Consider the following 144,179-nt stretch of genomic DNA (forward strand, 5'->3'; position numbering starts at 1 on the left):
AAAATAAATAGATAATATTATTGCTAATACATATATAGGTTAATAATGTAAAATATTAGTGCTTTAATGTTAGTGTTAGGTTTTAGGTGTAAGTTATGTAGGGGTATATGGTGGGTGGAAATTATAACTCATTTTATTAATTAAATGTATTAATAAATGGTTTTTGAGAAAATGTTGTTTATATGTAAAATAGTATTGTTTTTAATTTTTAATATTAATTGCAATATTTACATATGTTTTTATTTTTTCTGAAATATTGAAGTTTGCATTGTTTGTTATAATTTGATATGTAATAAAATATTTATTTTTATATTGTTATTTTGTTTTTAAAATTAGCTTATGTATTCGTAGAAAATGTGTTTATTTGTAATGTATTACTGACTGTTGTGGGAATAATATATTTTTTTCTATTTTAAAATCCAACACTTTTTCTACTGTTTCAGTTACTGGAGTGGGAATAGTACATTTTAACCCTCCGCAATCCAACACTTTCCCTACTGTTGAAATGACTAGAGTGATAGTAAATTTTACCCAGCCACATTCCAACACTTTTCCTACTTTTGCACTGACTGGAGTGGGAATAGTAAATTTTAACCCTCCACAACCCTAAACTTTCCCTACTGTTTCATTGACTGGAGTGGGAAAAATAAATTTTACCCCTCCGCAATCCAACACTTTCCCTACTGTTGCACTAACTGGAGTGGGAATAGTCAATGTTACCCCTCTCAATCCATCACTTTCCCTACTGTTGGACTGGCTGGAGCGGGAATAGTATATTTTACCCCTCCGTAATAAAACACTATCCCTACTCTTTCATTGACTGGAGTGGGAATAGTATATTTCCCCACTCTGCAGTCTCACTCTTTCCCTACTGTTTCACTAACTGGTGTGGGAATATTAAATGTTAGCCCTACGCAATCCAACACTTTCCCTACTGTTGCACAGACTGGAGTGGGAATATAATTTTTTTTAATTATAATTTTATTGTTTTATTATTTGTAGTGGGAATAGTAAATTGTAGTTTTCTGTAATGTTATGTTTTCTGTAATGTTATATTTATTGTAGTAAGAGCAGTAAATCTTATTTTGTGTTATGTAACAAATGTTATTATTGTTGTGTTGTTTTAGGTGGGAGTAGTTATGTGTATGTTTATTTAGTTATTAGATAGTTTTTTATCCTATATTTTTTACTCAATCATTTTTACACCGATATGTTGTTGGTCGATATTCTGTCAGTGAACCACGTTATACAATTTCTAATATACAACAAGCATGTTTACCAGTGCAGATTAGTTCGTTTTAAATTTCAAGGGCAAGCTGCTGCAAGGCCTACAAGTCTAAGTCAAATCTAGGTGTATGTCTAAGATATATTAGTATCAGTTATGAAAAGTAACATTTAAGTCTTATAAAATTGACTTAAATAATTCTGCCCAATTAGAAAGCAATACATATACAATTATGCTGGTATGCACAATAAATGAATATCCACAAATCTATCTTCCTCGTTCACATTACAATGGCATGCAAATTATATTTTTCTAGCTCTTTTTTACGTCTGAAAGTAATGCAGTACCTTCACGTACCAATGATGAAATTATGTCAATACGAGAGTGTGTGAATTTCTTGGTTGCATTCTCTAAACATGTAATTTACCACCTAAAATGTATGGTTTGTGGGTTATTCATCTACATTTTGCAGCTGCTTTCCCACGCTGTAAATACACACACATTTTCTAATGTCAAAGATAGAAGTAAGTGTCTTTGCAACAGGGTGTCAAGAAAGATGTTTCGCCATAGGCGAAATGTATCCTAATGGGGAAGGAGAAACAGAAGTTGCACGTACTGATGGCCATTTGTGCTTTACTTTTGCATGCATGTGATGGAAATTCTGCTTGCCTAAATTTTAAGCACTAGAGTACTCAAAGTAATTTACAGTTGTAGATTTCCTTGAGCATGCATTTGTAGCTTTCTAAATCCATAAAACATTTGAATTTTTTGACTCAAACAAAAGACTAACCAGAATGGAGCAGATGTTTCACTTTTTATTTGTTGCCATTGTGAATCTGACCCACCGAGATTATGCGTCAGAGCATGATTTTGGTTCTTATCCTATTCCTACTTGGCCAGACTCAGTGAGCAGTGGGACTTGGTAGACTATTCTATTGTTTTGTCAAATATAGTGTAGTCATATAAACATATTGGGGGAGGTTGAGATTTCTTGAAATACTTTCCGGCATCCATAAAATAGTGCCATGTATGATGATCTAATAGTACATAACAATGGATCATATTCACTTTATATAAATTTGTCAACAAGCAACCCCTTCTAATGGCTCTTCTAACGCAAAGATGAATTTACTCAAATCCAAAACTTTTAGTTTGGGTTGCCTACAAATGTTAATAGAAGCCAGATGTCCGGACATAGGCCAACATATTAGCAGGGCCTGATCAAATCCAATGAGCACTCCTTACTGGTGTTAGTTCTTAAAAGTAGGTCACTTCGGTGCTAAAGACACCCATAAGGTTCCCCCTTCACAGACAGTATAGACAAATCTGCTCTACAATGTTCAGCGGGTTGTACTACTGAATATCAAACCTCAGCATATTGTGATACGCTGATATCGAGGACAGAATATTGAGGGTCAAAATATCAAAAGGCAAGTGCATATAGGGAAATATAGAACTACTATTCCAACCTTCACATCTAGGTACTTTAAAAATACATATAATGTATGGATATATATATCTGGAGTTTGGTGCAGAGAATCTAGACTGGCTTGAAAATATCACATTTTCGATATTCTGTCCTCGATATTGTGTCTCATCGATATTCTGGTATCAATCAGGGTCGGTTTTAGCGCTGGTGGCGCCTGGTGTGACAATCTTAGTTGGCTCCCCACTTTACCCCTTGACCTCCTCCTTGGATTCTCTCACTACCACTGGGCAAAAGTGACCCTCATCTCTCCAGAGCTCCTATCTCACATACATTTCATTTGTGTTAAAGCGCTGCTGAAGGCTGGCTTTATTAGCCCACTCAGCTATCAACATAAAATAAGGATCTGTTCTTTGCAGCAGGCACATTAACCAATCCAATCCAATCCAACGCCGAATCAGAACTACCACTAGACAATACTCCTATCTCTCTTTCTAGCAGGAACAATAATCACAAGAGTTATCTTGACATTTGTATTGCTCCCTGAAAGTTAGACCCAAACATAACTCTGCAGCAGGTGCCTTTAAATCGTGTAATTGCTAAACACAACCCCCATGCACATTGTTCATCGACTTATAAAGAAGCTTAACAAGTGATGATGGGGAAGTTTTTCTGAACCTCGTGGTTAGTCTATGGTTTTAGGCACAGTCTACATGTTAGTTAATTGATGTTGTTCTCCATTTTTAGGAGTGGGCAAATTAACCGTGGAGTCTCTCTTTGAAAAGAAATGTTAAGATAACTGAATATTTGAAGAGATTTGCTATTAATCAAAAATAGATGTTATATGCAGCTAGGCATGCAAATCTGGCCCAGGCCCATTAAGCCATTGCACCATCTGCTGTGTTGAGGAAAGAGATTCGAAAAAGCTGCATTAGCAGTCAGACATCAGACATGATGGTATGATTTACTCACCTAAAAGTGCATACTATTTAAAAGTAGATGTTGTTAACAATTTGCAACAAGAATAACGGTGCTATAGTTTACGACTCCAATGACACAACTGTGGTATTTGTTGATCAAATCAAGTTCAATTGTCTTTATTGGGTACCAAAACCTATATGCATCCAGGCACATTACCCAGAGGAAAACAGACATGTACACTGTGTCACTTGTATGCATGCGAGAGCCTGAAAGTGGAGAGTCCATATGATTCTTTCCTTAGACTGTCCTAAATCGCAGAGTTTCGTTTTCAATATACCCTGACACCAATGACTTAGTAAATGTACCAATCCAAAACAGAAAGCCAGCTGGACTGCAACCACCGCACAACCCACTGAGCAATAAGTGAGTGAGTTGTGTTTCAGATAATAAGCAATCCCATGAGACATTACAGAAACAGTGGAAATCCAAACCCTCTTTCATTAAGGAATAAGACACTTAAGATCACTAGAAAATGTGGAATACATTTTATTTATTTTTAAAAATCAAAACAAGGTTCGAGTGCACTCAATGTGAACTGTAACCACTATAAAGGGAGATGAAACGGCTATAACAGTATTTACTAAAAATGTCAATGAAAGGAAAATCTCCATCATAATTGCTGTATGCTTTTATAGCAATTGTACCCTCATTGTACTACTTCCAAGCACTAAAAGAATGCTTGCACAGCAGACAATAAAAACATATTTCGAGTTTCAAAGATGGTTCTCAGTTGCATACCTGTTTGAACAATAGGGCTTTTATTCAATGCAATTGTAAGGCTTGCTATTCTTGTCCTATGAGGCCATCTGCACTGATAAATTCAGCCAGTGAAGTGAGCCTTGCCTTCCTGGTAGCCTTCAGTTAGAATCAGTGATATGTTTCTACACACCATGTCCCATTGTCACCTGTTATGAAGATTCCCCTGTAGCCCCTCTCTCTTTGTGCTCAACTTTTATAACAGTATTCTGCTGCTGCTGAAACTATAAGAATAAGCAATTCACAGAGACTGGCCTGATGTTCTTTCACTTATTTTCATTCTGGAAGACTGTGTTCTTTTGAACACTAACAATATACTAGACACATAATTATCAATCCTCTAGAAACTCTTTAGAAATCAATAGCAGATAAGGTAAAACACAACAGTCAGCATTTAGATCAAATACTGCAAATGTATTCAAGAAAACTTGATTATCACGTTTCAGAAGAGAATAATATACATATGTATCCTATTAAACACACTTTTTCAATTTTTTTATTGATCAGCACATGTAACTCAAAAATTGGAATACCTAGGAAAGAAGACACTTACTAGTCATAACACTTAGCCTACTCTTGAACTGCTCCATGCCGGCAGTTTTTCTCAGGTCCAGAGAGGAGTCATCCCATCATTTAGCCCCCTAGATTTTGAGGTAGTATTCCCCCCAAAGGTGGTTTGTTTTATCCTGGCCAACTCCATCCATCGAAACCCCACCCTGAGATTTCCCTGTGAGATAGAGCTTTAGCCTACTTCTCCACTGGGCAAGACCTCCTGGAAAGTAGACTTAAAAAAAATCAGTTCAAGCACGAAAGTTTATTTGTTTGGCCTTTGGGTGCCATTGCAGTATCCACACAACTGGACATAGATGCAATGTAATGAGCTAATTCAGCCACTGATCGCTCCCACACAGATTGGAATCCTATGTAGGAGACCCAAGAATGTATTGGAGACGTCTACAGTGATGGTCCAGCTATTTGTTCCCTGTCAATCGACTTTCTTCTTTTTTGCAACAGCAAAGACTGTGACTGAGACGACAAGTGAATGTGATGCTACACGATTTTGATGACTACCAGTATTTGAGAGAACGGTTCAAAGACCATCTCGAGGTTTCTAACTTCAATGAAGAAGCTGATAACTGAGGGCCTCATTATGATGGCGGTCAGACTTTCGTCCACCTGCCATCCTTTTGGAAATGGGACCGCCCGACTGGCTGTCGGAGGTCCTGCCATAGGAATTAAGATGGGACTGCCTTTGAGGTGGTCGCAATCTATATCTTTTGTATTGCAGAGTGTGCATGCAGCTGCAGCACACGCCACAATACAACACGCTGCAGGGACCCTGTACATATTCCTGCACTATGTGACATGCATAGTGCAGGGATATGTAGGGGGCACCGTAGGTGCCCCTCAGGGCCTATGTTGGCGGGCCAAGGAGTAAGGGGAGCCTGCTACAGGCCACCAATGTCCCTTTCCGCCTGCCTTTTCATGTCAGGGTAACTGCAATGAAACGGCAGGCGAAAAGGGTCATTGTAATCCTTACGGGGGTGCCTGAGCAGGCACCGCCACAGTTGTAGGGATACAAGTCCCTCCGACCATCGGATCCATGGTAGTCGCTCTCTCCGACCGCCTACCATCCGCCTGCCATTATAATGTGGCGGGCGGTCAATTTGGGTCCGATAACGGTGGGACCGCCACCGACGGGGTGATGGTGGCGGTCCCACCGCCATCATAATGAGGCCCTCAGTCACCTAAAATCCAGCACCTGTGTGATTTATTCAGGTTTTCGACTACGGTTTAAGGAATCTTAACTTATCCTTATACCATCAGCACAATAGGAGATGTACAACAACGGGGCCTATGGGCACAGATATATTTACACGGGAACACTACAAACTGTGTTTGTAATAGTTAGTAACTGCCTGACAATGTGCCCCGGTGCATCATTTTCAGAGTTTACATAAGTATCTACTAACCACTTTTATTTCGTGCCTAATGTAATTATTCCTATTAAACAATGATGTCTTTTTAGTAGCATAGGGTTGGGTATCATTTGCGCAAGAACATTTTCTGATGGGGTGCTGAAATAATAATATAAGCCTTTAATTGCAGGCCTCAGACACAGGGACAATGGGGTGCTGCAGTACACCCGTACTCTTAACTCCAGTAAATTCCTGTGTTTTCACTCAGCAGGTAGTACACACGCGGTTCATTCGATAATGAAAACTGCACAGATTTTGGCTTGTGAAGAATTTGCGATTTTATTGGACAAATTGTATCTACTTCAGTCTTTCGGCCACAGAGGAAATTCTGGGTGAAAGGTATGTGTGTTTAGGAACACGGGGAATGTGGGTAAAAGGGATGTGCTCTACTACCATAGCGCCCTATCCCCCAGCTACAACCCAAGTTGTAAAGTTCTTGATCAACAAATTACCAAAATGATGGATTGACACACGGGTGTTTATAAAGAGAGTCATATTGCGAAAAAGCAATTAATTTACCACACATGACCTCAAAAAACACATATTGATTCAAGGCAAATATTTTATCTTTAAATGTATTATGTCGATCAACTTTTTTAATTGAACACAACCGGGTGCATGTAAGCAACATTTGCTGCTTGTGTGGAGACACTCAGATAAAAAAAATTTCTGGTTTCTGAAAAACGCTGGTGTCATTTAAACTGCTCGGCTTGTTTATTCTCTTTATATTTTACAAACCACGATAATCGTGCGGAGGAAGTGATTGGCTCGCGGTTTTACTGAAAATTGTCACAATTAATTAAAAGGACCACCGAAATTAGTGATCTCTGTAAATTGCGCGTGAGCAATAAGAGCATTTAATGCTTAACAGACATCGACCTATGGTCTGTGCTGTGTTTGTGCTGAGCCTGGTATTATTCTGTTTATGAAAGAAATAGTAAGCTGTCAGTCTTATTTGGGTTTTGGGTACGTTTGCGTCAATTTGTAAAGACCCCGTTATAATTCGGTGCTTGCATTAAACAGATGCCTCAACCTAACCTTTGACCCTAATGTCACTGACTAGGTCAATGCCTGACCTTGAAGGGGGCTCAGTCTGGACTCTGAGGCGGTCTGCCCTCACATGCTTTAAACTGGGACACTACCGCTTTCCTTTTCCTTTCCTAACTAGTCTTTCAAAATTCAGTTGAGAAATGTATTCAGAGTCTCACAATGTGAAAAGCACTGGAACCGCTGCACAAAGACATTTGAAAGCTCAACAGTGCCATCTACAGGAAGGAAGCAGGGCGTGCAGGAGGCATTTTGGAAGGGTGACTTATTGAGATTAACTCGAAATATTGCTTTCTATTGTCGCTTTATTTAAATTGGTTGCAACTATATGAATCACAATTAAACGAATTAAATCAATTTATTGGATGATTATATGCATAATTAGCCGGCAGGTGGCGTGATGTTGTAGAGACGCGTAATCCAGGCACATTGGTGCTGGGAGGAATAGGATGCATGAATCCCTCTTTAAAAGGTCCCTCATAATGGCAATGTCCCTCTTGAAAAATTCTCTGTTGCTTTGGATGTTGTGAGAATTCACGTCTAAAGCACGACCAGCAAAACACAGTTTATAACTGAATTAATCACAAAGCGAGTTAAGAGAGGAGGAAATGTCACAGGCCGTGACGCACGCCACAATAAGCGAGACATGTGTGGCGGGATATGTGGCAGTGGTCTGCATTACCACCGCATTTCAGTGAGCAGTCGTGTGCCAAAATCGTAATCTGGCCAGCACATTTTGGCCGTGTTTCCACGTTACAAACATAGAAGAGAAGCTGCTACGACGATCCTCTTTCCGAGCTACATATCCCATCCGCAATGCAATTCATAATATCTGAGAAAACGTGCAGGAGGTCTTGAATGTTCTTTAACCCCGTCCATCGATCTATATAGAAAACGTCACGTCTCAGAAAGGTGATGCTTCAGAATTGAGGGCATTACAACTTTGTGTCATCACCGTGTTTCCTCATGTTGTAGACATAGAGTCCGACCCCTGAGCTGTAACTCAAATTCTTATCCCATGAATGGTCGAAAACAACTTTTGCGTTGAAGTTTCTACTAAGGGGGCCACAGTGTTGGATTGGGATAAAAAATTGGCCCGGGCACATAAAAAAAAGTGACCCACATTTACGTATTGCCTTTCCGCAAAACACTGCTTCAGCAAAGGTTTATGAAAAGAAAGGGGGTGGGAAGCATGTTTTATAAACTTCACTTAGATTTTTTTTTAAAAGCACAGATTAGTTTACACTGCTGAGCAACACATGAATGCAAGTGAGACCACTTCTGCTCAGGCCCCCTGCCCCCACTCAATCAGCATACATTATTGGGCCGGCCCAGCGAGAGAAAGGGAGTGATACCTCCACCCATCTGCCTCTAGAACGGCCCCTCAGGCACCCCCTGGGCCGCTGGCGACATCCAAACAGCACAAACAGCCCCCAGGCTGCCCAAAAAAGCAGCCCAAGAGCTAGAACTAGGATATCGGCCCTTCGACCATTTCCCTAGTGCCCACATTACCAATCCGATCCTGGGTGGCCATATGTATGAACAAATTTTTCCATAGACACAGAATGGATACAACTCTTTGATACATCTGGCCCTTAATTACGAGTCTGAGTCTGGCGTTCCAGGACCGCCAGCCTCGGGAAGGTGCAATGGTGGCGGTCTCCCGACCGCCCTATTACAATAAGGACGGTCGGACCGCCATTGCCCCACACTGCCGCCAAGGAACAGTCATTCCCTGGTGGAGTTGCATTGGTCAGGAGGCAGTAAAATGCTTGACAGTACCGCTGCTGGCACGGTCCAGCCAAGTATATTACAAGTTTCCTCTCCACTATGGTTTTAATGGCAGTTCCACTGCCATGAAAACCGTGGTGGATGTTTTGGTTTTTTCTTTTGAGTTTGGATGGGGGCTGATAGACTGATATTGGGTCCTGTTCTGGTGGGGTGGAAGGGGGGGAAAGTTGGGGATGTTGTTGAGAGGATGGGTACGTTTGGTGTGGGTAGATTCTTGAAAACATTCAGGGGGAGGTGGTTCATCAGCGATGGGAACGTTACCTGAACTGATTTGCATGTCCTGGAACGTGCGAGGCTTACATACAATGACAAGACGTCACAAAGTCCATGCGTATTTAGTAAGGAGGGGAGTCCAGATAGCCTTCCTACAGGAGACTCATCTCACCAAAGCAGAGGGACAAGCACTGCAGCGTAGGTGGAGGGTTCAGATCTTCTGTACGTCGTACTCGGCGTTTGCTAGGGGGGCACTGATCTGGGTGCGGGCTGGGGTTCCTTTTCAAGCTATACAACATGCTGCGGATACTGGGGGCAGCTACGTGGCGGTAGAGGGATGATTGAATGGGAGGAACATCACTCTTTGCAGTATATACGGACCAAACACAGATCAGGCACACTTTTTCGAGCACTTATCGGGTGCCCTGGTACATTATTTGACCAATACAATACTAGCAGGGGGAGATTTTAACTCACTTACAGATATCGAGCTGGATAGATCGCACCCTCCACTGGCGGACTCGCCGGTGCGCCGGCTAACACAGAGTAGATTGAACTGGCAGGAACGGTGGGGCTTAATAGATATTTGGCGTAAGCAGCACCCGAAGGATAGGGACTATTCCTTTTTTTCAGCCCTGCATGAGCTCCATGTTCGAATAGATGCGATTTTGTGCTCCCGATCGATGGCCTCCATGGTGGGACGGTCAGAATATTTGCCAAGCACTATATCTGATCACAATCCACTGTTGTTATCTATTCATTGGGAGTTTACTAGATCGTCAATACCTACATGGCGATTGCGCCCGGAAACGCTGGAAGACTAGGTCTACAAGACTGCGATAAGGGAAGGCATAGAACAATATTTCGAAGAAAATGAGGGAACAGCTTCTTCTAGGGCAGTGGAGTGGGACGCCTTTAAGGTGGTGATACATGGGCTTTGTATTAGCAAATATACAGGAATGAGGAAAGTGTTACTAACTGACGTAGATAAAGCTGAGGAGAACCTGAGGGTGCTAGAGCAACAGCGACCAGAGCAGCCAGCTTTACAAACACAATTGATAGAAGTGAAGGAACAAGCAGCGACAGAAGTAGAGAGATTGCGCAGTTTCGATCACAAAAATTATACAACAAGAGTGCATGTGGAGGGGGATAAGGCTGGATCGTTGCTGGCATGGCTGGCCGATCCGACGCCAAGAGGTTGCCCAGTTCTGGCTATGGAAACAGGAACAGGCACTATAGTGTACACCCAACACGAGATTATGACACGGTTCCTGGGCTACTATGAGTTATTGTACAGGTGTAGTTTGAGGGTGGAGGAAGGGGAAATAGATGAATATCTGGCGGAAATCCAGCTTCCACACTTAGAAGCGGAACAGGCTAAAATATTAGGACGAGATATCACCTTAGATGAGATCCGAAGTGCAATCAAGCACATGGCCCGGAACAAAACTCCGGGAGTGGACGGCTTACGGGTTGAATTCCATACACAATATATTGATCTGCTAGCTCCTCGTCTCCTCGAGGTATACAAAGAGGCTAGAGAGATGGGTCGGTTGCCGTCTTCCATGCGTGAGGCGTTGATTATTCCTCTTTTGAAACCAGGTTGGAACGGGGAAGATGTGACATCCTATAGACCGTTATCCATGTTGACGACGGATTATAAGATCCTGAGTAGGATACTGGCAACCCGTTTATTGCCTCACATGACCACCCTGGTGCATCCCGACCAGGCTGGATTTATTCCAACTAGAAACACTTCATCGAATATACGACGGCTCATGGGAATCATGAGGACTAACCATCATGATCTCGACATGCCGGCGGTCCTCTCAGTGGACATAGAAAAAGCTTTTGATAGCCTAGAATGGACATACCTCTATAAAGTACTGGAGCAGTTTTGTCTAGGTGCGCTGTTTGGGAACTGGGTTAGAGTTTTATACTCTTCGGCAGTGGCGAGAGTGAGGTTGGGGAAACTGATATCCACCCAATACCCGGTGATGAGGGGAACGAGAAAGGGATGCTCCCTGTCCCCACTGCTATTATCGCTGGCAATGGAACCCCTAGCGGTGCAGACAAGATTAGGATTGAGTTTCGACGGACTGTGGAAGAATGCGACACCACAACGTATATCGTTGTACTCAGATGACTTACTCTTATACCCGGAGAATACGGAAGGGCGCTGCGGGGGGCGATCAACTTGTTGACTTAGGGCTAGATGTAGGTAATTCTAATTTACCGACTCATAAATACCGAATTTTACAGATTCGGTATTTATGAATCAGTAAATTAGAAGGAGGGAGATGTAGGTGAATTTATTTTTTGAAATACCGAATCGGTATTGCCCATTGATTCCTATGGGCCTTGAAGTACCGAATCTTGCAAGGGTGCGGGGGGTGTCACTTTGACACCCTCTAGCACCCCGAATACAGGCACGTGTAACATATGGCACACATACATGCCCTAAGGGCATGTCTGTGTGTCACATTGCACAGGTGTGCATGCACAGATGTGCATGCACACCTGTATTCGGTATTTTACCACCCAATAGGATTGGGTGGTAAAATACCGACTCTTAAGGGCCTGTGGCACTCTTAGAAGTGCCACCTACATCTCATTTACAGAATCGGTAAATTTACCGATTCGGTATTTTACCGATTCTGTATATTTACAGAATCGGTAAATTTACCGATTCTGTAAATGACATGCCATATCCTAAATACCGGTCGGTAACGGCCGAAATCGGCCGTTACCGACCGGTATTTGGGCTCCTACATCTGGCCCTAGATTTGGAGATTTGTCGGGACTCAGAGTGAACTGGAGAAAGACATGCCTGCTTCCAGTACGACCATGCGAAGTGGCTCCAGTCCTTCCCCAGGAGATAAAATGGGAGCCGAGGTGCCTCACTTATCTTGGGGTCCGAATTTATCATGACGCAACGGACGTCCTGGAAGGGAACATAGGGCGCTGCATAAGGGCCTTAAAGGGGAGCTTGGCATTCTGGTCTACGCTCCCGTTATCAGTAATGGGGAGGATAGCCTTACTTAAAATGGTGGCATTGCCAAGGCTGCTTTATTACTTCTGGACGCTCCCTGTTTGGATCCCACCATTGATGAAGGAAAATTAGGACAGGGGTTATCAGCTTTTTGTGGGGAACTGGCAGGAAGCGAGTAGCATTGGACAAACTGATGCGGCAAAGCTGGAGGGGGGATTAGCAGTTCCGGACTTCGAACTTTACTATCTGGCGGCAGAGCTACAGGTACTCACACAGGCGATTGCTGTGGAGTTTCAGGGCCCTGACCATATGAGAGGTACAGGGATTCAAAGGCATGTCCTCTCATACATAGTTTTGCAACAGGCACTTCTCCCCAGGGATTTGTCGCTAGAAGAGGGCACTCTGAGGTCATGTTGGAATCGTAGCCAACGTAGGGCGGGAGTCCTACATCCCTATGCTCCAGAAATCCCGTTAGGGATGCTGACGGCACTTCTGCATGGGAGTGATTGGTCTGCTCTCGAGGAGTGGGAGCAATTGGGAATTCAGATGGTAGGGGACTTATACGAAGAGGGAAAATTGCTGTCTTTTCAGGCATTACAGGAGAGATATGACCTCCCGAACGGTGACTTCTTGATCCATGCTGCGGTAATAGCGGCGATTCGGAATCATTGGAAGGAGTGGCAGGCAGAACCTAAGACTACAATGACATGCCAGTACGTGGTAATGGCAGCAGGGACCTTTAAAGCGGTTATGTGCCTCCACTCCCGGATGCTAGACGAAGGGTTGCAACCATTGGCTGACCTAAAGACGAAATGGGAGGCAGGCATAGGTAGACCGATACCAGACACAGCATGGGGGCATGTCCTCAGGAGTGCATGGAAGGGCACTCGGAATGCAAGACTTCAACTGATTCAGTTATTCATAGTACATCGAGCTTATCTGACGCCGGGGAAGATTCAGAAGTACTTCCAGGCGCAGGATGCAGCATGCCCCAGATGTTTGAAAGAAGGAGCAGAACTGGGACACATGCTCTGGGACTGCCCGAGACTGGGGAACTATTGGATAGATCTGGCTTATGATATGGCCACGTGTGTGCTGCTCTGGTTCCCCCATACACCCAAAACAAAAATAACAAGTAAATTTATGGATCTAGGGCTCATATTAGTGAAGAGGGAAATCACCCTGCACAGGAAGTCAAAGGAGGGTCCATCATATAAACGCTGGAGAGCGGAGCTTTATAAATGGGCAAGGAGCGAGAGCACTATTCGGCTGCGACAGGCCCAACGTTCCAATCAGGAAAAGGCCCTGGAACAAGCAAGGGCGTGGGAAACCTTAGTACAGGCCTTGTTAGACCTACAAAAGGATGATGGGAGCTAGAGCATTAGGAATGCACGAATAACAACTAGAGTTTATAATACGTTGAGAATCCACCACTGACAACTGCACATCATGCGATGCATTCTTTTGGAAGCTACATGCCCACACCATTTGGGGAGGGAGGGGGGAGGGCATTTGGGTATGTTGGGGTATAAATGAAGATATATTTGGCGAATGGGGGTATTGTGTTCATAATGATGCTGTATGATGATAAACCTTCAATAAAATATGTTTTAAAAAAAAAATGAAAACCGTGGTGGAGAGGAAACAAAGGAGGCCCTACCAGGGGCAGCTTCTCCACTAAGGAGGAGGAATGTCACCCCTTGCTTTTAAACAGTGCAAATGAAAAATAAACTAATAATAATGAAACGTTATTAGAATTTTATTTTTAGTATATCAGTTGCACTGCAGCTAGGTTGTTAGGGCATGGCGGGCTTCCCTGACGTCCGTTGAGGGAGGAGGAGTGGTGGGTTGACTTTAAGTGCACATTGCGGTTTGGCCGGCCTTCTTGGGCCGGCCAAACTGTCATGCGCACTGTGCATGCTCTCCACAGCCTGTATTATACAGCCTGGGTGGCCAACATGCACAGCCTCCAAACCCCTGTCCGAGCACTAAACCACGGCGCTCAGACCAATCAAAACGCTTCTGTAATGCAGCATTGTGATTGGTCAGGGGATTCTGGGAGGCTGTGTTCTTCCTGGTTCCTGCATTGAAAGCGAGGGGGCGGAAAGCAACAGTGACCCCAGGTAAGTTTTCTTTTCTTTTTTTTCCTTTCCTAACCTCCCGCCTTCCTGCCCTCCACTGTTCCCTACCAGCCACCAGTAGGCTCTACAGGGCCCCCTTGGGCCTCTGAGCCCTGGGTGCATGAAGGGGAGCACAACATGTGCCTCCCTGTATGCATGCATCCGGTTCCTGCACAGCATGGACTTATCAGTCCATGCCTTGCAGGAACTTTTCTTGGCGTTCCGATTGTGGTGCCCATTTTCAGGGCACCACTGTGGGAATGTCAAAAACAAAGCCTGCCAGACTGGAGGAAACTTCTAATCTGGCGAGCAGCTTGACCACAGCTTTGGTGGTGCCACGCCGGGTCGTACCCGGCGCTGCATCGTCAAAGTTGGAATCTGGCATAAAGAAATAATAGACCCCATAGATCCATCATATGCTTGATTATTCACCGTATTTTTAACCTTTTCTTCTTTCTTTTATTTCATGGCTTATTTTTGTTTCTATGTCTATATAAAGTATACTATTTTTGCAAAATAATAATATCAAAGTTGTTCAGAGCCAAAACTATCCTGGGTCACATAATGGGTGTGAGGTGGCACGGAATATGGGTACCACCAAATCTCATAAAGATTAGGGCAGGAAATACCAATTAGGGCCCCTGGAGGGCTTGGCATTAAAAAGGCTTAGAACTATAAAGAACAAAAAGCAAAGTTTTACTGCAGCAAGAAACATACCAAAAGAAGAATACTTATTATTTAGTAATGAGTGAGAAATGCACTTGGACTCAAAGAGGCCAAGTGCATCTGTTACACAGACAGTAAACATGCTGTCGACACAATAAGCATTGCAGGGGACTATGGGCCTGATTAAGACTTTGGCGGTCCATGGACCACTGCATCGGTGGTAACACCACCGCCCAGTTGGTGGTCTGACCACTCAATTACGATGTGTGCGGTCCCATAGAGGATAGACAGCCACAACTGCACCGGCACGCCAGGAATTCATGTCCGCCATCGGTGGTTTAATAGGCCAATGTGGCTGTTGGTAGGCAGACAGCTGGTTTCCCCACCCACCCAATCACGATGCAGCGTACCTCTAACGTGAATCCAGTGTCGAACCCTCCACACCTGAGGTGACCGAAAGGGAAGGATATGAGGCACAAACTCACCGGTACTCACCTCTACACCCCTCAACACATCCCATAACACCATGGATCTGGCTCTTACCATTCATCCGCTGTTGATCCTGCTTGATGCCCACAGACACTGTCGTCGCCGCAACCAATGGTAAGCCATAAGCTAACCCGTCACTATTGACTCCACAGCAAATAGAAGTCCCGGCATGGACCTGTCAAAATATTTCAGTGCCATTGTCCAAACATTTCTTGTATGCCCCTGCCCCCAATGAATAGGGGTGTATGTGCCAGGCACTGCTCCATCATGCCCCCTATGGCCAGGTTGCGGACACTGCACAGGCACACCTCACTATATTTAACACTTGTACAAAAATCATGGATCACATAGTGTGCATTGATTGGTGTAACAGAATATCAGCACCCCATCAGTACCCCAAGTATTCATTTCTGTCACCCTCCCATTCCACATTTGCAAGGTCCTGATGTCACATTAAAGAGACTGTTGAAGGTATGTGTCATGAAACTGAAATACAGCCCCATGTAAAGTATCTGTAATAGACCCACATATCACCCACAGTAAAAGGTCATGACAGCTACATGAGATATCTATCAATCAGTGTGAGAACCATACAAAGGTCATATTCTAAACACTCCCTGCTGAATAGGCTTGTCTCAACAAAGGCTGGGGGGTCCTGCTGAAAGGGTGGGGCACTGGCCCACATAACACCTTGCACATGTCTCAAAACCTATATATGTCTTGGGCCTGTGGCATGAAGTATATCAGGGACAAATAAATGCCATCACCAAGTGCCATGCATATGTAGCCAATGTGGAAGTGCAAGTTAGAAAGGCAAACACAGCAGGAACAGGATTTGTCTCACATATACATCAAGTATGTGTAAGCTATTCACCCTAAAAATTACACATCTCCAAAACAAGTGTACAAAGACATGACAATTCAACATCCTTCATGCGTGAATGTAACACCTAATCTTGGCCTAATATAAAGGTGCTCAGTGAACAATAACACACAGCAGAAGATGTCACATTGCCTTAAGGACATCCCCATTCCAACTTTGCACAGGCTGACCACCCTATACATACTTAACATTCCCTAATTACTACTTAGAATACTCAGTGAAGCTAGTAAAATACTGTCCTTTCAAACATCTAGAGCACTCCAAGACTCATCTGACCACTCATAGAATGAACCTTCTGTCATTAACATGTGCACCTCACATCACTGGATGACACCAGAGTCATGTCTTTGAAAAATGGATCATCAAACATAAGTGTAAGTTTACGCCTCATGTATCCCATTTACCCAACTATTCGACATTAACATCTCAATTTCAGCTATGGATCAGGACAGGAGTCATACACCCACCAATGTGTACCCAGTCATAACAGTGGTAAAACATCAACTGTGAAAGTTACACAATTAACTCTGAAAATAATCTCAGTGACCTAGACACCAATATGTCTAAGTGAATCGGATATCAGGCTAACAGTCAGTCAGATCATGTTGAACACATAACCTTTGTGGTGACACAACTCCAGGAGCAGGCTCACATCAAAGATGTAGTAACAATTAGCAAGTGAACCAGTGCTTTGAAAATAGTATTGTGATAATACAAGCACAACTTACCAATGGAAAGTGTTGGTGCAGTCACTGCATTCAGTGTGGAAGTCCAACTATGTCAAATGTGATATGCCTACCATCACGTAACACACAGCAGTGAGTGACCATCACTCATCACATAATGTAGGCATTTGGCCTGTCTAGGCCAATGGTCAGCAGCGACATTCCACAACATCAGAATAATTCTTACTTGAGTCAAACATATGACAACCCAAGTCTGGTTCATGGATAGGTCATTTAACACTGCTGTGTCCCAGTTTAAAAGCAGACAATAGGTAGAACACATCATCTTTCACCTACCACCTTACCTACACATTTGAGACCAACACCTCTGGTTTAGACTTTGGGTCATCCTCAGCTCAGATGGTAACATGCATGCCTATTATCCAAATATTTGTCAAGGACACTTGTACAACTCTGGTAATGACTTACCCCCTTGTAACTGCTGTTGGGTACGCAACTGCCTATAAGACCAGGATAGGCCATTTCTAAGATGTGGGCTATTAGTGGAATCAGGGTGAGGCGTGCACCCCACACACGTTGGGAGGACAGCCCCAGCTGGACCTCCATGATCTTATTGGTCCAGTGTCTCAGGTCCTCCCACCTCTTGTGGCAATGGACACTCACGCTATGCCCAATGGACGGTACGCCAACTGTAGACCCCCAGGGAATGCACCTTCTTCTTGATGGCTCTCCACATACCCCTCTTCTGATGGGCATTGACCTGTATAGGAACAAGAGAAGAAGCAAACATTAACCTACTGTAAGGTCATGTATATTTGTGTTGTACTCACCGAATTAGTATCATATCTGCCACAAGCTGACACCAAGAGTGAACACACCACATGTTTGACTTACACATGCTGAGATACACAAACACATCAATACACACTTTCCTAAGGCAATGATGATTATCGCAATCCCTGGTCATGAACAAAAACACCTATATAGAGTCACTTACATGAAGTACCCCAGGGACATGCAACTTGCCCCGAGATGTGAGCCACAATGATACCTTGTTGTGACCGTGTGATCTTGATCAGGCTGCACAACTTTGTACAAAATTGGACATCCACTTGTAAAGGAAGGAACATTGACTTGAGGCCTACAGTCAATAGAGACTGATATGGTATATCCCATAGAGTTTCAGTGATCACACTATGACTGACCTGAAATGTGTGTCAGTGAGAGGATGCTCACCAGCTACATATTAGTACAGCTCATTGGGTATGTGTTGCATGTATTAGCCACATATGGCACCTCTAATCATGTGGGACTGACACAGTGAGGTCATTGACATACCATAGTGAGACCACCATGTTCAGGTAGAAGATATGGTAGTTCGACTGACTCCGGAATCTGGGGATCACGGTTCGATCCCCGGCACCAGCGGCAGATTAGCCCAGCACCATGTGACTCTGGGCAATAGCTTGCTTAATCTTCCCGACGGCCCCCAGCGCCTAGAGACCCTTACGGGTGATTGTGCGCTTTACAAATGTGGATTTAGATTAGATTAGATTAGATTAGTAATTTCCCCTAGCCAACAGCTCCACCTACCTTATCAAAGATGTGGAATGTGTGTATGGGACAGTCCTCATGGCCCTATACTGGGCGAGCATTTCCGTTTGGACATTGTAAACAAATTACTGGTTGAAATGAGCCAGTGGACTTTCAGTTACACACTTTGTATACCATTTGCACTTGACAGGCCTATCAACTTAAGGTGTTAACTCATCAACGTGCAAAAATATGTCCATGTGTGGACTGTCAGGGGTATTGTTGGGGGTCACGTCTCAATTAGTGTACACTTATGCTAAACCAGATCTACAGGGGCATGACCCTTGGCATCAGTTGTACTGTCACAGAGACACAGTCCCAGCCTGGTCCATGGCTGTGACTGGGCACAGCTTATTGTCAGGCCTTGCTCACTACAGGGTAAGCATACAGATGCCACATGTGCTGCACATTACCGTGTCCCAATCACAAAGGATCATCTTGTGGCCATCCAAAGAAGGGTGGGATTATTAAGGGTTCTGTGGACTATAGCTACCCCCTACACAACTGTCTTGAGGTATTGAATTTGGGCAGAGTAGTGAGTGGGCCAAGATATATGGCTGACATCATCCATATCTGCTTTTCATAGTGTACATACAGTCCTAATGCTGCTACGATCATGAACTTGGATTGGCTATTGGCGTCTTCAGGGTTCAAACTATATGACATGTACCATCAAATGTGGGAAGGCATAGCTGGCTACATACGCATAACATAGAATCCAGGCCTTTTTACAATCATCACACTACATTGTTAATGGCACATGCACTATATCCAGGGTCCAACAGCCAGTTAAATGTCTGTGTGATGTTGGTAGCAATATCCAATGATACCACATATTAGAACATCGTGTATCTAAAAAAAAATTTGCCTGTATGGATGGAAATGATTGAGTCACACAAAATAATAATCAGTGTCAATAACTCACCTGCTCCTCTGGTGAGACAAATAGTTGGCCATGCCAGTGGAGGACCTCATCCACCAGGGTCTGAAGTTCTTCAGGAGTGAAAGAAGTGACCCTCTCACCTGTTTGGCCTGGCATGATTGCTCCTAGAGATGGCAAACAGAAGTTGAAGTTGAGCAGGTATTTATGGTAGCATTGTCTGAAGGCAAGTGAGCACATTTTAATAATGCTGCATACATTTACGTGCCGTACACAGTTTTCTGCTGCGACAGACACAGTCATTGGCCCTCCACCATCAACAGCGTTAGCCTATGGCTGTGTCTGTCAAAGACTGAATTACCCATCATGATGTCGGCTTCCGCTTGCAGTGCCCAGTCTTATTGTCACAACAGCAAGGTCAGGCAGCCGACATTGTGGCGGTTGAGATAACTTTTGTTTTTAATCTAAATTGTCATTTACACACCTATGTAGTGGTCAAATACCTACCTGAGATGTGACACATAGTCATGTTAAAAGATGGTATTTTGGCCTCTGTGTGGCATGCTACAGGGCATAATACCGCTATTATCATGGTGTAGACTCTACCGCCGATGATGGTATTGTTTAATTAAAAAAAAAAAAATAAGGGGTGCATATATCACCTTTGCAAGACAATATTTGCATATCAGTGCCCAGTAGATATGCAAAGGGCGCAATGGGGAGTAATGCTACATATGTGGATCTAGTTGTGAACCTGTAATGTTCTATGCCATGATTTATATTGGAAACCTGTAGCACATATGTGGACACTGTAACCATTGTACTGCTCGATTGTCACACCACACATAGGTCCCCTGGAAGAGTGAGAAGGAGGCAGCCTCCCGTGTATCGCCCATTTCCAGACCTGCAAACCATGGAAGAGAGAGATCTGATTAAAAAGTTTCACCTGAATAGGCAAACCATCTGTCACTTAAGTCATCTTTTGGAGCCTGATCTCCTGTCTCACAACACAAATCCTCATTGTGTCACACCAATACTCAAAGTCATGGCAGCACTGCATTTTTTTGGCACCGGTTCCTTCCAGTACACAGTTGTAATTTCTGGTGGCATGTCTCAACCAATGTTTTATAATGTGCTAGGAGACATCCTTCCAGTTTGATGAAACACATAGATAGCTACATCCAGTTCCCCAGATAGCAGGATATTTCTAATGTGAAGGCAGGGTTTTATGGAATAGCTCGCATGCCACATGTGATTGGATCCATTGATGGCACCCATTTTGCCTTTATACCACTGCACAAAAACAAACAGGCCTAGCAAAACCGCAAGCATTACCATTCAATAAACATACAAATTGTCCGCCATGCGGATTTGTAAATCTCAAATGTCAATGACGAGACTGCTCTGTAACGCTCGCCGGTGCTAGCGGGGTCGAGCAAGTCCAAAATATAGAGGGCAGGCACAAAGGGAAGAGTGCTTTACATTCTAGCCTCTGCGTGTGCTCCTCCGTCTTTGCCCGTTGACTCACCTGATTACTTCCAAGTCCCGTCGGCGGATGCTTGTCAGCGTCGGGCTGCTCCTCATTGGAATCCTGGTTCTTGAATCGTCGGACTCCTCTCTAAGTCCTCAGAATATTCAGTATCCTGCATAAAGAAAAAAGAACAGATAAGACGTTTAAAGAAACCATGCCTAGTTTTTAAGGTGGTATTCTTGAAACTAATATTTATATGTATACTATACGTTTCTGAGATCTCCACGCCTGTTGGTATCCCGTTTTCCATGTGCACTGCTCCTAGCTGCATAACATAGGAAGTAAGAGCATTAATTCCAAATATCTCTATGTTAAGGAATAATTATTTATAGTTGAAAAGCCCTGCCTATTTTTGGTAAGCCTTTTTGTGCTCTGTTAAATTTCACATTACTCTATCCTATTGAATAGGATGTATGACATTACAATGCATGCTTTTACATCGCATGCCTTTACAACGCGGTTTTTACAACGCATGCCTTTACAACGCATAGTGCTTTGGGGCGCTGGATAGTGAATTGTTTAATTTACTATTCCAACTCCAGTCCCCGTGGATAGTAGGGAAGGTGTTGGATAGTACATTAAACCTATTCCCTATCCTAGAGCGCCCCCCAGCGCAATGCGTTGTAATGGTTTGCGTTGTAAAAGTTGCGTTGTAAAGCCACTGCGTGGTAAGAGTTGCGTTGTAAAGGATGTTTCCCTATTGAATAACATGTTTTTTGCTTTTATCTATTTGAATGAATAATTGTAAGGGCTATTCTAAGTGCACTGACTTCTGCTAAAGGTTTGTTCATTTTCTATCCTCCATTATTGATCGATGTCTTTTGTCCTATAAACTAACATTATACACTGATCCTTTTATACATAGAAAGAAAAGAACACACTCTGTCTCTACATACCAATTACCTTCACGGAAGTGGAGAATTTTACAGGTAGCTTAAATAGAATTCAATGCAAGTCTTTTAGAAGTATACCTTGAATTATTTACATATATATTAGGATATATATAGTGACACATACCTCTAGTTTTTCATGTAGGCCTTTTCTGTGATGCTGATTGTTCCTATTCCACCTTAAATATTTCGGACATGTGTCTTTTGTTCCCTTGTTTTCCCATCTTCCCCGTCTCACCCCTTATGCTTTGACACTTGTTGGGTTTTGGTGGTGATTGGGGGGCGTTGGGATCTAGCATTTTACCTCCATCTTATCCCTGTGGAAAAAATACCAAAGGTGAGAATTACAGACTGCGAAGCCCACATTTACTTTCCACAAGAGTGAGATGGAGGACAGCCAGATAACCTTGGCTTATGTGGCCCACATGATAGGAAATCTGCAGAAAGAAACTCAAGCCCTTTCCCTTAGATTTGATGCGTTACAGCAGAGTTCTATTCCTAACCTCCGCAGCTGGAATCAATACCGGTGCACCTAGAAACCTGTTGCCGTCGAATCCTTCCCCTTCTGGAACCTGTCCGCCAGTATTTCCATTTAACCACTCCATCTGCTATCCCTTTAGCTCCTCCTGGGATATTTATGGGAGACCCTTCCAAATTCTCTACCTTTATTAACCAATGTCAACTACAATTTATGTGCAAGGCGTCATGTTTCCCTACTGAACAGGCCAAAGTGGCTTTTGTTCTGTCTTATTTGGGAGGAACGGCAGCCACAAGGTCAATACCACTGGTGGTACATAATGATCTATTACTATATAATTACACAGCATTTAAAGAGGAACTACGTAGGCTATTTGTCTACTCCACCATGCAATCTATCAATAAGGGGCTTTTGAATCTGTAGCAAGGATCCAAAGACCTAATGGCTTATATCTCCAGTTTCAATAGATTGGTAGCAGAGGCAGGGTGGCCCGAGGCAAAGCGTAGCGCCCTTTTTTATAAAGGGCTACGTGATTACTTGAAAGACTTACTAGCTCAAGTAGAGGATCCTTCAGAGTCCTGTAACGCCCTTATTGACATAGTCGTCAAACTAGACCACAGATTGCACCAGAGACGACGAGAGAGAGGATGTATTGACCCCAAAATATTAATATACAAAGAAAGAAATACTGAAGTAGAAAAATCAATTGAATAACATGTACTTATGCAAATATGGAGTATAAGAGGGCCACTCAGTGACGAAGAACGTCAATGTCGCAGAGACAAGAAATTATGTCTTTATTGAGGTATATCAGGTCACTTCCTAAGAGACTATCCAGTGAAGCCCAAAACACGTAATGAGTCGGAAAACTGCTGAGCCTGAGGCCTATGGAGACAAGGTCCTTGGGTAGATTGGGTTTGATAGTCTCCTAACTCTTACCTCAAGAGAAAGCAGTGTCCTTTCCTCCTCATTAATTTATAACACCTCATTTAATATGGAAAGAGTGGACATTATATGTTCAGATTATGATTGAGTCTGGTGCCACAGAGAATTTCATGGTTATACGTTGGGCAAAACTGATGAACATTCCTGTGGAACCAAAGAGAATGATCAATGAGCTTAAAACCATTGATGGTAGCAGCATTAAATCTGGTCCACTTACTCATGCTACTTCTGTGTTGCTACTCGTTATACATGGGCAACATCAAGAGGCAGTGCAGTTCAATCTCATACAATGTCCACAGTTCCAAGCCATTCTAGGCATACCATGGTTATGGTATCACAACCCAGACATTGGTTGGTGTAATCAAGACTTGTCCTTTAGTTCCGACACATGTAAGCAACATTGTGTTTCTGCTCTAGTACCAGCAAAAGAAATTGCAGTACTCACAACATCTGAAATACCTGAATTGCTTAGCTATTATTCCAACTTGGTAGATGTGATAGATAAGAAAAGGCTTCTGTTCTCCCACCCCATTGACCCTACAATTGTTGAATCGATTTGATTGCAGGTGCGCAAAAACATGTAGTCATGTTTACGCTTTAACCGAAAAAGGAAACCTATATCTGAAGGAATAGCTGGATGATATGCTCAGTATAGGTTTTATAAGACCTTCTCACTCTTCTGTCTCTTCACCGATGTTTTTCATACCAAAACAGGAGGGTGTTCTTTCTTAGCTGTTGCATCGATTATAAAGCCCTTAATAACATAACCATAAAAAATGGTACCCTTTGCCTCTCATTCAATTCCTGCTTGATCAGGTTAAAGATGCTCGAATATTTACCAAACTAGACTTAAGAGGAGCTAACCATTTGGTGAAGGTACAAGAGGGAGATGAGTGGAAAACAGAATTACACATTAAGGGGCATATGTACAAGCCCCTATTGCCACGGGAACGTCACTTTTTCTGATGTTTCTGTGGCGATAGGGGATTTGCCTTATTTACAAGGCAGTGTTAAGCCACTTGACGTGGCTTAATGCTGCCTTGTAAATAAGGCCCCCTTTTATGCTATGTGTAGCATAAAAGGGGAGGGCATTGAGTGTTGCAGTGGGCGTTCCACCGCAACACCCATTGATGTTGACGCTGCCCCTATTTACAAGGCCAGCAAAAATAGGAGGCAGTGCCAAAATTAAGACCAGGGAAAACCTGGTTTTAAGTTGGCGAAACGAGGAGAAATGCTATATTTCTCCTAGTCTTTGCTTTTTCCATGTGTGCTGCCTTGTGTAGTACTCATGGAAAAAGCAAGAAGCCTTTTATTGTTTATTTACAGGAAGGTCCCCCTTCCTGTACATAAGCAATCTTTAAAATGACATTTTGTGACGTCCATGTGTGCTGCATTAAGCAGCACACATAGAAGTGACAACATTGAATTTCCAGATTGTGGTGCAATGGTGACTGTGTTGGCTCTACACTGCTAAGTGTAGCGCCAGCTCAGGGGGAAAAGCAAGGCTGCTCCATATTGTTGTAAATATGGCGCACCCTTTTGTTTCTGAAGTGGAGAGTGAGGCGTTAAGCCATGATGGCTAACACCTCACTCCACCACTTCTGTTGTACATCTCCCCCTACATTTGGTCTCTGTGAGTATTTGGTGATGCCCTTTGGCCTTTGCAATGCTCCTGCAGCTTTTCAGTTTTTTTATTAATGAAGCGTTACGAGACATGTTGGATGTTTATGCTCTAGCTTACATGGATGACATATTGATATATTCCTCCTCTATTACTGAACACGTACGTCATGTGAGAGCTTTCTTGGAATGGTTAAAAGACAACAAGTTATATGTAAAATTGGATAAATGTGAGTCCTACACTTCAACTGTTAACTTTCTGGGTATTCCTAGGACGGGGTGTGCTTGGATTCTCAAAAAATACATGCTATAACTAGTTGGCAGCGCCCTCAGTCTGTAAAGGCAATACAACATTTTTTGGGCTTTGCCAATTTTTATTGACGATTCATTGCTGACTTTGCGACCTTGGCTACTCCCATAACTAAATTGTTGAAAAAAGGGGTTGCCTTTATATGGTCTTCTGCTGCAGATGAAGCTTTTATGAAGTTAAAACATACCTTCGTTACAGCACCTGTGTTTTGAGGCACCCTGACTCATCCCAATGCTTTATAGTAGAAGCGGTCACAAAGAAACCAGGAGGCGGGCTACTTACATCCCGTGGCCTTCTAATCATTTTAGGTGTGGCTGGGGGCTGCGCTCTAGTCGCGCCGGACTCCCACCCTCCTCACACCCTATATAATGTGTCACACGGCCAGACGGCGCAGCGGGCTGGCGCAGCGGGCGCGCCGGATGCGCACCGAAGCCGCGCCAAAGTCAAGCCCGTCTGTGCCCGTCCACGACCGGACACGGCCCAGGGCCACACCCCCTGTCCCTGATGGCAGAATTACCTGGAGCAGGAGCGACTTAGTAAGTTTCTCCTCGTATACTTGCACCCCGGGCCTTCATAGTATAAGGGTTGGGGAGATCGAAGGATGAAAACATTGCCAATTCCATTTTAGTACCACGCTTGCTGACTCCAGGGCGAGCGCCTCCTTGTTGTCCTGCGGCCTGATCAATGCCAGATCGCTTAGCTGCCATAAACACGATGTATATGACCTTCTCACTGATAAACATCTCGATCTGTTGTTCATCACTGAAACTTGGCTAGAGGCCAACTCTGATCCTGATGTTGTCCAGGCCTTACCAGACGACTATCAAATGGTGCGCCTGGACAGACCCTTAGGCAGAGGAGGAGGAATTGCGATCGCCTTTAAACAGCAATGGGCCTGTAAACTTGAACGAGTCAATTTGGCAGGTTGCGAGGCAGGTGTCTTTAGCATAAACATTGATGGGAGCACGACAATTAAGGGTCTGCTAGTCTATCGCCCTCCAGGACCTATGTCCAGATTCAAAGGCAACCTTTTAGAGTGTGTTACTGAATCAGCGATCAGGAGGGATAAGTTTCTATTGTTAGGAGACTTAAACACACATCTTGACGACTCCTCAGATAAAGGAGCAGTGGAGTTCCGGGATGAACTTCACACCTTACAGCTGGAACTAAAGGGGTTGCTTCCTACACATAATCGTGGGCACTTACTTGACCCAATATTTGCTAACTGGGAGGATGTCTCAGTTGCTCCCCCAGTGCCCCTGCCTTGGACAGACCATTTCTTGGTCCCATTTGCCATCTTCCTGCCTAAATATAAAGCCAGCGCCCCCACCCCACTCAATTATCCTCGGCGTAGGTGGGCAAGTTTTTCCCGGCAAAACTTTAATACGGCCCTCACTGCGGAAGGTCCCCCAGGAGGCAATGATGTGAATACAGCGAATAGGTTGCTTAATGACCGTATTATTGCTGCTCTAGACTGCACAGCCCCGCTGGGACGACCTACCAAAGGGGCTCAGAGACAAAGAACGGCTCCCTGGTTTGGCGAGGCATTGCGTTGCGCCAAAAGGGACTGCAAACGTGCAGAAAGGCAGTGGAGAGTGGCATACGACGACCGGACGAAAGAGGCCTATCTCGTGAAGAGACGTGCCTATCACAATAAGATCCGGATAGAGAAGGCCACATACTATGCTGACAGAATCCACGAGGCAGAGAACTCGTCTAGGGAACTGTTCAGCATATATAAAACTCTGGCTACCCCAAAAACCTCTACTTTAGAGGACGATCACTCAGTAGCGGCATGCAATCGCATTGCGAACTACTTTGGAGATAAAGTCTCTAAGATTTACTCTGCTTTTCCCCACATACCTCCTGTAGCGGAAATGTCAGCAGAGTTATTGAGTGATGAAGCCAATCAAAATCTGCTACTTAATTTTACCACCCCTTCACCGGTGGATTTAGTTAAAATCTGCAGATCTGTTAAATCTGGCTCTCCTCGGGATCCCGCCTCTCCAAAATGGCTGGGAGACAGTCTGGAAATACTAGAACCCTATATCAGACACCTGCTAGATATCTCCTTTCTATCCAGTTCCATACCAGAGGACTGGAAACAGGCTGTGGTGCTCCCCCTACCTAAGAAGCCCAACATTAGCTTTGAGAAGTTAGATAATCTTCGCCCCATCTCCTTGCTGCCTTATTTTTCTAAGGTCGCGGAGAAAGTGGTAAATAAGCAGCTAATGAAATTTGTGGAAGAAAGCAACCTCCTTCACCCTACGCAATTCGGGTTTCGGCCGCGTCACTCTACAGAGTCTGCCCTTCTTAGGGCTACCGAAATCCTCAGGCAAGGTGCTGATGAGGGACAAACCATGGCCTTAATCCTCCTGGACCTCAGTGCGGCGTTTGACACTGTAGCACACTCCATCTTGCTACAGTGTCTGAGCAAAGGCGGGGTGAGAGGGGCAGTACTGAAATGGATTTACTCATTTCTTGCAGGCCGGGGTTTCCAAGTAAGGCAGGGTGACCATTACTCTGAGCGCATCTCTCTGGATCAGGGGGTGCCGTCCCTGAGCCCAACTCTTTTTAATCTTTATGTTGCCCCGATCGCTACCTTGGTAGAGAGTTACGGCCTCCAAATGGTATCATATGCCGACGACACGCAGTTGGTCATCTCCCTATCACGTGCGCCCGGTCCCTCGGCGGACATCTTCAGAGCTTGCATGCAAGACCTCGCGGCCTGGATGTCCGCCAATTGCCTCAAACTCAACGGAGGCAAGACCGAGGTACTGGTGGTGGGGGGAGGCCAATCGGCGTGGACGTCGGCGTGGTGGCCTTCGTGCTTGGGTCCAGCACCCACCCCTTGCCAGAAAGCAAAGAACCTGGGCATTTGGTTTGACTCTGACCTTGCCTTTGGTCCCCAGATCAATCAGGTGGTTGGATCATGCTTTGGGACCCTCAAACGTCTCAGGAAGGTATTAAAATTCTTACCTATCAGAGCCCGCCAAACTCTGGTGCATGCACTAGTCACGTCAAAGATGGATTATGGCAATCTCCTCTACTTAGGAACTCTGGAAAAGAATTTGAGCCGTCTTCAGGTTCTCCAGAATGCCGCTGCCAGACTAGTGCTTAGATTACCCAGAAGAGCAGGCTCTGCAGCGGCCCTCCGGTCTCTGCACTGGCTCCCGATCCGTAGCAGGGTGGAATTTAAAGCCCTGTGCACGTGCCACCGGATTATCAACGGGAGAGCTCCGCTCCCTTTGAAAGGATTGCTGACACCCTATGAGCCGTCTCGCTCTCTGAGATCTTCCGGCTCAGGACTCCTGGCAATTCCTAAGGTGTCCAGAGCCCGGATGGGTGGAAGATCTTTTAGGCACCTCGCAGCATCCAGATGGAACAAGCTACCTATGGCGCTGCGACTAGAACCTTCAGAAACAATCTTTAGAGCCAAGCTGAAGACTGCTTTATTCACACAGTAGCTTTTCTGCATTTGGAAGTTCTGGTAGGTATTAGCTCCTTAGCGCGGGGACACGCCGCTGTGCGTCACCAAGCGCTCTATAAAACCCCCTAAATAGAAATAGAAAATCACATAAACTGACCCCTACCGAACAGAACTACTCTGTAAGAGATAGAGAACTTCTTTATATAAAAAGAACCTTTGAGGAATGGTGTCAATATTTGATGGGTGCTCTCCATACCGTTACAGTCCTCACTGATCATAGGAATTTGCAGGTCTTAAAGGCCGCCCAAGCTCTATCCATGAAACAACTACCTTGGACTCACTATTTTAGTGATTTCAACTTTGTGATCTTATTTCAAGCAGGCAAAAAATGTGGAAAGACAGATGCTTTGCCCTGGCTGGGTTATGAAAAGGTTGAAATGTCAAATGACCACCCATCTATTATAGCCCAAGAACACATATTAGGGACCATTTGCTCTGAAGAGGATTATTTACAGCAAGTACTACAAGCACAAGATTTCACCAACATTGAAGAACTAGAACAGAAACATACAGGCCGGTGAATACAAAACGTGTTATACATTCAAGGGGGTCTGATCTTACCTATGCTCCACTTACAGCAACAAGTCCGAGAGTTGTCACATGCACACCAGTTGTCAGGACACCCAGGGTATTAAAAAGCATAGCTCTCCTTAAGAGAACATTTTGGTGGCCCAGTATGGCCCAAGACACAAAACAATTCATTCAGAAATGTCACATATTCGCACAGAATAAAAGCTCTCATCAGGTCCCTACTGGATTATTATTCCCAATGCTCACTCCTTCTGCACCCTGGCATTCTATCTCGTTGGACTTTATAGTAGAGTTACCTCAGACAACTCAAGGGTACACAGGGATTCTTGTAGTGGTAGACATGTTAAGAGAAATGTCTAATTTTATTCCATTTCAAGCACTTCCTACACTCAAACAATTGGCTGATGTCTTTTCACAACATATAGTGAGGCTACATGGACTTCCCTCTGTGATTGTATCCGACAGGGGCCCCCAATTTGTGTCTGAATTCTGGAAAGGGTTGGGTACATTGTTACATATTGATGTTTGTCTGTCCTCTAACCACCATCGACAAACTGATGGACCAACGGAAAGGATTAACTAATGCCGTGAATAATATTTGCAATGTCATTTGTTACAATCTTCTGATGAGTGGAATGCATTTTTGTGGACACCTGAGTTTGAATATAATAACTGCATACACTCATCCATTGGCCTTTCCCCTTTTTGTTGTAATTATGGATTCCATCCTCGATCTCTTTTTTTTCTACCATCTTATTCTACCCCCACTCCTGCGGCTCAGGAATTAGTAAAGCACATACATGACATACAAAAAACTGCAAAACTCAATTTGAACAAAGCTAAAAGTGTGTACAAGGGAAACGCGGATCTTCATCGTCAACCCTCTCCAAATTATGTGGGAGTCAAGGTCTGGTTGTCCACAGGTAACATTGCTGTAAAAGGAACCCTTAAGTTCAAACCATGATTTATTGGTCCTTAAGAAATTGTGAAGGTAGTTAATTTAGCGGCCATGAAACTGGACATATCCTCCACCCTGAAAATCCCTTCCGTATTCCATGTATACCTTTAAAAGCCAGTGATGTCTGGTACCACTTTATCTGCCCGCCCTCAGTTGATACTGTTTGACTATGAACCTGAATATGAAGTAGAGTCTATAAGAGATTCATATAGAGCGAGGCGAAGGTTAACATTGAAAGGGGTATGGCCCGAGGATCGTACACGGGAAGCTGCTGGTCCTAGACTGCTCCCTGACCGCTAAGAGCGTTCCATTGACGCTAGCCTATGAAACCCAAACCAGTTGGGGGTTTTGTGGGGGGAGCATACTGTCGGGACTGCTCCGTAACATTTTTGTGCTCTGTTAAATGTCAGATTACTCTTTCCTATAGGGAAATATGTTTTTAGGTTTTTTTCCATTTGAATTAATCTTTTTAAGGGTTATTCTAAGTGTGCTGATTTCTGCTAAAGGTTGGTTTGTTTTCTGTACTCATTATTGATCTGTGTCTTTTGTCCTATACCCACACATAGAACACCCATCCTTTTATACATAGAAAGAAAAGTGCACACTCTGTCTCTCAAGACCTTCATGGAAGAGGGGGCATTCACAGGTAGCTCTGTATAGAATTGAATGCAAGTATTTTAGAAGTATACCTGGAATTGTTTTATATATTAGATATATAGTGACACATACCTCTTGATTTCCATGCAGGCCTTTTCTGTGATGCTGACGATTCCTATTCCACCATGAATATTTCAGACGTGTGTCTTTTGTTCCCTTGTTTTCCCCTCTTCCCCATCTCACTCCCTTATGCTTTGACACTTGTTGGGTGATGGTGGTAATCGGGGGATGTTGGGATCTAGCATCTTACCTCCATCTCATCCCTGCGGAAAATATCAAACGTGAGAATTACAGTCGGGCCCAGTTCCCAGGATCAGTCAGGACTCCATTGTGCTGTGGAACAGCACCATACCCCAGCTGATGTCACAACTCCAACCAGAGAGAGCCTGGCTTATTGGTAAGTATGAACTGGTTGATTAATTGTGACACTTATGTCTGACTTCCGTCTAGGTGAGTCAGCATATCCCAGAAGACAATGGATGTTGGCACCACTGAAGAATCTAACAAGGGAAGAGAAAGTCCACTTCAATGAGGTCCATGGAAAAAACTCAGCAGCCAGTCGAGCGGGCTTTCAGGCTCCAGAAGGCCAGATTCCAATGTCTGGACAAGACAAGGGGAGCCTTCCTCTACTCAACCCCTGGGAAAGTGGACAAGAGAAGGGGAGCCATCCACTAGTCACTTCCCGGAAAAGTGTGTCAGATTGCCATGGCCTGCTGCATGCTCCACAACATTGCAGATGATGATGATGATGACCATGCAGAACCACTGGGTGAGGACCATGAAATGCCAAATGGAGAAGATAGTGGTGAAGAAGAAGGAGGGCACTTATGTCAGGATCTGATCAACAACTTCTTCTCCTGAGAATAAGTGTTTCTTGACATGACATATCTGGGACTGGTACAGCATCTCTTGTTGTGAAGATGTGAGATGTATCTTGAGGTGAACTGTGAAGATGAGCATACTTGGATGGGTAGTGGTCCAAGGTGCATTTGGCTCAAGATTATGACACATGGCCTCTTTGTCTCCGTTGTATAGTTGTATAGTTGACCTTGATTTGTAGGGCATGACTGTGTTCTACCAATACGGACTATGTGAATTATTGTATGTGTATGGTTTGTGAACTTATCTATATGCTTTTTCCTGTTCTAGGTACCTTCACCACGTCATCTTCATTTGGACATTTTGGAATTGTGACATCTGCTGGCCTATGTTGCTGTTTGGATGTACAAGGGTGACATGGCTTGTTCCTGGAACTGACAGACACAGAGTTTGGGTGTACATATGCAATAGCAAGACAGCTTGCACAGTTATTGATTGTGAGTTCAGAGTAATACTATGTACTGGTTTCCTGTTGGGTGTTGGTCTTGATACAATATGTGTTGCATCATAGAGTCCAATCAGTTGTGAAAAATTAGCATACCCTTGAAATTCCCCCTTCACATTGGGTCACTCCTGACGTCTTGGGAACTGGATGTAACTGTTGCTCTATAACTTCAAGGAAGCAAAGAGTAATCCTAGCACACTACTGAACATTGTTTGTGACATGACACCAGATATAGGCCCATTGTACTGGAATGAAACAGTAGGAAACAAATGCTGCACTGCCATCTGTTTGACTAGTGGTGTGTGACACCTGCTTGATTTGTGTTGTGAGGCAGAAGTGCAGGTAGCAGGTGCTTACATTAATCATTGATGGATAGCCTAATCACCTGGACATTTTCAACCCTTTCCCTTTCTTCCATGTATGTTACATCTGTGAATAATCATTTTGTTTGCTAGGACATATTTTATGCATAGTTTCTTCATTTGTGTTCAAGTGACATCATGTTAGCCCATTGCGGTTATGATGGGAGGAAGGAGGTATTTGATGACACATTGGAATCGATGTTTTGGTGACACATGGTTGTGTACCTATGGCATACATTGTGTACATGCTAAATGTACTTACCTACCCAAGCAACCGTTGGAAGGTTTCAGATGGGTATATATCAAAGGTTTGCTAGATATGAAATGTAGTACATCAGTCCAAGAGATTTGTAAAAAGTGCCTTTATTGTTAGTGAACAAAGAAAATGATACAATAGGTGAAATAATGATCCATGCAAAGAAACAGTGAATGAGTCGGTCATGGGGGATAAAATCCTTGTTCTAGATGGCAAATTGCTTGGAGTCCAATGTCCGACTTACTCCGGGCATCAGGAAGAGAAATGGGTCTAGGAATAGTCCTCAAAGAGAATGGTAGGCTGTTACAGGGGGACATTAGGAACGGGTTTTCTTGCTGGTGGTGGTATTGTTCTGGTCATCCGAATCGGCTGAATATTTGCATGGGCGCCCCAGCCTTGGCATGCCAGGGGCGGGGGGGTCTGCAGGTGCAGTGACTGGGGTGTTGGTAGGTGTTTGTCTCTCTGGCAGGGCCTCCCTTCCTGTGGCTGCTGCTGATGTAGAAACCCTAATGGTGGGGCCACGTGTGAAGATGTGGATTGGGGTGGAAAAGCCCTGGCCAGAGTGGTGTTAATGTCCAACAGCCCAGGTTGGAATTGAGGGCAGCCAACTCAGTGTGTTGGTCCCTCTGCACCTGCTTCATCTCCCTGATCTCAGTTGGTATATGGTCTATCTTATCTTTGGACTGATTGTAAGCTCCCAATAAGTGGTCAATGTCAGACTGGGCAATGGTGTCCCCAGTGGCTTCACTCTGCTGGCCCAAAGATACACTCCTAGTACCCAGACCTAGACATACATGTGCCTTTGGCACTGGTCGAGGTCCCCAGCTCTACAGTTGCATGGGTGGTGACTGGCACTTCCAGAGCCAGGACTGTGGTGCAAAAGTTGTGGGACTCTGTGCCAGGGGCACAGGGTATGGGTGGAATTGGTGGCTGGGTACTTGCATGGTGGGGTAGTGATGTTAGCCCAGTGAGTATTACATTTGGGTTCTGTACAGTCTGACTTGATGGACCAGCACTGTGTTCCACATCAGGATACTGTCCTCATCTCTGCTGTCATGCCCCTGGGGTGCAGTAGGGGGTCTTCTCAGTTTCAGAGGTGTGTCCACCTGTTATGAGTGACGAACCTGTTGGAAAAAAGAGAACATTGGTATTGTTTAAAGTGTGATAGCTGCCTCCAAATCTTGTCACGCAAAACAATAGGCAGAGGTTTACGCATTGATAGATTTCAATGTTAAAGCGCATGTTTAACAGACAATTTGTTATTCCTTACACATGTACTTCTGATACGAAGCTCAAAGCAGGTGGTGAGTTGTGGTCTGTTTGGTTATGACATATATATCACATCTACAATACATTATATCCAACAAAAGAGATGTGTAGGCGAAATGGAACATTTCGAGGCCCAGCAGAGTGCAAGACAGTAGATGACACAACTTGTTTGAGTCTTTGCCAGTACTGATCATGTGAGCAGTGCAGAGTCAAAGGGTCACCTGCCACTTCACAAATTTTGATTTGGGTTCATGTCTTTTGCTGTTGGACAAACACACTTGTTGTGTGGTCCATCATGGTACAATATAGTTCAGGTGATTGGACCAGGACTACATACAAGACAGTATGGTGACATATCTTTGAGGAGGGCAATGGATGCAGATTGGTCACTCCATGGGACTGGAAGGCTCTGCTGTTCTTTGAGTTACTTGTGACATTGTGGAAAATCACAGTTTAATTTTGTTTTGGATGCGTGACAAAGTGCTTCATGGTAGTTGTAGTCATGTCAAAATCCAAATAACCTATAATATCTTGCTGGTCAGCGTGACATACCTGTAGACATTGTTCTGTTGGTATGGGCCATAGCTTTACATTGGGGCAGATAAGATGTATAAGGGTTTAATTTCCTTCATATTTTACTTGTGGGCATCATGGCATGGTGTGGAAATTGTTGCAACATACTCCATATGCGCTACAAAACATTAACACATTATGATTTACCTCTCTGATACTGATACTTTGCTGATTGGTAGTTAGGGACATATTTGCTACATACATTTTTGGGAGCTGGTATGTGAGCAAACAGGGAGATGTTATTTCTTATCAGTTTGTGATGTTTCACTTAACAGAATCTGCTCCCCCAGGTATTCCATGCATGCCTTCAGTGTGGATGATGTCCAAGAATTTCTCCTCCCGGGGTAGTAACTGTACTTGTGTGCTGGGAGGGCCTCTGCCTGTCTTCATGACCTCCAGGTGTTGCCTAGAGACCAGGTTATGCACTTTGGCCCTTAGGTCACTCCAACGCTTCCTAATATCCACCTGTGTGCGTTGGATTACCACTTGCACTTTGAAGATGATTCTGTCCCACATTTCCCTTTTCCTGCTGAGAGAAGTATGTTGGACTTGTTCCCCAAACAATTGTGGCTCTACTCTAAGCATTTCATCCACCATGACAGAATGTTCTTGCTCCTAAAACTTGGGATTTTTGGTTTGGGGCATTAGAAAAAGGGTGAATGGAGTAACACTACAATAATAAATGAACAGACACCCAGGAGAAAATAGTGATGGGAAAAGAAAGGTAGGCCCTGGTGTGAAATTTCGCTCCACTCACGGAGTTTGCAGAGTTTTTCCCATTCTGTGCTCTGCATGGCACACAGAGTTCTGAAAAGTCGGACCAGAGTTTTTTTCTTGCTTGAGCTTGCCAACATTAAATTGGTGAGCGCGAGCGAGGAAAATCTTACTCCAGACCACCTCCCAGTGAGATCTCTCATTGCAGCCGGTGCTAAAAATCAGCTCGAACAGTAAGTAAGTAAGTAACCTCGAACAGCAAAACATAACGCACTTCCCCACTTGCGGAACTCCATGTAGCATGGTGGAGTTTTTTGGGCACTTCGTAGCGTTCATGTAACGGAACTCTGCAAACTCCGCCCAGGCCCAAAGTAAGGTTTGTGGTGAATGACAAGTGAGCTAAATGAAAAATAATTTTAACCAGGCTTCTCTGACTCAATTTTGCCTCTGACCGTCCTGTGGAGCTGTGGAGTGACAAAGGACCATTGTTTGAAATGGTGTATATTTTTAGTGTGCTATGCAGGTGTCTTCAATTGGCCTGGAAACACCAGGTGGTTTGGTTTTGTGTCCTTCCAGTGGCCACGGTTCTATTGCTTTGCTGAGCGCGAGTCACAAATGTTTATCGCCGTCAGAGAGCTGCTGCTAGAGGACTGCCAGTAATGCTGTTTCATTAGAATTCGTTGGGCAGAAGACCGCAGCCCGGGTGGTGTTGGCATACTATTCACATGCATTGAGGACCGCCGATGCGCTAGCGGTGGAAACTTCATCATGATGGTTTGCCGCTCATGCAACATTCATCGTAAATCAGTGGGTGGAAGGCCGCCGCCATGTCGGTTCTACTTAGGACCGCTGTCACAGTGGTTCGGCAGGAAGACCGCCAAATTCTTAATCGGGCTCTATATCTCACCTCCTGCTGGTTGCTGGTCTACCAGTAATGACCAAGAGGACTTTGTTGAGGAAGTACTCCGCCCAATTAAAAAATCCCACAACTCTTAATTATAGGAAGTTATAGGGAGAATATAAGAAAGGAAGCTCTTCTTCTTCCTACACAGCATTGTCCCTCTCTGTGTACGTAAAGGAAAGTTTGAAGATCCTGAGTGGGAGGTACTGCTCCTACCCGCAACAGGGAAGGCAGCTTCCCAAACCCGAGGAGTCTGCTAGCTCTCCCCACAGTCAGCTTGCAATGGAGATGGACTGTAACATGTGGCTTTGCAACATAGTAGGGTGATGAGAATTTGTTCATAAAAAGAAACAGAGACAGGCCAGACATAGAAGTAGGACTAAAACAAGATAATGATTCAAATTCTTTATGTGCGCTTAGCCATACAGCTCCAGTGTAAGACACAGGAGCAGGAGAAGCTAAACAAAACTTGCGAGAGATGTAGGAAGTCGCTATATTACCTCTGTAGACAGGCAAACCACACATTTTGTTTCCTTTACCCTTACACCCTTCCTCTATCTAACCTACCAATATGGCAATCAACATGGGAGAGAGATGTGTTGAAATGTTGCCCCCCCTACACCATTGCTTGGGTATTCCATTTTGTATCTGGGAATATCTCTGGTTTGTTTTTATTTTCCAGGTACCTTATCTGTACTATAAAGGACCATTTTGATACATTGATTCTGAAGTGCACAAATATACTGCAATTGAAGGCACAGAACAAAAGTCTGATATTTGTAAGTGGTCGGAAAAAGTACACATGAGTTGTGCATTTTGTGTAATAAAAAAGTGTTATTGCATGGAGATATTACCTGATTTGCATGGGCCCCCCAGCCCAAACTATTGGCCTCCACTTCTGGATTGATGACTGTTTTTAAAGCAGCAAAATTGTGTCACTTAATTAGTTTTACACTGTCATTTCATTTGCAGCTGCCACAGGTTTATATATTATGACCTGCATTCCCCCTAAATATTGAATCATAAATATGGTTTGACTACAATATTGTGGTCAAAATATTTTGCCTTACAAACGATTGAGCAAAAGACACACAATTGATGGATGGAATGCAGAACAAAAACGAAACATTCACCCCTAGTTAAGAGATCTGGGTTAAATCCATCATTCTTTTGCTCACCATACCACCCCAGTTTAGACCTGGCCATATGCAAATCAGTCTTGACCCTGTGCCTCATGGGAACAGTCCAGCCCGAACTGCCAAGACAGGTCCCCCCTGGACCGGAAACAAGCATCCTAGGACCGGTTTCGGGGTTTCACCCCTCATCAGCCAGGATAGCTTGAATCCAGTGGCACCGTGAGCCCAGGACCCACGTCTGGGCATACCCGGCGCACTTAGCGTGAGGAAGCAAAAGACACACAATTGATGGATGGAATGCAGAACATATTGAGGGCAACATTTTCAAAGTTGAGTATATCCTTTTTTTAAAACGTTTTCACAATAATATTGAAGTTTACGCGACAGTTTATTATAATATTGCTTCATTATGTTTCTCGATAGAATTGTATTTTATTATGGCAATATTTATCCTATCGTGAAATGTATTTTAAATTATGTCTAAGTAATATTAATGTAAAAAAAAACAGGTTGTTCAGTTTATTAGTGGGAGTGAGGGCATAGTGCTTTTTCAAAGATAAATATTAAAAACTTATAATTAGATTTTTGGGGGGTTCTAGATTTTTGGGGTTGGGTTGGTATTTTTAAAAAAAAGATTTATGAATGAATAATAATTATTGATAATTGTTATTTATTTGTTTATATGTTCATTAAAATGAATAATTATTAAATAACATTCAATATCGGGTTGTATCATTTATAAAGGGATTGGGTGGGCAGTGATTAATTTAAATTTATTAAAACTACCTTTGAATAATGTATTTATTAATTCATTCATAATTTTTATCTGCTTTTGTAATATGTTTAAATCTGTTTAATTTATATATATATATAAATATATCTATACATACAAACATATAAATATTCTCACTACTCGTTCCCCATTCGGATGTCGACTTCCACCAACAAAACGAGACAAAAACCCACAAGTGCAGTTTATCCTTTATTCACCGCTCCAACAGTTCGCCATAACGCGTTTCGGCAGTCACCTGCCTTGATCACATGACAGCGTCAGGGATTTACTTTGCTGAATTTAAAGTGCAAGTGCAGTAACATTTTACCATGGACATAGTATGAATACTTCAATGTATTGTACCTATACACCATTGTCTCAATCAATTTGTTATTACATGCTTAAATGCATATTATCTATTTTCTTGTACAGCCTTTTTTGAAACATTGCATTGTGACATATATTTCAATTTGCTGCTTTATTTTCTTGGTTTTTACCAAACACTCATAGCTTAAATGCGTACCGAACAGAATGTTCAAGTTTTTCCTATTTGGTACGTGTTCTTACTATTATGTCCTTATGCCTAAAATGTTCGTTCACTAATTATGTGTACCATAAGCTGAAACAAAAATTGCCCAAGTGCGTGTGCAAATATCGAAGGCTCTTAGGGCCAGATGTAGGTAATCCCAATTTACCGATTCTAAAATACCGAAGTTTACCGAATCGGTATTTTAGAATCGGTAAATGAGATGTAGATAAAAAATCGGTAAATAATACCGATTCGGTAAAAATCGGAATCGGACAATCGGTATTTACCGAATCAGTATTTTCCGAGTCGGTATTCCCAATTCATTCCTATGGGCCTTTTGGCCCATAGGAATGAATTGGAAATACCGAATCAGTAAATACCAATTCTGTAGAATTGGAAAGCAAACAAAAGTGAAACTTAAGTAGGCAACCAATCAGGTGCTACCACCCTCCCCCTCCCTACCAGGATGTGGCTACACAGGCAGCTGCAACTAATTAGAAGCTTCTGGAGAGGCAGTTGGAGCTGAGCTGAGTCCCTGAGCAGCAGAAAGGGTTTTGTGCACTTTTAAAACTGCAAAATGGCAAGCAGCAAAGACAAAGAGCAGCCAGAGAGGAGGAGGAAAATGAAATTCAGCAGCATGGAGCTGCAGGTCCTTGTTGAGGAGGTGGTGAAGGTGCACCAAAACCTGTTTGGCAGGCAGTCCCTCGCTGCGGCAGAATCTGCCAAAAGGAAACTCTGGCTGGACATACTTGACAAAGTGAATGCAGTCGGAGTGACAACCAGAGACACATAGGACCTGAAAAAGAGATTCTACGACCTCAGGAGCCACACTAAAGAAAATGGGCTGAACTCCACAAGCAGGCAACCCAAACTGGTGGAGGCAAGAACCCAGCACCCCCCCTTACTGACCTGGAGGAGATGGTGGCCTCAACCATTGAACCTGACAGCGTCTGCGGACTGGGAGAAGTAAACAGCTCAGCCAGAGCTGCAAGCAGAAAAGGTAAGAACCATGCACAGCGTTCCCCCCATTCCATCATCCTTACCTTTACCCTTTGTGGCCAAGGGAACCCCAGTGCAGTACTGCTAGCACTATACAGGAGCAATGTATCATGGTACAAGTAGTTAGGAAATGTAAGACCATGTCATACAGCACAGCAACCAGCAAGTTAGGGAAATGATTGCAGAGAGAAGAAAGCTAAACTCAGAAATATTTAATTGTAGTGACTGTCAGACAGTAGCTAATGTACGCTCATATGTCCACAGGTGACACATCTCGCAGGCGTTCCCAGGAGACGGAAGGCACGGCACCAGAGAGGTAGGAGAGTCAGGATCCAGGTCCAAGTACACAGAACGTCTCACAGGACACAGGTGCACCAAGTAGCCATCTGCTCCAGAGTTGCAGTCTTCCCCTGACCAATCACAATCCCCTCTGTTGCTGTCATCCCCAGAAATGCCAGCATCACTGCATGAGACAACACCTGCATCACAACCAAGCAGGAGGCATGTCGTGGCCCCACTGTTAGAAATGGAGTCATCAGCAGGTGACATGGAGGGGGAAGAAACACACACCTTTCGTAGCGCATGCTGCATCTCATTTTGCGATGCAAGGCGCGCTACCAAATTTGTTTTATTAATTAAATTGTTTACTTACCTGCAATTATCCATATACCGGTTTTTAGCACCCTCCAACCCGCCCCTCCCCCTTCCCGCCTCCCTGCCCCACCGTAACTCCCTCCACGGGCCGTGGCTGCGCAAATGACTATTACAGTTCATGGGGAAGTGAACTCTAGGTGAGTGAGAGATATATTCAAATGTAGAAGGGTTGGGCTCTAAAAGTGTAAAATTATGAAAATGTAAATATAATGATATACTAATAGTTGAAACTAATGATGGGTAACCCCATTAATGTGTTCCCATGTTCTCTGTTCTCTTTATATATGTGTCGTCTATACATGATTTTTCCTGCCTGAATTCATCAGCTTCTACTAAACAGAAGCATTGAGAATACCGTTTCAGGTGATATCTTATTATTTTTATTATGCACACATGCACGTTTTGTAAGCAGTAGCAAAATACAATTGTGGTACTGAGGAAGCAGGTGATACAAGTAGTGTCAGTAACTGCAGAAACATGTCGACCTCTATATACACCCAGTAGATATTTGTTTAAACTACTGATAGTTTGCACATTTTTTTAATCTTGGAAGTGGATTACGTCTGATTAAAGTAATTTTTGTATCCACTATCCATTTTTAACCATTCACTATCACGTATTATTCTTTATGCACTGCTTTTCAGTTACTTACTTTTGTGTGCACTGATGGCACGTTGTGGACGTACCACTTGGTGAGATTGGCCCAAATGATGACCAACAGGGCGGTCTAGGAAAAGTAACTGATGGGTATCCATACCACGTTGTGATGGGTCCTAACGTCTCATGTAGTGGACAAGACATAATGTGAACAGAGAGCCTTAAGTTTCCTGAGACCCACAGTTATTATTTTTGTATGAAGTGTCTAGTAAGGGGCTATAACTGTGTTTAGGTCTTTAAATATTTCCCTTGGACCCTACTCTCTCCGTTTATATTACGAAGTGAACCAGGACTCACATCATCGAAGTTAAATAATTTTTGTTGCACATTTGTGCTTTAGAAACCTACGTCATGACACAATTAAACTACATTGGGTGCATACTCCACCTGTCTGTGTCTCTTTTCTTACTTAAAAAAAGTTGCGTGTGATCTCTTCACGTCTGTGTCAGCCATCAGTTGGTGTTGCAACTCCAGATGTGTGTGGTTCAGGCACTGCTTGCTCGTCATCATGGTCCTCGTAATCAGAGATATCCACTTTGGTGCCCTTCTTAACTGCAAGGTTGTGCAGCATTGCACAGGCTGCAATCATCTTGCAGCAGGTGATTGGTGTGTACTGGCGGGCCCTCCACTTTTATGTAGGCAGCGAAACCTGCTCTTCCACATACCAAAGGTGCGCTCCACAATGTTTCGGGTAGATTTGTGTGCCCTGTTGTATCTCCTCTGGCTGGGTGTTGAAGGGTTGAGGTAGGGTGTGAGGATGAAGGACCGGAGGGCATATCCACTGTCCCCTATTTGTAAGAAGAAAAAACATTACTCACATGCATTCACACACATCCATCTGCAATACGTATCAAGGGAGTTTCACACAGTGTGTTACCTAGCAAGTATCCTTCGCTGAATTCCCCCGCTGTCAGGTGTGCGTAGATCCCACTGTTTTGGAAGATGTAAGAGTCGTGGGTACTCCGGGGAAATTTGGCTACTATGTCAGTGATCATGTACTTGGAATCACAGATCACCTGTACATTTATGGTGTGGGTGGACTTCCTGTTCCGATAAATGTACTCTGTGGCAGCAGGTGGACATATTGGTATGTGGGTACCATCAATACATCCAATGATGTTTGGGAAATGCGCCATCTGATAAAAGTCTGTCTTTGTCCTGAGCAGTTCTGCATGTGTTGCAGGGAAGCTGATGTAGTAATGCATTCTCTTCAACATGGCGTCTAGGAATTTTTTAAAGAAACGGGACAGACAGCTCTGGGACACCCCACCTACCGCAGCAACCACACTCTGGTAACTCCCAGATGTAAGCAGGTGTAGGCTGCACAGCACCTGCACATGGGGTGGGAGGGCGTGCGCCCTTGGGGTTGGATGGTCCAACAGTGGGTGGAGGTCCCTGATAAGGTCCAGGATAGTTTGGGGGTCTAGCCTGTACCTTTGTAGGATCTCTGGCTCAGTTAGCTGGAATAGGGTGATCCTCTGCCTGTACACCTGCTCCTCCCTCCTCCAGACCCTCTCTCCTTCTGCCTGTAGCCGTAGCCGCCTCGCAATGACATAGAATGCCGCCATTCTGGTGAAACTGTTGCATTTTGGGGCCTTTTTTATAGCCTGCACCTGGTTACCACCTGATTTCAATCCATGGTATATACCGACTCTTAAATACCGAATTTCATGCAAATTCGGTATTTAAGAGGTTACCTACATCTCAAAATTCATTTTTTCCATTTCATAATTTCCGATTCGGTAAATTCACAGAATCGGTAAAGTTTCCGAATCGGTAAATTTACCGATTCGGTGAATTTACCGATTCAGTAAAGTTTCCAATTCGGAAACTTTACCGAATCGGAAAATTTACCGATTCTGTAAAATTTCCGATTCGGAAACGTTACCGATTCGGTAAATTTACCGAATCGGTAAATTTACCGATTCGGATGTTTTTGGGTCCCCTACATCTCAAAGGCCAAATACAGGTCTGTAAAGGCCGAAATTCGGTATTTTCGGCCTTTACAGACCGGTATTTGGCTAACTACATCTGGCCCTAAGTTCCTTCCTATGTGTAAAGTGCAAGTAATAAATACATAAATATAACCTGGAGTTTCTATCATGCATACCCATATTTTGTATTTTTCACGACATAATGTCTGTAACTATTACTACAAATATCTTCATATGGGTATGACTGTTGGGTGCAAATATTGACATGTGCAAATAAGCAATTATAAATGGAGGGATTGATTGATTCATTCCGCGATTGATTCCCATGGCTACAACCTTAGACAAAATCATGCAATTTAAATAGTCACATAAATATATAAATATAAATATATAAAATATATATATATAAATATAACCATAAATACGTATAATATCATAAGATGCAACTCAATCATAAAATTCATCGATCAATAAAATTCCTGCATAAGATTGCTTTGTAAACATTCACTATATATTCGAAAAAATGTCCACGTCTCCATTGTTCTAAAAGAGTTTTTCAGTATTTCCCCTCTTATTCACATCTATTTGAAGAAGATTTCATTATAATCGGGTCCTTCAATGCTGATTTTATTGGTCATGTAAGCCTTACAGATTATACTGATTGACATGATTCTAATTCATTTGATATTATGATAGAGTCAAGATTTGGTTTTTCTTTGGCATTAGAAGAGGGTTATTGTCTTTCATTTAGGAAGACCGCGTGCAACTGCAGAGTAAAAACTCCATAGGAGATACTCCAAAGGAATACTTCTCTGGAGTACTGTCCTCATAAAAAGGTATAAAGATCCTCAGTGGTGTTTAAACAACCCGGTTGCTTGGTATCTAACTCCAATATATATCTTGGGTTTCCGGCCTCCTTAATTTGGCTTCCCTGTTGCCCCTCCCCTCCTGTCTAGTGGGATAGCATCTATGACATAGTACTGTAGGTGTGAGAGGTTACTGTCATGCTGCTCCTTAAAATGTCTGGCAACAGGGTAGCTTGGGTCATCATTTGTAATTGCCCCTGTGTGCTGTAGGATTCTCTTATGGACCGCTAGTTTTGTGCTAACGACATATTTTAACCTGCAGCAACATAGACCACATATGCTGTCTTGCAGGTCAAATGTTGAGTAATAGGTCGGGGTACATTGCTAAAAGCTGTAAACTCTGTCCTGTTAGCACCAAACTTGCAAGCTTTACAGCTATTGCATTTGTAAAACCCTTTTCTAGCAGATAGCCATGAACCAGTATTATGGTCGTCTGGATTGTTACAGACCAGAGTGTACGTTATAGCTGGCTTTTTAGTTAGACTATCTCCTATAACTGGATCATCCGTGATTATGGCCAGCTACGTCTCATTATTTCCCTAATTTGTTTTTGCTGCCTTGGTAATGACATAATGAGTCGTATAGGTTCATTCAGTGATCCCACTGGTTTCTTTGATTCATATTTACAACTTAGTAATTCTTCTCTGGGCTTCTCTCTCGATTTTATCATGGCTTTATCCACTACCTTCATCTTGTACCCTCTTTCCAGAAATCTAGCTTTACTTTCATTTTGTTTTTTATCACATTCTAATTCGTTGCTGCAAATCCTTCTTATACGAAGCATTTCCCCATAGGGGGTGCTGTCTATTAAATGTATATATATATGTTTGTATATATGTTTTTGTAAATAATTTTTTTATGGATAGTGTTGTGTATTGAGGGGTTGGTTGGGTATTGTTATTTTAGAAAGGCATTTTAATTATTGTCGCTTGTTTAATATTTTAAAATGTTAATGTTTTTTTATATTTTTAATTTATAATTATGTTTGGTATGTGTGTTATATTGAGGGATGAGCAGGTGAAGTGTTTTTTCTTTAATTAAAAAAAAGTATAAAGAATTTTTTTGTTATAACAAATGCTACTTTCCTTTTATGCCTGTGTGTTATGTTAAGAGATCAGGATGTGAAGAGTCTCAAGAATTATGAGGGCTGTGTAGGCGGGACACAACCAGATTAAAAGGGGTCTTTCTGGACTACTAGGCCCACACTGCATCACTGTTGGAGGAGGCGGGCCTAAATACTATAAAGCGCATATTTGATTCCTGCTGCATGGGATACTTCTGTCCTAATGATGAAATTAAATACCCATCTAGTATCCATGGAGGGCTCCTTAAGGGGTCTGTTTGATTCAATAGTTAGAAGATTAAAATACCTTGAAACTTTATTATGCAAACTGGTAGAGTGTATCAACATCTCTAAGATTGCTCCCATATTTTATACAATAAATGACAAAAATAGGGGTGAGATGGAGAGGATGACACCAAAGCAAACAGTTAGAACTTATGATGTGTAGGAAAAAATAACAGTTAAGAATACAGGGTGAGTGGCACAGATGTGTATAAACTTGCAACTGGATTGCCTTTAGAGGTACCCATTGATGTGCTGATTACTGCTCCTTCCCCTCCAGCACCGTGGCAGGGTCATTGAAATTACCCCTGCAGCTATACTCTATGTTGTTGTGCTGAAGAATGTCTCTCCCCAAATTGCCACAGTTGAAGGGATACAAGTGCCTTCGCCGGACCGACGGGCTCCTTGAGCCCATCGGATCCATGGCGGTCAGTCTCTCTGACCGCCAAACATCCTAATGTGGTGGTGGTAATCACTATTACGATGGCGGTGGGACTGCCACCGTTGGACTGTCGGTACTGGTCCCACTATCATCGTAATCAAGCCCTCTGTTCATAAGAGACTTCGGCATGTAATACCTTCAACATGGACAGTTATTTGAAATATCATTCACCTGCTATTCCATCTATGGCACACAGGGCAAAAAGCAGAATAGCAATCCTGCGTTTGCCTTTTTTTCCAGGGAAAAAACTAAGGACACAGCTTCATTTACCTTGCTATCAATGTCTGGTTCTAGAGATGAAAGGGTAAACAGAATTGATGGTGATTCATTTTTATAACAAACAGTTTGACTGACAAATCATTGATATTACTTATATCCTGTGGGCTGAGGACTTTTCTTCCCTATACCATCCAAATAGGTATGTGGGATAGTTGACACCTGGGGGTAGGATCAGCCTCATTTTTTAACATAAAGCGTATGGAGAGGCAATAACTCATATTTTTTATCTATATGGAAAGCCAGCATCACAGAGGAGGTATGGGAGAGCTTGGTACTAGCCAGGGAGACCAAAGATAATAGCACCTTCTGCAAAATTACTAAATCTGAATTTTTAAGGAATCAATTGTTCCTTCTGTCGATACATTGATCACTGCAATGGAGTGGCCGAAGTATTTTGAAGCATTTATGATCATTTACCAGAGGTAATTCCCGCTACAGTAGACAGGGATTCCATTTTCTTATCTAGATAGGGTTCCATCTCATTTAACTTGACTGATGTGTGCTAATAAAAAGAGTTGACTTGGTAAAGCCGCAGGTCCAGAAGGTGTCCCGATGGGCATGTACAAGGAGAATATGGATCTTTGGTTTCCAACCAATCTTTTAATGACAATAGCCAAAAGTGATTCTCCATTTACATGGTTGAACTTCGTCATAATCCTGATCTTTAAAAAAGGGAGTATGGTGGATCCTAAGTGCTATCAACCTATTTCATTATTAGATTCTGCAGTAAAGATGATAGAGAGAATATTATTAAAGGACTGTAATCTTGGACAGAGGAAAACTCTGTCCTGTCTGAGACTCAATTTGGTTTCTAGAAAGGACTAGGTAGAGCACAACAGTGTTTAAATTTGAATATTCTAATGAGTAAATACACTATAGTATGGAAGGAGTTTCTTCATCGGACCTTTATGGACCTAAGCAGTGCATTTGACTGTGTTAACCACACAAAGTTCTGGGTCATTATGAGATTATTAGGGATGGATAAAGCTATGGTCTATTTTTTGTGTGAAACGTATACCAACACCACTGCTAAGGTCAGTTTTTGGTCCTAATGTTGAGTGTACAGATGCATTTAGATTCAAAAGAGGCATAAGACAGGGGTGTATTCTTGCTCTCTTTTTATTTACGCTATATATTAAGGATCTGGAGAAGGTTTTTGTTACCAGTTGTACTCGTCTGTCACAGATTAGTGCTCTTCCAATCAGTTTTATTCTATGTGGAAGACACAGTTTTGATGGTGAGAACAGCGAATGTACTACAAAAATAAGTTGATTCTTTTATGCCTTTTATGGAAGAACTGGAGCTTAAAACTAATGTAAGTAAATCCTTCCCAAATATTTGTAGACGGGGTCTACATAATTTGTGGTGTGCAGATTACCAGGATACATTCATTTTCATACTTGGGGGTCCAAATGATTTCTCTTGGCAAGTGGATCCATTTGAGGTACATCAGGAATCAGCAGGTTTTTTAAATCAATAGAGGCAGTTTGTAGATTTGCTGTTAAAAAGGGCTCCAAATCCCAGGGATCTGTGCCCTATTTGCAGGAGCAAGGCTCTTTCTACTTATGGTTCTGGTCTGCAGGGCTATGTACATTGTGGTGCTCTATAAAAAGCATAAAATGTCTTCCTAAGAAGGCTGCCATTTCCCATAGTCGTTCATCTTATAGTTGTTACAGAGAACTCTGGGGGCAATCAATATAGTCCAAACCAGAGCCCACCTTCAAGAGGTCTGTATTACATGATTGTCAATCACTCAGGTATGCCATTCATGTCCCATAGGCTAGGCATATCAAAAACTTGGATTCTTGGCAGTCCAGACCTTTTTGTGGAGTCTGAATCGATTACCACTCTTTCTACAGGTCAAATTAAGCTCTTATTTAACCAAGCGTATGATGATGAAGGGGCCCAGAGGGAAATATTAGAAGGTACAGTTAGAACACACTCTTTTTTATTAATTAGGATGGCATACAACTTTACCTCGAGGTGGTCACAAACTCACATCATTGATTTGTGCTTACATGTTTTCGATTAAACACTGTTCAATTTGTTGGTGGATTTTCTGAAAATTGGTCAGTGGTCTATGGGTCTTTCTCTTTGCCATTGTGATGGTTGCTCTGCTCAGAGCACTTCAGATAGATGTTATATGGCTCTAATCTTGAATTTTAAACAGTGCAGACCTGCACTTGTATTTTTACAATATTTACACTCTGTTGCTATTGCTATTTGATCAGTGATAGTCAGTTTTGTAAACCATGCAAGAGAAAACATATGTGATCATGATACCTGTCCTTTTTTGTGTGTATTTGGGGTAAGATTAACTGTTTAATGCCTTTAACTTTACAGTAGATTATCTTTTATGGTTTGTATTTAAAAATAAAAATAAAGAATTGATTGGTTGATTGATTTTATTATTGCTGTGGGGTATTGTTTATTGTAATTATCATTTACGTATTCAAATAAAAAATTATTTGTACAGTTCTGCCATATTTGTTGTTTTTAAAGATGTTTTTTTAATGTTTTAAATGCTTAATACTGTTAGGAATATTAAAATAATTTATACTTTCATAAATTAATGTTTAATCACTACTTTGTTTGTGTCTTTTGGCATTTCAACTCACAACACCGAAGTATACACTTTCCCCCATGAGTGTATGTTTGATAGATTGGAGATAGAAGAGTAAATCTGGCCTCTAATGTATGTGTTTCCCCAATGTTTCTTAGACTGGAGATAGAATAGATAAATGACCTTCACCCAAATGTACTCACTTTCCCCAATGTTTGTTAGACTGAAGTTAGAATATTACATTTGACACCCCATTCCCAATGTATGTACATTCCCCAATGTTTGATAGATTGAAGTCGGAATAGTGCATTTTAACCCATATGCATGCAGGTTCCCAATGTTTTGTAGATTTTAGTTGGAATTGCATATTTGTACCATTTTTGTTTTTTGTTTGTTTTAGAATTTTGAGTTGGAATGTGATTACTACATATTACTTTACTTTACTTTTACTTTATTAACTTTATTTCAGCTGTAAATTACTTTATCATATGTTTTTAAAGATATTTTGGAACATATTTAATTTAAAATTCTATAGATATTTTTAAATATTGCTTTTTTATTTAATGTGTGCTAATTTTTAAATATTTACCATACTTTTACTTTTGTAGTATTTTTTAAATATTACACTTTCATATTTTTTGATACTACATCTATTGGAAGAATACATTTAAAATGTTTTAATTTTCTCCAAATTTTCATTATTATTCTTTTGGAGTTTTTTCTTAGCGCAAACTTGACCCGAAGGTATCAGACTGCTTTACATGAGCACCAGTTGTGGACACATTATTTTTTTTGGGGCATGGGGAGATTTAGTGATTTGCCCAGAATCATAGGATGTTGAGCGTCCCTTCCGAGACTCGAACCCGGATACCCAGCTTCAATGTCAACTGTTCTAGCCATAAGGCCACATCGTCTCCCCTCCCCTAATCATTTATGTGGCAATTTGTTTTTATTAAAATTATAATAATAATATATTTTTATTTTTATTTGAGAATTCTATTTATGTGTATACTAAATTAATAATAATTTATAATTTAATATCTACAAAAATATAAATAGTTTTAATTAAGATATATACATATATATGTATTTAAAAAAGAAATATTTGCAAGTCAATACATTAAAAGATTAATGTTTTTTGTTGCATATATTCTAAATACATTCTTTTTACTAACAAATTATTTTTATTTTAAATTTTGCCAGAATTAATTACAATTAGATATGAATACATACCATTATTGTCAATATTTATGGTCACAATACATTTGACCACAATTTTGTGTACTTGACTTTATAACTATGTAAAGTAGAAACTTCTGAGATCTGTGTTTTTATCACAATACTTTTGCATTACAGTATTTTTGTGGTTGTTCTTTTGTCATACAAACATCATGACCTTTACGTTATGGTACAATTGCTACTGTCTCTTAAAAATGAAGTCTGGTGATAACATAGAGATGGTAATTCCCACATGCTGAGTAATAGATACCATCTACCTAGAAAGCATGAAGTCTGTACTGTATATGCTATTCTATCTGCTATGGGCCTACCTAAAGATGGTTTATGAATAGCTGTAATAAAATTGTCAAATTGGAAGGCAATGTTTCAAGACAGTCTTGGATTGGAAACACATCCTAGCAGCTGAAGTCATTCTTCAGACAGAGAGCTTTCATGATTTAAAATGAGTTCTTAACTGTTAAGAAGCCCCTTGATTGCAACTAAGTTTTAAAGGGCTAAATATATCTACAATTTACACCTTGTGTAAAGTCAGCAAAAGTGACACAAACTGGTGCAAAGTGTTGATTTAGTATTTACTGTCAGCCCAATTCTTGTTTTGCACTGGAAAGTAGCCCTAAAGTAACACAAAGTAGAAGATTGTCCTACTTTCCACTACTTGCATCAAGGGGCTTCGCACGGATATCACATGGGCACTCCCATACAACCTCCCATGGCTTTTATGCAAAGCCTTACTTACTAACATTTGGACACCGGACTTTGCACTAAATATTTACATACACTTGAGTTAGGCAAGAAGTTTATATGGTTTTATAAACTGTTCATAAACTAATAATAAAAATTGAAAGAAAATTCCTACAATCACACCCTTTGGGTGGCTATTTTAACCTACTTTGAAATTTATATTAGAAATAGGATCCCAAACTAAAAGTTAAAACTGCATGCAAAACTGAAAGATATCTCTGTTACATCTAATCAACCTATCCTGACCAAAGTTATGTTTAGGATATAATAAATTAGAGTTTTAAAAATAACTTTTTTGTTCACACAGGTCATACAAGAAATAATAGTAACCAGTCCAGTGATACCATAGTGCTACAACCCGGTTAGCATTACACGCAATTTACACCATATTTCAAAGGTAAGAAATAATGCAAATCCCGTAATTTGTCACTTAGGAAACACAGTTTTCTATATTCTTGGTCCTACATCAGCATTAGCCATAAAGCTGGCCATGTTAAAACAACAAAATATGACCCACCCTTACTAAAGAATAACACACATTCTATTACATTTCTAGATGTTAAGAAAGATTTTAGCTATGTTACAAAGTAGAAATATGTTTTAATGTATCAACTGAAGTGTGGAGCAGAGAATTTATAAAAAATTATCAAGTGCATATGTCTTTAAGCTTGTTTTTTTTGTTGCAAAAATGTCTTATTTCAAAGTCCATAGATGTTTAAGAATTCCTCATCAAACTTGTTTAAAATATGTAATGTTTAATTCAACACCCCGCTACCAGTACGTTGTTTCAGACTGTTAAGCAAACAATATTTGTTACAGGAATGGCTTGGTGGCCAAGATTGTGGTCACACTCTTTTAAAGCTCCAATAGTTTAATTTACTAACTGTGAAACGGATCTGATAAGTGAGATCATCTAGTCTTGTGGACACCTTGATGAAATTTGTGAAGCGAGACGGAACATCACCCCGGCCATCATTTGTTGTTTTGTGATTGAGCATGAAGCCAAGGTAACCAAGGATGGAGAGCTGTCCCCTCTCACATCACCTCACTAAAACATACATTAAAATGACGGGGTACTGGTAAAATGGTTGTCACTCAGTTGGTAGAAGTGAATGGAGTGGTGGGCTACGAACCACTCTCCCTGGGCACTACAAAACTTCTGGAGACTTCTGAAGTGGATTGGGCGGCAACTCTCCTGGCGGACAAATGGTGCCATGCACAAAAGTGGAGAAGAGCAGGCCCACTGAAAGGGGTCTCAGGCCCCTCATTCGGGCCTCAGTGTAACTTCAGAAACTATGGAGGTGGAGCCACATCTGTATCATGAAGAGCTGGCACCAGTAAAATGGAAGTGTCTGCAAGATGGGGACGAGGAGAGGAAGGGACACGATGAACCACAATATAACAATGCAAACATTGCCTTTTGACTGATGCAGAGTAGAAATGCAGTGCAGAAGATATGCCCTGCTGGGCCCATGTGAGAGCTGCTTTGTGGAATGGAGACCGCCACCATGCAGATGGATTTAACGTTTGAGTACTGTGTCAAATTGAGGGACAAATGGCCCAAAGGGAAGCTTGCGTACATGAAATTGGCAAAGTAAGAAGAGAAAAGGCAAGAAAAGGGACAAGAAACAAAGGAGGCTTCATGTATAGGGGCCACAGTGGCAAGTGCATGAATTTGCCTCTCCCCATGTCTTAATAAAAACACCTTTAGTGGACTATTTGGCAGAGAGGTATATGCAAAGAAGACAGCAGATTACTTTGTGAAAAACCTCAAGAGGCAAGCTATACTTGATGGTGATATAGAAATAGAGAGTGACTAAGCAAAAAAGGAGTGTGAGCTGGAGGGATAATTTTAAATAGGATCACTGATATAATATTGATACATACAATATCGAACACAAAAATATAAGAAATTAAATATCAATAAAAAAAATATCGACTTCCTGTACTACTTAACTAGTAAAACCATGAATATCAAGAACAACAATATTGTTGTTAAAAGTATCAAGTTATACCTATATCATAAACAAAAATGTCAGAAACAAAAATATTGGTACCTTTAAATAACATTTAATATGTCAAAAACATTGATTCACACAAAATCAAATACAATATTATCATCAAAATAATTAAATAATCATTAATAAATGTACTAAAAAACACATTTAACATAAAACAATAACTTAAGAGAAATGCAAACATTTTAGACACATATTTAAATTAAATAAAAATATATTAGATAAAACAATCTTTACAATTCAACCCAATAAATGATATAACTAAAATATTAACAATACAGCCCCCCCAAAAGTTAGCCTTAACTACAAACATTTAAACACCAACCTAAAGGCCAGATTCTGATAGCTGCATTTGGGTACTGGGGATCGGACCCACAGCTGTCAGGCGCAAGAGCAGCGGCTCTGCCAGGATCATAAATCCCAATGGGGCGGGGGTAGGAGTTGCATCCCAAATGGCGGCAATGCTGAGGTAGGCACCGCCGTCGGGATTACTATATCCCTTTCCGACAGCCTTTTCATGGTGGGAAACCCCCCACGAGAAGTTTGTCAGAAAGGGATAGGGGGTGGGCCTGTCATTGTAGGCCATTGACAAGTGGCCCCAGGGGTGCATGTAGTGCCCCCAGCCACCTCCGTGCACCATGTGCCATGCACGACATGGTGCATGGCCCTCGGTGTATGGAGGAGTAGGAGTTGCTGCATGGTAGAAGCATGTGCTACTGCCCTTTTCCACTGCCACAGCATGACCCTGCTATGGCTTTCTGAGGGCCAGCCTGCTGGTCGAATCGGAATACAATGGCCAGACCACCCGCATGCTTATCAGCAGTCTTCTGACCATTCAATAGTGACCGGCAGTCCGAACAACCGCTTTCGGAATCCGGCCCCAAATCTTAATAAATATGGGTATAAATTAATGTATATTCAGAACTATCAAACTTTGCAAAAGTATAAACAAATGTAACCAATACAATCAATCAAACAATTAACAATATAAAAGGCACAGCACATTAAACAACAATACACTTCAAAAATGGCAAATGCTACAAGACAAGGAAACTCTGCCAGATTCTCTCACCAAACCATTAAGAAGAAATATATACATCTCAACAACTACCTAACCAAGTAAGTAAAACTTATATTTAAACCAAAATATAATTGTTACTAAACTTAAAAAAGGAAAAAAGGAAATAATTATTAAAACACTCTCCAACATCTATCTCTTTACATAGACTTCCTAAAAAAAATGAATACCACTTGAAAAAGAGATAAACTGCCAGAAAATAACTGCTATCACAAACCAGCAAAAAGATATAAGAAAGTAAGTATACATATATTAATAAAAAAGATAAACTCACTCAAAAACAAGCAAACATGGAGAAAAGGCCTCCATAAAATCAGTGGCAGAGATGAAAGTCATAATATGCCTGGCAGGACCGCTGTGGTCCCACCAAGCACATAGATGCCTCTTGACCGTCGCCCAATCACCAGGTAATGGCGGTTCCCTGGCGGAGTCGGTGGTCCGAGGACCACCAGACTCATGGTGACTTGGTGGTGGCGGTCTTGCGACCACCACATTACGGCCCTAGTGGTCATGCTGGCCCAGGACCACCGACTCTGCCGGGGAACCGCCATTCCCTGGTGATTGGGCGGCGTTCAAGAGGCATCTATGTGCTTGGCGGGTCCACAGCGTATTATGACTTTCATCTCCACCACCGATTTCATTGAGGGCTTTTCTCCATGAAAAAGGTGGCGGAGAGGAATGATAGGGGGCCCTGCAGGGCACTCTTGTGCCTCAGGCCTTGTGGATGCCCAGAGGGGGCACAAAAGTACCAGCACAGCATAGATTTTTGAGTCCATGCTGTGCTGGAACTTCCTTTGACGTTCCCATTGCAGTGCCTATTTTTTAGGCACCGATGTGGGAAGAGCAAAGGAAATGCCCACCTATGACTTAAAATGTCATAATTGGGCGGGCGGCAGGTCTTCACATGACTTTGGCACTGCCACACCGGCGTAGAGTCAGCGCAACTGCGCCAAAGACGTTATTGAGGCCTAAATGTAGAATAACTTTACTACTCCTAAACTGAGAAAAATCCTAACTTTAAGACTTTCGGTATTCACAGAAGGCATTTAGGACTCCTAACTTCTGTGAATACCGAAATGAGGAAGTGCCTTTTGTGAATACCAAAATGAGTAAGTGCCTTCTGTGAATACCAAAATGGTCGTCAGTTTAGGATTTTTTCTTAAGTTAGTTCTGTGAATCGGGCCCATTGACCCTAAACTAAGCCAACAAACCAAAAGAATGTATGACATGCTACAATTTAAAGTCAAACTCTGATAAATAACAAAGGAGTGGATTACTTAGAAATCATACCTAAAACCATGTTAGAAAATATATAGTATTCTACCAAAGTCCTAAAAGGTTTTGACAAATTCTAAACCAACATACCAAATATTTTTTATTTTAAATAATAAATCTAATATTTCATTAAATCAATCAAAAAATAAATTAAGATTCTAATGGTAATAAAGGCTGATACAATAAAATTAAATATAAATTATTTAAAACAAATTCAATCCATCACATAAATTAATTGCAGTACAAAAAACAAACAATTTCACAAAACAATCACATAATTTTTACACAAACAATAAAATATCACATTTCCCACCCAAAACAAATTAAATAAATAGAACGTACTGTCATGTAGCTGCACACCTTTCTCTGTATTCAAGTAATAAGAATTAGAAAATCCACAAAATAGAAAAAATTGAGTCCAAAAAGCCACAAAATTTAAACGAATCCAATAAGAATTTCTCAAATTACACCAAAGTATCTAAGAACCATAAAAAACTGAAAACAAAGTGTTTTAAAAAAGAAACACTGCAGGAAACCTGAAAAAGGATCAAAGTAAAAGGCATTGGTTTGTAATAAACAAAAAATGATTTCCTTTAAAAAAAAAGAAATATAAACTGCCGGTGCCCATAAGACACGTTCGTAGACAAAAACCTGTAAGGTAAAATAAAAAACTCACCCGCAAAACACATTACATTCCCAAAAATCCATTTACATAGCAGTTAACATCAACATTTAACTAACATAGCCCAATTTTATATAACCTAGTGACACATTACTAAAATAGTGTACGGAAACCCAAAACTACAAACTAGTGAAAAACACCACACTTCTAAACACTAAAAACACTATAACTAACTTCTGAACCTTCCTCCAAACCCTCCTACCCCCAAAACCCTTAAAATGGACTTACCTGTTCTGACAAAGAGCAGCACCTTACTGCAACCTGGTTCCAGGAAAACAGATTAAAAATAACAAAAATAGATTACAAAAAAGAAGGTAGCGGGAAAAGGAAAATGGGCCGCTAAATGAAACTAAAAAACAACGATCTCTCCATAGAAATGAATAGGAAAAATTGCAAAAATGTTGAATAAATGTATAAACAAAAAAAAAATGCAAACAATTACTAAGCATTTAAAAAATGTCAAAATATTTTGTTATAAAATGGCAAAAAATTGAAAAGTATAAAATAAATAATAGTATAAATTATATACATTATTTCATATATACTGAAAATACGTATGTAAAAATAATGTTGAAAATATGTACATAAAACAATTTAAGAAATGTTAACAATCTGTTAAAAACAATGGAAAATAAAAGTTTAAAATATCCCCAAAAAATAGCATGAAAATATAATTTATATGTTTTTAATAATGAAAAATTATTAACAAATTCTAATTTTACAAAATTATTTATTTAGCTCTATACAAACTGAAACAAATGCGCCTCTTTCCACAGGCCCTTTAAAGTCTGAAAACATTTATGTATTATATATGTTTCTTTCGGGCAGTGCTGGAGGAGGTTGGCTGCATGCTCCCTGCAAAGGGGAGACAGAGTGGGGAGGAGGTCAGGGGGCTCAGGGTAGAAGTCCTGCCATCGGAAATCTTATGTATACATGGGCTTGTAAATGTGTACCACTACACAGATGTGCATTCACTGTAAGAAAACAAAGGCTAAAGTGTAACTATAACTCACACATCACCATGCACAGTGTTGTCATCATTGATGTCATTGTAGGTATCATCAATAAAGTTTATCAATGATGTCATAGAACATCATGAGTAATGTAATATGTGAGGTCAAAATCCATGCATAGCGAGGGTGTGACTCATAGTTACTTCAGTTAACTATAACTAGTGAATTTCAGTATGTTTTTTAATGTTACGCTTGAAGTGACCTTTTCCTCTAAATATAATGTCACTTTAACTGTTGTTGTTTTCACTGAATTTTACTGAAGTTTTTTAATATAAAGTAAGATATTATTATCATTCTCTACCACTCTGCAAACACACCTCCTTGCGCACTACTAGTTGGGTGATGAAGTCCGTTGGCTTCTGAGGGTCCTTGGGGCGTGCACAACATCTCCTATTACCTCCAGTAAGTCTCACACAGCAGGATTGCTAAGAGGTCTTCAGAGGCCATGCCCGCTTCTCCCCCACTCTACAAATGGATCTCCTGGCACACTACTGGTTGGGGAAAAAGTCCTCTTGGATGCTGAGGGACCTTGGGGCCAAGAAACCCTCCTGGTACTTTCTGTAAGTCCAACACAGAGGGATGCCTGAGACCTGGTCAGAGGCCCCGTCTCCTTTCTCCACCACTCTGCAAATGCCATTACTACTTAAAAAACCATAGACATTTACTAAAAAAAGCAAAGATTACTGGGACGTTATAGTTAGGAACTAGCCTTTAAAAAAAACCTTAGAAATTCACTGTAAAAAAACAAAGGTTACAGGGACGTTATAGTTAGGAAATGGAGTTTTAAAAAACTGTAGAAATTCAATGAAAAAAAACAAAGGTTACAGGAATGTTATAATTAGGCTCAGGTTTCACTTGTACAAAATCAGTGAAATTCAGCAGTTATAGTTAGCAGAACAAACTGTGACTTGCACCGCCGCAATGCACTGCTTATGACCTCACATATTACATCACTCATGCCATGGTCAGTGACATCCCTGATGATATCTCAAATGACATCACTGATGACCTAACTGAAGACAACATCCATAGAATGACTGACGCACCCTTTCATATACACACTCCAGCTTCCACACTACCATTTTCAAATGTATTCACACACCCATACAAGTACTTACACATCCACTCACTTATTCATAGGTGTTCACACACATCCACTCAGTCACCCATAGTCTCTCACACAGCCACTGACATATCCACTCATACACCCATACAGCCACTCACACAACGAGTCAGTCACTCATAGAGATATTTACACGCCTACTCACTCATGTAAACTGTGAATTACACAGCCACTTACTGGCCCATACAGTTAAACACACATTCACTCACTAATCATACAAATAGTAACACATACTCACTCACCCATACAGTCACTGACACAAGCACACACTCACCCATACAGCTACTCTCACTTTCACACATACACCAATACACTGACTCATGTACCCCAGCACTCACCTATACAGCCTTTCACATACCCAATTAATCACCCATATACCACTGACAAATGCACTTAGTCACTGTCACAATCATGCACATACTCACTCACCCATACAGACCTTGACAGATGCACTCACTAACCTGTACAGCCACTGACTCACCTACTCACTCATCCATACAGGCAATCACACACACCCTCACCCACCCACACAGACACGCAGATACTCATATTTGTACTCAGACAACCAATCACTCATCCATGCAGCAACTCACCTACCCACTTACACACCCATTCAGCAACTTACACACCAACTAACACACTGAGACAGATATTCACACAACCAGTCATTCACCCATATATTAACTGACACCTAATCACTCACTTATACAGTCTGTCATGCACCACTAAATCATTCAAATAGGCACTCATACACTCACTGATTCACCAATACACCTTGGTATATATATTTAACATTCATAAACTGTTTAAAAACAGTCCTAGTCACTGGATGATGTCATCAGTGATGTGACTTGAGATTTCACCAGGGATGTCACTGATCATGTCATGAATGATATAATATGTAAGGTCATAAGTAGTGCATTGTGGAGGCACAAGTTATAGCTAGCTCAGCTAACTAGAACTGCTGAATTTCACTGGCTTTGTATGAGTGAAACCTGAGCCTAACTATTACGTCCCGGTAACCTTTGGTTCTATATTCACAGAAGAAAACAAATGTTAAAGGGATGTTATAGTTAGGTGAAAAATATCAGCTAAAACATACAGGTTTAAATGAACTAAACCATTGAAATTCAGCAACTATAACTTGTACCCTAAAGTAACTATAACTCTTGCACCTATCCAGATCCATAGATAGATACATAGATACATACATATACCTTTTGCAAAGGCAAATTACCCCAGGGCTCACATACGGGTTAATATACATGCCTCACTCTCATTGGAGGGAACATTGTGTATATATATCTGTCTGTATGAATGTGTGTGTGTGTTTATATATTACCTACTGATGACTGCCATTAGGTAGTTATAGTTAGTACCATGTTTCCATAGAAAAAGTGTTTTTTCTTGCCTATATCTTTGGCGTCGTTTGACGAATCTTCACAAAATTTCCCAAAAAGTGATCCATCAAGAGGAGACCGGGAAAAAGGGAGGAGTTCATAAAAAGTGTGTTTCCCATGCTAATTTCCATAGGAGCTTTTCATACGACTGCAGCCCTAACCGCCGGACGGAATGAACCAAATTTAGCAGAAAGCTGGCTTTTGGTACGCAGATTGTGCTTTTTCTTATTTAGTGTAAATCCGTTCAATAGTTTTTGAGAAATTAAAAGAAATCCAAATGTATATATCTTTGATTGCTGTTAATTCACAAATAATGATGAGCTTGTGCAGGCAAACGCAGATCTCTAATTGGCTGCCAATACTTCAACCAGGAAGTGTTGGCAGCCATCTTGAAGTAGAGTCCCACAAAAAAACGTGAAAAAAAGAAAAGGGGACAGGGTTGAAATATCCTGACCCCCAAGCCTTAGCCTTGGGGTCCCAGAGAGACTCAGGCAGGGCAAAAAAACATTTATTTTTTATTTTACCATGGATTCACGCATTTGTGAATTTGCAGCAAAACGTTTTTTAAATCAAGAGCGGACTCCTGCACTTGTTTTGTAACGGGCCTACAGGTTGACCAAACCCTGGGGGCATTTTTAAAAAAATAAGGGGGCTGCAAGGATCCCCACTTCTGAGGCTCTCTGACACCTAGGGACATCACCTTCCCAGGTCTTTTTATTACTATAGTAGGGGTGGGCGCGTGGATCACCGTCCATGGGCTCAAATGGGCACGGGGGACCATCACCTCCCTGGGGCTTTTTGTTTTTATAAGAAGGAGGGTGGATGCGCAGACCCCTCCCGGGCCGTTCATGGCCCCGGGGACCACCACCTCCCCAGGGCGACCCGTGCAAATAGAAGGAGGAGTCTGCACTGTCCCATTTTGGAGCCATACATGGCCTTGGGGACCGCCACCCACAGGGCTGGCTCCTGCTGTGTCCTGGGGCACCCACCCCCGGGACATAGCTGCTTGCTTTTACTTGGCGTGAGCTTGACAGCTGCCACCAAGAAAATCAAACACTCCAGTTCCAGCTGGCAGGAGCTGTTAAAGAGCTCTGCCCGCTGGCAGCATAGGTTTCATCTCTTTCCCTGCCCAAAGACATGCATGCAGGGAAAGAGATTAAACAATTGCTCCTGCACCCAGGGAGCTGCCTTTCCAGCAGCTTTCTCCATGCAGCAGCAATGCTGACTCCCGCAGTAGGCAGGAAGCCAGCTGGGACCACGGGGGCCTTGAGAATCCCCCCACCGTCCAGAGAAAAGAGTCAAAATAAAGGTGAGAAACGAGCTGAAAGAGGCAAAATAAAGGTCAGCAGCAAGTAGAAAGATGCAAAATAAAGGTGACAAATGAGCAGAAAGTGGCAGAATAAAGGTCAGAAGGGAGCAGAAAGAGGTGGAATAAAGATCTGAAACAAGCAGAAAGAGTTCGAATAATGGTCAGAAATGAACAGAAAGAGGCACAATAAAGGTGAGAAGTGATCAGAAAGAGGCAGAATAAAGGTCAAAAACATGTAGAAAGAAGCAAAATAGAGGTCAGAAATCAGCGCAAGCGGCAGAATAAAGATCAGAAATTAGCAGAAAGTGACAAAATAAAGGTCAGTAATGGGCAGGAGGCAAAAGAACAGGTAGAAAGAGAAGAAAGGCAAAATAGAGATGAAAAACAAACAGCAAAAGCCAAAACAGAGGTCATAAAGAAGCAGCAAGAGACAAAATAATGGGCAGAACGAGCAGAAAGAGGCAACATAGAGGGCAGGAGCTAGCAGATAAGAGACAGAAAAATGAGCAGAAAATGAGCAGACGAGTGACAAAACCAAAGGCATCAATTTTTTGCAGCGAACCCGTGGAAGTCCTGCAGGATTGTGGGAAAGAAAAAACAAAATGGCAGTTTGCCATTTTATAATAAATATATGGGGAGGGGATGTCAATAGGCCCCCCTCCCCCTCCCCACCCCATGTAGGGCCCAGGGATCCAATCCCCCGGGAGTGGGTGTATTTACTTAAGGGGTGTGTGTGCATGCAGCTCTTTTTCTGAGCCGATGGTGGCCCCAATGACCCCATCCCCCAGGGCTGAATTTGTAAAAAAAAAAAAGAAAGTGGGTGGGGGTCAGGTCCTTCTCTCCAGGCCTATGTAAATTTACTATTTTGGGGTATTTACAAACTATGAGTTTTACCAATAGTAATTTTATGACTTTGGATACTGCACTGTCGGTTGAAATTAGGATAGGCCTATCTTTTTATGTGTGGAGTTTCTGCCAAGTATGCAAAATCTCCAGTCGTAAAATTACTATTAGTAAAATTTAATTCACATTTTGTGAATACCAAAGAAATAGTAGACTTATACACAAGTGTAAGTTTACCTTTGTGAATCAGGTACTTCAGTGAGATCATATACATACATGTTGTACATTGCGCCATGAACCACCTACTTGTTATGGATTGTCACAAGGAGCACTGGACTAGTTGTAAATAAATATGACCAAAAATAAACCCCTACAGACAAGCTTTTTTGGGCTACACCTATTTTGATGTTACATTAGGTCGCTTTTTACGTGCTTTGAAACATTTTTGTGAACAGTAGTTTTAACTGTATTGTTGATTAGATTAATTGCTTTAAGGACAAAATTGTTTTAACATACATTAACTGACTGACTGGGTAAAAGCCTGTAAAATACCTGCTTGAACAAACTGTCTGAAAAGAAACACACAGTGCACAAGTTGTTGCTTTAAAATATTTCTTTGTTAGCCAAAGCGCTTATGTCCTCGAAATTTGCTGACTTTACTGAAGGCTTTTAATGAGTTTATTATTCGGTTATACATGCAGCGCGCTAAACCATATGCTCATGCATAGGTGGGAGATAAATCACATTAGATAATACGCCAGTGACGCTTTAAAAAGCTGACTGTCGCCTCTTCTCCGTGTACTACACGGAGGGCCCTTCTCCCTGTGGTAATTGTGCAATTACCCTGCCTTCTCACGCGGATTACTTGCAGTATTTGAACAATACCACGTTTAGAAAGTAATGAAATGCGCTTGTTATCCAAGGGAAGGATGTGTGCCAGCGGTGGTTACCGGGGAAGGACAGCATCTCCGTGTCAGATAAATACAGTGCGCTGTCCTCTGACAAGAGTACAGGAAGCCGCAGCGTGAAGACCATCTGCCTGGATTCTTTTGCAAGAAAGGGCTGCTATGAAAGTCACTGTTGACATGCTTAAATTAGCGGCCTCCCCGGTGTGCCCAAATCAAATAAAGCAGGCCGCTTGGAGTCTAAACAGGTTAGTACTGTCCTTGCGGGCCGTATCCACTGCACCAACTATAACTAACAGGGCCTTCTGAGCTCTCGCAGGCCGGGGCGTCGCAGTGACGCAGCAGTCGGTCCTCATTTAACTGTGCACGGTGGGCAGAGACGGAGAGCAGGTTCTGGGGCAGACACCAGCACGGAGCAGGACGAGATGCCTACGGATATTACGAGGCATGTCAGCAGTCTGATGATGCTAACAGCATTCGAAACTCTTCCACTTTCATTGCTGGAGCAAATGACTTGCTTCAGTGGCAGTCGGCGTATTTAAACCCGCATGTACAGTGCGTGGCTTTATCCAGAAATCGCACTTTTGTGACCTTAGACTTAGAGCAAAGTTGGAGTAAACCGAGATTCCAGCGCTTTTAAAAATAAAAACACAAAACGTCATTAGTGGAACAATGTCAGAGTCCTTTTCCTCATATGTTTAATTGATATAATTTTGAGCATACTATATGTGTTTTGCTTTACATTTTTAAAGATTTTCTCAGACAGAGAAAGGGCAGCATAGCAATTCAGAGCAGCTGGAATTTACTGGAAAACATCGCTTATTTATTTTATCCTAGTTTGTGCAATAATTATTTATTTTTGTTATTATTTACATTCAACACTCACGCAACCAGACAAGCATTTCAAAATGAGTCTAGTACGCCACTGCTAAGCGAATGATATCTCTGTTTGCCACAGTTAATTTCTCCGAAGTCTTTTTCACGCTGATTATTTTTGGAAATTAAATATTTTGTTTGCATGTCGTTCTGTTGGCGCAGATGTGCCACTTAATATCATGACAAATATATTAGGGATCTGCTTTTGATTGTTGCAAAATTGAGGCCTAATTTACCCGTGAAATACAAGATGCAAGAAACATACTTCAAGCGTGCAATCATAACATCGGCTGAAAATATAAAATAGCTTCTAAAAGCAAATGAGTGTAATAACTGTTTATTAAAAAGATGCCGATCTGTTCCACGCACAGCATTTCCCTAATAATGTCCCTAATACTGAACGGTTCTAGCGCATTACAACAGACCGTTAAAATAATAAGAACAAAAATTCAATCAACTTTTTACTGATTTTATTTAAGCACTTAGGTGCTATATTGCGAGAAACAAACAGGATGCGTCTCATTTCCGGCATTAAATATGCTAATGTAATCTGAACAGCAATCATAACACATGGAAAAAAATCATTCCTATACAAAAAACGTGACCACAGACATCATTAATACGGATCAGAATGTCTAATGTAATGTGTGTGCTCCAGTGGCCTTCAAAATCAGGAACAGAAAGTGTTCCTTGGCAAATTAGTTCTCAGGAGGCCTCTGCCGAAGCTGGAATAAAACAATTTTCTTTTTTTTTTCATTTTCAACAAACATCAGTTCTTTTTTTCATGTTAATATCATTAAACAATCCAGACAGTGTGAGATTTCTGAGGGGTTGTTCTAGACAAAAGGACCATTTCCTGTGGGGTTTCCCGCCGCCGTGTAATCAATATTTTATCAATGTATCACCCATTGAACTGTAAGCCATTCCTGAGTGCCGAGATAACAGGGGATTCTGTCAGGGTACGGTTCAAGGTGACTAATATTGTCAGGTCTCATCCGTACTCACACATTTAATGTAGAACTGTGTTTCTGCCGGTGTGATATTATTCCTCAACCACGTCCACACAAAGAACGTTCTTTAATGAAAATAGGGAGCATAATTAGAGAAGTACATGTGAGGAACAGAACAACCATTACTTAAAGCAAAACTAATTACGATTAGTGCAGGATTATCTTAAAATATATTTTTATACAATGGCTTTTAAATTTACGGGTGTGTGAAATGTGCATGAGTTCCCTTTTTTGTAATTACGCAAAATTGCAGAAAATGATACAAAATTACATGGAATGGAAATCTGGCATTTAGTGCTATATTTTATTACGAAACGTGCCCTTGTTTCTTTTTTGGATAGGAGGACGCATTTCAAGCTAAAAAATAGGGCGAAAAACATAAGTGCCGCGAACAGCAATTTCTCCAATTCTGGTCATTCGTGTTCTTCCTTTGCTCCTGCAATAGAAATTTTACCTGACCAGACTTGAAATGACATAACGTAGCGGTATTTTGAACATTTTGCATGACAACTGCAAGGCAAAATGCTGGAAATTACGCAAAATTACTCTGGCGCATCAATATTTTTACCTAGGCCTCTTTTAGATGTTGTACATGTAGTGGAGGCAAAAGGGATGGTCTTACATTTGTACACTATTATTATTAAATCTTATTCTTAAACGTTATTCAAAAAGGTTTTCAGTTTTTATTTTTCACCTTTCTAACACATAGACTAAAGAACTTTTAACTGCTCAGGTGCTAAGGATGTGCTCGACACGTCCTCAGCACTGGTGCTTGGGTGCTGAGGATGCGTCCAAAACGTCCTAGCACCCTCCCATGGGGGAAGCACTGGCCTGCGGGCCACCCACCGAACACCCCAACCAGGGATGGCAAATGGAAAAAGAACAAATGATGGACGGAATGCTGAACAAATCAAACATTCACCCCCTAGCCTCAGATCTGGATTAAATCCATTGTTTTTTGGCTCGCCACAGCATTCCATTTTGGACCCAGCCATATGCAAATCGGTCTTGACCTTACTCCCCATGGGAACAATCCAGTCCGAACTGCCAGTTCAGGTCCTCCCTGGAACAGAAACAAGCATCTGGGACCGTTTTTTTGGTCTCAGCCCTCATCAACCAGGTTCCGGTGGCATAGTGCACACAGGACCCACGTCTGGGTATACGTCTGGGCATGCCCTTCCAACTTAGGGTGAGACAAATGCTAAAAGAAGAGATGATGGACTGAATACTGTCCAAATAAAACATTCACCCCCAGTCACAGATCAAGGTTAAATCCTTATTTAATTTGCCTGCCAAGCCATTCCAGTTTGGACCCAGCCATATGCAAATCAGTCCTGAACCTGCTCCCTACCAGGGATGGCAGTGGAAGCACTTCCACTACCATTTCTGACCCATGTCCCAGTGATTTGATGACATCAGCAGACACACAGCACACCAACATCATCAAAGATCGCCGGGGCACACTGGAAGCAATTTGATTCCAGTGCGTCCAGGAGATAGGTAAGCTTTTGGTCCTGGGAGGGATACAGAGGGCAGAGAGACACCAGGGGGAAAGGAAAGAGTTTTCCTTTACCCTAATGTCTCTCTGCAATGCATTCCTGCTGCAGGATTGCGAGTAAGGCCACGATCGCCTAGCAGAAATGCACCAACTAGACACCAGGGATGTTCTGTTGCGTGGAGAGGCGCCTTGGGTATGGGTTGCTCTCCATTCTTTGGTAAATGTTTTAGCCCTTCTCTGCCCCTCAGGGTTAGATCGGCCATTTTGTAAGCCGATCTGCCACAGAGGGAGGTGGAAACCACTAGATAACAGGGTTTTATTGTATATGTATGCCTGTGTAGTGGCCCCTTGGGAAAGTGTTGCTCCCCATTTTTGTCGGCATGTCTCGTTTCTGCCCTCCCTGGGGGTAGATTGGTATTTTTCCACCCGATAATCCACCAAAGGGAGTGGAAAACCACTAGACATCAGGGATTTTATTTTATATGTATGCCGGGGAGTAGCCACATGGGCAAGAGTCACTCCCCATTTTTGGGGACATGGTTTGGCCATTTTCTGCCCGCAAGGCAGATTGGCCATTGTTTAGGCTGATCTGCCCCCAAGAGGGACGGAAAACCATGGGACACCAGGGATTTTATTTTTATATGTTTGTGTATGTTGTGGAGTGGCTCTTTGTGCAAGGTTTGCTCCCCTGTTTTGACTGCTTTCCGCCCTTGCCCCTGGGGTGGATCGGATATTTTTTAGGCCAACCTGCCCCAAGGGGCAAACACCCACTAGATGCCAGGGATTTTATTTTTATATATGCGGGTGGAGCAGCCCCTTTGCCAATATTGCTCACACATGTCCTTTGTTTTCTGCTCTTCCTGGAGGATATCAGACTTTTCTTAGGCCAGTCTGCCCACAGGAGGCAGGGGCCAGAAAAACACTAGACACCAGGGAATATGTTTCTGTGTGTGTATGAGTAAACTGTCATTTGGCTGGCAGTGTGCATGTACTGACATTTGGCTAGCGGTGTGTGTGGATTGTCATGTGGCTGGCATTTGGCTAACGGTGTGTGTGGATTGCTTCTGGCTGGCATGGCTGGTGTTGCTGGTGTTGGGATGGTTGTGTGTATGTGAACTGGTGTTTAAACTTGTTTTTGGCTGGTGGCTGAGGTAAGGGTCACTCCCCTCTGGGGTGTCACTTTCTTGCCTTTGCTTAGTGCCCCCTGGGGAAGATAAGATATCTGTGATGCCTAGCTACCCCTGGGGCAGACCTGATAGTGTTCTGTAATGTTAACTGTTTTAGTTCATGTCATCATTTGCAATCTTAATATTTTATTTCTCTTTTTATTGTAGTGCAAAGCTTCTGATTTTCTTGGTGGCGATTCCTGCTTGCGGTTTTGAAACTGGTAGATCTGCAGTTTGTGTAGTTGCATGTGTTCTGTAAATAAACTTTTTAGTAATGTTTACTTCAAATGAGAATCATTGCCCTACTTGAATGTTTATTTTCATTTTTTTAAACAATCTTTATTCATTTTGCAATTACAATCCCCACTAACCCCGTCCACCTCCCTCCCCCTTCAGACAAGTGTGATTATAATACACAGCTATATTACAAAAAAAATAATTACAGTCTTTCATGAGGTACAATAAGTTTCTCCTATCAAGTACTGACTAAAGTGGCTTATGCAGTATCTTTCCATTATAATAAAAAACAATGTACATTCTTTCTCACTTTCTTTAAAGCCCACATCCATACACACAAAGTGGGATAGGTGTTCTTCTTACATTATTCTCCACTTTGGGATTGGATCCAGATAAGTAAGGGGTTCCACATTTTCAAATCTTTTCTACGGAGGTTACTTCTTTTTCGTTTATAAATGCGATTTCTAAACTATACATTGCTAACAACTTGGCAAGCCATTGGTGGAACACTGGTGCGTTGGGGTCCAACCAGGTGGATGCAATGCACATTCCTAAAACTGCCATAGCGATATAAATCAGTTCATGTCCTGTTTTTACGAGATTCGTTTCGGAGGCCCCTAACAAAATTACATCATTAGTCAATAATTTTTCGGTCTTTAACACTTCGGTTAAAAATTGCGCAATATCTTTTTAAAAACTTTTTAACCCATTACGTGTTGCAAATATATTAACACTATCTGCATTAAAAAGTGTGCATCGAGAACAAAATGTTCCCTTTCCACTCCCCCATTTGGCAATTTTATCACAAGTGTAATACAAAAAAGCAAGTTTTGTAAAATTATGCCTGTAATCTGGTAGACATTAAAATGGATTGTGACATCTCATATGCATACATAAAGGTCTCATTTGATATCCCTACTTTCACCTGCCACTTCTGTGAATATTTAACCAGGTCATCTGGCAGGGCTGCATTTATAAGTGTATATACCTCACCAATACAGCTTACTTCATCCTGAAGTACTCTTTCAATAATTTCCACTTTCTCAAATTAGACCCGACCCCACCCTTCCGTAACAGAAAATCTCTAGTCTGGAGGAATTAAAAAAACGCCAATCTAGAGTAAAAACTTTTTTTAGTTCCTCAAAAGATCGGATCCCCGTAGCCAATCTGATCAATTCCAGCTTTCTTATATTTTCCCATAAATGATTCTCTAAAAATCTCTGGGAGATTATGATTATTATCTAACAGCATATAAAAAGATAGTCTGCCTATATCGAATACTCTCCGTATGGCACTCCATGCTTTAAAAGCACTAAAAAGGGCTTTAAACTGGACTTTTTTGTAGTAGCTGTCGTGTAATTGACACCACAAATAACAACTGGTCTCTTTCCCCAACACAAGTTCAAAAATAGATGGGATTTTATCTGTCCATATGTCATCCCTTTTAATCTGTCTCAACAAATAAGAGGGGGACTAGGAGCTGGTTGTGGTCCAGTACCCGTGCTCCTGATATTAATGACAATACCAAATAAAGGATAACTTTAGAGGTAGGGGTACTAAAAGTCACCCACTCACCGGAAGTAGAGGAAATAAAGCGGTGAAGGGAGACTCCTAGGTCAAGAACCCACTAGGCACAGGCAAGCACATGTCTTGTCTCTTGTTGTCCTCACACACCCCGAATGATGTAATGCTTCATCATCGGGCAATTGCTCCTCGTCGGGCCGGTGCTGCAATGCCCTTCGGGTCCCTCGAAGGTTCACTTTGGCGGAGATGTTTTGTTAGAACTGTCGTCAGATGAGTGCAGGTGGGGGAGTCCTAAGTGGAGGGTCCGTGAAAAGTTAAAGTGGGCTAAGGGATACCAGAAATCGATTCATTTATTGTAAAGGTACTGTTGTATAGCGTTTTAGGACCCTAGTGTAATTTTCCAGATTCATGCCCTTATATAGGTATAAAATACTGTATCCTTATATAGGCATATAAATCATAACCATATTAAGACACAACTCAAGTAGTCCTAATACAGCTTGGCTACTTCCACTAGTTCCGTAAATCTACAACGATTTCTTGGAAAAACCCGCCTTCAGCAGTCATGGACTTCCCCCTGCATGAATATTAATTTATCCAAGAAATCATGGAGTTTTCAGAGAAATTAAGACTCTAATGACGTTATTATGTCCAATCTTACGTCAAACTCGGCACCTTCAAGGTATAAATATGCCCACACTTGTCCAAACAAACACACAGTGGTTTGGAGCAGTTCGACTATCTACTTGCCCAACGCGCCCTGCTGCAGCAAGTGCCGAAGGAAGCCGACCCTCCAGCTGACGCACTGAGAGACGCTGTACTTTCTCCTGCCGAGAAACCCAGCTCCAGTGTTTCTAGGCTACACTCGCGGGTTGCTGGGAAATCGAGTCCTGAGAGAGAGATACCAGACCTCATACATTCTAAAACCAAGGTATGCAGCTGATTAGACCCTCAGAGAATTCTTGGATAGATTCTTTGCAAAAAGAATACTGAAACTAAGCTACATCTCACTTACATCTTCCCCTGTACTAGACCTAGGTTAGGTACACCGGGGTAGGCGTATTTTAGAAGCACCAGTTGAGTACTTTTAGTCATTATTTATCACTGTATGTATTTTATGCATTGTAGGTATTTTATGGCTTAGAAACCATATCATGCTTTTACAGTATTATTTTATAATACTCTTCATACTGTACGCTGTGTACTTTACCGCAAGTATTACAATTGCAGCAGTTCATTTCTTATGCTTGAGAAAGAAGACTGTTCAATAAATATTTTATTGAAAATGCCCGTCTCTCTTTTTCTCTGCACCTCTGTTGAAACGAAGCATGCACGATTGACTTAGTAAAATAACTATCTATTGTTTCCGCGACTCTAGAGATGTATTTCTTATTCTTGGGAAACAAAGTTATCATGTTTATGCGGTTGTCAGAAACTAATCCCTTCTTGTTCATTCGAGAACTTTTCTAGTGATCTCTGAGCTAGCTGGCACACACACAATTAAGTCTAGTATATTCGGTAGAGACCTAGTCGACTTCAGTCCTACGTCTAAACTACAGGATACACTATTCCAATGTGCAGAGCCTATTGGGAATATAGGAACTACACTACAGTACCCTTATCAGAATAAAAGACCCCGAAGGTCGTGAGTTACTCCAACAGGCTTAATGTGCCCCAGTAACTAAAGGGTCAACATGTTTCTTGCCTCACTTGTCTTAAAGATCCGTGGTGCTTCATCAGGACCAAAAAATATCCATACGGATACGCAGGCCGGCATGATGGCGGGTAGGTGCTGAGAGCCAGTACACCGACAGAAACTCCCGCAAAGGTGCGGGTGACCACACACGCTAGCCCATGGAGCAACTCTTTCCATACCTTTATATTCCTTCAGGAGCGGTTTAACTATTTCGTTTTATCCTTACTGTAGTTATTCACATAATTGGCCCACCCTGATTTAGTATGGTTTCTCAACTCCTTCACTCACTTTCACTGACACACCATGGCTTTTTGGTCCTGATGAAGCGCCACGGACATCTATGACCAGTGAGGTGTGAAACATGTTGACCTTTTAGTTACTGGGGCACATTTTTGAATAGTATCCATTAGGGGTTCCACATTATCCTGAACCATATTACCTAGCTGAGAAGATATATAAATGCCTAAATATGTGGCCTTTTCTACTACCCGTATGTCAGTCATCTTAGCCTTGTCGGTAAGGACAACCTGAGTTTTATCCTGGTTAAGTGCATAACCAGAGACTTGTCCAAAGCGTTCTGCCTCTTCTTCATAGGCTATTATGGCAGAGTTTGGGTCAGCCATCACCACAGCAATATCATCTGCATCTTAGTAGCCCAATTCTGAGACCATATTTCTGGTATTTGATCATTATCATCTAATTTGCGAATAAACGGATCAATGTAGATCGCAAATAAGAGTGGGGAACACGGACATCCGTGCTTCGTACCCCGGGAGATTGTAAACTCCTCGGATAATATGCCTTTTACCTTCACAGCTGCTGTTGGTTCAACGTATAATCTTTTGACTGCTTGAATGAAGCCATCCCCTATCCCAATCCTAGACAAGGTAGCCCATAAATATTATCAAGAGACCCTATAAAAGGCTTTTTCTGCATCCAGTAAAACCAAGGCCATAGGGTCTCCTGCAACATTGGTGATGTCAAACAGTGCGATGACTCTCTGAATGTGGTATATAGTGGATTTCCCTGGAACAAATCCATGCTGGTGCTCAGAAATAACTTTATGTATAATAGGTGCTGATCTGTTAGCTAGCAATTTCTAATACATTTTTGAATCGCCATTGATTAATGTGATAGGGCGGAATGAACCCAATTGTACAGGTGGTTTAGGTTTTTTTTAAACAAAATTAAAATGTTTGCTCGTGACCATGATCCAGGGGGTCGCCCACCATTGAATATATGCACCATTAGATCAGTGAGAATGTTTGTCAGCTGACTTGCAAAGATAACATAAAATTTGGTCGGAATACATTTGTTTCCGTCGCTTTCCCCCTTACCAGACCATTAACGGTCAATGAGTTTTCCTCCAAGCCGGGTTGCCAGTCTAGACTTTCCCGATCTTCTTTCTTTCTTTTCATGTGGTATGAGTTCTTGCTACCCTTCAATGTTCCCCTGCCCACTCACGTAATTTGCTGTATATAGAGAGCTTTTAATGTCTGGCCAATCACCAGGTCATTAATCTCTCGGACTAAATTTAGTGAGGTTTGCTGCCTAGTGCGAACCGCCAGCTGGTGACCAATGTGTTCATTAAGCTCATAAACCGTTCCTTTCTGAGCTACAGCTTTACTCACGGCTTTATTGGTAAATACATTAGCGGTTGCCTCTTTGCAATTGCTACCTGCCACTGTACCACCTATAGATCCTTGTTTTCTCTAACAGCCCTAACCAATTCCTCTTCTGCCATCCCAGATTATTCTGCAGTGTCTTCATAGATTGCTTGGCCCGTTTATTAAGATTTAGGGAATACCGTAATGTGTTTCCCCTAATTCCAGCCTTTATGGCGTCCCATACTATTTCAATTGAGGTACCCCCCAGGTTACCTTCCAAAAACCTTGGGATCCACTGCCTCATGTGTTTACAATATCCTATATCTAAAAGCAAAGATCTCTCAAATGTCCAGGACCTTATATTAGGGTTGGCTATTTCTATTTCTAGCTTACATACCAACGAGTTATGGTCCGACAAGACCTGTGGTAGTTTTTAACATTTGGCATTTTGATTTTAGAGAGTTGGAAATAAACACAGGCAGTATATTGAAAATAAGGCAAGATGGCGTCTGACTGGAAACCTTTGCTTATTTCTCTCCTCCTTGGTGGAAGAATTGTCCCGTGTTGGGGTCGTGGGTATGTGTGGAGGATTTGCTGACATTGACGAGATTCGGGGTGTCCTCGAGTGGCCCCGATTGACTCCTGTCTGAATCGGGCATCGAGCGCATGTCCGCGGGGGCTCCTGTGAGGGATGCTGGGAGGCTCTGGTGTGAATTCTCCTGAACGCTGTTGCTGGGGCCGGGCACACACATGTCCCGCAGCAGTTGCTTGGAGACAGCAACGCGTCCCCGGAAGAATCACTGGAGAAATCGGCTACAATGGCAGTAGGAGAAAAGGAAAACCGCAAATCACCATTGTGGCTGCCTCATTGCGGCGAGAGGAGTCGGATCCCAAAATAGACGTTAAGAAGGGAGATTTGCAGATCAATAAGGGTGAAAAGCAAGGAAAAATTGACCTGAGAAAAATGAGCCTCCAGTGATGCCAAATATTCTGCGAACAAAACCACTCCGTGAAACCAGGAAAACACATCCTTCAATTTCAAGTATATTTTCACCCATAGGCGACCCTAAGACGGAAAGTCAGAAAAAAATGGGCAATGGCATTAATAAGGGTGAAGCAGACAGAGCAGTAAATAACCTAACACTGGAGGCAGCTCAGATGGCAACATCCATATATCTAAATGAAATGGCCGAGGCTCCCGATGAGGGAAATGTGACTCCCGGGCTAAGTAAATCTGGGAGTGCTATGGCAGAGGTACTGGTGCATATGCTATGTATCAATCTAGTTTGAAAAGCACTAATTAAGGAAGGACGGGCCCCTGTGGCGGATACAGATATGCTATGTTTGGGAAACAATGAGCAAAATAACGGAGTAACAGACACGACAAGCAAAGCACCACCCCCCGGGAGGGCAGGTGTAAAAGGGGTTATGGAAGCAGGCTATCTGTCCCCAGATATGCCAGGGGAAAAGTTCTTCTCTCTGATGGAAGAGTCAGAGGTGTTGGATATCAGTGTACGTATCAGCAGTGATAGGGACGCTGGCTCATCCTCAAGCAATAGTGGCCCAGCAGAAAAAGTCACCACTGCTTGAAAAAAATCTAAACAGATATCAGGGAGAAAGATGCACCGGAAGACCCCTGAGGAGTAAGAATTGGTGAAGGAGCTGGGTTGGGACTACTCAGCGACCATAATGCTGTCCCCAGAGGTGACAAATGAAGATGGGAAACAGCCAGCGGCTGATGTCGGTGGGGGCCCGGATCATACCAAGAGAGGGAATTCGACCGAACCATCATTAGCCTTGATTCTGCAATCTCTAAGACCCTTCCAAGATGATGTCAAAGCTGATAATCAACAGGCAAGGCTAGCTACCAAGAAACTTCAAAGCTCGGTATGGAAGGTGGGGAAAATCTGCTGTGACATTGCGGAACGGATGAATATGGTAGAGTCACGCACGGAAGTGCTTGAAAACACAGTCAAAACCCTGCAGGTACCATCTATTTCTCAGGATAAGACTCTCAAGGATGTCATGTGGAAGCTTGAGGACAATGAGAACCGCCAATGCCGTAAGAATCTGAAGCTGCTAGGGGTACCTGAGAACCTTGAGGGTAATGATATGAGGACGTTTGTCATAAATATGCGGAAGGATTCACTACCAGAACTGTCCACCTGGGATTGGGTTAAAGAAGTTCAAAGGACTCTCTGATTCAGTTTAACTCCATCCGAAAAGCATTACCCAATGCCATGGTGATCTATTTCAGCAATTTTCTACTTTGACAGGCCGTGTGTGATCTAGCCAGACCCAATGCCAAAAGACATTTTGAAGGACTTTCCTTTTTTGCCAAACCTGACTTTGCACATGCCATGGTAGAACGGAGATGGCAGCTTAGGCAATTAATGACTCTGTTTCAAGCAGCAAGAGCCCTGGTATTTCTACAAAATCCAGCCAAGGACAGAACCTCCGCTTTAACTCAGGGGTCCAAGCCCAGAAGCTGCTGGATGACATTACAACAGGGACTATGGGTACTAAAGATTGAAAATATAGATCAAACACAAATAATGGATTGGCTTAAGGATGATATCAGGTTTACCTCAGGATATGGGTATATCAAGGTGTAGTAACTGAAAGGGGGAGAGGTGGAAGTATACAGACGTCCTCACACAGGCTCATGGTTGAGCCTGGCTGCCTAGATAATGGGGGGGTAGTAGAGGGATGGGGTGGATTTATAAGAAGGGTCAAGATAAATCCATATAACGTTTTAGATTAGATAAACTGTGGTGTTGTATCTCTCACAAAAAGAGTAGTGATGTATGGTGTACAAAGTATTTGTATCTTTTATGGTAATGGGGCATCTGTGTTAGGCATATGGCACAACATTGTATGGGGGTATTGAGAGTTGCATCTATTAATATAGGTGGCCTAAATGATGTGAAAAAAAGGCAGAAAGTTGTGTTCGGGCTACAATTGATGGGTGTTTACATCATATGCCTCCAAGAGACGCACATAGATGGAGCACAAATGCATATTTTGAAGACACTGGGGTTTAGAGTGATAAGTGCAACGACACAGGGGGCTAGGGTTCCGGGGGTGGTGATTTTGGCCAAAGGAGGTGAGATGCTGTTTAACCGAACAAGTTCGGAAAAATATGGCCGCTGGGCGATCACCTAATGTCAGTTTGATGTGGGCAGAAACTAACACTTTGTACATTATATGGAAGTAACAGTGATGATCCTGCCGTGTTGGAAGATATATCGAGCCAACTCACTCATTGGCCTCTCCCACTTATTGTCTGCGGTGATTTCAATATTAACCTGCCCAGTGATTGGTCTATGGAGGAGGGGTGGCGATATGTGAGTAGAAACCCAAACGTATTTAGGGCGTTAAAAAAAAAATGTGTCAGGTACGTCCCCGCAGGTACGTCCCCGCTAGGAATCTTAGGTCTACCAATAAAAACCTGTTGGTGGTCCCTAGTTTCAAAAGGACTAAATGGGGAGGAAGAGCCTTTTCTCTTCTGGCAGCCAGGGCATGGAACGCTCTTCCCGTCTCCCTCTCGGGCCAGCAAACTCACACCTGTTTTCATAAGTCCTTAAAGACCTGGATGTTCTCTGTGAAGTAAATCCTAGTATGCACGCTGTTTGTGCCTATTGGCCTGTCTGTACTATAGCACCTTGATGCCCTTGGGCTTAGATCGCGCTTTAAAAATCTTCCTTCATCCATTCATTCAGACTCATGGGTTGGTCGACTGGTGGCAGTTATTAAAATCAACTCATCCAGGGTATACGTATTTTTCCAATCTACACCTGGCCCATGCCAGATTAGATTATGTGTTTATTTCTAACTCTCTAAAATCAAAATGCCAAATTAAATGTTTATTTTCAATGTTTGTAATAATTGTAGCATTTTTAGCTTATGATTTTTTTTCAAATTCACATTTAGATTTGTGCAAGATCTGTTTTGTATTAACTTGTGTGTATTTATTTGGTTTTTGCCTTTCTAATGAGAATTTCTATGGTGCTTGCTGTGTCTGCACAGAGTAAGTGCAGTTGATTCTCGGTCTAGCTATCTGTTGCAAGTGAGAGGTGTCGTTTTTAGAGTATGAAGTTCATTATGTGGATTGTATTGATGATTTTTTCCAGATCATTATATGGCAATAGTTATATTTACTGTTTGATACAGCTGAGTTTGTTGAGCTTTAATTTGACACAGTGTTGCTAATTGTTGTCTTGTTTGTTGTGTTAGAATTGCTAATTGAACTGCCACTGAACATGGTCTAAGACTGACTCTACATCTGAGGCAGAGGACCAAGTTGAAGATTCTGGCAGTGAATTTTCTGTTTGATGGGAATCATCTGATGATGAATCCACTATTAGTGCTGATGAAGTGCCTATTTTATGTGAGAACAGTGATGCCATTAGTGTAGCAAGAGCAAGCTGGGCTGCAGCCAGAGACAGGAAGGCTTTCCATTGGAAGTGCTGAACCCCGGGTTTCCCCTAACATGGTGTAGACTGTTTTGATGTGCCTTTAGTGGTGTTTTAGAATGTAGAGTCAGTAGGATAGGATAGCAGCTTCTAAAGCGCTCGAATGCCGAGGTGTCTTGGCGCGTGAACAATGTGCGATTCTGCCGTGAGCTCAGTACAGAAAACCTTTTGCCTATCAATTTCATCCAACTGTTTATTAATGTGATGTGAGTGTTTTTGGATTATTTTGTTGAACTGACTAATTTGTATACAGAACAGTTTTTGAGGGACAACAGTGCCACATTTAAAACCCATTCCAGAGCTACCCAGTGGATCCCCACAAATATACGTGAGATTAAGCTGTTCTGGGTTTCAGCTTGCCATATGAGATTGAAAAGTAAGCCATCACTGTCTTTACATTGGTCTACTAGTCCCTTTATGGCAATTGCTATATTTCCACAACTATGAGTTGAGATTGGCATTTACTTCTGAAGCACATGCTGCATTTTGTGGCTAATGTTAGAGTATTGCAACAAGATCACCCATGTTCTTACATCTCTTCAAGATCCGACCTGTAATTGACCATTTAATATATATTCCTTCTCAGAGATCTTTGTTCCAGGAAAAGATACATCACTGGATGAGTCTCTGGTCATGTTCAAGGGTCATTTGGTTTTCAGATCATACATTTCCAAAAAAGAGAGCACATTATGGGAATAAGCTGTATATACTGTGTGAAATTACCAGTGGATATGTATATAGTTTCAGGGTGTACGCTGGTAGAGATTCTTCAATTGCCCCCCTGATTGTCCTTCCACTTTTGGAGGCAATGAGGAAATTTTGTTGGAATTTGCCAGGGCACTTTTTCACAAAGTTCACCATTTATAAGTGGACAATTTTTCACAGCTGTACAATTATTTCAATAATTGTTCAGAGTGTGGACTGTGGCATGTGGCCCAATCTGCTCTAACTGTAAAGGTTACTAAAAAGAGCTTGTGTTTAAAAACCTTGAAAGGGGACAGAGCAGTGCTTTGTTATAAGATGTCCGCCACACATGCACTAAGGAAGATAAGTGTCTAATGGTCCATCATTAGTTTCGTTTACGGAAGACGCCAGAATCTCGAGCACATATAGTTCATTCTTAGAAAGAATGAAGTATAGAATAAAGTTATTACTCACCCAGACAGAGAACCATAAGAGCAGCACAACATATGGGAGCACCCAGTAGGCGTAGTTGAAGAGATGTTGGAAGTAGACAACAGAACTAATGTGGTGCATAGGCCGGTAAATGGAGTTTGCTTTTTGTGTTGAATGTTGAACAGAGAACAAACAGATTGAAACAAGTGGTTCATGGGAATGGCGTGGGAATTTAAGGTATGGCTATGAAAAGAGTGGGATGTAAGGTACAGAATTATGGTGAACGCTTTGTGCTAAGGACTGTGTTATTCCACAGGAGGATTTGGGTGATATCCAGTAATTATGAAAGCTATTGAAGATTCCATTTAGATTGTGAGTAACTTGTAGCTATATATAGGATCATTCACTTAGGCTGATACACGGAGATACAGGTTGAATGACTTACACGACATGGGATCACGTGAATGCACTTTTAAATCATGATCGGGTAGTCTTAGGTAATGTTGAAATGCTGTTGATCATCACTGATGGGATACGCAATATGTTGGTGAATTTGCATGGATCACCACACAATCAAATTAGATAAGGTATCACTTTATCAGATGTCATTGTTTCCCTGGTTGAGATGTTAGTTTTTGGTTAGCAAAATTATTTTTGTTGTTAAATACAGACACCCCTGAGGAAGGGACCAAAGTTCCAAAATGCATAGGGCGACATGAGAATCAAGTGGAATCCACAAGAATCGCTGAACGATTTATTTTTGTATTAGTGATGCAATACTGTTTTGAATTGCGGGATTCTTTAAAAAATATGTTGAATATCTGAAAACTATAAAAGAAATGGAAATTTTGTTTTGACAAACTATTTGAGGTGTTTTTTGGTACGCTGGTAAACTTGATAGGTCCTAAGTCACTGACAGTGCGCATAGGGATTCAGGCATACATTTCCCTGAAACATGCTTACTGATTTTACACGGGCGATAGGCAGCACCCTGGTCCTGTGTAGCACGTAGAAATGAAAGAGCTTTTTGAGCAAGATTGATCAATATTAAACCAGGAGTGTGCAACTCTATTCACTTTTCATAGATTGAAATATCACCACTTTCCTGAATGCATTCCTCCAACATCCAAAAAAGACCTTCCTTGTCAGAGAGGTAGAGTCTGTGCCCGAAGAAGAGTATGAAAGGAGCGTCGCATGTACTGATGCAAGTGTCTTTCTGAAGCTGGTCTATGTGTGACCACATGTTTTAAATTGTACCATTCACAACTCAAGCATTAGGAGCAACTGTGAGAGTGAAGGGGAACTGACTGTGGTCTGTATTGCAATATAACTTTCTGCTTAGATACCTGGGACCTCATTTATGAAAAGTGACGCGTCGCTGCGTGAAAACAGCGATGCGCCACTTTTCACTCCGCCCTCCTTGCGACACCAATGATGCGTCATATTTACAGTATTACGCATCATTGCGCAAGGAGTTACTTTTGCGCCATACAGATACGTCAGTATTTCTGACGTATCTGTATGGCGCAAAAGTGACGCATTCCTGGAGTGTGTCACAAAAGTGACTCAACTCCAACAATGTATCCTTTCACATGGGGCAAGCCCCATGTGAAAGGGCCTGCGGTAGTCTTACACCTACTGTGAGGCAGGCGTGAGACATTGACCCACTTGTGTCCTAGAAGTGGTGCAGTGAAATCTCATAGATTTCACTGCGTCACTTCTACGACCCTTTCTTGCGTCAAAACGCCCCCCTTGCATACATTATACCTGGCACAGGTATAATGTAAAACCAAAGGAAATGATGGCCGGAGCATTGACAATACAAGCACTCACCCCCAGTCAACTGATCTGGGTTTAATCCATCACCATTCTTTAGCCCACTCTGCCACCCCAGTTCAGACATGGCCATATGCAAATCAGTCAGACCCTGTGCCTCATGGGAACAGTCAAGCCCGAACTGCCAAGCCATGCCTTCCCTGGACCGGAAACAAGCTTCCGAGGACCGGTTTCTGGCATTCGAGCCGTCTTCAGCCCGGCTTGCTTGAATCCAGTGGCAAAGTGAGCAAGGGACTCAGCCCTGAGCATACCCTGCCAACTTATGGCGAACAAAGCAAAACCAAAGGAAATGATGGACGGAGCGTTGACAATACAAGCACTCACCCCCAGTCAACTGATCTGGGTTTAATCCATCACCATTCTTTAGCCCACTCTGCCACCCCAGTTTAGACATGGCCATATGCAAATCAGTCTGACCCTGTGCCTCATGGGAACTGTCCAGCCCGAACTGCCAAGCTATGCCTTCCCTGGACCGGAAACAAGCTTCCGAGGACTGGTTTCTGGCATTCGAGCCGGCTTGCTTGAATCCAGTGGCAAAGTGAGCAAGGGACTCACGTCTGAGCATACCCTGCCAACTTATGGCGAACAAAGCAAAATCATACCCTGCCAACTTATGGCGAACAAAGCAAAAAAGTATAATGTGGCACAGGGGTTTACAAAGTGACTCATCTTCCTAGATGCGTCACTTTGTAAATATGGTGCAACAAGGCACATTTTTTATGCTGCTGGTGCGTCACAAAAAGTGACGCACCGGCTGCGTAAAAGTGACACACAGCCTCATAAATGAGGCCCCTGGTTGGCAGTAGTTTGATGAGATTAACTACACCTGTCGTGCATGCAGTCACAGTTGATATTTCTTATTTTGCAAGTAGGTTGGTTCTTTCTATTTGAAAAAAATGCTGTTTTTAGTTCGATGTTTTATTTTTTACTGTCTGTGCTTTGTGTGTAGTCTGTTGATTTTGAAGGTGTTTTAGAAATGTAAAGTGGTGTGGAGATTCATGGTGATGTCTGAGTGGCATTTTGCTGGCAGTGTGTGTGGATGGCATCTGGCTGACGTGGTATTTGACTGCCAGTGTATCTACACACACAGTCACCAAAATGCCAGTCCAAACATTCCGCCAGCTGCCAGGTGGTGTGATTGCTGTGCCTGACCTGAAATCTGGCTGTCGGTGTGTGCCACTGGCATCTGGCTGGCAGAGTGTAAGAATTGGTGTTTTCCAGGCGGGGTGTGTAGTGATTTGCTGCTGGTCACTACACACACACTGGCAGGCAAACGCCAGTGCACACACTCCGCCAGCTGCCAGGCAGTGTGATTGTGGTGACAGTCCTGTGGGCATATGAAAGTGATGCTCTTTTGAATGGCGCCGATTCTTAGTGTGAGTGTTGTAATGTGATGGGCCTGCGGCTGGAGATGGGTATGGTTTTGTGTGTGTGACGCATGAAAGGTGTGTGAATGACCTGTAAAACGGTTGGTACCTTGACGTGGCTTTACAGCTCATTAGCTGTGAGTCACTGGTTCAGTCTTACTAACTTTAACTTTACTTATTAGCAGTTCATTCTAGGTTTTCATTTTCATGAAATCTTTTGTTAATAAAATTTTCATTTTTAACTTTTCACTCACCCATGTGCCACATCAAATCAGTATGTGTGTGTACTTGGGTAGTAGATGGTGGTGGAGCAATATTTGTCTTTCTCTGCCAGGGTGTGCATTGTCTCTAGGCAAAATCTACCAAACCCAGATAGTTCCATAAACTACACACCGTAAGGACCCCAGGGTGGTTTGTCTCGCGTGGATTCTCCAAGGTTATCTTACCTAGGGGTAGATGTATCAACATACCCCTTTGCGATTTCTAAATAGCGAATTTTAAGGAATCGCTATTTAGAAATCGCAAAATGGGATGTATGTAAGAAATCGCTATTTTTTAGCGATTCCTTAATCTTCCTTATTTGCGAATTCGCATTTTGCGAATTCGCAATTAAGGAATAATTTCCCATGCATTCCTATGGGCCAGGAGGCCCATAGGAAAGATTGTGAAGTAATTCTTAAATTGCGAATTCGCAATTTGCTAATCGCAATTTGAGAATTATTTCAAGGGTGCAGGGGTGTCTCAAAGACACCCTGCTGCACCCCTGAAATGTACATGTGTGTGCATATGGCGCACATACATGCCCTATGGGCATGTGTGTGCGTCATATGCCACCTTCAAAAATGCCAAATTGTGCTTTTTTGAAAGAATTCGCAAATTACCATCAACTGCAAGTTGATGGTAATTTGCGATTTCTTAACCAGAATTCGCAATTAAAAAAAATGCTACATACATAGCATTTAAGGAATCGTAAAATTGCGATTCCTTAAAAGCGATGGCAAAATAAGGAATCGCAAATCTTTGCGATTCCTTAATTTGCGAATTTTTGATGCATGCCAAAACATGCAAAAAGACCGTTTGCGATTCGCAAAAGGCATGATACATCTAGGCCTAGACTTCCTTGCAATCTTCAAACATAGGCTTAACACACTCCTTTTCTTCATATTGCTGTGAGGCAAAGTACTAGTGTTGGAAGGTGGTTTATTAGTAGGTGCAGGGAGGAACCTACAGCCAGTAATAACACCACCATCACAAATTAGGTATTGTCAAGTCTCAATAAATTAATCCTTGCTATACCCTTGGTGGCTTGGCAGATGAGCAGTCAGGCTTAACTTAGCAGGCAGGTGTGTAAAGCATTTAAATTTGCCAAAACAGTAAACATCCAACACCAATTCATAAAAAAGAGTATATTTCTGTCTTTACAATGACACCAAAATGACAAAAATCCAATGTAGATAAGTGGAAATATGAATTTAAAATTTTAAAATGTTCTTAAAAAGTGCTTTCTAGTGCTAAAAAGTGTAAAGTGTCAAGGCGACTATATGGTCGTGCTGGACCACGACAAAGTCAAAGTTTCAGGCCAACTGTGATAGAGCACGGGTCGGATACGTTGAGCGGTTAGGCCCAGTCAAGTTTTTACCTTCTCACTGTGGGCCTTATGATGATCTTGGTGGGTGGAATACTCCGTCACAAACATGATGGATATTATTCTGCCATATTACAAGATTCATAGGATATAATGGAATTGTAATTTGGAGGATGGGATATCCGTCACGTTTATACTAGTGTAACCAGGTCCGCCAAGATCGTAACCTGGCCCTTTGTCACTTTTTCGGAGCTATTTCTCTCAACTCCGAGCGTCTTCAGATCTCGAGTCAACGGCAGTAGCCTGCTGCAGTGCGATGTCTCAGTGAGCCCTGTAGGGCTTTGTCGTTGATGGTGAGATGCTCTGGAGATTTAACCGGGGCAAACCTGTGCGATCAAGCCAAGTAGCGGTGTGACGTCTTCAATGCCGATCTTCCTCTAGAACTTTTTCACCAAACTTTGTCATAATTTCCCAACATTTCAGGAGTTTTTCTCTGAAATTTCCTTGATGCAGGAACAGACTCCACAGCACCAGCCAAGGTCTCAGAAGCTCTGGTTTGTCTCTTGGGGTCTGGGACTTCAACTCACACAATGCACCTGGTTAGTCCAGAAAAATTCAGGGGAAGCTGGTCAGCTGGAGTTGTCCTAATAGTGATTGTTGCAAGTGGCTTCTTCCAACACTTTTCTACCTGTTGCTGTTCAGGGAGTCCAATCCTTATCCTTAATGACAGGCAAAGTCCTTCTTGTGTGAAGCCTTCAGCGTGTGGCAGGTGCAGATTTTTTTAGTGCAGTTCTCTGTTGGGCAGTCCAAGGATCTAGCAAGACAGTCTTTCTTCTCCTGATGTTTCAGGCAGGGATCTGAGATGCTCTTGCAGCTCTCCCATATTTATTCCCTATTCTGTGTTGGCAAGAGTGGGGACACCCAACCAATGGGGTTCAAGTTGCCACCCTCTTCCACGACTACTTCCTGGGCAGTGTGGCATATTTATGTCCCAGAATACACATCTCTTCAAAAATCAAAATATAGAAAATCTCTCCTTGGAGTTCAGATCTGGTTAACTCAACCAAGAGGTGTGACTAACTTTTCTCTACAAGCTCCTTGCAGTCCCTCTACTAATCTAATTAGATGGGCTCCCATCTGGCTCAAGGAAATGAGGGCCGGTCTGTGTCCTGAGACATCCGTGCTTCTACCTTTAAAGACCAGTTTATCTCCCCAGCCCCCTTCCTGTCTCTGGCTTTTCCAGGAAGCAAATCTCCTCCCACCAAATGACTATATTGTTTCAGCCCCAGGTCTCTTCACACCTAATCAGGGAGCAGCTTGGCTCATGCACTCCGAGGCTGGCCAGTCAGAAGAGGCAACGACAGGGCTGTTTTTTGGTATTCTTAGGAAAGTAAGCTCTTAAACTACTTTCCTGCAATAGTTATAATAAATTGGTCCTTGGCAAGTTGTTGGATTTATTGTACCTATTATTTTGATACTTTGATTGATGTTGCTAGCTAACTCCTGTCAAAAGTTAGACTTTATTAAAGTTTAAGAAAACCTTCACTTGTTAGTCTATGGAGCTAGTAGCACTACAATGGGAACATGGTTTTGGCAGTTTTTCCCTCATCAGGGCATATAAAACATATTTTATAATGCCCCTGCTTTTTATAACAAGGCACCATTCACTTGGGGCACCTAAGGCAGACCTTAGGGGTAACTTATGTGTAATATGATGGTCGTTTTGGACAATGGAAGTACTTCTAATTCCAAAGTCAAATTTTTACACAGTTTTATTTTAAAACCAGCCTGCCAGCAGGGATTGCTTTAAAATTACACCACTTAAGTTTCTTAAGTCCACTGGGTCTCTAAACCTACATGCCCAACCATATACTAGAGACATACAGGCAGGTTGCCTTGGTCAATTATAATTACATTAACACCATTTACCTTTTAAGGACAGAGCACTGGCTCAGGGTTCAGTTAAAAGAGCCCATTGCACTTTCAGAGTCATTAATCACCTGTATCAGTCAAAAAATGGAGGTGACTTTCCTACAACTAGAATATGTGGGAAGCCGCAAATCTCCTGCCACCCAAAGTTCCCACATGTCTGCCGATAAAAATGGTATGTCATCTGTGTGGTGGGCCTAGTGCCCGCAAAATGGCAAGGTCCAAGAAGCAAGGTGGCAACATCAACAAAAGGTGTAGTTGCAGTTTATGGACCTTGGCTTTGTGGCCACCCTGGGGAAATTTACAAACCCAGGCTTTTCTGGAAACTTGACACCCTTGGGGAGTGCAGGGTGGTGTGCCTCTTTTGGACACCACAAAAATTTTTTTACCAACATTTACAGTGCAAACCCCAAAAATATGGCTAAAATCACAAATTTTCCATGCATTTCTGTGACGTATTTTTCTAGTATCAGAAGGAATCCACAAAATTCCTTCAACTCAGCTTTCCCCAATTGTCCCGATAAAAATGTTGCCCCTTGTGTGACTGGGCCAGGCGCCAGCAACAGTAATGAATGAAACTCATGGTAAATGACAGTCTTCGCTCAGAGACACTCATTGACCTTGGATTGATGGGTTCCTGGTGTAGGCACTAGGCCCAGCCACACAAGTGAGACACCCTTTTTACCAGGAGACTTGGGGGAATGGTCGGTGGTAGGAAATGTGTGCAGATTCTAGAATTGTCCATCACAGAACTGTGAGGAAAATGTGTTTTTGTGTCAAAGTTTGAGGTTTGCAAGGGCTTCTGGGTAAGAAAACCAGGTGAGGCCCACACAAGTCACCCATCCCTGAATTTCCCCAGGTGTCTAGTTTTAGAAAATGTGTAGGCTTGCTAGGTTTCCCTAGGTGCCGGCTGAGCTAGGGCCCAAAATCTATAGCTAGCCACCGTGAAAAAGTACCAGGTTTCAGTGCACCTTGGCGACCATGTGAGGCGGACGTGATCGAGGATTTTGCTTGTGGGACTCGTACGACTACATCCGGGGCATCACCCGTAAATAAAGTCTTGTCATCAGTGAAAAACTACTTTGAATATATGAAGAGGTGCAGAAAATTAAATTTAAAAAATCACCAGCTGTAATATATGAAAGACTACTCATTCGAACATTCGTTATTATACTTTTGTTCTTAAGCCCTGAAGAAGTCCCTGGATGGGACGAAACGCGTTGGCGGTTTCAAAAGTGTTGCGTCCAAAAGTCTTTTAAAAGAATGAAAAATAAAGAATAAATTGAAAACGTACATCGACTCACCTATGGAACCAGATTCTTTTTGAACTGTGTGATTTACGACATTTTATGTTTAAAGTGTGCCGGGCTATTATGTGTTTGTAGGTTGATGAATGCTAGGTTCTTTTGAATCGGCTTCTAAATTAATGGAAGTATAGGGAATTGTGCTTCCAGCCCGTTGTTTGCCCCATTTCTGAATACTGACAGGGACCTTAAGACTAGTGCAGGCGAAGTCTGCTTTGATTCCCATTCTTTTGCCTTTCAGTGGAAAAATGGGATGTGTAAATGTTGAGTTTTTGGTTCTTTCCTGTCACAGGCACTTACCCTACCCACTCAAGTGAGGTGCAATTTTTATGAGGAGATTTAGGGGAATGCTGCATGGTAGGAAATGTGTTGCTCCCTGCAGATTCCAGAACTTTCTATCACAGATATTTCAGGAAATTGTTTTTTTATTAAATGTTTGAGGTTTAAATGGGCTTCTTGGTAAGAAAATCTTTGGAGGGTCATGCAAGTCAGCCCATCCTGGATTCCCCTCCGGGAATCTAGTTTTAAAAAATGCGCAGGTTTGCTTGGTTGTGCTAGATGCTGGCTGAGGTCAGTTTTCACTGGAAAAATGTGATGTGTCCATGTTATTTTTTTGTACCTTTCCTGTCACAGACACTAGCTCTACCTACACAAGTGAGGGACCATTTTTATCGGGAGACTTTGGGGAATGTTAGGTGGTAGGAAATGTGTTACTCCCTACAGACTCCAGAACTTTTTGTCACAGAAATGTGAGGAAAATGTGTTGTTGTAGTCAAAGTTTGAGGTTAGCAAGGACTTCTTGGTAGGAAAAACTAGTGACAACCATGTAAGTTACACCACCCTGGATTCCCACGGGCGTCTAGTTAAAAAAAATTAGCAGGTTTGGTAGGTTTCCTTAGTTGCGGCTAAGCTAGGGCCCAAAATCTATAGCTATCTACATTGCAACAAAAGGGTCAGTTTTCTTTGGCAAAATGTGATATGTACATGCTGCATTTTGGCATCTTTCCAGTCACATCAACTTGCTCTACCTACACAAGAGAGGTACCATTTTTATTGAGAGACTACCTTGGTAGGTAGTAGGAAATGTGTTAATCCCTGCAGATTCCAGAACTTTCCATCACAGAAATGTGAGGAATGTGTGTTGTTTTAGTCAAAGTTTAAGGTTAGCAAGGTCTTCCAGGCATGAACACCTGGTGAGAGTCATGCAAGTCACCCCACCCTGGATTTCCATGGGTGTTAAGTTATCAGGTTTGCTAGGTTTCCCTAGGTGTCAGCTGAGGTAAGGCCCAAAATCCACAGCTAGTCACATTGCAAAACAGGACCAGTTTTCAATGCAAGTAAGTGTCCATGTTGTGTTTTGGGTTATTTCCTGTTGCGGGCACTAGCCCTATCCACTCAGGTGTGGTACAATTTTTATCAGGAAACATGGGGGAATGCTGGATGGAAGGAGATTTGTTGCTCCCTGTAGATTCCATAATTTTCCTTCACAGCAATGTGAGGAAAATCTGTTGTTTTAGTCAAAGTTTGAGGTTAGAAAGTTCTTATGGGTAAAAAAAACCTGCTGAGAGCCATGCAAGTAACCCCACCCTAAAATCCCCCGGGTGTCTAGTATTAAAAAATGTGCAGGTTTGCTAGGTTTCCTTAGGTACCGACTGAGCTAGGGCCCAAAATCTACAGCTAAGCACATTGCAAAAAAGGGTCAAATTTCTGTTTAAAATTATGATGCATACATGTTGCATTTTGACACCTCTCCAGTCGCTGCCACTAGCCACACCCACACAAGTGTGGTACCATTCTTATAAGGATACTTTGGAGAATGGCAGGTTGTAGGAAATGTGTTGCTCCCTGCAGATTCCAGAACTTTCCATCACAAAAACGTAAGGAAAATGTGTTTTTTAGTCAAGGTTTGATGTTGCAAGGTCGACCAGGTATGAAAACCCGGCAAGAGTCCTGAAAGTCACCCCACCCTGGATTTCCTTGGGTGTAAAGTTTTAAGAAATGAGCAGGTTTGCTAGGTTTCCTTAGGTGCTGGATGCACTAGGGCCCAACATCCACAGGTAGCCATTTTCCAAATAAAGGGTCCGTTTTCAGTGGAATTACAGGCTAGTATGGGTTCCCACAAATTAAGAGCTGTAAAAATAACCACTGCTCCTAAACTCCTTATCAGGTGTATATTTCAGAAATGCATATGTTTCCATGATACCATTTTTTAGTGTTTATATTTTACCATATGAATTGCTCTATACCCTGTACACAATGAAAAACCTTTGGAAGCTGCAGCTCAGTTGTTGGCTCTGGGTAACTCCGGTTCTTGGAAAACCTACAAACCGTATATATCCCCACAACCAGAAGGGCCTAGGTGTATTGTTTTTGTAAAATAGGCCATCATGAAAGAAAGTTACAAATTAAAAAATTGTCACAAATGGATGTTTGATCGTACTCATTTTCAGTATTTTTGTATTTCAACAGTTTGTTAATTTAGGAAAACCTTGAGGGGTCTACACAAATGACCCTTTTATGAACTCAGAATTCTATCTGCTTTTCTGAAATTTATAGATTTCTGGGATCACCCATGAGGTTCACCCCAGTTTCCACCATAAACTGGAAGTAGGTTTAAAGCACAAAAATTTGGAAACATTGGCTACCTCTTTTAAAAAGGCCAAAACTGTGATACAGAATCTGTTTTTTGATTCAGCTTTGCATGTTCATGAAAGCTGGGAAAGCTGTGATGTTAGCACACAAAACCGTTTGTTGATGCCATTTTAAGGAAAGAAAACAATGTAGCTATATTTTGGCTATTTTCTCAGCCCCCCCCCCCACCTGGGAATCCACAAACCCTGAGTACCTTTGGAATCCCCAGGCTGTTGGTAAACAATGATGTAAATTTGGTGGCATGGATACCTTATATGGAAAAAATAGTTATGGAGGCCTAAGCGCTTACTACTGCAAATAGCTGAAAAAGAGCTTTGCATTCTAGTAGAAACGTCTTAGCAGCCAAGGGGTTAAAATCAATATCAGCATAACCTCCTTCGAGCATGGTCAGTCTAATCAAGATGGTGGATGTGCTCCTTTGGGCTCCCTGGCTGCTGCTCTAGATCAAGCCACATCCTGGTGCTGAAAACTCTTGCTGCCCCCAGACAACATTCGTGAGGGCCCTTCTGTGTCTGGAGGCTGCGGTGGAGTGCTGTTCACCTTTGGTGAGGGTTGCCATGCTTGGCTGCGAGGAGGTGGCCTGCTCCCACCCCTACCCCTGAGCTAGGCCACGGGCACCTAAGTGGCCCCCCTGCTTTCAATTGGTGCAGGTGGAACTGAAGCCTCAGCAGTTACTCCTTTCCTGAGAGGGTAGGTGACTGCTCACAGTGCTGTCTGGCCCGGTCAAGTGACTTCAGCATTAGGGTTAGGGATGTGCCATTGGCCACTTGTGGTGCTCCATCCCAGCTGCTGGGTGGCGTATGGGCTTTCCCTCTCTGGAGCCAGCGGGGCACAGGGGACCACCGAGAAGGGTGTGCATCTCTCCCCGACTGACCGGGGTGGGCACGGGGTCCTGTAGCTTTGCCGGAGCCCCCACCTGAAGATAAACACTTTGCCCTGTAGCGCTGCAGGGTAGGCCACGGAGCCCCCCACCTCGAGTACTGGAAACAGTGAGCCTGTCAATGAGATGGAGGGCTTGGGTAGGGCATTATCAGCTTGTTGCAAGCAGAAACACTGGGTAAGGCAAAGTTGTGCACATACGAGAATGGAAGCAAGAAGATTCACATAGATTGCATCTGTGGATGGCTTCATACATACATTGCTTCTTAACAGAAAGAAAAGTGAGCAGAACTGTTTAGTGATGCCAACAAACTCAACCCAGGCATTGTGATTTGAAGAGTGTTCAGTTACAGGGCTGAATATGCTACTTTATTAGCAAGTGGGTCTGTGCAGTAGGACCTCAGCACGGCCAGACCACTCACTGAGTTGATCATGGTGGAGAGTTGGAGAGAGATCAGGGAGGAACCCCCCCCCCCACTTGAACGTCCATGTCACTGCAGCCAGAGCTACCCCCGGAGGTGCTGGGTGCTCCTGCAGCCCTTGGGCAAGCGGGCCAGCTGCCGGGCGCTCCCTTACATGGCCGCAGAGCCCACCACAATGATGTTCCCTGGCACCATTTTAACGGGACACATCTTAACTTTGGACAAAGAGCCTGCCACCAGCATGGGCCGAGACAGGCCCCATGCTCCTCAGACCCAGGCAAAGATAGATAAGTATATGTCCCCAGCATCAGGGTCCCCTGGGACTCACAAACCAGTACACTGCTCCACAACACCCAAATGCACCACCTACCTGGATGTCATCTTGCAAGCCATCTGGGCCTCCAGTTAGAAGATGGTGTGGAAAATCAGTGAGGTGGCCATTGAGGTTGCCTTCCCTTGGCTGGATTTGCGGGCAGCATGACCGAGATGGAGGGTCACATGTCAGAACTGCAGGACATGGTTAAGGGACTACAAACAATGGTCTCTTGAGTCTCACACACATTCATACTTCTTGAGGTCCAGGCAGAGGAGGCCGGGTGCATTTCAAAGACCTGTGTCACTACATGGATGCCCACTTCTTCACTCTACAATCGCTTTGTTGTGGAGAGGGCTCTCCGCAACTTGGCACAAAAACCTCCTTCAGAGGGCATCGCCTCGTTCTGTGATTGTCAAGTTTTGAATTACAGGGACGCAATAATTAGGGAGGCATGCAGGCTGGGATATCTCTGACACCAGTCGGGCCGAATAATGGTCTTCCAGGACTACACCCACTTGATTCACAAGCAAAGGAAATCCTTTGAGAAGGTCAAACAACACCTCAGAGCCCATGGCCTCCAATATATGCTGCTCCTTCCGGCAAAGCTTAAAGTGGTCCACAACTCAAGAACTTTCGCTTTTATAGACTCCCTAAGGAGCCTGAACATGGCCAACTGAACAGCATCCCCTGTCTAGTAACCCGCAACCGCCTGGGGGCCAAATGCTCCTCAAGGAAATTAGGATAAAACCATGCACCCTAAGGGACGCCTGAGGTCAACCAGACGGAGGTGCCGGGGCAACGGCTCTGGATTGCCCTCTGACTCCAAGTAAAAGGATGCAACTCTCACCCGGACTCAGTATGTGCCATGTCACCATCCAAATAGGAGCTGCAGGGGGCATGCTACACTGCAGAATGACCTCACTGGCAACCGGCAACTATATTTCAACTCTTTCTTGTCAGCAGCACTACATCCTTCATTTGTTATTGGTCTGGATTGGCCAGGGTTGGTCCCAGGCTACTCAACCCTGCCTAATTTATGGTTGAAGGGGGCGACAAATGCTTCTGGGGTGGAAGTGAAGGGAGAGGGGATGTTCCTGTTGGCGGGGGTTGGGACATTGTTAAGTTTGCACTGTTATCTTCCTTTAATTTACATTGGTTCCTGTATCATTCACATACTGCATGATCCATCACACCTACCTGGCTCACACTTTCCCCTGACCCTCATGATGTGCGCCCCTGAGCCGGTCACTGCTCTCACAGGGAATGTGCATAGCCTTAATAACAAGATTAAAATGGGGGCAGCATTTCAGTACCTAAAGTGCCACTCCCCACTTGTAGTGTTACTACAGGAAATATACCTGCTTGGCAGGAACCACCCTTTCCTATAGCTCAGGAATATTGCTCTGTACATTTATGGAATTTCAAGAGAAATGTGCATGTGTGTTTCTTGTGACAGGGGCATAACGCAGGCCCCTGCGGCTCCTTCGGCATAGGTGTCCCCTACCCTCCAGGGTCCCACCCTTCAAGGGGGCCCCATTCAGCCCCAGGCCAATAAATGTCTGTGGAGACCCAGGGGCCCGCCCTCATCACATACTGCGTGGGGAGGGAGTATCATTTTGCAGTAATCCACTTTCTTGTTACTTTTGGAGTAACCAATATTATTTATGTTCAGTTTATGTAGGAAATGTGTTCTCCAGTTAAGCTATTGTCAGCACGTGGAGACCTTTAATTAGTGTTTCATTTCTCTGTGTGCTGATGAATATAAAATCATTGTATTTATTGCAATGTAAAAGCTTTAAATTTATGTTATTTTTTAGTGTATTCATGTTTAATAGTACTAACCCCGTGTTTAGTTTAATCAAAATGTGTGTTTGACTAGATTGAGGAAGGGTGAAATAAAGTGTATGTGTTTGTAGTGACGTAAGGACCCGAATAGAGAGTGTAATGGTAAATCTATGTTGTAACATCTGTTTTTGCTTGTTAGTCTTTGCTTTATAGTCTGCATGTATATCCTTGTGCATGTGGTCTGTATTTGCTGGGTGAATTGTGCTATATCTTGTGGTTCTGTTTGTCCCCAGGTCCCAGAAGTTGTGTTCTATTCCTGGAGATTTGCTTACTATATTTCACAGTAAGTGTCAGTGTGTTTTACATTTTTAATTCTGGTCGGTTGTCAGGTATTCAGTACCTGGACAAAAATGTGCTAGCGATCCCGTTAAACACATTTCATTTGTCATGTGATGGCAATGTGTGGGTTTTTGTAGGTTATTGTAGGTAACCAGCTATAAAGGACCTGGACCAGAAGTCATGTGCAACCAAAAGTGGTCACAAATCATGAGCAGTGGTCAAAGAGTTTTATTTTCTTTGATGTATGATGTATGTCTTCTGTACCAGTGTGAATCAGTGGATGCAAGGAGGGGTGTTGTCTTTCAGGCTTCTAGTTGTACATTGCCATTTTATTGCTATGAGCACACAGTGAAGGGTAGTGGTATGTACATTGTGTTCAGCCATGCATCAGTGTATTGATCACCATGAAGGAAACATTAGTACAGGGTGAGATTTGCTGGTTTGTATTTTCTCTGGTTGTTGTGTGCTGAATTTCCATTGTACAGCAATAACAATGCAGTATACTGTTCCAAGATCTATGTTCAAGATCTTATATTAGAGACCCAGAATATCATTAGTCACTAGGAGCATCCGCTCTTAGAAGCAAGGGCCCTCACCAATGCAAAGGTGGCATGATTCCTCATCGGGCCTGCTCCTAGTTGGGTTGGTGCTGCAATGCTCAATGCACTTTGCCATAGATCTTTTTAATTCGACAAAAACATTTGGAAAATGTTTGGTGTATCCCAGTATCATGATGGGAAGACTGGAAGTGGATCTGTGTTAAAATTGACTATAGATACGTCATAATGGTGATTTCATTAGGGTGAAATAATCTATGTTAAGGCTAGAAATAATGTGGGAAACAGAAACATAATGATCCTAGCTTCTCCTAGATAAAAAGAGTGTGATCAAATACATTTAATTTGATATGGGTTCATGGTTGGCTTGTTTCATGCCTATAATGTCAAAAATGATCACGTGGCTTTTCTTCAAGACCTATAAGTGTATATACCTAATCTTCACTTACGGAGAGTGAAGGGTCCTCTTATGTATATGTGACCCCCACCTCTATCCAAAGGGTACCATGAATTTGGGAAAGCTGGTAGACTTACACTGATATATGTAGGCTCCTAGTGCCAGTGACCTGATTAAAAAAGGAAAAAGGACATACATTCCACATAAAACAAACATAAATACCACTACGGTACATGCACACAACTGTGATCTGTGGAGTGAGTTTGCAGTTCTGTGCATACCACACTCATGTATCAGTAATCTTCAAATGTGACGTAGGAGAGAATGTGTGAGGAAAGAATTGCCATACTTAATTGTGCAAAACTGAGAGTTTCTTACCCTCTTATAGTAAGGTATGGACCCCTTGGAGATCGTGGACATGACGGGCTCAGAGCTTCTAGTGATAAAAACATATTTACATGTAAATGTATCTATAAAAATTTTCCCGCCGGGTTAGAGATCTCTATTATTGATTATAACAAGTAGGGGCGTCTGAATGCGCAAAGACTTAATTGTTGAGAGAGTTATGGCGGTTACTTCACCTACCCTCCATCTGCAATCCCTGAAGAACAGGCAAATGTTCAGCTTTTAACTGCTGAAAAATGAGGGCTGATAGGAGGTGTGGCAAGCTGGGGGCTGCACGTTTCTCTGGTGTTCAATGGGAGAAAGCCTCTCTTACCGGTTGCCAAGTGGAGGAAAAAAGCCTGCCCTACTGGCGAGGTTTTGCGAAGCAACGCTCCGTACACCATCGCCAAATTTGAGGGATTTTCAGGGTACACTGCATTGATTTGCAAATGTGTTTGCATAAGTGGATACGATGGGTGGCTGGCCTTGGAATGCTACCAGTGAAATGCTTACACATGTGTGTCAGGAGCTGGTGAGGGGGATAGTCCTGGGCATGGTTGGGTGCATTGTAATATTTGTTTTGTTAGTTAATGGTATGTTGTTTTATTTTTTCATGTGTGTACCTATTGATGCTAGGTGTGGTTGATTTGTTGTGTGATTCGTTTGCTGTGGTATTGCTAAATTATGTTGTAGTCTTGATGAATATTTTCTGTAGGTGTGCTGTGTCCTTTCTTCTCCTTTCACATGCCTTGTGTATGCAATATATGATGCATCAGAGGGTTGAAGTATGAGGTCCCACCAGGTTTCAGTTGTTTAAGTTCAATGGAAGATGGGTTGAGCAAGGGGCAACACAACTTTTGGTTCCACTATATGTACTCGTATTATATAAACATACAAATCGACCTGATATATGTACCTTACAATCCATGTTCAATTACCGTAATACTAGCCATAAAGGCTGATTCAGCCAATGACAAATACCCATCCCTTATCCTAGAGTAAAATATTTGATTAGTATTGTGTGTGGGTGACTACCGAACTCAAGGAATTATCACCACTCTTACTGGGGCTGAACCCTCAAAGCCAGTTAGTCAAGCCAGTTAAATCTTTATTTGGGTAAAACGCAGTAAACTATGAAAATATCAACAATGTAAAAACTCAAAAAATCAATCACAACCAATGAGTTTCCTCAATCTTACAACTCCAAATAAGAAGAATGTCCCATAAAAACAAGTTTGTACATCCAATAGTAACTGCAAATGCAATAAGGCTGGCCTCACCTGCGTAAAATGTTTACCAACCAGTATTGGGCACAGAAAGGTTTTGCAGGGATGCTTATAAAAGAACAGAACATGGTAAAATGCATAGTATCCTGTTTAGAGGAAAAGTCACATCTACAATGAGGAAAATCGGAATTCTCTGCCAGTCGTCAAAGACGCTAAATCAAAGTGAGCTAACCGCCATTGTAGCTATAGCACAGAGCATAGAGGTCTAGCTTAAGGTGATGCGTAAAGTATTTATGCAGTACCAAAACAGTAATAAAGTCAAAATTCAAAACAATAGAAATCCTGTACCAAATTGGAAAATAATGGCATAAAATTACAAAAATCCAATGTGGGGTATTAAAGATATGAATATTTAAAGTTTTAAGTAGAAATAGCGCAATTGACAATCCCTGGTCACAGACGACCAGGACCTAGGATCAATTTGTGGCTGATCAAGATGAAGCGCAGGTCGGATACACCAGCAAGGATCATCGTCATCAAAGACTTTACCTTCTGACTTATTCCTTTAAATTCTAATAAACCACAGGGGTATATTTCTAAAGCCCTCAGTACCTCAGGGAGGCATGTAGAGACTCACAGGATGTCAGGCAGAGGCCCACTGCAGGGGCAGGGAACAGTCCAAGTACTTCCAGCAAAATTCCCCCTGCAGCTTGCTGTTTCTCTGTTGCCACACAGAAGGTCAGCCAGCTGACCCTTGGAGTCCACTTCTTTGTCCTGGGTTCAAGGGGGACCAGGACTCCTCTCTGTTCACAAACACCATTTCATGTCCTCTTCTGATCTTCCACAGGCCGAGAAAGTGTTCTGAAGTGGGTGCCAGGAGGTGCCACATTAATGTTTGGCACTTCAAGATAGTGAAAGTCTTCAACCACACAAAACTGTATAATAGTAATCCTAGTGCTCTTCCACATCCTACACTAAAATCGAGTTTGAGGTAGCTGAGGTACATACAACATCCTCAGAGACTGAAGTCTGGTAGAACAATAACAGAAACCTTCAGCAACTAGACAGTAGTTTCACTAGAATTGTTTTGGCATCCTGTCCTCTCTGGTTTTAAGTGTGCCTCAAGTGTTATATGTGAACAAAGCAGGATGCAACACTGAAGAGTTGACACAGTAATGTAAAAAAGAATGGCATCCTGTAGTGGCATCACTATGCACATATCAGGACGCCAATTTAGTTATGCAGCTCTGTAAATCTGATAATGTAAACATTGGCAATATTGCTACCATATGCACCCATAAAAGTAGGACATTTTTACATGGACATGTCAATTAAACAATTTAAAAAATGAGGCAATGAAATAACTGATGTCCTCACATGTAGTGTGGCCAATAAGGAAAGGAGAGACAAGGATAGTGTATCCCTTTTTGCAGCTGGAATTTAATCAGTCAAAGGAGAAGCTTGATGTGGATATTGTATTCATTGTCCCGGCCCCACACAAAATGAGCATATAGTTCTTGCAATATGATAGCAAGGTCTTAAAACACAGACACCCCACAAAAGTATTTAATACATCACTGTGCATTTGATAGTGTTATGTCATGTTAATTTATGTTCTGCCATGTCAGTCATACTTTGTTATGTTGTTATGTTATGCTATGTCATGTTATGTTGAAGTGGTATGCTCTATATATTATGGGAAGGTATGCTACACAAGACAAGCATGAATGCCTGCTTACATGGATGGATTTACTATTAGAGAATGTGTGAAATAGGTGAGGGGCCTAGAAAAGTAGACTGTTTGAATAGTAATAATAATGAGTGTGTGCTCACATGTCATGTTTTCAGTTTAAAAACTCCACGTTTTCTGACACCATTCAAATTAACAAAACCTTTTGCTTCTGTGGACCACACGTTGTAAGTGCAAAAGATTACCTTGCATAGAGCCATCTTGGAAGGATGAAGGTTAGTAGCATTTATATTTTCTCCCTTGTCCTCTGACCCTGCATTTTCTTTTCCCTTCAGCGCCTCATTTTTAACTATTTTCGTTTCCCTTTATCTTCTACTTTGTTATCATTTTACTACTTATGTCTCTCATTCCTCTCCACTATTTACTCTTTGGCTCTCTGCAATACAAGTTTTCATGTGTTTATTCTACAGTTATACAATTCATAAGTTGTCTCAGATGTTGCTAAAAGTTAACTTTTGCGTATCCTGTTGCTTAATGTTGTTTTTCTCTGGTTATCATGACTGATAATGTTCGCATTGTTTCATGAATGTCAAGGGATTATGCAACCCTGTTAAGAAACAGAGGGTTCTCACTCATTTGTCTAGGCTGCAATGTAAAATAGCAATGCTCCAGGAGACTCATCTTACTGAAAACGAGATTAATTCCATTAAAAGGCAATGGGTTGGCCATGTCTTTTGCTCCCCGTCCAATGATAGAAACAATGGAGTGATTACTTTATTTAATAAATCTTTCTCTTGTTGTGGAGAGGGAGGAGAGGGACGTTGATGGCATATGGCTCCTTTTACATCTTAATATAAATGGTTCCCTTATCTCCCTTCTTAACATTTATGGCCCTATTGGCGTTGATGTACAATTTTGGAAAGATATGTCACACACTCTCAATTCATGTCCTGACACCAATAAACTAGTGGGTGGGGATTGCAATCAGGTTATGGGCCCTTTCATGGATAGGAAGTCCAACGCTAGGTACATTCCCAACAAAATTCAAAAAACATTTATGACTACAATTCATTTGAGGGGTTTGGTTAATTCATGGAGAGTATCTCATCCGGACACGTTAGAATACACTTTCTATTCTCCAACTCCCAAATCTTTCTCAAGAATAGATTAAATTGTTTTGAGTCCTCATCTCCTTCCTAACCTAATTCATGCCGAGATTGGGTCCATTCTTATTTGTGATCATGCCCCAGTTTTGATTAGTCTGAATCTCCCCTCTGAACCCTCCAAGTCACGCAGATGGCGCTTCAACAAATATTTACTCAAGGATCTTGCAATTCTGGAGCATTTTAAATAGTTCATGCTAAAGTTCTTCCTTAGGAACACTTTTCCGGACATTCCTTTTCCCACTATATGGGATGCTTTCAAGGCAAGAGCCAGAGGATTTATTATTGACTACGTTGCAGTGAAAAAGAAACAGTGTAGGAACGATTCTGCTTCTCTGTTAGCCTCTATTAAACATCTCAAACGCGCCTAATTTACTTCTAATAATGAGGATACCTTAAAAAAGTTAATTCAAGCTAAGTTGTCTTTTAATAAGAAAAAAACGGAGGAGGCTTTCGGCACCCTACTCAAAGTTAACTTTAAATTCTATAGGGGGCGCAATAGAGCTGGCACACTACTGGCAAATTATTTAAAGGTGAAATCCCAACGTTCTAAGGTAGTCAAAATTACTGTTAATGCTGGTGTTGAACATTTGAAAGACGATGATATATTAGATTTTTACAGACTTTTACAAGATGCTATACACTCCAGAATCCTCTCCTTCCGAAGAGGCATTGGATTCTTTTTTTTAAATATTCCTCCCACGTCCCTCCTTGCATCCTGATTGCTCCGTATTAGAAGGGGATCTTTCCCTCTCTGAACTTAAGTCCGCCCTAGCCCAATTACCAAAGGATAAATCCACTGGTCCGGATGGCTTCACTGACGAATTTTATTCTTCTTTCTCCCAACTTTTACTTCCCCATCTTTTGTCTTTATTCCATCATTTTTTGTCTTGCAAAGAGGCTTGTGGCTCTTTTCTCGAAGGTATGATTTGTCTAATTTCTAAGTAAGGCAAAGATCCTTCTTCTTGTGCTAATTATCGCCCTATTTCTTTAATTTATTTAGACTAAGATTTTCGCTAAGGTCCTTGCTCTTCGTATTAATAAGGTAATTCCTGATTTAATTGGTTATGAGGTTTTGTCATGAGTAGAACTATTGCAGACAATTCTAGAACCTTTCTGAGCATCATACATCTTGCTTCCAAAAGCTCTACCCCGTTCGCAGCTATCACCCTAGATGCGGAGAAAACTTTTGACCTCGTTGATTGGCATTTTTCATGATGTGTGCTCTTAAGTGGCATGGAGTCTGCCCTGTTATTCTATCCCTTATTAGTTTGTTGTATTCCTCCCCTACCACTTTGGTCTTTGTAAATGGTTTTCAATCTCCTTATTTCGCTCTCCAATGAGGCACTCATCAAGGTTGTCCCCTTTCTCCTTTGCTTGTCATTCTGTCTCTTGAGCCTTTTCTTCACTCCCTTAGGAACTCTCCTGCCTTTCAAGGTTTTACTCATAAATCTATTGAAGTCAAGTTCACTGCTTATGCCGACAATATTTTGCTGTATATGTCCGATCCTCCTACCTCTTTACTCGCCTTTACTGATCTTTTGTCTTCGTGTGCTGCCATCTCTGGATACAAGTTACATTTTTCAAAGTCTGAAATTCATCCGTTAAATGGACTTCAAATGGCATACTAATTGCATTACTTGTCTAGGGATAAAATATTCTTCTTCAATTGCTAAGACAGTTCAACTCAACTTGGATGATATTTTATCAAACATTTCTGATAAGGCAGAGAAATGGTCCCCTCTATTTCTGTCCTGGTGGGGCAGGTTGGATACCTCCAAGATGATGATGCTTCCAGTAGTTAATTTCTACCTTTCCATGTTACTGGTACGACTTCCTTCAAAAAAATGTAAGAATCTTAATAGTATCCTGGGTTAATTCCTCAGGGACAATCGGAAAGCTTGCATCTCTCTTTTTGCTTTGTCTGCTCCTAAAGATATGGGTGGGGTTAATTATCCCAATTTTCGCCAATATCATTTCTCATTACTAATTCGACAAGTTTTGCCCTATCTTTCTTCTTCAGATGATCCTCCTTTATCAGTATGGTATAAATTGGAGGAATCTGTTATTCATTAATTCCCATTCTCTCCGTTAGCCAACCTTGTTTACGCTCCGCACTCGTTCAAATCTCCTACTATCCTATATTTTATATCTACTCTCTATCCGATTCTTACTAAATTGCGTTCGCCACTTCAGCTATTTTTGTATTCCTCTATTTGGCACAATAAATCCATTAACATTTCTAATCGCACTATCTTCTGGATGGATTGGATTACCAAAGGGATTATACAGATTAAACACTTAGGGCCAGATGTAGGTAAAACTTATTTACCGATTCTTAATTACCGAATTTTACCGATTCGGTAATTAAGAATCGGTAAATAAGAAGTGGGGGTATGTAGTAACATCCAGATGTTCCATTTACCGAATCGTTAAGAATCGGTATTTACCGATTCGGTAAATACCGACCGGTAATGCTCCATTCATTCCTATGGGCTTTGAAGCCCATAGGAATGAATGGGGCATTACCGGTCGGTATTTACCGATTCGGTAAATACCGATTTTGACAAGGGTGCAGGGGGTGTCACTTTGACACCCTCTAGCACCCCCACAAAAGGTTCAGGGGCCATATGGCAGGCATACCTGCCCTAAGGGCAGGTCTGCCTGTCATATGGCACAGGTGTGCATGCACACATGTGCATGCACACCTGAATCGGTATTTTAACATCAAATACAATTTGATGGTAAAATACCGATTTTGTAGGCCTTGTGGGACTCAGAAGAGTCCCACCTACATATCAATTTTACCGATTCTGTAAATATACCGGTCGGTAAATTTACCGACCGGTATATTTACCGAATCGGTAAAATTACCGATTTTCCCTGTTTACCTGCCCCTACATATCAAATGCCAAATACCGGTCGGTAACGGCCGAATTCGGCCGTTACCGACCGGTAAAACCCTACCTACATCTGGCCCTTAATGCATAATAAGCAGCTTTTATCTTTTCAGGAATTCCAATCTAAATATAATTTACCCGTCACATCTCATTCTAAGTTTGAATCTTTGAGACTGACCATAACTCAACAGCTTTTACTTCTCTCTGATATTTCCTCTTCTTCACTTGACTCTTCTGTTCAGTCGTTACCTACTTCCCCTACTGTCCGGGCCTCTCATATTTACAAATACCTCTTTTTTCTCTACCTATTCGTCCCAAAGTAAGATTGAACTTTTATGGGAAACAGACTTGCAACATACTTTTTCTATACACACATGGAACTCCATTTGGGCTCGGATACACCACACTTCATGCAATGCCAGTACCACTCAAACACTTTATTATTTTTATCAGAGACTATTTTTAACCCCATTAGCTGTTTCTAAATTCTGCCCGGCCCTGTCTCCTAATTGTTGGTCTTGTAAAAATACTCCTGGCACATATCTTCATTCCTTTTTTCTCTGCCCCAACATCTCAATTTTTTGGACAAAAGTATGCAAGTCACTTGCCTCTATTTGTTCCACTAATTTCCCTTTTGATATTCACTCCATATTTTTGGGAGTAATTCTATACGCTGGTTGAGTGCTCGTAAACTTGGCTCATTTATAGATGTATCCATTGCCATTGCCTTTCAGGTTATAATTTCGAATTGGAAGGACGCCTCCAAAGTCTCCTTTTCCACCTGGTGGAATCTTTTATGTCATCATCACAGGCTAGATAGAGCTTTTGCAACTACCTCTCGCTGCTTATTCGTAAAGAGGCCTTCTGATCTCCTCACACTAATTATTTTTCTTCCTCTGCATTGCATGCCAAGGACAGTAACTTTGTTTTTCAGCTGCCATGAATGCTGCGCTTATTCCTTTCTTTTTCTTTTTATAATGTTCATATTCTATGATTGTTTATTGCTAATTGTGTTTTTGTTCTATCAGTCATTGGAAAGTTTTACCAGTTTATATGATAGGATTGCTCTTACTTTTCTCTTTTATCTCCTTTCCTCCTTTCCTTTTTCTCTCTTCTCTCCTCCTTTCTTCCCCTTTTCTTTCTTCCTCCTTTTCTCTTTCCACTATTTCCTCCCTCCGTTCTTGAAACACAAAATCAAAAATGCTAATTTTATTACGGTACTGTATGATTTTATCTTTCTCTTAATATTGTTTTTTTTTTATCTTATAATTGTATGATGACTTAAGTTTTTTACCATTAGATTTTTATTTTTTATTCCTTGTTATCCTATGGACTTGTACTTCATGGTTTTTATTATATTTCTGTACCATATTTTCTCTATCTATTTTAATAAAGCTTTCTAAATAAAAAAAAAGTAAGTAGCATTAACTTCTGTACATTATATACGTTTCTGTAAAGGGATATTATATGCACATATTTGTAACAAAGAAGCAGCTGAGCACAAAAGACCCAAAAGACATCAGTGGTGATAAAGGTATATAACTAGACACATCGACTGGTTTCTGAGGAGAGACGCTGAAGGTCTGAATTCTGACTGCTGTCCCAATCACAGCATAGGATATGCGGGGAATCCTTACATGCTTCATATAATTTAGACTAAATGTAAATCAATACAACGATATTAGTAAGTTGCCTCACAATATATTTATACACTTTGGGTAGGTAATAGTGTAAAGATTAGGGGTGAGTGATGAAATGTGTTTGGGTCTTGTATAAAATATGCAGTGATCTGCATATTATCTGCTGCATTGTTTAGAATGATTGTGATTTTTCTGACATGCATGATTTGTAGACAAATACTACAAAATAAATAATGGTAGAATAGTAAAATACCAACCAATTTGTGTGTGTGTGTATATTGATTTGTTGTGTGAAGGACAACCTCAATACATCGTGGCCTGTAGATAAGAGATTCTCTGACAGGTTTGTCTGATTGTTAACACTATTCATCTAATACAGCAGAACTTATTGCAGCAGGAGGGAGAGTGTTGTTTCTCCTTTTCTCTGAAAAGTGTGCCTTTCCTTTTAGGGCAAAGTGGATCTATTAGGTGTGACCCTAACAATATTGAGGAAAATAAGAGCAATACGTTCTGTGTTGAAGTAACACTGTTGCTCTGCCTCAGGCTCACTATGGGCCGGGCCACTCTAATTTGATGCATTTTGAAAAGATTTTTCTGATATTCCAGGACATTGATGTACACTTCTTTTGAGACGGGCATGGGTTATCTGGATCCTGTTCTAGAAACTAAGGAATGGAATTATAATTTATTTATTTATTATTTATTTATGAAATTTGTAGAGCGCAACAAATGCCCTAGGGCGTCTCGGCGCTGTGAACGTGGCAGAAAAAAGGGGGGAAGATTTATTGATTGACCATTGTGCGCCATTGTGAGGTAAAAACATTGAAGGGTTGTTTAGGATTTTGCTAAAGTCTATTGAATGCCGTTCTCCACCAAACCTGATATTCTTCTGCTTTTTCCAACACAGGGCTGCATCAGAAGGCCACTTCTACTTAGGTGAGGCCCTTTCAATACATAATTTTCATGTTTATGACTGCCATGTAAAGCATGCCCATCATAAACATGAAAAATTTGGAAATTTTCATCAAGCACTGGGGCAAAAGCCATTACAAATGAGTGTAAGAAATTCAGGTTATCAGTTGAGAAGGGTGGAAGCTCCACTCAAATAATAAACATTATCTTTATTAGGATATTTTGAGGGGGAAATTGTATTTACATTTATTTGGCAGTAAACAAGTAAGGGCACAAGCCCCCATTTAAATGAAATTAAAATAAACAGAGGATCTAGATGCATACATGTCGTTACTCACAGAAAACAAGCATCTGGCAACAAGAGTAAGTGTCAACATGAAGAACCCACACTAGCAAATGAGAGCAACATCACAGTATACATCAATAAGGAGGATCATAGTAAGGGAGGCAGTGCATCTCCCAAAGGGCATAGATTGCAGTGCTTGATCCACCCTTCCCAAACCTTAAAGAGTTTACAAGGGCCTCCCCTACTCTTGTACGTGACGTTCTCAGCATCCATATAGAGATCAATCCCCAATTTGCATTCAGTCATGGTAAGGACCTCTGGTACATCCCATCTCCTAGAAACCCCAGCAAAACGTATTTAGGGTCAAGAGAGATGACTGTGCCTAGCACCCAATCAAGCTCATGTACCAAACATGACCAATATGCCTGAATAACTGTGCAACCCCAAACCATGAGCATACAAGTATCCCTCGTGTCCCCACAGCAAAAGCAGTCTGGGGAAGCTGGCCTCCCCATACAATGAAGGCAGTCCCAGTTATAGTATACTCGATGTAATACATTAAGCTGGATCAGGCGCAGTTGTGATTTTATAGTCACTTCTCTCTGGTGCATCAGAGCCACCTCCAAGTCGACATCCTGTAACTCTCCCACATCCTCATTCCATCGGGCCCTAAACTTAGTCATTGAGTCTGGCATGTTATTGTTTATTGTTTTATAGTTGAGAGATGACCTTTTGCGCCAGTTCATCAAGGAGCAACCTAACCTCCAATGGGGCAAGTTTAGGCTGAACCAGTTCCCCCTGCATCTCCACCTGCCATGCATCCCATAGTTGGTTTTTGTTGCATGGAATAGTCGAAAAGGGCATTAAGGTGCCATCTTCCAGTAGATCTCTTATCTGTGAGATCCCCAGCAAACCCATGCCACAAAGCCCTGGAGGTTGTTCAGCTCACAAATCCCTGCACCCTCCCAAATTGGTGTTACCGGCGTTACCTTTCTTCCCCAGCTTATACGTCTAGTGGCCTTGTGCCAGTCGTCCAGGGCCACCTGCATCACTGGAAGCAACCATGAGACCCCCTTCCTGCCATAGAGATAGTGGAGATAAGACTGATTGACAAAATGGGCCCGCTCCAATTATTGCTAAGTAGACTGAGAGTGCAGTGTAAACAGCCAGTCATTTATGTCCACCATATGGGCCACTCAGAAATATTCCCGCACATCTGGGAGAGCTATCCCTCAATTACAAGGGTTATACTAGAGAGTCACAAGCAGGCTTGGCCCGTGCAGGTAAGGGTGGGGTGGGGGAAACTTAACTAAAAAAAAGAAAACCATGGCTTCTTTTTTTTGTTGTTGTTTCCCTTATTTACGTATGTTGAATTCCCCCCACCCCGCCCCACTGCTCTTACCTGCATTAGCCGCGCCTGGTCACAAGCACTATCCTGAGGTGTGCACCCCAGCAAGGCCTTCAAGTCACTATCCAATTTAGCAAAGATTGCATCCTGGATCGGGTGATAGATATTTTGTAAGATGTACAGGAGCTTGGGGAGCATAATTATTTTGAAAACTGCTGACCAGCAGGATAAGGAGCAGCCTATGCCATCTCACAGTGTCCACCTGGAAGTCCTGCAACACCTGGCCCAAAATGTTACCAAACACTTCTCTTTCTGAGAAGTGACATAAATGCCCAAGTAGCGGAAACCATCGGTCATCGCCTGAAGAATCCAGGGAAGAGCATTTAAGTTAAGCGGGCCGTATGGATGACAGAGAACTGACTTACCCAATTAATATGGTAACCAGAGAGAGCACAATTGGTCTCAAACACTGCCAGAACTGCCAGAATCATAATGGCCAATTTGGTGGCATAGAAGAATATGTCATCTGCATATAGCAATATTTTCCCAGCAGCCCAAGTCAATATCCGAGAATCTGAACCCACAGGACAAGCACGAGCCATAGCAGCCAAAGGAGATAATGGGCACCCTTGTCAGGTGCCCCTTCTAATCGGGAAGCCAGAAGATAGGACGCCATTTACCCTCACCGTCACATTGGGAGCCTGATAAATCAGGGAAATCCACTGCCTATAGTTGGGGCCGAAGCCAAAGTTCTGACGTGCCTGGGGAAGAAAGGGCCAGTAAATAGCGTTGAATGCCTTTTCGGCATCCAATGCCAGAATGACAAGGGGATCAGTCCTGTGATGAATCTCCACCATCCAGTTGTGCAGACAACAGGCCTGATTCACAAAGGTAAAATGAGACGAAAGTCTAACATTTAGACTTTCGGTAATCACAAATGGCATTTACTAATCGCAAATGCTCTTTCTGAATACCAAAAGTCGCAAAGTCCAATTTTTGGAATTCACAAAGGGTATTTACGAGTAGTATCCTTATCATGGTTCACCACAAAGGTCACTAAATAAAACTGTGATTAACCCTCTGGTAGCTTGGCACAAAAGCAGTTAGGTTCAACTTAGAGGCAATGTGTAAATTATTTATACAGGACTCAAACAGTAATAAAGTAAAAACACAAAAAAAAAAAAAAAAACTAATTTAGAAAAATAGATTATTTTAATAAATAAAATGAAAACAAAATGATAAAACTCAGTAGAACCCAAGTTATGAGATTTTAAAGTATTGGGTGAAATAGTATGAAAAGCACAAAGCGCCCTTCAAACGATGTAAAGTCAAATGTTCATGTTGACCGTAAAGGAGCAGTGTTCAGATACAGGGACCAGGTTCATCCTGCTGAAGAGTTTACCTTCTCAAATTCATGTCCATGTGAGAAGCTGCAGGTTGCGTTTCACGGTGGCAGTAAGGAGGTCATTGTCAGCACGAGGAGCATTTCAGGCCTTGCAGACTGTCGCTGTTGTGGCTTTAAGAGCAGGTCGTCACTGCAGGTTTGCACTGGCAGTTGATGCAGCCTTTTACTGCTAATGTGTACTGTCGTGGCTGGTGAGAACAGATGTCACTGAAGATTTGAGTCAACAGGCATCATGAACGGTTGTTGTTCACCACAAGGAGTCTGTTTGCGGTCAGAAAGAGCCCAACACATCTGGATTTTCATCTGAAGTTCAGGAGGAGTACACTCTGACCCCAGTCAAGGGTCCAGGACCTAAGTGGGCACCTCTTGGGGACCAGGGCTCTATCCTGCAGAGGCCAACAGCAGGGCTCAGGCAAACCCAGGAAGGTCTAGTTGGTACTGGTCAGCTGGGTAGTTGCAGGGAGGCCTCTGGAATCTTTTTATGTCCCTATAGTTCAAACAGGAGGGCAACCAACAGACCCTTGGAGTCGAATTTGGGGAGTCTGAGATAAATGCAAGCAGGTCTAATCATCCTTTTTTAGATAGCAAGGCAGTCCTTTTTCTGAATCTGCCACAAGTCCAGGAGTGCTCTCATGTGTTTTCGGAAGGTGCTACATTTATAACCTGTTCCAGACTTTGTATGGGGGAAAATGCCTAGCCTACTCATAAACTGGTTCTGGTCAGTTCTTTCCCTTCCGTTGGGTTTGGCTCCAAACTGTCAAAAGAGGACAAAGGTGCAGGGGCGTCTCCTCCGCTATGGTGGAGGAGCATCACCCCACTGATTTTAAGCAGCAAGAAACATAAAACAATAATAACTTAGAGTATTATCATTTTATACTTCGTGTCCTGCTGCATGTGGCAGGCAGGGGGACGGGGCTGCTCTTCTCTCCGAGCAGGGCAGAGGAGTGTTTTGCCCACTCCTAAGTGCATAATGACTGTTTTGTCGGCCCTCTCGTGCCGCCCAAACCAGTCATGCACACTTTCCCGTTCTTCATGCCAGCCACACTGCAAAGGTGTGTGCTGTAGGCAGAGTCCTTTGAAGTGTAAACAGGGCACAGCTCCTCCCTAATCGTCCTGTTATGAAGACCCACTCCTAGATACTGGTCCCTTTTGTCGCCACATGTGGAAGGAATGCACAACACACCACAGGAGAGCCATTTCCTGTCATGTGACACTGGCAGAAAGGCAAAGTTAGGTTAGGCAAAAACTTTTTTAAAGCGCCATTTTTAGAATAATAACCTAAAATCTGACTTTACCATTAAAGATGATTTTAAATTGCAATTCAAATAGGTGAAAGAAGCATTTCTCTATTCGTCCCAAACTGCAGTTTACACCTATGAATTGTAATATAGTAACCCAGTTTTAATAGATGGGAGTGATAGCCAGTGAAAAATAGCATTCGGGCTTTTCCATTGCAAGGACATGTAAAATGTAAACAAGTGTCCTACTTTTTACATTCCATGCACCTTACCCTATGAGCCTTTAGGAATACTCATAAGTATTAAAATGGAATGCGGAGGCCTGGTCAGAGGTTTATATAGCAGGATGAATGGCAAACCCGAGACATGTGTGACAGGGCTACTTTAGTGGGTGGCACAAAGAGTGCTGCAGACCCCGCTAGTAACATTTCATTTATAGGGCTCCGGAACATGTAGTGCTATTTACAAAAGTCTTATAACTAAATTTAATGCATCAAATATGTGTAGGTCACTTTTACCATGTTTAAGAGAGCGAGCACAAGCACTTTACCTCTGGTTAACCCCTCCCACGCTTATGACGAGCTCAGCTCGTCATGAGCCACGGTTCTCGTGTGCTCATGATGATCTGAGCTCGTCATGAACGCTCAGACGCGGGGCTAATTCTCCTGATCTGCTGGACGTGGTCATGACGAGCTCAGCTCGTTATGAGCACATGAGAAACATGGCTCATGACGAGCTGAGCTCGTCATGAGCACCGTGGCGCTGTGCGCGCCCCCTCTCCCCCAGCACAGCAGGGGAATCGGCCCCGCAGCCAAGGGGTTAACAAGGGTAAAGTACCAGAGTCTTAATGGCAGCAAAGAAAATTTCAGCAAAAATAGGGGATGAAGGCAAACTGTCTGTGGGAATACCACACCAAGAATTTCAGGTCTAGCAAAGAGGGACATTTATATGGCTTGTTTCTCTGGAACAAAAATTATACTGAGCAGGCTGCCATAGCATGACAGACCAAATGACATTACAGATTTGCCAGAAATGCTCCCACTATACCTTTGGAAGCACTTAAACTATTGCCACCTGCGAGCAACAAGATACTAGAATGAGTTGTGTGGACTGTTGTGTGCCTGGTAAAGGTTTGGTGCCTTGTCAACTAAAGTCACAATAACTCAGTCAGGCTCTACCAGATAAAGCACCAAGGCAATGAGGATAAATCAGCATATTTTAGAAAGTACAGGATCTCTACTTGTTTGAAAGTGGTCAGGGATATGCCTAATGTGGGTAGACTGATCTCATTAGGCCATCTACTTTGGTGGATCTCTTGTAATTTCGAGTTCCATTTTTGAGGATGAATTATTTTGGAGCATCAAATAATGAATGTATTGTAAGCATCTGTAGAAACTTTCAAATGTTTTCTCCACTACTGGTCACAACCTAAATGTCAGCTGTTTGTTGTTTACATAGTTGTTCAATATAACAGCATAACAATTTATCAGTGGACTAAAGGGAGCCAAAATGCACTCCAAAACATCAATCTGAACTTCAGACCCTGTGGTACTCTCTGCTTTAGGTTCCTGGCATTTGATCAACATTGCTGTAAAGAGATGCTTTGAGTTTCATAATGCAAAAAAAAATGAATGAATCTGGGTGCTGTTCCCATTACCTCTAGTTCTTCAGTATGGTGCTTAGAAAAGAATATCCATTGGTCTTGAAAGCTGAAGACAAATCAAAAAGAATCACATTTTCCAAACTACTTACATCAACCTCCTGGCAGAAGCCATCCAATCTGAAGATAATAAATTATTCTATGGTATGGGCATGTAATTTTAAAGGTTTAACTCCCCCATAATCCCTTTTTATGCATACCATTTTTGAAGATGATTTTAAAAGCATATTGCAATAATTTTCTGATGTAGAGTAAACATTGATTGGTGATTGATCATACCCAGAAAGTCTGTCTGTGATTTTTTATTTGAGAAACAGGCTAGTCCTGCTGTTTTAGTGTGAAGGAAGTAAGCCCCACCATGCCCACATTCATATATTGAAGTATGAATAAAGGGGCCAACAGCAGTTGAAATTTGTAAGTACATACTTTGAATTTGAGAGTTATACACAGGAAGAAGAAATTAGTGGCAAAATGTGCATAGCACACTTACGACCAAACGCCATCTTGGTTCTCATCGCATGCTTCCCCATTTTTTGATGGTGTAGACTCAATACACTCTCTGTGCAGTGCTGTCAGATCAGAATTTCATAGAATTAATTGTCACCTAGCATTATAAACTTTGCTTTTGGAATGCACAGTAATGTTGATACGGAGGAACAAAAGGTGCTGGGTGGTTTATAATAGATGATCCTCAGGGCAAGGTAAATAGGGAGTTCGTCATCAAGGGATATCTGAAAGAAACATAAAACCTTAACTTCATTCTAGCTGCTACTGGTAGCAAATGTTGAAATACTCTCACCAAGGACACATGGTTGCTTTTGAACATCCCAAATAACTGCCACATAACTGAATTCTGACTGATCTGGAGTTTAAGAACTATGGCTTCAGCGAGCAAGGTGTACAAGGAGTTTGCATCATCTAGTGGGAATGCACTAAGTTCACCAAGGTCGTCAATGCTCCAACCACAAGGTGACTGATTTGTCACTAGTCATAGCTTCATAGAGAAACATCACAGCAGCATCAAAGAGGATGGGTAATTTGCTTATGGGTTGTAAGGGGAGGTGCCTGACCTAACAAGGTCAGCAGAGGCCAAGCCTTAAGGGCAGCTCTAAAAGTCCCTAATAGAAGTAATTCAGTTTTGATTTGGTTCAGCTGAATAAAGCTTCTTTCAATCCATGTTCAACATCTTGGAGACTCAGGGCTATAAGCTGAATTACTACATCAAATATTTGAACTGCATAAGAGTGAGAATACAATTGCACCTGATGTTTAGTAAGAAATGTAAGAAAAATATTAAAAAGAAGTGATGAGATTTGTGACTCGTGCAGGAAAATCACAGGATAAAAGGGCAGAATTGAAGGAACCAGGGGCCTCAGTTATAAAAATGGTAACAGGGATTCACAATTTGTGCACTGACTTTTACGAGTGCACTCTTACTTTGTGAACAAGACTATGTACTAATAGGTCAGTTCACAAAATACAGAATCGTAGTGAGTAACAATTTGACCTACTTCATAAATATTAATGAGGTAGGTCGCAAATTGCAACCTACTTAGATTGGCTACATTCACAGCCATAGTGGTCTGCTGGGGTCAGCAGGCCATGTCTTTGATTGCTTTTCAATAAAACAATCTTATTTTTTAATGCAGCCTGTTTTCTTAAAGGAAAATGGGATATTTTCAAAAAAAGAAAATTTAAATGTTAAAAAACAGTTTTTTAAGATGAAGTAGTGGTTCATAGGACAACTAACTACTCTTAAAAAAGTTGTTTCAAATTCACAAAGGGGAATAGATCCCTTAGAGACCCTTTTCTATTTGCGAATGGGTTACCACCTCATTTGAGTTGGTGGTAAAATATTGTTTTGCGACCTGATTTTAGTCGCAAAATATTATTACATACTTTAAGCAATTATTATTAGCAAGAAACACCGTAAAATGAACTTAATGTTTCCTAAACCCATTTAACTATTTGGAAAACGCTTTCTGAATCATTAAATGGGTTTAGTACGTATATGAAAGCTTTTAGAGGTTGCAAACTCTCAGATTTAAAGTTTGTACTTGAGGTGCCAGGTTCTATGTATTTGGGTGTCTCTGTCAAATAAAACACTAAAACTTTGCAATGGACAAATACGACACCCTTCAGCATAGTGACCAATGACTCTAAAACAAGATTGCAATCCACTGTGTCAAAGACAAAAGATATATCAAGCAGACATAGTAGGGTTATGGTCTGCAAGTTGACCACTTCCAGGCCATTTCTGCAAATCACAAAAAGGGCCTTTTGTGTGCCATGCTTAGGTCTAAAACCTGATTGAGACATATTAAAGCAATTATATTGCTCTATCAGGTTCTGAAGTCTAGAGACTACTCTTTCTTTGATAAGTGCTTCTTAAAGTGAGGAGTTAGTAATGGGATGATATTTTCCATCTGCTAGTGATCAACCAAGGACTTTTTCAACACAGGGAAGGGATTATATGACGTGGTTTGAAGGAAAGGGAAAATGTTCTTTCACTTTCGATATTTTGATGATTCTGGTGATGGGAGTCCAACGTTCAGCATTCTGTTTAATGACAAAGTGTGGAATTGGTTTGAAATGACATTCAATGGTTGCTATGGTTTAGTAGTTCTAAGACAATTCGCTTGGAAGAAGTAGTACACGAGGGAGGGGATGAGGCGATGCTGAAAAGATGGCTGTTGAAAGCCCACATTGTTATCACTTACAGATAAGCCAACTACATTGTTTTCAATCTTCTTTAGAAATGTTATCACATTAGGCGTTAATGAGTGTGTAATTTCAGGCACTTGAGTCAGAGTTGGTCAGGGGCTTTCTCATGCAAAATAACGTTTTGGCTTGATTGGACCTTGAATTCGAAAAGTGTATGTTTGTACTACATCTAAAGGCCCGAATTCATTTTAGGATAATTGCTACCTGCCGAATCGTTAGAGGTTATTCTGAATGTAAAGCTAGAATATTTACATCCATTAGGAGACTCTGATGCTCAAGTACCAAGATCATGGACAGAGTTTAATTACATGTACTCAAGGAATTAGACTCAGGTTTAGTTTCCTATTACCAAAGGTAATTTCTAACTTGCTCATAGTTGGTAGATTATGACGCTCCATCCCAGTACAGATTATTGTGAATAATGGGGAGAAGGTAATATCCAGGCACGAATAACGACATTATTAAAATAGCCCTTGAAGTAGCACCTTGAAGTTGTATTCCCCAAACGTTTTGCCTTTACTTCACTATTTATTTACTGAATTTGTTTTTATTGGCATCAGGACTCTGCACACTTAACCTAAGCTAACCTGTGATAAAGTGCTTGTGATCTCGTCCTTAAACATGGCACAATTGGCATACACACAATTGGCACAATGAATGTACTTGTAAGTCCTTAGTAAATGATTCTACAAGTACCCAGGGCCTGTACGTGAAATGCTGAAAGTGGGCTGCAGCACATATTGTGCCACCCACTAAAGTAGCACTGTAAAACATATCCCAGGCCTGCCACGGAATCCTGTAGTGCAGTTTTAAGCTGCAATATCGACCTAGCAAAATAAACATTTTGCCAGGCTTAAACCTTTCTTTTTAATAATTATATGTCACCCTTATGTTAGGCTCTAACCACTCCTACAGCAGGGCTCATTCGATTTAAACAGTAGGACATGTGCATTTAGTTTTACATGTCCTGAGAGCAAAATATAATTTTTCACTGTTGTAAAGCTATTTCTCCCATTAACTAGCTCTGGGTTACATTATTAAACTTAATACGCAATACATTCAGTTTGGTAACATATAGAGAGATGCTTCTTCCAGTCAAAATAATTGTAATTTATAATCCTCTTTCATGGTAAAGTCAGATTTTAAGTTACTATTCTGAAACTACCACTGTTATACAGTTGGCAGTTTTCTACCTAAATAAGTATGCCTTTCTGTTAGTGTCCTGGGCCACATGACTGCGAATGGCTGTGATGTTTTGTGTATTGCTCCCAGACATGGGGTCAAAGGACCTTGGGTGTGAGGCAGGGTATTTCTCTCCTGAGGGGGGTTCTCAGCCGTGCTGAGCCTCAAAGGGTAGCCTCAGGACTGTGCCCACCTTCTTCCTGACTTCTAACAACTGCTTGTGATGGCAATGTCACTGACAAATGCAGCCACACCTAGGCCTGCCTGTCCCTTGTTGCCCTAGGGCCAAGCTCAGGAAATGGGAAGGTTAGACAAAGGGGGAATCCCCCACCCATAGGCTGGCACTGGGGATAAATGTGGCACCTTCAGAACTTCTCATCAGAACACTCCTCAACCTGTGGAAGATTCAGCATAAAGACTGCCCATCGGTCTGAAGAAGGAAAACTAGACCTGCTTTCCTGGATCCCAGGCTTCACAGAATTGACTCAAAGTGTCAGTTGGTTGGCTTCATGATTGAGATAAAGGGACATAACAAGCTTCCAGAGGCCCCTTTCCTTGCAACTGCCCAGTTGACCAGTACCAACTGAACTTGCCCTGGACCCTGCAGCTGGCCTCTGTCAGAGTGAGTCCTAACCCCCAAATGGTGCCCCAGGACCTTGTCCCTTGGCTGATATTAGAGTACTTCTCCTGCCCCCAAACTACAAAAGGAAGAACTTAGAAACTTTTTGGCAATTTCTGCCTGGATAACCAACAGAGACTGGAATCTCCATTGAAGCAGCAGTCTTCCAGGTTGAATTGCCTCAGCTTGCTGGTTTCTACCACTGAAGGAGATCTGATTTCAACAAATGTTTCTAAGTCCAACTGTAGAGGGCTGTATCAGGACCAACACCATGCGGCAACCCATGATACAGAGGCAATCTCAGGCACTGACTTCGTATTTCGCCTGCTCAGAGCTTTCCTCCCTTTAAAGACGACTGCACAGGGTACACGCTCTTCAGCAACCTGGAGTCGTCGAGCCTCGTTTTGGATTCAGGTTTCAGTTTGTCATGCTGTAGACTCATTGACGATTACTTTTTCTCCAAAAAACATTCTAAGTCTGGAAGTAAACTTTCCACTGGGATGAACCTAGACCATGTAGCCAACCCGTGCTCCATCCCAGTTGCGATTAACTTTTGACTTTGGCATATTCTAGTGCAACCAGATACCCACAGTTGGCACGCTGTGCTTTTTCTGGCTATCTTTTAATGCAAACATTTAGATCTCTGGTTTTACTTAATGGATTATTTTTATTTTGGTCTCATTTTATTTATCACAGTATACCCTTGTGTTCTTTTGTTGATTTTTTTACTTTATTACTGTTTAAGTGTGGCATAAATACCTTATAAATAACCTCTAAGTTAAGCCTAACTGCTTTTGTGCCAAGCTACCAGAGGGTTAGGCACAGGTTTATTTAGCGACTTTTGGGGACCACCCTGCCAAGAAATGTGATTAACCCCTCTCAACTAATACCCCAATTTCTTACATCTAGGGACCAGGTTGAATCCTCAAAGCATGAAATGCTCTTCATGAAAAGTACTAAAATTTGAGGTGAGTGATTTTGATGATATTGATGTTTCATGGTACTCCACTAGTCTTTTCTGCCTTAATCAAGTAACGCTATTTTTATTACTCAACATGATATAACAGACACCAAAAAAACAGGAAAATAGGTTTGAAATAAATAGATGTTTAGGAATGAAGGGAATAACGTGGTTGGATGAGCGTAGTCTTTGTGAGGGCCAGTTCATAATGCAATTCAGAGAAAGGTATTGACAGAAGATTTCATGGATATTCTTGATCCAATATAAGAACATTGAAATGTGCTTCATATTTGCCCATCAGACTGCTGTCTTGGTGTCTGCATTTGTCTTGGGAAATGAAGAGGCATCAGGTAGAGGAAATGATTGCTGAACAGTGGACAAGAAAATGTGCAAGAGGCAAGACTAACTTTGAGTGTTTTACAATAGTCTAGTTTGTTCATTTCCAGGGTATTGGTGATGGATTTAACTTGAGTTGGCAATGAGGACAATGCTCAGTCCTTGAAATCTAGCTGCAGTGTTGTTTATAAAAGGAGTCAATAAATAGCAAGCCAAGGCTTCTGAGTGGTATGCGGTAGACCATTGTGTAAGAGTATTGTGGGGTGACAGATTGACTTCAGTAGAGGATGTCTGGAATCAGGGCCAGATGTACTAAAGGATTTTACCCATTCTGTATCTATGGGAAAATGTGTTTGTACATATGGCCCATAATATTCATTGTCGAATGGCTGTCAGATAATCTGAAATCTGAACTTGGAGGGATGATGTAAGAGATGAGAAAGAGAAGAAGATGTGCCTTTTGTCCACATGAAGGTGAAAAGAGAATTTTAAAGAGAGATGTGCTCTGCGTGGGAAAAGTGGAGAGGGCCCAAGCATGAGGTGTAGGGGTGCCCACTAGTTGTTATAATAACAAGAAAAGAAAAGAAAAGACAGAGTAGTTATCATCATCTTTATCACCATCATTGTATTTTAGCATGTTTACAACCTAGAGGCATCTATTTGGAGATGAGAAGTTTGCATAAATGTTTTTTTACATATTGGCTAGAACAGGAGAAACAATATTATGCATCTTTTCGTCGTTTTGATGTTTGGATAATAAACAAAAATATCCTTTGGTCTATAAAAAAGTGGCGTGTTAATGATTAATCATTGATATACATACACAGTGGCAGCAGGCATGGCTCGCGGGTGACGGGACAGGCGAGGGGGGTCGCAGGGGAGGTTGTGAAGGGGTCGCACGGGGAATAGAAAAAATAAACTTACCTTGCCGCCGGGTCCCGCGTCTCAGCTTCTGCTCTCTTGCCTCCGACTCCAGGAACAGGAAGCAGGCAGCCAGACTCCCTCCCTGAAGCCAATCACAACGCTGCAATGCAGCATTCTGATTGGTCTGAGCGCCATAACACAGCGCTCAGACAGGGGCTGGAGGGTTGGGCATGTTCTCAATGCAGGCTGTAATGCAGCCTGCATGAAGAACAGGGAAAGAGCGCATGACTGGTTTGGACGGCCCGAGAGGGCTGACCAAACAGTCAATGCGCACTTAGGAGTGGGCAAACCATTCCTCTCCTGCTCCTAGAGCAAAGCAGCCCCGCCTACCCGCCCGCTCGCAAAGAAGCAGGAGACAGAGCATAAAATGAGAATAGCTCTAAGGTATTATCATTCTATGTTTCTACTCGGCACTGCTTAAAAGAAAGTGGGGTGGCACTACGCCACCATAGCGGAGGAGCAGCCACTGTACATACATGAACTTTGAATTTGAAAACAACCCATTTGATAATGCGGATATTATATATGGCTGATGGGCACTGAACAATGTCTATAAATCATGGCATTTTGAGTGTAACATGAGAGCAGCATTGAGTATAGACATTTTTCCAATTTTTTAGGTCCATTGCCTTCACGTGTCTGTGAGCTGCATTTCACGAGAAGGCGTTTAAAGAGAAAAGAACAATATCACTGCCTAAGCTGTCTTATTTCAAATATATATTTCAATTATGCAACCTATCAAGTTTCTTCATTCTTTAACTAGTCGTCCTGAATGCAAATCATGTGTGGTGCAGGACAAATCTATAAAAACACTTCACTCTGCCTCTTGCGATGAAGGGTGGGAGCAGGCTTTGCTTGTTGGCTTTCTGTACACGGACTAACCCTTTCTGGGATGGGTCAATATACTTCATTAGACAAAACCGAAACCCTACAACATCATGCAAGTGTCTATTTAAATAAAGAAGCCAGCGTTTATAATAGACACTTTGCATCTGTGTAGCTGATTAAAGGCTCGAGTTTTAATTTATTGAGACACAGCAGGGCTGTTTTTATGTTTTTTCTGCTCTTGTGTAAATTGTCACATTTATTTTCCAGTCAGTTTTTTTTACATAATGCCAACTTTAAGGCCCAATAATTAATTAGTCGTTCATGCAATGCTTCTCCAAAGATCTAACAGTAATGCCATGCAATTAGACGTCCAGATGTTCCCTGTCTGCTCACTGTACATCTGTGACGAAGAAAGCGAAAGCGTAGCATTAATGTGTGATTAATGCTCTCTTTGCCCAACCCTAACTGTTCACACCGGTTATCACGTGAATGTGAGTAGTCCTGAAACAGTGTTCGTCTTCGTGATAATATGTTAAACACTTTCTCGAACCATCCAATAAAGAGTCCGTCACATACCGATTTCGCTTCTAGAGCCTTGGTTTTTAAATTCTGCAAGATAAAGGCATCTGCACGCACGCTCAAAATGGTACATGAACCACATAGCATTAAGTGAGCGCCGAAAGAGTTTATTTAAGTCAGGTCCCCGTCGCAATTTTGGGCTAACTGATAATTTAAATATGTGAAGTGCTGGGTAGGCAGTATTTTACTGCCTTGGGCAGTGTTTGTTTTTCACTGTAATGTGTTGCATATGGAAGAAAATTCACACTAAACAAAAACAGAACACAAAACAACATAACAACACAACAAAAATATACCTGACCCAACAAAACAGTCAAAACAGAGCACAACACAACCACCACAACACAGCAAGAGCACAATGCACTAGTAGAGCAAACAACATACAACAGTATAAGCACCGATAAAACACATAATGACCCCAACAAAATGCAATGCAACAAATGTACACAAACATTCTTGTTACACCTCCAGAATTCTGCTTTAGGCATAAAGAGGCAAATGGTGTGTGCATCAAGCACTGCTTTACTTACCACCAAGGACATGTAACAACACCAATCATACATGTTTTGTGGTCCGACCACCGGTCTATATTAGAATACCACACTTGCACCTATTCGTACACGATTCACACACTGCATAAATGTATGTAAATGTAAATGTATAGGCATTTATATAGCGCACTACTTACCCGTAGGGTCCCAAGGCGCTTCGACCGCTGCGAAACCCTTCCTGGCTTCCCTGCGAGATGGTCCCTTAATGGGTATCTCCAGGGTGAGACCAGGCATCCCCGGCGGTCTGGTGGGGCCGTTAGTGAAGATGAGGCAAGCTAATGCCCAGAGTTGCCGAGTGTGGTCGCTGATCAGAGTGGGCACCGAGGCGAGAGAATTATCGAGTCCGCTGACCCTGGTCCAGAAACCTGCCGCGCCGGGAATCGAACCCTGGTCCCGGGCCGTCCTCTGCTCTCGGGTCTGCCGCCTCTAACCAGTGAGCCACACTACTTCACATAGAGCTCACATACATATTCTCTAATATTTGCACTTTTTGCCAGTAGTATGACTTCGCTGATGGAACAGCTATCTGCTAAAGTTACCCGATCATTGTGCACCTTTAGCACAAATAATGTACACATTCTCTCAATGTTCAGCCAATATTTAGTTCACAGAACTGACTCTTTTTAAAAAAACATTCCCACAGTAAATCATTGCATACTACAGATTTGATTTAGTGCCCTGTCAGAGAAGAAAAATGTGCAGTTTAGTTCTTTATTTCCAGGGATGCATAAAATTCCAACACCCAAGCAGGGATTGAAATCATAACTTGCAGACTTTAAAACCCCCTAAATGATTACTGGGGGTTGTATTTTAACAGGGGAAATCTGCTGGAATTTAGCATGTGAAAAATGATGCCCTGTAAGCAGGTGGAATAAATATCCCCCCAACACCAGGCTACTCATATTGAATTCATTACTTGCTGGTAATCTTTGTTGCCCTGATTAATAGATTTACTACTCCCAGTCCTAACAGAATGAGGTGGAATTGCCTCCTTCAGTTAGAACTGGGTAGGGCCGGCTTTAGCGCTGGTAGCACTTGGTTTGACAATGTTTGTTGGTGCCCAACTCTTCATACCCACTGTCTCAGATGCATTTAGTTATATAGCACCATTCATACCAGTTTATGGTGTCAGAGCACTTTGCATTAAACACACATTGCACAGAAACAATCAGTCATACATTTCTAAATCAGTGTATAGGCAATGTTATGTAAGACAGAGGAGTACAAGGCGTAGGAGTGACATGTCATCCATACTAGTAGGAAGTATACATTAATAGTGCATGGTCTAGAGAAGCACAAACTCAGAATTTAAAAAGGAACGCCATAGTTGGGGGTTCTCTCTAATAAGAAGAATCAATTTCTACCCAAAGTAACCCTTTTTACAGCATTAATCTATGTCAAATCTATACTTTGCGATGTGCATGGAGTTCTTTGATGACATTTAATAGCTCACTGTTCTATATTAGGATTTGAACTTATAAATTAAAAGTAACAAAAGGATATCTCTTTCAAAAGCCGTAATCCACTGACCTATTTATATTATATGCACCTCATAATCTGAATGGTACACGTTCTTTGCAACAGGCATATGAACCCTCTGTGCTACTTTATAGTGAGTCAAAACCTCAACTAGACAAAGCTCTGATCTCTCTCCAGGAAGAACATTAATCACAGGAGTAATCTTGACTTTTTTTTGTTGCCTGGAAATTGCTGGAGGAAAGGAACGAGGCAGCAGGTGCTTCAAAACGATAATAAACTTGCAAACACGGCACCCCCGAATGTTAGCACCCTGTGTGGTGGCACAGGTCTCACCGCCCTAGAGCCAGCATTCAAACTGGGACGAGGTAAAAGGAGATGAGGGGGAAATGAGGGTCAATGAAAGTTACCACACATTTTAGTACTGATCTCCTATTACTGCCTCAGAATGTTAATTACTCAACTCAAAATGATCAAATAAGTGAAAAATGTCAGAACACCTTACAAAGTAATTGTGAACAACACTAGGCTGAGATAAAGCACTGTATCACATAAAAAAGTTTTGTGTTGGCAGTACCTGAATTTGTCACAGGTTAAAATATCAATAATATTTCATTTTTTTAATTTGTTTAGAAAAAAATGGAGATATTGAGTTGCCACTGGATGCAATGAAAAATGCATGATATAATGGAAGGTATAATATTGAAATATCACGGTAGAAGAAGATTGTGGCCAAAATAGTAAGAATACATATGTCTACTATACTTATCTCCATCTATACGTACCTTAAAGACATATATCTCTTCATGGTACATGGATGTTGAGGTTCGAATAGTAAATATAAACTTAGCTGTATATACTCACTTTCACAATATTTTATCGATATTTAAACCACAATATTTTTCCAAGATTATATTTCTCTCCTCGATATTCTTGCACGCAGTTGTGGTGGAATATGGTGCTACTATCAAGTACTGTGCAATTCACAGCTGAAAAATTAAAATAACTCATACATCGTTTACTGCTTGTGTTGCCATTGAGTCCAGTGATTGGAAAAAGAGAAGAGAGTGGCATCCAGAGTAAAAACAGCGACAAGAGTTTGCATCTTGAATTCACGTCAAGCTTTTTAATATGCTGTCTGTATTTCTTTTTAACAGTGCACAGTGGGATTTGACAAAATAGCAATAGGTGATTTGGCCAGGAATTAGTCTTGCATAACAAATTCACTTTCTGTAGCATTAGCAATAGCAGCATAATTAATTGTGCCAGTAGCCCTAAAAAAGTCTACACTACCATTTTCATGCAGCTGTCCTACATGCTGTGATATACTTGAAATTCCTTCTGTCTACAATTGGACTCACCATTTATCATTGTAGAACTTTTGGAAATATAATTTGTCACATGCCATATACTTCATCCTGGTTCTTAAGTTGTTTCAGCAAGCCCCTTCTGTCACCCAACCCAGATGTGTATTCAGAGACAGGCAGAGGAACAGAATGCTTAAAGTAAGGAAATGCCAACTTTCTAAAAGTGACCTTTTTAGACTCCAAATCTCAAACTATTCCCAATTGGAAACTACACTTACAAGATTTTTTAAGGCAATCCCAATGTTAAACTATGGGAGAGATAGGCCTTGCAGTAGTCAAAAACAAATTTAGCAGATTATGAACTCCAGGACATGTAAAACTCAAACGTACATGTCCTACCTTTTAAATACACTACACCATGCCCATAGGGCTGCCTAGGGCCTAGCTTAGGGATGACTTATATGTAATAAGATGGAAGGGTTGGGCTTGGCAAGTAGGTTAGCTTGCCAGGTCGAAATGGCAGTTGAAAATTGCACATAGAGGCTCTGCAGTGGCAGGCCTGAGCCATGTTTTCAGTACAGAGCATATGCACTTTAGCTCTGGTTAGTAGTGATAAAGTTCCCAGTATTCTAGAGCTCACAAAAATACAAAATAAATTCAGACAAAGGTGGAGTAGGAAGACAAAACGCAAAATGTTTGTGGGTGACCCTGCTGAAAGGGCCATTTCCAACACCTATTTTGCTTTTCCTTTTTTTTTAAATCTCTTTTATTAAGCTTATGTCATATTAAAATACTATGACACAAGTTCTAAAATATTTATTCTGAGTTTAGATCAAACTGCCAGAGTATTCAGTACTGACCTGGATGTAGAACAAAACAGATATAGGCCTGATAAGAATTACAGATTTATGGACAGCTCCCAGAGAGCTAGTAAAGGCATGGATAGTGACCAAAGATTGCTTTGGGTTTGCCTATAATGAGGAAACCTCCCCCTTCATTTTTCACTCAATACAAAATCAAAGAATAATTAATCTACCTTGAAATTTGTTTTGAAAAACCAAAGCCTACAAAAGGTAAAAATGCACAGTATTATCACCTCATGCCAAGACATGAGGATTGTGCGTTTTAAGTTGATTTAGTGCATCATGTAGTTCTGAGGAATAAAAAGGGCCACTATTGAAATGATGACATTAGAAATAAGCGTGGGATTTAAAACATTATATTTTGTTTCAGCATATGTTGGACATTACCATATTTAATAATATGTGAACTGCCTCTGGTCAAGAGGGCACACCAAGGTCATTTCTTAAGAATTAGAAAGTTTCCCTTACTCAGTTTTACATAATTTTCTGTTATTAGTTTTAATGGAGGACCCCAACTTTTTGTCAGCAATGAGCAACATTTGAGCATCAATACAAATGCTGAGGAAGATAGGAATCACAATAGAAAATATCTACATAGATATAGTAATAAAATAGTTGAAACTCGAATTATTATGGCAATAAAGAAATTATATATGAATAATGCACACACATTTACAGTAAGGAAAAGCATTTTGAGGGACATTTACTGGAAAATTGTGCATTTAAAACCTAATGTTTTCCAGCAGCTTTGATCACAATTTGATTGGATTTAGAGGGTAAACATCACTTACAACGCAACTTTTACCACGCAGTGCCTTTACGACGCAACTTTTACAACGCAAACCATTACAACGCATTGCGCTGGGGGGCGCTCTAGGATAGGGAATAGGTTTAATGTACTATCCAACACCTTCCCTACTATCCACGGGGACTGGAGTTGGAATAGTAAATTAAACTATTCACTATCCAGCGCCCAAAAGCATTATGCGTTGTAAAGGTATTCGTTGTAAATACCGCGTTGTATAGGCATGCGATGTAAAAGCATGCGTTGTAATGTCATACATCCGATTTAGAGACCAGTTTACCATATGGTTGGATTCTTCTCAAGGAATATTTGACAAATAATGGCATCCTTATAGATTTGGGGAAATAAGTGGCTAATAGTGCATTTTATAAGCACATTAGCCCCATAAGATTGGCACAAATATTTTGCAATTTAAAGGCAATTTCACAATGAGGTTTTGGGAACTTCCATCTTGAGAACCTTTCAGGCATTTTGTGGTAAATTATATGTTTAAAGGACATTATAGAATATTTTACTTGGTAGCATTGAAAATCATTTTATTTGGAGGAGGCAAAAAATACAGCATTTAACACACTGTGCTTAGCAGATGTTCACAACTCCCTTGCTATTCAGACTCTGCTAATTCCATTAAGGTCCCTTTAGGGAAATCCACTGGAAGGCTGTACTATTTATCAGATCCAAATTAAGAAGTAATCTACACTTTTCCGGGCAGAAGTTTCAAGTGCAGTCATGTAAACTGCATGACTTTCAATTTGATTTATATGGAAAATATCCTCCTCCATTATTCAATAACTGATCCAGATGTAGCAGTGAAGGTGGAATGTGTTTCCACTGTTGCCTTAAGATTGGGCCATATGTCAAAATGAAATTATTCCCCAATGTCAGCCTGAGACTCCGATAGGCAGTCAGACATTGCCAGAGTTGTAAGAGTAGCCCTAAGAGAACAATGGCACATCTTTAAAGGTGAGCACATGTGCCAAAGTTCTGGTTAGGATGCCTTAAGTCACAGCAGTAGTCATATTTCAGAAGAGACTCCAACGCATACAAAACGCCTCCGCACGCCTCATCCTCGGACTCCCTCACCACAGCCACATCACCACCCACCTAAGAGATCTGCATTGGCCCACGGTCAACAACAGGATCACCTTCAAACTCCTCACCCACGCTCACAAAGCACTCCACAACGCAGGACCACCATACCTCAATGAACGACTGTCCTTCTACATCCCGAACCGCCAGCTTTGCCCCGCCGACCTCGCCCTTGCCACCGTCCCACGCATCTGCCGAGTGACCACAGGCGGAAGATCCTTCTCCCTCCTCGCCACAGAGATGTGGAACACCCTCCCCACCCGCCTGCATTGGACCCAGGACCTGCTGACCTTCAGCAAACTCCTCATGACCTGGCTGTTTGACCAGTAGCTGCCTCCCCTCCCTCCCCCATTAGCGCCTTGAGTCCCTCACGGGTGAGTAGTGCGCTCTACAAATGTCTGATTGATTGATTGATATTTACAGAAGTCCACATAGAAAATTAACCAGTGCAAACAAACAATAGGCACAGAGTTTCCCAATGCCTCAGTTAAAATATTCCAAAGTGCTCAATTAGCACATGCTGTAGTTTTTTTAGCTTTCGAGTTTGCACTCATTTTGGTTCTGGAGTTTTTGGAAATGCCCATCTAGCACACTTGCAATTACCATCCAGCACACCTGCTATTTTCTAAAATACCCAACTATCACTGTGCATGTTCCATAATTCTACAGTCGGACCGCTTTGTAACCTTTGGCAATGCCAACAGTATGCCCTCTTTGCTAGTTTCACAGTACTCTTTTCCATATTACCCCAGAAAATACGCTTGGACATTTTCCACAAAGCTGTGAGTATACACACTTCACAAACTTTACAAGGCTTTTAGTGCAGATTATAGTCATTGCTTTACTCTTGCTAGTTTGTCACCAATTCACTGGGCAAAGTCACTTTACTGGTGTCAGGTATTCTGTGATATTGATCGGACCATGTTTTCTACTGCCTTGCCTCAAGCAGTGAACTGGGCAGTGGCAGCATAGCAGGCACAGTGCTATCAGCTGGCAGGCAGGAGGAGCAGAGACTTTAAGTCTCCTTCTTTCTCTATTTCATCTTCTTACAGGATGCTCTGCTAATCAGCAGCCACATAATGGCTCTTGCTCTTGGCTCAAATGGAGGATTCAGAAGAATTCTAGCATCTTCCTTTTAGAAGTGGCAACTCACCACTAAAGATTACTCCTCCTTAATGCAGTGACTCTGGGAAACCCTTGAGCTTCTCAAAGGCAATCAAAAAGAAGACAAGTGTCATGGAGTAGCCGGAGGGAGGAGAGAAAATCAGTAAAACCTTCTCAGCCTCCCCTTTAAAAAACATAAGCGATTGCTCTGTGTCGCCCTTATTCAAAGGACAGCATCAATCGATGGCTCATATGACGATCAGAACTTTAGGGAGCAATGAGCAACATGTTGATTAAGAGCTATAAATTGGTGACCATTGTTGTAAATCAGGGGTGGCTTTAGCACTGGTGGCGCCCAGTGAGACAATCATTGTTGGCGCCCCCTTGACCACCTCCTCGGATTCCCTCACAACCACCAGGCACATGTGCCCCTCATCTCTCCATAGCCCTTCTCTCACATACATTTTATTTGTTTTAAAGCACTGGTAAAGGCTGACTTTACTAATGAGAATGTATATCTAGCCAACCAAAAACTTTTCAGCAACATTCTAACTAGATCATAAAAGAACATAACGTCTTGACCTATTTTATACAGTTAGCATGCAGCTCTTTGATTACAGTTCGTAACAGTCACTGTTCTACATTAGGGTTCTATCTTAAGAACTGGGTAACAAAAGGATCTCTGTGACAAAAGCAGTAATCCGCTCAGCTAGCCACATAAAATACAGATCTGTGATCTGCAGGGTACGTGTTCTTTGCAGCAGGCATAGCAACCCTCTGTGCTACTTTATTGTGAGTCAAAACTGCCCCAGACAAAACTCTGATCACTCTCTCTAGCAGGAACATTAATGACAAGCATTATCTTGACATTTTTAATGCTGCCTGAAAACTAGACGCACAAGGAACTCTTCTGAAGCTGTTTTTAAGTCGTAAGTTATTACTAAACACAGCACCCTCCCCTGAGGTCAGGGCCCCCTCCCCAGGTCAGCGCCCAGTGCAGTCGCATCAGTTGCGCTGCCCTAAAGCTGGCCCTGTTGCAAATGTTTCAGTGCGGATCATTTTACTTTATTTTATATTCAGGTGCATCAAAAGGCTGCAGCCAAAATGTGATGTGGTGAAGGAAGGCTGTATTGACGGTACAAAAATATGTTTCTCTCAAGGGTGCCTGTGATGGTTGAAATAACATCATGGACAAGGTGCTTCTTGGACTATCATCCAGAAAGCGTTGCTTTCACATAACCTACATGCCTGTATTGAAACATGTGACACTGTTGTAGAGCTGAGTTTCTTAGAGTGGTGGTGTCAATGAAGTGGTTTCATTAGAAGAACATAGTGCCTTACTTCACTTCTTTTTTCCCCCCAAATCTTTATTGAGGTATTTTTAAATTTTTAACAGCCACCCCCCTCACTCCTGCCCCTCTACCCCCCCTCCCATCCAGGCATATTGTTATATATATTCATAGTCAGGTTTATTAATATTATTATACATACTACATAATGTTTCAGTCACATTAGTCATAATTTCACAAATATACATTATACATTATGGCCCAGGGTGTTGCATCCATTGTACAAGGGGATCCCAAATTTCTAGTCCCTTCTTTTTCTTTTTCTGTCCCTTCCTCCTATAAATAGCTATCTCTAAGCTATATGTTGCTAACAGTCGTGCCCGCCATTGTTGAAAGGTCGGTGGGTTTGGATCCAGCCAAGCCGATGCCAGATATATTCTGTAAACAGCCATTGAAATAAATAGGAGGCCTTCCATTCTGTTTGGTCGGATATCCCCATCCACTCCTAACATTATTTCCCCTATTGAGATTTCTATTCTTGAGTTCAAAATTTCTGATAGAAAGGTGGAGGTTTCCCGTCTGATAGGACTGAGTGTGTCGCATGTAGCGAACATATGCATTATATCAGCTTCGTGTAGTGCACACCGTGGACACTCCGTACCTTTGCCAGTGCTCCACTTAGCTATTTTATTTGGTGTATGATACAATTGAAAGTATGTTTTGTAATATTGGGCTTGTAGCTTAGTCAACATTAGTAATGATTGAGAGAGCTTGAATGCCCTCTGAATAGAGCCCTCGGTTGTGTCTAACTTGTTTTGCCATTTTAAGGTGTGTTTGTCCATATCATCCGGGAGTATGGAGACTAAATTATTATATATTTCTCCAATTTTAATTGTAGTGTTTCTGCTAAATATTTTGATTGTCTGGATTTCTGGAATTTTGCCCTTCCACCCCCTTTTTTCATTAAAGAGTCTCTAATTTGTAAATATTTAAAAAAATCTCTATGTTCTAGGCCAAATTGGTATTTTAACTCTTCAAATGATTTAAAGCCTGTTGGGGTATAAAAGGTACCAAATCGGGTGATTCCCGCTCTTAATTATCTTTTCATACATGTGTCAGTGAAAATCTCTGGAAGGTTGTTATTCTTAGAAAGACTCATATAGTAGGAGAACCTTCCGATCCCGAGAAGTTTGCGTACATGATTCCAGGTGGTATAAATGTCGGCAAGTGTTTTGAAGCAGGCTTTCTTAAAGTGACAATCGTATATCAGTCGCCACAGATGTTCTCCCGCTTCGTCTCCAAGAATGAGTTCTTGCGGAGTTGGAACCCCCCTCTTGTCCAAAATTTCTATTCGGGCCCAGTAGCACCTTGCTGTATTTCAATATCGTAGCCCACCAGTAGACTTTGAGATTAGGGAGGGCAAGGCCTCCTCTATCTTTCGGTAGAGAGATATATCTATAACCTCTACGCGATCTTTTATATCCCCAAATGAAGCAGGAGAATATGTCATCTATATCTTTAAATATCAGTTGATCAAAATTGAGACATATAGTTCTAAAAAAATATAGAAATTTGGGGAAAAATAACATTTGAATAGCGTTACATCTACCTATTAAGGTTAGATGTAAATTATGCAATTGGCTGAAGCTTTTTACTGTTTGCTTCATGAGTGGATCCATATTAATTTACCAGTTTATCTAAATTAGAGGTGATGTTTACTCCCAGATACATCGCTTTTTCCACTATCCTGTTGTCCTTGTAGGTGCTTTTATTATTGATGATTATCTGGGTTTTATCCGGGTTTAGTTTATAGCCGGAAATCTCTCCGCAATGGGTAGCCTCTTCCTCCATAATTTTAACAGCTTCGCTTGGATCGGTTGTGACTCTTGCGATATCATCTGCGTATGCTAGAGTCTTGGTGTCACCATTTAGGGTTTTGATAGGTAATAAAGCCAAGTTGTTTTCTAGTTTGCGAATAAATGGATCAATAAATATAGCGAATGATAAGGGGGAACATGGACACCCCTGCCTTGTCCCTCTGGTCATGTTGATATTACCTGACATTTCCCCATTTATCATGACAACAGCTTCTGGGTTAAGGTATAACCTGCGGATAACATTTATAAATTGTTCCCCGATTCCACTTTTTGACATAGCCGTCCATAGATATTGCCAAGAGACCCTATTGAAGGTCTTCTCTGTGTCTAATAGTATAAGCGCCATAGGGTCCCCTGCTACTTCTGCTCTGTCAAAGAGTGTGATCACCCTCTGAACATGATCAGTGCTGGATCTGCCTGGAACAAATCCATGTTGTCGGGTTGATATGATCTTGTGTATGATTGGAGCTAGTCGGCTAGCTAATAGTTTAGAGTAAATTTTAGAATCACAGTTTATTAATGTGATCAGGCGGTAGGATCCTAATTCTGTAGGGTTTTTCTTTGGAAAAACCACAATTTTGGCACGAGCCCATGATCCTGGTGATTACCCTCCTTGAAAGACGTGGATCATTAAATCAGTTAAAATTCCTTTTAGTGATTTGTGGAATATGGCATAAAATTCTACGGGTATTCCATCCAACCCGGCTGCCTTTCCCAGGGCTAAACTGTTTATGGATAGTAGAATTTCTACCCACTGGGGTATTTCTACTAAATTGTCTTGATCTATTTGTGGAAGCTGAATAGCCGCGGCCTGATCTAGGTATTCCTCAATCTCTTCTTGATTTTTACTAGTTTCTTTGTACAGATCTTGATAGTAATTCTGAAATGCTACCCTTATCTCTTTTGGATCTTGCCTAAGGCTATTATTATGATCTTTGATCTCTTTGATTGTATTCGCCATATTCTGTTGTCTTTTTCGAACTGCAAGATGATGTCCTACTTGCTCACTTGCAGGTAGATTCATCAAGTATTTTTGCGAGTGCAAACGGTGCAAATCGCAAAATTCGGCCATTTGCGCCCGCAAAAATGGCATTTGAGATGCATCAAGGGTTCATACACTCGCAATTTAAGAATTTGCAAATAATTGCGAGTTCTCAAATTGCAATTGCATTTAAGGAATCGCAATTTGTGATTCCTTAAATGCAATGCATGAACCATCCCAAGATTGCGAATTCGCAATCTGGGGCCGCTATTTACCGCGAAGTCTAACTACGTGGTAAATAGCAAAAACTTAGAAATATGCACTTTAGTGCATTTTTCTAAGTTGTATGTTACACACACACATGTCCTTGGGACATGTGTGTGCGCAACACCAGTGAACATTACCATTTCAGGGGTGCAACAGGGTGACCTTTGGACACCCTGGCACCCTTGAAATTGCTTCCTTATTTGCGATTCGCTAATTGCTAATCGCAAATAAGGAATGACTCCCCATTCATTCCTATGGGCCTCTAGACCCATAGGAATGAATGGGAAAACCATTCCTTATTTGCGATTAGCAATTAGCGATTCGCAAATAAGGAATCAGAAATCGCAAAAAATATTGCGATTCCTACATGCATCCCGTTTTGCGAGTCTTTAATAGCGAATCCTTAACATTCGCTATTAAGGACTCGCAAAACATGACTTTGATGAATCTGGGGGTTAGTTTGTATGCTTTCTCCTTGTTCATTGTGGCTTTACATATTGCTTTTTCCGTAAAGATCTCTAATAGTCTGTTCCTTATAAGCCCTTCCTCTGCTGTTGCTAATTTTTCCACAAAAATTCTTTTTTTTTCGACTCTCGATTATATTTTAACGAAAATCGAAGGGTTTCTCCCCTAATTCCTGCCTTAAGTGTGTCCCATACCACTTCTAAAGGTACGCTACCCAGGTTGTCCTCCAGAAATTCTGGTATCCATTTATCCATAAATTGACAGTATTTTTCGTTTAATAGTAGAGCCCTTTCAAATGTCCATCTATTATGGTCCTGTTGTATCCCTTCGATATCAATACTTAAGATTAGGGGATTGTGGTCTGATAGAACTCTGGGTAGTCTATCTATAAGACACTTGAATAAGATAGTGTGGGCGGCAAATACTTAGTCGAGCCTAGCAAGTTTAGAATGAGGGTGAGAAAAGAAGGTAAATCCTGGGTTATTGGGGTGTTTAGATTGCCAGCAATCCAACATCCCATGTGTGATGCTTAGTTCCTGAAATGCTCTAAAGACCCTTGGTTTCCTCCCCTGATATACAAAGTTGGGCCCCAGTGACCAGTCTGATGGTAAATTCAAGTTAAAATCACTACATACAATCATTGGGAGTGACCAGTGTGCTAATTTGTTTTGAAGAAAAGCCGAGGCCCCGGCTTTCTGGAAGGGAGTGATGAGCTGTCTAAGTCTCCATCTCCTTTCTACTGTGGCGTGAGCAAAGTCTGGCCTAGCATAGTATGTAAAGTTTTCTCCTTTTCTTTTCATATTTGGTCTGGCCAGATCATAGACTGCCTGCCGGAGTAAAAAGTTCCCTAAGTAGATTAAAATGACCCGTGGGTATCCTTGTGCATTTGTTGGTTGCTTTGGTATTGAAAGAGGGAATCTATGCACCCGTTGCACTTCCTTATCCCTGTCCCAGTTAGCTAACTCCGCTAGAGAGGTTTTCAGGAGATTTATTGTGAACCCCCTAACGTCGTTTCCCTTAATATTTTCTGGAATTCCGAGCAGTCTTAGATTATTCAAACGTTGCCTATTTTCGGTTTCCTCTAGCCTTCACATGACATCTTTTAACATGTTGTCGTTGGGAGTTTACTTGTTCTTTTAATGTGTCCATTGTGCTCTCTAAGTCCTCTGTGCGTTTCTCCACCACGCCCAATCTGTCTGCAATTTCCGTGCAGGTTTTCCCATTTTTGCGAATGGTACCCTGAAGTTTTTTGGTGGCTAATCTAGTTTGGCGATTCTCACTTTTGATATCATCCTGGATAGTCCTTAATGATTGAAATATCATTGCCAGGGAAGGCTCTGGAAGTTCATTGTGTGGTTTTTTGGGTTCTTCCTGACCCTCTTGGTGGCCTTTGGATATTCTCTCTTCTGTGTCTAGACTGCCGGAGCCCACTAGCTGTGTGGCCGAGTAATCCCAACCCAGTGCATCTTTGTCTACCTCATCTGTGTTTGGTCCTTTTTTGTATTCTCTTCTGTTCTTGTTGACTACAGTTACTCGCGGAAGTGTTTTCACCTTCCATCTCTTCACTGTCACTAAAGAGTCCCGACCCAGATTCGACTGAATCCTCGTTCAGAGAATAAAAATGTTCCATGGAGTCAGGGGAGAGATACCCTATATCATGAGTCTTTCTTTTTGGGATTGCACCTTCCATTTCTCTGCCTGGCTGTGCAATTACGTCCGGTTCCTTCCCATGAGTCTCTAGGGCTTCAGGGCTCCCCTCTGGCTCTATTTTGTCAGAATTAGCCTTGACCTTGCTTTGTGGGTCAGTAAATGGGTCAATAACGGGTATCTCGGGGCTCTCAATCATGGTCTTCTCGTTACATGACCCCAGGAGGGCCTCCCTTCTGCCATATGATCTGGAGAGTGGTCACCGGGGGAGGGGGGGGGGGTTGGGAAGTCTGTGGGCACAGGGTCTCGTGGCTATCCCCTGAGGCCTCAGGTTCCTTATTGCCCTCATGGGGGGAAAACATGCCTGTGATAGGCAACTGCTTTTTCTTCTCCCCTTGCCCCCCGATCCGCCCTGTAACATACCTTTAATCTCGTTTTTTCCATTCTTTTTAATGCTTTTAAGTGAGCCCCTTTTTTCTCTCCCCTTCTCCCCTTTGGCTCCTTTCCCTGTTCGACTGTCCATTTTTCTGGGTTCTGATTTGCCCTCTTGGTCGCCCTTAGAGTCTTTAGGGCCATTATCCCTCCGAGACCCGGATAGTGTATTTACACGTGTTCGGCCGTGTCCTCCTCGTGCAGCCATTGCCTCTGATCTTGACGTTCTGTAATTTCCTTCTTACTTGCCGTTGCTAGGCAACCCCAGCCTGCAGCTTGAGTCAATCCTTCTCCTGCCAGCTGTCAGGAGAAACCGAGTGACAGATTGCCAACGCATAGGGCTGGCTGCCTTGTGAAGTCCTCCGCAGATGCAGCTTCGTCTAAGCAGCCGCCAAATCCAAAGTGTTGCAATAGACTCTCGCATTTATCGACGGGGGCCACAATGCCTTTGCTCAATTTCTCTCGTGCTCATAGGATTCTTCTGGTTTTGACTCACGGATGCCTCACCGATGCCTCGCAGATACCTCCCGGGTGTTTGCTGTTCAAAAGGCATCTCTCTTAGTGAAGCATTCCTTCGGTCCGCAGTCTCCGGTCCGCGGTATTTCTCTTGGTAAAGCATTCCTCTGGTCCGTGGTCCGCGGTCTCCGGTCCATGATGTTTCCTCGAACAGCATGGTGTGGCAGAGCACGGAGCGTTGTGGAGGTGAGTGATCGTGGCTTCTTACTCAGTCGCCATCTTGCCACCAATGTGCATTACTTCACTTCATTGTAAATAGCCAATTACAAAGGTATGAATGTGAGTACATTAATAAAAGGCTTGTGTTTTACAAATTTACCCTTTATTATTAACATATTGCATGTCTCATTCTGTTTTATGTATAATCTCCCTTCAACAGTTGTTAAGGTTTCCAGTTTCTTATGTTTGTTGACCTTTTGCCTGCCTTTGATTCTTGTAAACCCTTTATTCTATTGGACATTGTTATCTGTAGATACAACTTGCTTAGTTCTTGCAGGTTCACAGATAGACGGTCATTTAACTACCAATGACTACTTATGAAAACTTCCACAGATTGCTAAGGCCTGACCATATTAGCGCTTGGCCAGATAACTGTGAAACAATATTTTGAAAATGTACTCGAGAACAGCAGACACAAGTTTTAGGGCCTGATTTAGATTTTGGTGGGCGGGTTACTCTAACACAATGGTGACGGATTTCCCTTCCGCAGAAATATAAATCCCATAGGATATAATGGGATTTATATTTCGGGGGACCAGATATCCATCACTGTTGTAGCGGAGTAACCCGTCCGCCAAGATATAAATCAGGCCCTACATTTTATGGTTTTTTTTGTTTTTTTTATAAACTGCTGTAGCTCCAATTAAGGTGTATCATAACTGACTGAACTAGGCTGAAAACATAATGTTGAAATGGAACTATAAGTTAAATATTTGTGCCTTCAAATGCTTGCAAAAAGGCCAAATGGCTTTAATGATTCCATATGATCTAGTAATGCCCTTCCCAAGTGCTACAACCTGTGCCACAGACACCTGTACTCTCATATGGTTCATTCCGAACTTGTAGGCATTCAGAAGAAACTCTTACTCTACAATTCCAGACAGTATCCACATAGTTCGACAATTGATATAGGAACAAAGACATTAAGTGAGTTGCATTCATTTAAAAATACTGCTTGCTTGCCCTCTAATACAGATGAGCCAGCAGAACTGTCCCATAAATGTACAAATTTACTCTGTTTGGGTCATAAGTAATTAAATGAGCCGTGGCATTCCAAAGCCATTGCAGCAACTACCAAATACTTTGTGATGTCAGCTTCATCTTGCCTTGCTGAGATATTGTAGGATGTGATAAATCATACGGAAAATCTGATTACTCAGCTATGGGGTGTTGATGTAAACTGTGGCTGGGAAACCTCCAAAGCACTACTGACTCTGAATAAAATAATCCTTGTCTCACCCTTGATGTAGTGGCACAAGCAGAAACACTTACGTAAAGAAAATGCATGGTGTAGAAGTGGATAATCAATTAACAAAGTAATTGAGAAAATAGGGAAAGTAAAAGGTCAAAGCCAGATTACTTAAAACCTTAATAAAATCAAAATAATTATAATGCGTATAAATAAATTCTCCTTTAGCAAGGAGAAAAACATGCTGGATTTAATTCTCAAAAACGACTATGGTGTCATCACTGCAAGCACTGAAAGAAAGCAAGGCCCCAAAAGAGAACTTGGAAGGAAGAAAGATAATTCTGGGACATTTTGCAGAGGTAGGAAGACTTTTTTTGTTTTATATAGGGTGAACTTGACCCGAAGCTATCAGACTGATTTATATGAGCACCAGTTGCGTTACAGATGGACACATTCCTTTTTTTAGGCACGGGGAGATTAAGTGATTTGCCCAGAAACACGAGATGCCGAGATTCGAACCCGGTTTCCGAGCTTCGAGGTTGACCGCTGTAGGCACTAAACCACATACTCTGCTCTCTTCACTTGCAGAACATCATTCCTCTGCCTTTGGAGGTCAGCAAGCTCCTACCGTTCCTAACCTTTACGGCAGCTTCACACTCTGAGTGATTCAAGAAAAATTGAGGCCCACATTTCTCAAAAGGGCTCAATTAGACTGATGGTAAGTTTTCAAGCTGGAAGTAGGTAAGATCATTTTCTTCTGTCACCTCCCAGCTGAGAGTCAGCCAAGCAATGTGAAATATTAAGGCTAAAATTAGTCTTTTGTTGGCAAAAATCAATGAGATGATCAAACTAAAATGCTGTGTCACTTCTTTGCGTGCCATGATTTTCAAGTGACCAAATTCCTGAGCCAGGGATATGCTTTTTGGGAAAAGTCAACACCATAGTCCTTTTACCACAGAAAAGCAGCACAGCATCGTCAATGCTTCCCTGCCCACCTTGTCTCTCAATAAACCACTCGCATAAACAGCCTAGTTATAAGGATCAACCAAAATCTCCATGTCCAAGGCTCACAAGTCATTTGTTCAATGCAGTGAGTGACTCAGATGTTATGAGGAAGGACTTCCATATAAAAGTCCTATCCCCTGTGTGGTGGATTTCCTTTCATTGGGCTATGTAGTGTGGGTGGAATGAAGCAAGTTCTCCTTTCTTCCTAAATGTTTTTTGTGGATTTCCATTGAAACCATGGAGTTGGTCTCCTCAGCCACAAGTGAGATTTGGTGTGAACAATTATGATGACATGTAGGAGATCCTCCAGAATTATGAATAATCTTTTGCTAAACCCTTCTACTACTTTTCAGTCAAGCTATATTTCAAATTGTGAAACACTGATAAACTATACAGGTACATGAATGTCAAATGATTTCCTACTATATTACCTATTGCATACAAATTAGAAATTTGTAGCGTTTTCATAACAAAGGTTACCAACGTAAAATTATTTAATGATTCCCCCATTTTTAAAAGTAGGTAATTGCAACCTGTGCAGCAAGAAACATTGCCCTAAATTTACTAAATGATGGCAGGCTTTGCACTGTGCCAGTGGGCAATTAATTATATTGGAAAAGTCAAATACCAAACGTCAAGAGCCGAGACTATTGCTGAAATACAGTAAACAATTAAATTCCTTTAAAATCATTCAATCTAGCAAGAAGGTTATATTCTCAGTTCATGGCTGGAGTTTCTACATTTGCTTCAATTCATTTTTAAAAATTTTTTTATTATTTTTATTAAGATTTTTTTCAGCAAGCAGAGATACACATTATAGAAAAAAAACGAACAACTAAGCCAGACAATCATAATACATTATCCAATTGAAATTCATATAGACATGGCTTATAAATAATGACTTACAAAACAAAATGTAACATACTCATATCCAATTGGCACCCAAATTTTCAAGCCCAGAATTTTCTTTCTCTCACCCTTAGATTTATAGACCGCGGTCTCAAGATGGTATATAGACAATGATCTGGATTGCCAATTAGTAAACGTTGGTGGCTCCGCGCCCAGCCATTGTGTTGTTATACAGAGTCGGAAAATGGACATGCAAATAAAAATAACTCCTGCCTCAGCCTCTTTCCCAGGTCTAAACATAATTTCTTGGGAGCCTAAAATCACCAATTCAGCAGATAATTGCACCTGAATATCTAAACTGTACTTCAAGAAAAATTCCACATCCCTAATAAAATGACACAATTTATGACAAAAGAAAAACATATGAGGTGCATCCGCTGCCAATAACCCACAGTGATTGCACTTATTGCCTCTCGTAGAATGCCATTTTGCCAGTTTTTCGGGAGTATAATATAAATTAAAAATAGACATAAAATGTTGACTCTTCAAGGGACCATTAAATAAAACATTCAAAGATAACTCAATTATTCTATCCCACTTAATTGAAGGTGACTCTAATTTATTTTGCCACTTAGTCTCCCATACCGATAAATCATCCTCTGTCTTCTCTAAGAGCAGCTGATATAAAGGCCCCAACTTCGATCTACGTTTAATAGCTTCCAAAAATTCTATCCTATTAGATGCAATCATGTTCTGAGCTATCTTCTGCTCCAAGAAGCTATGGACCTGCAGATATTTAAAAAAATCTGAGCGAGGTAATTTAAATTTAGACTGTAGATAATCAAAGGTGGCTAACTGACTCCCCTGAAAAAGAACTCCCAGCCTTGCGTATCCCAGCCCGCTCTCATCTACTCATAACCTGATCTCTAAATACCGCTGGAAATAAGGGGCAATTGTGAAAAGGTGTGTAAAAATTTAAGTTATGGCATAAACCAATTCTCCTCTTTATCTTCCTCCAAATTTCGGATGCAGCTATCACTATTTTAAACTTTGTTTTCTTATAATAACTTGGTTCGATTATACGAACTAGACATTGCTTCGCCTCTATCCCATCACCATCTCATATATAGACGGTGTGGCAAAGTCTTCCGTTGGATCTTCCTGAAAAAATAAAGGACCCATATATTTCGAAAGAGTTACCCAGTGATACAGACGGAAGTTAGACACACTCCAACCACCTTTTAACCTAGATAGCATGCACCATTTAAGCGCTCTCCTCGAACGATGGTAACTCCATAAGAACCTAGAGCACATTCTTTCAATTCGAGAAAAAATAAAGTTGGGATAAGTAAAGGAATAGTCCGAAAAATATATACAAATTTTGGGAAGATAAGCATTTTTAAAACATTAGAGCGCCCATATAATGATAAATGTAGATTATTAATCCTTTCTAAAGTCCGATTTGCCGAAGCGATAGTTGGATCCAAATTTAGAAGTACAATATTTTCCACCTTAGACCAAATTTTGATGCCTAAATAAATTGCCTCTGCTTCAAAAGTCATATCACTGGGCCGGCCAGCTTCTGAATGAATCAGTTGGGTTTTATTGATATTTAATTTGTACCCTGAATACTTCCCAAACTGCTCCACAGCTAAAATTATTCTAGGCAGGGCGGTTCTGATATTAGATGTGGCAATCGCGATGTCATCCGCGTATGCCAACACCTTATATGACTTATTATGTATCACAACAGGGTCTATTTCGGGGTTACTTTCCAGATACTTTAAGAAAGGTTCTATATAGAGGGTGAATAACAAAGGGGAACAAGGACATCCTTGTCTTGTTCCCCTTGCTATTGTGATATTGCCAGATAACCTACCAGAGATACGAATAGCAGCCCTTGGCTGTGCATATAACGACTGTACAGAAGTAATAAATTCTTGCGGGAATCGCTTCCATGCCAGTACTGTCCACAGAAAATGCCATGTGACCCTGTCAAATGCTTTTTCTGCATCTAACAGGGCCACCGCCACAGGAGAATTAGGTACTTGTGACCAGTCTAGCATGGAAAGGATCCTTTTGACATGATCTGTCGTCTCTCTATGTTTAATAAACCCATGTTGATTTTTTTTAGACCAAACTCGGCATCAGATCATTAAGCCTATTAGCAAGTAACTTCGAATAGATCTTACTGTCGGTATTTAATAAAGAAATGGTTTAAAAGACCCCATTTCCATGTCTTTTTTACCTTTTTTAAGAAATACCACAATAATTGCCTCCATCCAAGAGTCGGGCGGATTACCTACGAAAGCTTGTTGACAGACTTCCAATAATTCGCTTTTAAGTATGTTCCTGAAAGTTCGGTAAAATTCTAGCGGAATATTGTCAGGCCCTATAGCTTTAACTAAGGCCAGACCTAATAAAGCCGACTCGATTTCTTCCCATACTATGGGAGCGGACAATAGCGCTTTCTGCACTTCTGAAAGTTCTTGAGACGATAAATCCTTCAGGAAATCTATTTCATCCTGCACAGGCGGCCTACCTCCGTTGCACTATACAGAGATTGGTAGGAACTACGGAAAGCTTCTAGAACCCTCTCCTTCGTTTCTTGCAATACGCCATTTAAATCGGTACTTTTAACAATGTCGTTGAAGACAGCCTTCTGCCTAAGTCTAGTGGCCAAGATTCTACCTGTCTTCTCACTGAATTCATATGAATCCTCTCTATGCTGTAATTATTTCTGTGCTATTTGGTCAGCTATATTAGAGTAGTCTGACGCCCTTTTTATCGTAAGGTCTCTCTGAGCGATACCTGAGTTCAGACCCTGTCTAATAGTTTCTGCTAATTTTCGCTCTGCTATTATAACCTCATCGTAGTCCTTTTTCTGTCTAGCCCGAGTCTTGTTATGTTTAGTATTAGAGAAACATAAGGTTTCTCCCCTTACAACAGATTTGAAAGTATCCCAGACTACTTTAATTGAGGCTGTTCCTTTATTAAATACAAACAATTCCTGTATTTTCTTAGTCATGCACTGAAGATATTCGTCATCCACCAAAAGGCTTCTTTCAAAAGTCCAAGCTTGATTCCCTGTTTTTTGTTGGGGGCCTATCTTCAAATCAATAATTAAGGGATTGTGGTCAGAGATAATTTTAGGCTGAACCTGAATATCAATCCTGCCTAAAAGTGAAGAAGAAAGGAAAAAATAATCTAACCAAACGAATTTGGCATGGGGAAAGGAAAAAAAAGTAAAGCCTGGGTCATCTGCATGTAATAAGTTCCAGACATCGTATAGCCCATGGTCCAAACACAAACCACGTAAAGATGAGGATACCTGCTTCTTCCTACCTAAGAAAGGAGTACTCTTTCTTATATCAACCTGAGCGTCAATGTGAATATTCAAATCACCACATAGTACCAGTGGTTGAGGCCATTGTGCTAATTTAATATTTACATAATTCATAAGTTCCGAATCATCCAAATTTGGACCATAGACATTACAGATAGTAAGCCTGAGAGAGCCGAGCTTCAGCTCACTTATTACCCAGCGACCACATTTATCTTCTGAGCTTTTTACACAGAGACCCAGGCCACGTCTCATAAGGATAGCAACCCCTCTTTTAACACCGGTTTGTCTGGAACAGGCAATCAACTCCAAACCTAAAGTCTTTAAGCACCCCCTATTAGCCCAAGAAATATGGGTTTCCTGTTGGCATAGCAAATCAATGTGTAATATCTGAATAATTCTAGCTAGGACTTGTCGTTTTTTTGGTTAATTGAGTCCACATACATTCAAAGTACATACTTTTAATGTCCTATCCATTCTCAAAGAGGAGAAACAACTTCCGGAAGATCATTACATCACAGGAAAAACAGAATGAAAAAAACTCAACATAGTCACTCAAAGTTTTATAGGACCACACATTACTTAGTTTCTTCTGTACACAACACCCCAGCAGGCACGGCCCGTGCCGGGCGTTATACTGGGTGGGGCGGTGACGTCAGGCAAGGGAGGGTCAGGGTGGGGGGTTGTAAAATGCGGGATATGGACCATTAGAGGTAAGTACCAAAAAAAAAAAAAAAAAAACATTTTGTTGCCCACGCTGCATCACATTTGGCGATGCAGCGTGGGCAACGAAATTAGTTTTATTTATTTTTTTCGGTACTTACCTCTAATGGTCCATATCCTGCATTTTACAACCCCCCACCCTGACTCTCCCGTGCCTGATGTCACCGCCCCAGTATAACGCCCGGCACGGGCCGTGCCTGCACCCCAGTACGAATTGTGTCTTAACTGCCGCTGATTTTGCACCCCCCGACACCAACACCCGGTTCCCACCACCAAAACCCTAGCCCTCCCACCCATCCCCTTGACCCTTCCCACCCAACCCCTCCCACCCACCCAACCCACCATATGAGGTCCAGGGGCTATAAGTCCCTGTTACTATGGAGTGCCGTGTCCCCCCGCTCCAGGACAGGGAAGAGAACCCCGACCATAACAAAATATTCGTCATTTAAGGAATTCAAATTAACAGAACCCCTTCAATATAAGTATCAGAACAGATTTTTATCACACGGCGTACTGCATTCTTGACTTTACTGCATGTAGCTTGAGTACGTGCATTTTACACTTTAATTTCAGCCCTGTGATTCATCATTGTGGTATAGATTGTTGCCAGAGTAATCTCTTGTTGCAAATTGAAATCATTTACATTCTTCTCACCATCCGCCGCTGCTGTATCACTTGATGTAGGTTCTCCTGTTGGCGCTTCGTCTATATTCACTGAAATTACTTCCTCCATTTTGGAATTATTGCGCAGAGACCCTCTCTTCTTCACTCTTTTAATTGTGGACGCGCTGACATAAGGTGAGACAGGATTCGATGTTGAATCATTCTCCATACTACTCCCCTCACCATATTCAGCCCAGTCCTTACTTATATTCGTGCTCTCGTCTGAAGAGGGGTCAGACAATGAGTAGAAATTATCACCGGCTTCCTGAGACCCCTGTGCGAAGGCACCCTCTGTTATTGCTAGTAAGTCTATCTCGGAAACCAAACTGTCCAAACTACCAGTCGGAGGACCCATAGGCATACTAGCCAGAACTCCATCTCCCACAATACTTTTCTCTACATTAAGAGAAACCTGGACCGGAGTTCCCAGCTCTCTTTCACCTGCAGAATGGCTTACTACAATGTCCCCAGGGCGTTCTAGTTCAGTAATTCAAGAGGAAGGGTCTTCGAAATTTGATAGATCCGCTGTCGCTACTGACTGCTGAGATATGGATTCAGACCCTACTGCTGTTTCAGCTTCAATGACAGGCTGCAGAGTAGCACTTTTTGATAACTGCCTCCCAAATAGCTCTGGGAGGGTGTGTGTCCCTTGTTTCATAGGGCGGCTTGTTTCACCACATTCACCCCCCTTTCTTAACTTAGGGGTAACAGATTTTGTCTTGGTATTCTTGGTATTCTCACCTCCATCTTCCGCTCTCCCGCCGATGTCACCACTATTCTCCTCTGCCGCCGACTCTTCTTTTAATTTGCCGCTCCGGATGTTGATTTTCGCCGGCATTTTGCGGACAGCCTGGGCTCCTCCACGCCCACGGACCACGCCAAGCTGGATTCTGGTGAAGAAAGCGGGAAGCCGCCAGAGTGGAGCTCCGCGTCGGAAAAGAAGAAAACCGGCAGTCATCCGGCCGATATGTGCCGCACCCGAAGGTAATTAGTCCAGGTGTATGTGGAGAGCAGGTTTCTCACTGCTATCCTCTGTTTCTAACCAGTTTATAGCGCTGTATATTCGTAGCATCCGTCGGGATTGTCAGCAGTTTTACGCCTCCGAAAATAAAGCCAAGTGCAGCTTTCTAAATCGAGACCGGGGTCCGCAGTGTAAGTTTCTCTCCCAGAGCCCGGAGCGAGGGACTGGGCTGCTTACGCGACCCACGCCACGGCCGCCATATTGCCTCGTGGGGTATCCATTTGCTTCAATTCAGGTGTGAAAAATAGACTTACATCCCACAAAACAGATTTCATATTAACTATACTGGATGGGGACAAGAGCACAAGGCAGGGAAACAAAAAGGAAGCCCTTTCAGTTTATGAACTCTCCGACCCTCATTGCAAGTGGCCTATTTATTCCAACAGGCAGGGGCGGCTGGTGACATTTGAAAGTGGTGGGGCGTAAACTAATTTGCATATTGCACCGCAGCGAGCGCAGCGAGCGAGCCCGAACCACCTTGCATCCACCCATACATCATTCATGCATCCACCCATCCATCCACCCACCCACCCATCCATCCACCAATTCTGCATCCATCCTGCATCCATCATTCATTCATGCATCCACCCATCCATCCAGCATCCATCATTCATGCATTCACCCATCCATCCATCCTGCATCCATCATTCATTCATGCATCCACCCATCCATCCATCCATCCATCCATCCATCCTGCATCCATCATTCATTCATGCATCCACCCATCCATCCATCCATCCATCCATCCATCCTGCATCCATCCATCCATCATTCATTCATGCACCCATCCATCCACCCACCCACCCATCCATCCACCCACCCACCCACCCATCCATCATCCATCCTGCATCCATTCCTGCATCCATTCATGTGTCCACCCATCCATCCACCCATCCTGCATCCATCATTCATTCATGCACCCATCCATCCACCCATCCATCCTGCATCCATCATTCATTCATCCACCCATCCATCCACCAACCCACCCATCCAGCATCCCATCCATCATTCATTCATGCATCCATCCATCCACCCACCCATCCATCCACCCATCCAGCATCCATTCCTGCATCCATTCCTGCATCCATTCATGCATCCACCCATCCATCCATCCTGCATCCATCATTCATTCATGCACCCATCCATCCACCCTGCATCCATCCTGCATCCATCATTCATTCATCCACCCATCCTGCATCCATCATTCATTCATGCATCCACCCATCCATTCATCCACCCATCATTCATCCTGCATCCATTCATGTGTCCACCCATCCACCCATCCTGCATCCATCATTCATTCATGCACCCATCCATCCATCCATCCACCCATCCATCCTGCATCCATCATTCATTCATGCACCCATCCATCCATCCACCCATCCTGCATCCATCATTCATCCATCCACCCATCCATCCACCATCCATCATTCATTCATCCATCCACCCATCCATCCACCCATCCATCCACCTATCCATCATCCATCCTGCATCCATTCCTGCATCCACCCATCCATCCATCATTCATTCATGCACCCATCCATCCACCCTGCATCCATCATTCATTCATCCACCCATCCTGCATCCATCCTGCATCCATTCATGCATCCACCCATCATTCATCCACCCATCATTCATCCACCCATCATTTGTCCACCATCCATCCATCCTGCATCCATCATTCATTCATGCACCCATCCATCCACCCTGCATCCATCCTGCATCCATCATTCATTCATCTACCCATCCACCCATCCTGCATCCATCATTCATTCATGCATCCACCCATCCATTCATCCACCCATCATTCATCCATCATCCATCCATCCATCCACCCATCCTGCATCCATCCTGCATCCATCCTGCATCCATCATTCATTCATCTACTCATCCACCCATCCTGCATCCATCATTCATGTATTTTTATGACCATATAACTTGCACACAGCTTGTCAGTGTTTAATACCAGTCTCGAACCTTGTACTCCAGCACCAATGATACATGATTAATATTAATTGTTTTTAAAAACATGTATTTATTCGACACCAATTTCACACCTTAGTCGGAACATCATTTTTATTTGTTTTTTAAAATATCTATTTATTTAACACCAAAGTAAGTCATGTATACATTTTTATGGTTCGATAAGAGGCTCGAACCTGGTTTCCCAGCACCAAAGTCGGCCGTGCTATCCGTCAGGGGTTATGTAACCGGGCTATGTAGTTACCAGCCAATCCTGCGCCAGGATTGGCTGGGGGGGCACCATGACTCCTCGCCCAGTCGCCCTGTGTAACCCCGGGGGCTGTGGCCCGCCCCCTGGTCCTCTCTCTAAGGGGGAATTCACAAGAAAACGATCTGCGCATGCGCGGGCTTGTTTGTGCCCAAAAATACACTTGCGCAGCTGCAGCAGCCCGATCCCCCCAACCCCCCTTGCGCACTCCGGGAAGGTCGGGTGTCTCCCGGTTTCCCGGCCGGCAGATAGCGCGATTTTTTAAAATGATTGTGTTTGGCTTCTAGTGACGACGTGGTGGGTCCATGGGGCTTAGTGGGGCTTCGCCCCTACGCCCCAATGGGCGCACCGCGCCTGCCAACAGGGCAGGTAACAGCAAGAACCAGCCTTATCAAAATCATATATTATTTTTAGTTTCACGCTGAGATTTCAGCTACTGACACTAAAAATGTAGACTTATCAGATGAATGACTGATCACCCAGTAATTCCTCATTTCTTATAGGGGTGGGTGGGATTTTTTATTATCCCGGCGGAATTTAAGGAATTTAGTAACTCTGCATTACGCTTGTAACACAGAATTACTAATTCATTCTGCCACTCAGCTCCTCTAGTGGAATTAATCATCAGCATTGTTTCCAAATTGCAATAATGTGTTGCATGGGCCTCCGCATCGTACCATAGCCTGCTGCCCTACCCAGAGTGGCTCGCGTCACTCCCACCCACACCAGCTCTTCCAGTCAGAGGTGACCTCTCCTCCATGAATCATTCATTGCCCCGCCCAGCAAGAGTGCCCTGGAGAGCGGGTGAGGTCTCAAGAGTGCAGGAGCATTAGGAGGAGGAGAGGAGGAAGGACAGACAGAGGCCAGCTCCAGAATGATCTGTTGCCACCACTTGCACTACTCGGGTGGGCCTGGGTCATGTGATAGAGTAGGAGGGGGCCGCAAGGTTAAAAATTCGTTAGGGATACTATTAGTATATGGCAGGAAATATGTGCTAAATATTCTCTTGTGCTAATACACGGGTACACCATTGTGGTACAACCAGCATTCCGGGCTATATTTCACGACTCAATAGGCAAGGCTTGGTTCTGACATGGGGTTGAGATTTGGGCAGCTCTACGATCTTAAAAGATTCCGTGCATTTGCTGGGCTCCAGGCTTCTTTTGGTCTCCCTCATCACTTTAAAGATCTGTAGATAAGGGATTTATTTATGTCAGGATGTAGGTATACAAGTGATTTGATTGGCTCTGACATACTGTCTTGATTACATAAGGCGTTTAGGAAATTGCTTAATAACACAATCTATCAAGGGTTCTGTCAATATAGGGTGGATTATAACCCTTTACTTGCT

The sequence above is a fragment of the Lissotriton helveticus genome, chromosome 5_1 (assembly GCF_964261635.1).
Source record: "Lissotriton helveticus chromosome 5_1, aLisHel1.1, whole genome shotgun sequence".
In the NCBI taxonomy this organism is placed as follows: domain Eukaryota; kingdom Metazoa; phylum Chordata; class Amphibia; order Caudata; family Salamandridae; genus Lissotriton; species Lissotriton helveticus.